The sequence below is a fragment of the Neovison vison genome, chromosome 5 (genome assembly GCF_020171115.1).
Source record: "Neovison vison isolate M4711 chromosome 5, ASM_NN_V1, whole genome shotgun sequence".
NCBI lineage: Eukaryota > Metazoa > Chordata > Mammalia > Carnivora > Mustelidae > Neogale > Neogale vison.
This window is the reverse complement of record NC_058095.1, coordinates 11,313,074-11,456,518: the sequence shown is the minus strand read 5'-3', so window position 1 is coordinate 11,456,518 and position 143,445 is coordinate 11,313,074. Positions and strand designations below refer to the sequence as shown.

Here is a 143,445-nt window from a genome sequence, read left to right as displayed (position 1 = left end):
AGCGGGAAGCCTGCTTCCCCCTCTCCCTCTGTCTGCTTCTCTGCCTATTTGTGATCTCTCTCTGTCAAATAAATAAATAAAATCTTTAAAAAAAATAAATTCCACATTTATAAACCAGGGGATATTTTCTTATTGTGTTCATGTGTAACAAAATTGAAATGCTATGTTTTTTTTTCTGATTCGTAGGTCCTAGTCCTTTCTCTTTCATTCACCAATTATCTTATTTGGGGCAAGTCATTGAACTTCTCTGGGCTCCATTTTGTCACTTGTAAAAGTAAACAAGTTAGATGTCATTAGCTTTGTGTTTTTCTGCCTTCTTTCTCTTGTTACATGGCAACAACGTGCAAAATGTCCTTAAAAACTTTGGAAGTGGAACTCTCTTAAATAAGCCTCTACAAAGGAAAATATAAAAAATGAGACTATAAATCTTCTATTTTATGTAACAGAATATCATATATGGATATAGAATAAGATAGGGTATATTTATTTGGAAATGTTCAGGACATGGAAAATATTTTTTGACTTTGAGTTGGGATTATACTAGACAAAAAGTTAAGAAGAGTTGGGGGAAATTGGAAGGGGAGGTGAACCATGAGAGACTATGGACTCTGAAAAACAATCTGAGGGGTTTGAAGGGGCGGGGGGTGGGAGGTTGGGGTAGCAGGTGGTGGGTATTAGAGAGGGCACAGATTGCATGGAGCACTGGGTGTGGTGCAAAAACAATGAATATCGTTATGCTGAAAATAAATTAAAAAAAAAAAAAGAATCACGTGGTCCACTAACTGAGCCAGTCAGGCGCCCCCTGCCCTGGTTTGGCTCTCTAAACACAGGCATGTATTCATCCTTCGATTTTAAAACTTATTAACAAGAAGAGGAAGTCTCCAAAGGGGGGGGAAAAAAAAGGAATGCATGTCAGCCCTTGGTTGCTCATTGGTAATGTTTTAATTCTTGCCAATCTTTCCAAAGCTGTTCAATACATTTTCATATTCATTTTATATTATACATAGCTACGTATAGTTTAGCATTCTTCAATTCAGCTGAAGAATTTGAAGCCTGGAAAATGTTTAGATTTAGGACATGAAGTTGGATCCACTCTGCTCTTTTTTCTTTCTTTCTTTCTTTTTTTTTTCTTCTTTTTCCTCCCCTAAGTTTTTGGAAAGGGAGGGAGTCAGCTGTCATTTGTTGGCTGTTTTTAAAAAGATGAGGTGTGCTTCCTAAGGGTTGAATTGAATGCCAGCAGAATAGTACATCCTGCGTTGGACATCTGTGCATGAACAGGACGAGCTGAGCACTGGGGGACTTGGACAGCAGTGCCCCAGGGGCCTGCTTGATCGCCTGCTGCCTGATGTCGCATAGAGTGACAGCAAGCGGGCAGGGCTGCCTCTGGTCCCGTGATGAATGTTCAGCAGAACGGGATGTCAGGTGGTGCCTCTTGTAGCTCCCCAGCCAGCTTCTCAACCTGCTCATCAGATAAAAACCAAAGAACACCAACGTTCAAAATCAAGACCCCCGAGTTTTCCTACGCACTTAGTGAAGGAACTAAGACATTTTAAAAAGGTCTTAAAAATTCCAAAATCTAAGTTGGATTTGTTTCCATAATGAAAGGGTGGTTTAATACTCAAAAATCACTTTCTACATGTGATGTGATTTTAATGTATTAATGGGTGAAGGAAGAAAACACAATCCTCTCAATAGATCTCTTCGAGGACTGACAAATTTCAAAAGCATTCACAATAGAAATTCTCAGCCAGCAGAGAATAGAAGGGAACTCCCTTCACCTTGTATGTAAATTCTACCAAAAACTTCTAGAAAATTGCATATGTATTGCAGAAACATAGCCTGTGCACCCTGCGTTTCTACATAGCACTTAAAGGGGGCAATTACATTTTCACATGCCAATTACATTTTCACATTTTAACATAATATTTAGCAAATAAAACAAAACAACAGAAGGACATGCATAGCATGAGATTTTCCCTGGGAGTCCTGCTTTAGCTTCGGCCCACCATTCTGATGCACTTTTTTCATGGCTGCTGTCACCTAAATATTTCCTAATTCTGATTTCCACAATGGTGGAAGTGTGTGTGTGTGTGTGTGTGTGTGTGTAATATTTCAAAATTTATACATATGTAAAGTTTTTGTTATTGTTGTTACTATTCTTAAATTTGATTTCAAGTTTCCCAGAGAACATGGTGATGTGATGTTGAGTTTTTGGCTTATCTGATTTTGTCATCAATGTTCTTCCTTTGCAACCTAATGCCCGTGTGTGTGTGTGTGTGTGTGTGTGTGTGTGTGTGTGTGTAGACTGGTCAATTCTGGTAAATGATCTATAGTGGTTAAAGAATAATGTCAATGTAATAATTGTTGGGTGCTGAGCTCTCTCCAGTTTCTATTAGATTCGACTTTTAAGTTTTGTTGTTCAAATCTTGAATCTTCTTGTTAATGGTTTGGGTCATTTTTGGATAATTACTGTCATTTTATTTTGTGCTTTGTATCTGCAATGTGTGCCTATGCATCTGTTTATCTCACTGATTAATATTTTTTAAAAGATTTTATTTATTTATTTGAGAGAGAGAGAGAGCGCAGTTGGGGGTGGGGGTAGGAGCAGAGGGAGAGGGACAAGAAGACTTTGCACTGAGTGTGGAACCCAAGGTGTGGCTTGATCCCATGACCTTGAGATTTTGAACTGAGCTGAGATCAAGAGTCAGGTGCCCAACTGACTGAGCCACCCAGGTGCCCCTCATTGATTAATATTCATGATTGCCTACCTCACCCCCCTCTTAACTTGTTTTGATTTGGAAGTTATACATCTTGACTATTCTTTTAGAGATTATCCTACAGTGGGTTTTTTTTTTGAAGCTTATTTTAAGTTTTAATAGAAGTGATACATGTGCAGAATTCAAAAATCAAATGATACAAAATAACTTCTGAGAGGGAGCAGACCAGTAACTTACATTTCCTTGTCCTAAGCTCAACACACCATCAGCATTTACTTTCAAAGTGCTTTGTTTCCCCAAATTTCTCCTAAATTCTCAATATATCAAAATAACATGCCCTGGGCACCTGGGTGGCTCAGTGGGTTAAGGCCTCTGCCTTCGGCTCGGGTCATGATCCCAGGGTCCTGGGATCGAGCCCCACATTGGGATCTCTGCTCGATGGGGAGCCTGCTTCCTCCTCTCTCTCTGCCTGCCTCTCCGCCTACTTGTGATCTCTGTCTGTCAAATAAATAAATAAAATCTTTAAAAAAAATAACATGCCCTTTGTTATTTATTCGTTTATAAATTTTAGACAATGCCTTCAGTTGTTTGGTGTGGTGATGGAATCTTTAACACACTCTTACTCAATAATATAGTAATATGAAAATCCCCCCTCATCATCTTTGTATATGACAGCAATGGTCATATCATAAACCTTTCTTTCTTTTCCCATCATCATAAAATCTCACAGACTATCAGAGGGTATTAGATACTCTTCCATCTACTACTTCCGGTTTGTCTCTCTTCCTTCACTGTAATTTTATTTTTACATTTTCTGCCATTACTTCATAATGACCATGTAAATTTTGTTCACTTCAGAACCAAAACTCATTATAAGACAGCATTTGCTATTATTATTCAATTTTACTATCTTAATGCCACTCAGTGGAGAACTATCCAATAGCTTAGGGAAACAGAGAAGCGTGTCTTTGTCTGAGTTCTGGGTAAAATAGAAAATCTCTAGAGACACTGAGATTTCCAGACTGTACTGCAAATGGGTTTTGGCCTCAAATGTACAGTAGCTGGGTTGTTCGTGAACCCTTGAACTGATGCATTAACATTTTTAAAAGTCCCAGGATAATGATAGCTCTGGGGTTCCTAGCAGAAGAAACAAATAGCTCTCTGGAGGCATACACTGTAACTCAGACCACAGAGGATTCCCACGGACAGCTCTATTGTGAAAATGAGCTCACAATAGAAAATTAGCACACAAGAACTTCTTATGATACAGCAGTTTGAAAAAGACTTTCACGTATGCTTAAATAAGGATAGACGTTGAAGAGAGACTCAAAATGAAGGGAGGGGCCCCTGGGTGGCTTAGTCAGTTGAATGGCCGGCTTTTGATTTTGGCTCAGGTCACGATTTTGGGGTCCTGGGATGGAGCCCTGAGTCACACTCCATGCTTTGCAAGGAGTCCGCCTGGGATTCTCTTTGTCTCTCCCTCTCTGCCCCTCCCCCTGCTAGTGCTCTTTCTGTCTCTCTAAAAATAAATGAATGAATCTTTTTAAAAAAGAGAAGGGAAAATAGCCAAGATCCTAGAATTTAAAAAAGATTGATCTATGTTTAAAAGAATCAAGTAAATTCCAAAAACAAAAAACAGGGTCATTGAAAGTACAAGCTCATAGAACCAGTCTAGAACATGTTCTAGAATAGTCTAGAACCATCCTTGAACATGGTTCAAGAGCATGTTAAGAGCAACAAAAGAGAAAATTTGTTAATCTGAAGAAAAAACATCATGATAACACTAGGTGGAACACAGCCCAGAGAGAGCTAAGAAAAAAATCAATTAATGTGGTCGAAGATGTCGGTTTTATATAAGGGTCTCAGTTTAATTTCCTGCCACAGCTGGGTCCAAAGCTTCATTTCTCCTGTCTATATAGTGCAATCTGAGCCTGTCATTTACCAAGTCTAACAGCCGTAGCTCTCCTCACCCAGTTACGGCATCAGCTCACGTCCCCCGTAGGTCTGGTTTTTGATATTTTTTTGTTTGTACTTTTTCCCTGCCTATGTTTGTGCCTCGTTTTTGGCTCCTGAGGTTTTCTTTTCCTCTTGAAGAACTTAGCTATGCATTAAGAACCTTATTATATTTGATCCCAAACTTCCAGGTGTGGATGGCCAGAATGTTTCCTCTTTATCACAGTCTCCATATTTTTATTTTTTTTTAAGGATTTTATTTATTGGACAGAGGGGGACACGGCAAGAGAGGGAGCAAAGCAGGGGCAGAGGGAGAGGGAGAAGCAGGCTTCCTGCTGAGCACAGAACCTGACACAGGGCTCGGTCCCAGGACCCCAGGAACATGAACCTGAGCCGAAGGCAGATGCCTTAATGACTGAGCCTCCCAGGTACCCCTCACAGTCTCCACCTTGATAAAGACTCATCACACCAACCGCTAATTCATTTATTCACGTGGCATCGCTGAAGTACTTCCTATGTGTTAAGCACAGGTGATACGAAGATGACTAAAACATGTAGAAACCAATAACACCACACACACACACACACACACACACCCACCCACACACACACACACACGTGCGTGTGCGCGGTAGCTATGTGGGGTGATGTAAGTAGCTTGATTGAAGCAATCATTATATAAGGTGTACTTACATCAAAACATCACTTTGGATACCTTAAATGTACACATCTTTAAAATGTCTAGAATGAACTGTAAGTTCCATGCAGTTGGAGAGTCAGGGACCATGACCGAGTTCACCGTCACAGAGCGTGACCAATGCCAAGTGACCTCCAGACCCGGCTCTGGCTGCACAGGATATTAACTTAGACTTCCGAGTTACTCAGTGTGCTTGGATTATGTTGTATTAGTAGAGCAGTAAGTTTGCTTTGTAAAAGGGGGCAAAGTAAAAAGAAGACACCTGTTACTTCCCCTGAGTTAAGCCTTCTAAAAATATTTCCCTTCAAGTGACCGCTTGTTATTCTGACCCTTTGATCTTTTATTCTGGAGGCGAGATCTTCTAAACTCTCCTCCTTCTCTGTGTTTGTAAAACAGTGATCATGCCTGACCTGCAAAGACAGAGACTTCATTTTGTACCCACAGATTTTGGGCACTGTGAATAAAGGGGGAAACATCATTCCAATTATTCTTGCAAAGTCTAAAAGAGCTACATCTTCTGTACTTAAAAATTCTGTTCCTCTCATTGATTCTAAACATATATGCTTTAGGCTCAATGATCAAATGCTCTGGTCCATTGCACACTTAGTGATTCACTGAAACTCTGATTGATCAAAATGGAAGAAAAGATTTTCTCAGGAACCAGCCGACTTGGCCATCAATTTTGCATTAGTCAGACTGACGTCTGGACTAGGCAGAGAAGACCCTGAGAGATATTTTTTTCAATGTCTGCATGCTTAGGAACTCTTGAAAACTAATGGCTTTCCAGGGGACTGTTTAATGAAATAGCATCAGGCTGAAGTCTGCTCTACTGTCAGGGGACACGAGCTCTGGATCCAGAGATATTTCTCCTTTTTCCACCTCCTCGCTTTCTCCTTCTCTTCCTCCACCCCCTCAGTTTTTCCTTTTATTATTGGTTTTAAAAATATTTATTTATTTATTCCAGAGAAAGAGCAGGTGCGAGCACGAGTGGGGGAGGGGCAGAGGAAGAGAATCTCAAGCAGACTCCCTGCTGAGCGTGGAGCCCGGTGGGGGGCTCTGTCCCACTGACCCTGAGATCTTGACTCAAGCTGAAACCGGGAGTCAGATGCTTCACCAACTGGGCCACCCGCGTATTCTCTCTTTTTTCCTTTTAAATAAGCTTTTCCCTCCCTCTTCCAAAGAGAAGAAGAAATTAAGCTCACTATAGAAAGTAAGAATGTAGTGTGGCTGTACTTCTTCTCTGGAATCAAACCAGAGTTTGAAATCTGGTTCTACCACTGGGTGCAGGAATCCCAGAGCTGATGTGCGTGTTTCCCAAGATGTTCATGCACACGTGAATGGGCTGGGCATATGGCGGGAACTCAAAACACTGTTTTACTAATAAAAGTCAGGAAAACATAAATAACTAAAATGACCCACAGTTCCCCTGCTGGGAAATAAACTTTACCTCCAGGTACATTTTATACTCTAGAGCTTTCAAATGAAAGTCGCCAAATTAGTTCATCAATATTTTTTGGACCTACGCTATGTTCTGTAGGGAGAGGCACCTGGTTATAATTTAAGTCAACATTTTCTGACTTTCTCTTGTGCCAATACTCTTTCTAGTAGTCATTCATCTATCATTGCATCATTCAAATATATTTCTTAGCACGTTTATATGCCAGATACTATTCTAGGTCTTGGAGGCTATACAATGATCAGAGCAAAAGCTTTGCTCTCATGAAGCTTAAATTCCTTTCTTTCTTTCTTTCTCTCTTTCTTTCTTTCCTTCTTCCTTTCTTTCTTTTGTTCTTTTGAATTTTTTGTTTTTCTGGTAAATTCTACACCACATGTGGGGCTTGAACTCACAACCCCAAGAGCAGGAGTTGCGTGTTTTACTGACTGTACCTGCCAGGCACCCCTGAGGCTTACATTTCTGTGTGTGTGTGTGTGTGTGTGTGTGTGTGTGTAGGTGAGAGAGAGAGAGAGAGAAGGAAGGAGAGATAGAGAATAAACAAACAGTAAGATACATACAATATGTCATAAAGTGATAAATATGGAGTAAGGGAGAATATGGGGGGGTTTAGGTGGCATTTGGGCACAGATCTGAAGGAGGTGGGGCCATGAGGCCTGAGGCTATCTGGGGAAGTCCATGTTTCAGGGGGAGAGAGAAGCCCCTGAGGTGGTGGGCCTGACTTGTTTGCTAACCAGCCAGGACAGCATCGTGCCGGGAAAAGTGCACGATCAGGACGTTCAAAGGGTTCAGATCAGAGGCTGACAGCAACCACACCATAAGGGCTTGTGGGCCATTGCAAGTCTTCTCTGCACCATGTGCAACCTCGTCGCCCTGTGATTGGCCTTGACAGAGAAATGCAAGAAGGATTGAGATGTGCCCCTCCTTGGCAGAATCTTTAAGGGCCAGCGTGTGCTTCTCCAACATTTCTTTCCCTCTGCCACAGTGCTCGCCTAAGAGGCCACTTTTTTTTTTTCAATTTATTTATTTTTAGAAAAACAGTATTCATTATTTTTTCACCAATGGGAAAAAGCTTGCAGCCTTCCCGTTGAGATCAGGAACAAGACAAGGATGCCCACTTTCACCACTCTTGTTCAACATAGTATTAGAAGTCCTAGCAACAGCAATCAGACAACAAAGAGAAATAAAAGGTATCCAAATTGGTAATGAAGAAGTCAAACTCTCTCTCTTCACAGATGACATGATTCTTTATATGGAAAACCCAAAAGACTCCACCCCCAAACTACTAGAACTCATACAGCAATTCAGCAACGTGGCAGGATACAAAGTCAATGTGCAGAACTCAGTGGCTTTCTTATACACTAACAATGAAAATACAGAAAGGGAAATTAGAGAATCGATTCCATTTTCTATAGCACCAAGAACCATAAGATACCTGGGAATAAACCTAACCAAAGAGGTAAAGGATCTGTACTCGAGGAACTACAGAACACTCATGAAAGAAATTGAAGAAGACACAAATAGATGGAAGACCATTCCATGCTCTTGGATCGGAAGAATAAACATTGTTAAAATGTCTATACTGCCTAGAGCAATCTATACTTTTAATGCCATTCCAATCAAAATTCCACCGGTATTCTTCAAAGAGCTGGAGCAAATAATCCTAAAATTTGTATGGAATCAGAAGAGACCCCGAATCGCGAAGGAAATGTTGAAAAACAAAAATAAAGCTGGAGGCATCACGTTACCTGATTTCAAGCTTTACTACAAAGCTGTGATCACCAAGACAGTATGGTACTGGCATAAAAACAGACGCATAGACCAGTGGAACAGAGTAGAGAGCCCAGATATGGACCCTCAACATTATGGTCAATTAATCTTCGACAAAACAGGAAAAAATATACAGTGGAAAAAAAACAGTCTCTTCAATAAATGGTGCTGGGAAAACTGGACAGCTATATGTAGAAGAATGAAACTCGACCATTCTCTTACACCATACACAAAGATGAACTCAAAATGGATAAAAGACCTCAACGTGAGACAGGAATCCATCAGAATCCTAGAGGAGAACATAGGCAGTAATCTCTTCGATATCAGCCACAGCAACTTCTTTCAAGATACATCTCCAAAGGCAAAGAGGTCACTTTCTAAACCTGAGACTGGTGTGAAGATGATATGGAACCAGATTTCAGGCCCCCCGCTGGAGAGGTGTGGTGAGAGCAAGGGGTAAATTTTCAGATGGCTCTTTTTCCAGCCTGTTTCTGGATTGGGCTTGTCTTGAAGTTATATTTGTGAAGCACTTTATATAATATTTGTTGAAGTTAAATTGCCCGTATCAAAAATGAAATGAGGAAATAAAATCTTTTAAAAAATTTTTAAAAAATGAAATGAGGAGAAACTCCTGAACTGGCAGAACTCCCCCTGTCCCCCCCAGCCTTGCAGGGGCCACTGTCTCCATTATAGCAATAGCCGTCCAGTTGGTCTCCCTGCCAAGCTACCTTCTGCACTGACGCCAAAGTAACGTTTTGACAAGCAAATTAATAATACCATTTCCTATCTAACATCTTTCAGTGGAAAAGTACAAAAACATATGGAGAGTCTGAAGAAATGGAACATCAAAAATACTGACAGAAAATTCTTCACAATGTTTTGTTAGTTTCTGGGTGGTGGGATTGTGGATGATGTTAATTTTTTTTGGTATTTTTCCATATAGTGTTGAAAGAATCCACATAATCCCTCCACCGCCAACAAAGCCCTTTACTGGCTCCCCTACCTCTAGTATGGCAGATTCAAGGTGGTCAAGGAGCTTTGGTATTCCTTCACTGAAAGTTTGGGTTCAATGCCCTTCCCTTTGACTCTGGGCTGGCTGAAGTCCTTTGTTGGATGAAGAGAATGTGGCAGGAATAATGTTCTGGGACTTCAAGGTTAGGTCACAAAAAGCTATGCAGTTTTGGCATGGTGGTCTTGAGACTGAGGGAGCCCTGGGCTGTCACAGAAGACATCTTGAGAATTCCTTGTTGTCAGTGCCCCAGCCAATAGCTCAAGCGCGGTCCGTTCACTGAATCATCCCCACCAGAGTAGCAGAAGCGTGAGGGAAAAACCATTTGAACCCTTCATACCTGCCCACCCTCCAGTTGAATACCACCCCGAGACCTCAGTTGATACCACATGGAGCAGAAGAATGACCCAATTGAATTTTGTCAAAATTCCCGATCCACAAAATCATGAGATGTGATACAATAATTGTTGCTTTAAATGTTGGGTCAATGTGTTAGGTGGTAATAGATACCTGTAATTGTAGTAGATGAAGAAAGTCTTCTCAGTGGGACTAAGGGCTTCCCAGATCTGACTCTGCCTACCTTTCCTCTCATACCCATCCCCTCCTACTGTGCTCTCCTATAATCTCAGACTCCTTATAGCTTCCTCAAACCACCTTGGTCTTCACCCTCTGTGACTTTGTCTATGCCCGGGCTCTTTTTCTTTTTCTTTTTTAAATAGTTTTATTAAAGTATAATTGGTGCCCAAGACCCCCACAAAACTACACATGCTTATATATGCAATTTGATGACTTTGGACGTACACACACACCTGTGGTGCTATCGCCACCGTCGAGGTAGGAAACATAGCCATCACCTCCAAAAGTGTCCTTGGGTCCCTTTGCATGTATGAGAGTGTGTGGCAAGAATACGTAACATGACATCTACCCACTTGATAGATTCGTAAGGGCACAATAAATACTCCGTTAACTCCAGACACGATGTTGTACACCAGATCCCCACAACTTGTTCATCTTGCAGAACAGAAGCTTCATACTCATTGAGCAGCGTCTCCTCATGTCCCCCTCCTCTAGACCCTGGACACCACCACTGTATTCTCTGCTTCTAGGAGTCTGACTATGTTAGAGACCCCATATCAGTGGAATTTTACACATGAAGTGAAATAAGCCAGTTTCAGAAGGACAAACGCCATAGGATTCCACTTACATGCTGGGCCTCTTTTCTCGTGTATTCCATTGGCCCGGACCACTTGTGCTAATGTTGTCCATTGTACCTGCCCCTCTGGTGTTCCTCTACTCATCACATTTGCTCCCTGTCTGCCTTTTCTTCTAGTTTGTGTGTTAGTTTCCTCTTGCTCCTATAACAAATGGCCACAAACTTCATGTCTTGGAGCCACAAAAATTCATTATCCAGAGCTCCAGACGTCAGAAGTCTTCAGTGGGACTCACTAGGCTGAAATCAAGGTGTTGGTTAGGGCTGCATTCTTTTTCTGAAGGCTCCAGGGAAGAACTTGCTTTCTTGACTCTTACGTTGTCTAGAGCCCACACAGTCTTTGATTTCCCCCTCCCCCTTCGAAATCAGCAATGACCAGGGAAGTCTTTGTCCCAATACATCACTCTGACACGGGCTCTTCTGTCTTCCTCTTTCACATTTAAGGACTCCTGTGATAACATTGGGGCCACCCAGATAATCTAGGATAATCTCCCTATCCTAAAGTCATTTGATCAGCATCCCAATGCCATCTCCAACCTTAATTTCCCTTCACCAGGTAATATAGCAATCATGGGTTCTGAGGAGTACGTGGACGTCTTTGGGGGCCCTTATTTTGCTGACTCTAGTCTGTGAACTTTTATGATACAGAGGCTGTGACTTATGCATGACTCTTTTCCAGTGTGTACCGAGGGCCTGCTATGTAGCTATGTAGCAGGATCTCAGGGGTAGGCATTCCAGAATATGGAGCTGTGAATGAGATGGGAGCTTTTCTAGAAGGGGCTTATACTCAAGAGCGCAGGTCATCCAACTATGGTCCATCTATAGTTTTTCTACAGCTCACAAGCTAAGAATGATTTTTACATGCTTAAGTGGTTGAAAAAACTCAGTTGCCCTGTGAAATACAAAAATCATGGAGATTCAGTTTTAAGTGCCTATAAAGTTTTCTGGAACACAGCCAGGCCCTCCCGTCTATGCATTTATGCATTGTCTATAGCTGCGTTCATGCTACGCCGATGAGGCAGAGTAGTTACGACAGAGACCATATGGCTGCAAAGCCTGAAATAATCACTATCTGGCCCTTTTCAGAAAAATACGCCAATCTTTGCTCTAGACCTCTACTGTCCAATAGAACTTTTGTGATAATGGAAATGTCCTATATCTGTGTTATCCAAGATGGGAACCACTAGCCGCATGAGGCAGGCTAGTGTCACTGATACGTGAGTGTTTTTTTTTTCTTTACACTTTATTGATTATTCAAAAGATTTTATTTATTTATTTATTTGATCAAGCAAGGGGGGAGAAGCAGAGGGAGACAGAGAGAGAAAATCTCAAGCAGACTCCATGCTGAGCACAGAGCCCGACTTGAGGCTCGATTTCACGACACTGAGATCACGACCTGAGGCAAAATCAAGAGTCCAAGGCTTAATCGCTTGAGCTGCCCAGGCACCCCTTGACTTTTACACTCTAATGATAACTGGTATCAGTTTAAAGAGCCTGCTGTGGCTGGTGGCTACTGCAGTGGACAGCTCAGCCCTAAGGGAGATGATGATTATGAAGATGCTGATGGTTTCACCATGTGCCAGGAGCCACGCTAACAGAGCAAGGGCAATGCTCTTACCGTTGCCACTTTACAGATGAGAAAACTGGAGTGTAGGGAGTTTGCGTGATTTGCTGATGGTCAGGCAGCTGGTGGGTGGCAGAGGTGGAACCCGGGTAGATAGACTCCAGAGCTGTCACTCTAACCAAGAAGCAGTACTGCCTCAGTAAGGTAAGACCTAGACACATTGAACTATGACATCTAGGAGAATATGACAGGTCCTGTGGATTTCATGTAGACAAGGCAGGGAAATGCATGAGAGAAGAACATCTGACCAGGGAGGAAAGAGTTCATCTTCGTACGTGCCTGACTCTTGAAGCTGGTCTTTGACATTCAGGCAGGATTTGGACTGTTTGCGATGCGCTTGTAAAGTAGGAGCATCCAATGACCTGAACCTGGGTGTGACATTGGGAAAACGGAGGGGCTATCAAAGAACTAGAGAGCAGTCCAGTTCAGAAACCCATGTCAGAGCTTTGTCAGCCAAGGACACAAATGTTTTCTTGACAGATGGGTGCATTTCCTCTTTTCTATCAATAGCAACCATGTAAGTGACCTTGTCTCTCTTTTCCCTTGCTGGGAAGCTTCGCCTCACACTTGAACTTGATGATACCAATAGTTAGGAAAATCTTAGGGCTTGAATATTTATGTTTCCTCTTCCATCCTGCCCCCAGCTTGATTTCTGCTCTAATTTATGTTTTTTTTTCTGATCTTTTATTTATTCTTATTCGTGTTTTAACCTAATTTTATTTTAAGCTTATTTATTCTAATGCTCCTCGGTCCTTTTATGAATGTGTCTGGGTATACATAAGAAAGTAGGTTCTGGGGGCGCCTGGGTGGCTCAGTGGGTAAAGCCTCTGTCTTCGGCTCAGGTCATGATCTCAGGGTCCTGGGATTGAGTCCCACATCAGGCTCTCTGCTCAGCTGGGAGCCCGCTTCCTCCCTTCTCTCTCTCTGCCTGCCTCTCTGCCTACTTGTGATCTGTCAAATAAATAAATAAAATTAAAAAAAAAAAAGAAAGTAGGTTCTGGTCGGGTGAGTATCTCAGGTGAGTGCAGGCAGGTAAGTCTGAAAATATAAGAGGACTGTCTGAAAAGACACGTTGGTGTCGGGCACTGGGCAGTCACGGTCAGGTGCAATCCCCATGCCCTCTTCTCCGGCAGCCTTGGCTAGCATCCTGGCAGCTCCTTACTCAGTTCTCGGAAACCTGGCAACTGACCTTAATTCCATCCCGTGCTGTTGCCCCCTCGCTTCCTGGACTGGCTGATATGTGTTGATATCTCCCCTGAGTGTTAACTCCCAAACATCCTTGGTGCCAGTGTTGCCATTGGCACCAGAGAACATGCTGGCATCCTGTGACCTTTCTAAAGCAACCTTGATTGAGGTCCTCTTCCCCTTGAGGTCTTCAGTTGCTCAGAGGTGAAAACCCAGGTGCATTGGCCTGGCTCCAGGTCCAGGTTCACACCCCAGCTCTACCTCTTCCTGTCTCTATGACTTGAGCAAGTTCCTTAGCATCTCCATGCCCCAGACTCATCTGTAAAATGGAAATGACAATAGCATCTACCTTAGGAAACTGGTGAGGAATGGGCTGAGTTAGTATGTGTAAAACATGGGGGTCGTTCCAGACACAAGTAAACACTGTGTGTGTGAGTGCTAGCCTTATCGTCATGAGCTCTTCAGACTCATCTTCAGCCAGTTGTCCTCAAGCAGCGTCTGGGTTCCCATGTCTGGAGCTACTTGCAATTTCCTAAGTGCCATCCAGAATATTCCCTCGTACCTCTGGGTGTTTTGCACACGTTTCCTCTGTCTGAAAGCATTCCTTTCCCCCACTTCACCAACTCTTCCTCATTCTTCTTGCATTAGTTTAGATGCCACCTCCTCCAGGAAGCCCTCCTTGTCTACCCTCAATCCTCCCTCCCCCACTTGTAATTTTCTTGTCTCTCTCCCTAAAGACCAGAAACTGTGTTTGGCTCACCCTTGGAGGGATAATCACAGTTCCTGGTAGAATAGCTACACATTAATCTGTTAATGAGTGCTTGGATGACTCCGTGGTCAAGTCAAGACACAGTCCAGACAAAAATGTATGCAATTGGAAATGAGATGATGTCCATTTCCAGCCGCAGAATTTCAAAGCTGGCAGGACTCCTAACCCCTGTTTATACCACTGCCACTGGGTGGCGCCACTTTAGCCGTGAATAACGATCAGTCTTATCAGTCTTAAATAATGAGTGCTTCTGGAACTTGTACTTTGCATACAAGGTTAACACCTTGTACTCCTGATCAAGGCTGAACAGCAAGTGCATGCTGTGATGGGTAGTAGGAAAATGGGGAAGGGCAAGGGAATACTGAGACAGGGAGTTAGACCCAATCAGGGGATGGGGAGTTAAGAAGGGTTTCTGAGAGCCTGGGGTTGTAGACAGGAGGCCAGTTGCAAATCTGGAATGCTGGACTCAGTTCAGAGAGCAAGGGTGTCATGCAGGTGGGAGAAAGGAAAGGAGAGGGATAGAAGTAGGTAAGACCCACTTGGCAAGAATTGGTGAGAAAACATTCAGAAATGGGGCACTGAATTCTATCCTGGAATCCAAATCTAGAAGCAGGCAGGGGTGGGGCAGCAAGCTGAGATTTGGGCCAGAAGGACCAGCCTTACAATCTGCTTCATTAAGCCTCACCAACAGCCATCATTAAGATGAGCGCAAATAACTGGGTGGCTCAGTTGGTTAAGCAGCTGCCTTCGGCTCAGGTCATGATCTCAGCGTCCTGGGATCGAGTCCCACATTGGGCTCCTTGCTCGGCAGGGAGCCTGCTTCTCCCTCTGCCTCTGCCTGCCTCTCTGTCTGCCTGTGCTCGCTCTCTCTCCCTCTCTCTCTCTGACAAATAAATAAATAAAATCTTTAAAAAAAAAAAAAAAGATGTTTATTTCAAAGTGGAAAAGGCACATAGGTTTTCCCAGTGCAGAAATTTGTCTATGCTTTTCTCCAGCTTGCAGCAGAGAATTTTTTTAATGGTCCTCTGCAGTTGAGATGACCACTGCACTGTACAGTGTTGAGTTGTAAGTGATAGCCATGGAGCCGGGCCCCCTGCTCTGGGCTCCCACCTTCAGGCATGGCTGGATCAAGGTGGTCAAAGTGAGGTTAGCCAGCCTGGGCTCTCCACATGGCTGTAATTTTGACGGGGTAAGTATCTCACTCCCTGACCTGCTCACCCGCTGCTGTCTCACGGTCTTCCTTTCTTGAATGACATAAAGACTGCACTTGAAATAACATGTTGCTTTATAATTATCCGCACTTGATCTTAGCCAAAAGACCGAGAAGCGATTGCTTTATAATTATCCAAATAGAAGTTTAGAGACTTTTATACTGTTGTTTTCCAGAAATTTATATCAGTCAGTGTTTTCACATGTAAGCAAAGAAATAAAGGCTGGATGACCTAAGTAGGAAAGGAATTTATTGAACGGGTATTGGGTAACTCATAGAAGTTCTGGGAAGGCATGACGACCAGGTTTGGGGAAGGTGCCAGTTGGGGCAACACTCAAAATTACACTGCGGAAATAGTTGGGTAAGGACACCATTCAGGATTCACTCTATGGGATGTGACTAGAAAAGCAGTTAATGAAAGCAATGCAGTCTTGACATTCTGTGTGGTTTCCTTGTGCCTTTGATACAGATCGCAAATGAACATTAAGTAGCCTGACGGCTTCCTGATTATTTATTCTCTAATCTCTCTCTGGCTGGTCAATGCAAATGAGTTCATGTGGAGAGGCAGCCCAGAGCATACTTCCTTCCTGATGGCAGATCAGAAGTGGCATCTTGGTTTCCTGTGTCCCACCTGTGCTGTGAATTGTCCCAACTCTTCACGCCTCACACCATCCCTTTGTAGCATTGGTTTCCTTCTGGAAACACTTGTTTTCTTGGGTTTCTGTGACTCCATTCTCTCCTGGTGTACTGCCTGCTTTCTAAATGTTCCTTCTGGATCCCCCTTTTCCCTTTATCCTCTCAACCTTGGTCCTTCCCATGCCTCCTTCCTTCTTCCCTTTTCTTCTCTCAAAACACCTCCACCCCCATGGTTTTGTAATGAATAAGCTGGTGATTTCCAGCCAGCACCTGGATGGTCCCTCACAGGTGTCCCAAGGTCCCCTCACACTCCGGTTATTCCCATCCACCTTCGCTGTCCCACCTGTGTTCTCTGAATCAGTGAATGGCAACAGCGTTAATCATTGTTTAAGTCAGAAACCTAGGCATCATCTCTGGATGCTTTCCTTTGGACCCATATATCAGTCCCTGGGTTCTGTCCCTCTTGTTTCCTTAATATCTCCGGAACCTGCCCAGCTCTGCTCACCTGTATCGACACTTTTTTTTTTTAAAGATTTTATTTATTTATTTGACACACACATAGAGAGATCACAAGTAGGCAGAGAGGCAGGCAGAGAGAGAGGGGGAACAGGCTCCCTGCTGAGCCGAGAGCCCGATGCGGGGCTCGATCCCAGGACCCTGAGATCATGACCTGAGCTGAAGGCGGAAGCTTAACCCACTGAGCCACCCAGGCACCTCATCTACTTTTTTAAAATTTAAGCCATCACTATCCTTCACCTGGATCACTGCAACAAAACCCCTAATAGATGTCCTTGCTCCAGGCCCCTCATACTTCCTACTTCTTCCCTTGCTTCATTACAAGCAGAGCGATTAAGTGGATAGTGGGCTTCTTCTCTTTACTGCACGTGACCATTCAGTGAATCTCCAGAGGCTCTAAGAAGAAAACCCAACTTCTGCAGCAGAGGTTGGCATATGCCAGGCCTGTGGGTTGACTCTGTCTCATCACGTGTTTTCGTATGGCCCACAAGCTGACAATTACTGCAATTTTAGTTTATTTTTTATTTAAATTCAATTAATTAACATATAGTGTATTATTGGTTTCTGAGGTAGAGATCAGAGGTTCATCAGTCTCGTATAGTACCCAGTGCTCATTCCGTCACCTGCCCTTCTTAATGCCCGTCACCCAGTTACCCCACCCCCCCACCTCCCCTCCAGCAACCCTGTGTGTTTCCTGATTAAGAGTCTTGTATGGGTTGTCTCCCACTCTGCTGTCATCTTGTTTTATTTTTAGCTCTCTTCCCCTATGATCCTCTGTTTTGTTTCTTAAAGTCCATATATAAGTGAGATCACATGATAATCTTCTTTTTCTGATTTTTACATTTTTAAATTGTTGAAAAAAAAAATCCAAGGAACGTGACATGTGAAAAGGATGTGAACTTTGTTTAAAACATACAAAAAACTCTTAGAACTCAACAAATAGAAAACAAACAATTGGAATTTAAAACTGGGCAAAAGGTCTTAGCAGACATACCTCGCCAAAATACAAAGATGGCAAATAAACATACAGAAAGATGTTTAATGTCATACGCTATGAGGGAATTGCAAACACAAACAATGGAGAGATGTCGCTACACACCTAACAAAATACCTGACATCCCAAACACGGAAAACGTGAAATGCTAGTGAGGACATGGGGTAGCAGGAACTATCATTTACTGCTAGCACGAATGCAAAATGGTGCGGCCGCTTTGGAAGACAGCTGGGTGGTTTCGTACAACACTAAACATACTCTTATCCTATGATTCAGCAGTTGCGCTCTTTGGTATTTATCCGCATGAGCTGAAACATGTCCACATAAAAATCTACACAAGATGGGCACCTGCGTGACTCAGTTGGTGAAGTGTCTGACTCTTGGTTTCCGTCCAGGTCATGATCTGAGGGTCGTGAGATCTGCGTCTGCCTCTGCGCAGGACATGGAGCCTGCTTGGGATTCTCTCTTCTCTTCTCCCTCTACCCCTGCCCCCCAAAATACCCTGTACATGAATGTTTATTGCCAAGTCATAATTGCCAAGACTTGACAGCAAGATGTCTCTTAACAGGTGAATGCATAAATAAACTGTGGTCTGGCCACACAATGGGAAGTGATTGGTGCCAAAAAGAAATGAGCTATGAAGTCATGAAAAGATATCAAAGAACCTTATGCATAATATCATGTGAAAGAAGCCCATCTGAAAAGGTTACATGCTGTAGGTTTCTACCTGTATGACGTTGTGCAAAAGGCAAAGCGTTGGAGACAGTAAAAAGATCAGGGTTTGCTAACAGCTCAGGGAAGGCAAGGAGGGATAAACAGAATCTGGTGGACCTTTAGGGCAGTGAAACTTTCTATATGAAAACATTCTATAGGATACTATAATAGCAGACGCCTGTCATTAGACATTCATTAAAACCCATGGAATGTGCAACACCAAAAGTGAATCTTAATATAAACAGTGGATTCCAGCTGATAACATTGTATCAATATTGGCTCATCATTTGCTACAAACGTCCCACACTAATGCAAAATGTTGATAGGGAAAATGTGTGGTGGGTGGGGGTGAGATGGTATCTGGGAATTCTCTGGATTTCACACTCAATTTTTTTGGTAGACCTAAAACTCAAAAACTAAAGATTATGGATTTAAAAATTACATCAATTTCAGTGTTCCCAATGTATTATTGAAACCTGTGCATGTCATTCATTTACATGTTATCTATGGCTGTCTTTTGGCTACAAAGTCCACCTTGAGAAGTTACCATGGTGACCAGATAACTAGAAAAGCCTAAATCAGTTACTTCCTTGCTCTTTCTGGGAAAGAACGGGCTGACCCTTGGTCTAAGCCCTTCTGCGTGAGGCGATCATTTACTCTTCCAGCTCCCTCCTTACCCTGCTGCCTCCCATCTCATCCTTCAGTCATCGGGAAAAATATTTTCCCTAAGAACCCAAACACTCTCTTGTCTATCAGTTTCCTCTACTGGAAAGACCAGGCAGGACTCAAGCAGAATTTTATGTGTCCCAGCATCTCTTTGGGGCAGCCTTCTCTGACCTCCCGAGTCTGAGTTAGGTGCCCCTTTGGCGCTCCTTACCTTCTCTCATATTTCACCCTGTCTTGGAAAAATGTTATGTTCTTGCTGATTCCATGAGACTGTGAGCTTTTGAGGGTGGGGCCCTGGCTCATTCTTCTCTGCATCCTTGGCGCCCGAGTGCCTGCTGTGTGGATGCCAAGGGAACATTTTTCAAGGCTTCTGAACCTGGCATGCATGCATGGATGGGCTTCAGAGTACATGAAATCAGGTGGTAAATGTCATATGTGTGTCTGTTTAGGCATATTTTCTGGGCAGGAAACCCGTTGTTTTATGAGCTTCTCCAAAGGGGTCAAGACCAAAAAATTTTAAATTAAAAAAATTAGATTTCCTGGAAGAGGTATGGATACATGGTTAGCAAATTGCCAATAGGGATACATTAACAAGATTTGTTGACTTCATTCATTTGAGAGAATGAAAGTTCCTGACCCTACTCAACACAGCCAAAAGGTCTTTGTGGATGAAGGACCCACCACTGTTTTTGTTAAGCCCCATATTCATGACCTATTGATATAAAGTTAGCATTAGTTAAAAATAACATAGGCATAGGAGATGGATGTCCAGAGGAAGAATATTTAGAAGAGATATATACAGATATCTGGGCTGAACTTTATTCATGTTTATGATGATTAATTTTACATGTTTTACTTTAGTCCCTGAAGCCCAATTTTTGGCTAAACGTTAAGTCTGGTTGTTGTTGAGAAGGTATTTAAGGTATTTTCCAGATATGATTAACCTTTAAATTATAGACTTTAAGGAAAGCAGATTACCTTCCGTACCATGGGCGGGCCTCACTCAATCAGTTGAAGGTCTACAACGAAAAGATTGAGGTTCACTGAGGAAGGAGTTTGGCTTCCAGGCTGCCTTGACACTCAAAGCTGAAACATCAGCTTTCCCCGGGGGGTTTCTATCCTGTTGGCATACCCTGCAGACATTGGATTTGCCAACCCCCCACTATTATCCGAGCCAATTCCTTACAATAAATCTCTGTACCTTACTTAATACAACTCTCTCTCTCTCTCATTGAAATTCATGGATTTAAATACACTACTTTGGATAAAGCTATGTTTTGGATGAAGCTGTTTTCACTTGGAAAACTCTTTCTTATTAGACCCAGGATTGTCACTTCTCTGGTTTTGTGTTTCATTATTTTCAATTAATGCTCAAGGTAAACACCCCTCCTGAGTTTACATAAGCATTTGCCAGTGAGAAAAAGTAGGAAGACTTTTGTCATTTGAATGCTTGCTGGATTTGGGTTATGTTTGGAATCACAACCTTGGGTTCTTTCAGAAGCACAAATACTCAGCCCTCCCGTGTACTACAAATAGGATTTTTTTAGTCTGAAAAGTTCTCCTTGGAGATCTGAATTATGTGGATCTGTCCTGAGCCACTGGAAACTAAGCATAAGAGACAGGAAGAAATGGGCTGCCAAAATATTCCTTCCTTCTACGTATGGGCTTTCTTGGTTCTACTTCTGCTTCCTGAATGCACCACTGATATTTATTTTGCTTTTAAAATTGTTTGCAATCATTTTGCAAACATTGTAATGGCAACTAATGGGTTTTTCTTTTTTTAAAGAGAAAAATTTAACTGTAACTGCCTTACAACCCGCTTTTCAAAATTTATTTTTATTTGTTTTTATTTTTTTAAAGATTTTTATTTATTTATTTGACAGAGAGAGATCACAAGTAGGCAGAGAGACAGGCAGAGAGAGAGAGAGAGAGGGAAGCAGGCTCCCCGCCGAGCAGAGAGCCCGATGAGGGGCTCCATCCAAGGACCCTGAGACCATGACCTAAGCCAAAGGCAGCGGCTTAACCCACTGAGCCACCCAGGTGCCCCTAGAACCCGCTTTTGTTGTATTTTTCAGGGACATAGACCAAAGGAAAGGCCGACAGACCTTGGAATCAAGGGCAAAAGGCCTCTGGAGGAGGGAAAGTGGCACAGAAACTGGTGGGACAAGTGTCACTTCCGAAGTGTAATTTACAAGTTGTTACTCTCCCAGCTTCGTGGCGTCACCGAAAGAGCATTTGCACGATTTGGAAACCACGGATGCTGTTTAGTTTTTCAGAACAGCTGTCTCCGTGACCTCTCCCCAGGCTCAACTATCTACTGCCCGTTTCCCTTTTTGTCTTTTAAAGCCCCAGCATCTAAGGATTTGGCAGCCCGAATAGGGTTGAGCACCACTGACACAGGAAATGGTCCATGGCTGGACTGGTGCCTGAATGCAGCTGAATGGGGACACACACCCAGGCCTTAGCAAGGAAGCAGCTGTCACTCAAAGCACTCAGTGGCTCAATGTCACCAGCTTGCTCATTTCCCTGTTGGAAGTGTCTTGACTGTCTTAGGAAGGTAACACTAATGACGGGACGCAGGATAGCTTGGGCTTCGCCTTGTAGTTTGGGTGGCTCTTTGGATAGAAGAGAAGAACGTGGGAGATACACTTAGACTTATTCATTGTATCGCACACTGTGTTGGGCACTTAATCCCCTATGTTCTGCAAAGGCAGAGATCCTTGCCTGGGTGTGAGCCACCACAGCCGTGTGGTCTTGGGCATGTCACTGCACTTCTCTCTTGGCCTCATTTTCCTTCTGCAGTACAAGCAACAGCACCTATACCACAGAGTTGTTATGAGGACTAAGGTAATTATCATGTGTGAAGCACTCAGGGCAGTGCTGGGAACATGTGTGCCATTATTAGCTTTCTGGGTTAATTTAATACAGCCCTGCTTATTCGTTTAAGATTGGGGAAACTGAGGCTCATGGAGATTAAGTCAATTGCCAGAGATGGCAAAGCCTGCAACCAACCTCAGATTTATCTGCCTGCGGCGTTTTCTTCTCATAACATGACTGGGCCTGCTCAGTGCTATCGAATTCCCTCTCCTGCCTGCCAGCTCAGCATTCAGTTTATTAAGCTGTTCTTTGTACCGACAAGGGTGAAATCCTATATGACTGAAGCTCTGTCTTTAATCTCCCATTCCACCCATCCCTGGTGAAAGGCCAGTGGCCCCCCAGTGGGGGCCCTGTGGGGGAGAAGACACTTCCCTTCTACATTTCCCTCCTGCAGGCCTCATCAGCCCTTTCTGTGTACGATTTTCTGAAAGCAGGAGTAGCCTTAACTGAATAAAAGACATATTCTGATGAGCAGGACCCTTCCTTATCAGCCTGGTGGATTTAGGAGAGCGGATGGCCCAAACCAGAACACACACACACAAAACACAAAACTAAATAAAAAGTAACAAACAAAGGTGAAATTAATTTTCATACTATTTAACCTAGTCTATCCAAAAGTTTACCATTTCAACCTGAATCCATATAAAAATTATTGAGATATCTGTGTATATTGTGTCAAGTGTTAAATCCACTGTATTTTACACACACAGCCCTAGAGCTATATACCTGTGAATACAACAGGTACCAGACACAAGGATACGTGTGCCCCAAGGGCCTTCTTTATCCATTTACGGATTTTATGTCTAAAACTGCCTCCCGCTGCCCCTTCCTTCTTCTCCGGGCAGATACCCCGATGGAAAACATGGCTGAAGGGGTAAAGGAGCCGCCTTTTCAGCCCCCTCGAATCCGAATCATCCTTGATGAGTGCTTTTCGCAGGCAGCTGGGATTTCTCGTGGGTTCACAGAGGGGGGTGCGTCTATCTGCTCCCTTTGTACTGGTCACCAAGCCGGGTCAGGCGTCCTGATGGGTGGGGCAGTTCGGGTTCTACCAGTACCCTGACAAGTCCTCTGCAGTGTCTCGGGCCCACAGGGATGTTGAGACCTCCACTGGCCACAGCACCCCCGGAGGGGAGAGCGGCCCGATCGGCCAAGCAGACACTTGGCAGGGCTCGGATTTCCTGGACCGGATGGCGGGCCCGAGCCCAGAGGCGGGCGAGGAGAAGGCCGGGCACAGGATGCGCTGGCCGGGCGTGCGCATCCTGGGCACCCGCCCGCGCTCGGCCCGCGCCGCAGCTGCCGCAGATCCGCCGGGGCCGCCTCCTCCTCCGGGGCCTGGAAACGGCCGGAATCTCCCCACCCCGGCCCCGCGTCCTCCCCCTGCGGGGGCTGCCGGGCGGAGTCGCCCACCTGTCATCCGAGACGCCCCACGTGGGGCGGCCCGGCTGGGGGGGAGGGGGAGGGGGTAAGGGTTGAAAAGGGAGGGAGAGACCGAGGCTGAGGCGGCGAGGGGGGTGGGGTAAGGCCGGAGCGCGAGCGGGGCGGAGCGAGGCGTGGAGGCCCGGGGCCGGGGAGAGCCGGGGTCTCCCGACAGCCTCGCCGAGAAGGGGCGAAGAGCGGAAGGGAGAATCAAGGGGACCCGCGGCGCCCAGGGCGGGACTGGTAAGGGGGCAGCGCCGGGCTGGAGAGAGCGGAAAGGATGAGAGGCGGCCGAGAGGAAAGGGCTGAGAACAGGGACGAGGTTAGAGGGAAAGAAGAGCAGAAGAACGATTCTAGGGCGTGGAGGGGCGGAAGGGGAGCTCGGGCCGCCGCACCTTTAAGGTTGCCAAGGCGACGGCTCTGGCCAGAGCGAGGCGCATTGACGTCAGCAGCCGAGCGCTGATTGGCTGCGGCAGGGTCGTTTCCGGTGGAGCCGCCGCCGAGCCGCTATCGCAGAGTAGACCTGGGCTGGGAGGGAAGCGCCGGGACAGCTCAGCTAGCCGTAGCCTCGCACCCGCTGCCCCGTGTCCGCCGCAGCCCGTCCCCAGGTGAGTGGGGTCGGTGGGGAGCCCCGACGCGCCCCGCTTCGCCACCCCGCCACCCGTTCGGGGGCGCTGGACCGATCCAAGATGGCGTCACGGGGAGCGACCTGCAGGGGGACGGCCGCACCCCCCTGCCCCTCCCCGGCCCCGGCGGGCGCCTCCCCGCAGGCCTCACGCCCCGGGCCGCGCCCCCGGCCCCGAGTCCGCGGCCCCGAGGCCCCCAGGCCGCCGGGGCTGCTCCGGTGCCGGGCTCACCGGCCGCCCGGGCCGTGCGCCCTCCCCGCGCTCCGCGGCGCTCGGGCCCCCGGCCCTCTGCGGCCATCGCGCCCCTGCCGCCTCCGCCCCCGCGCGCAGCGGCCTCTTCGCTCGCCCTCCCCCATTTCCTGAAGGACATCACTTCGATTTTACTGGAATCCGCCATCGTTTTCCCCAGCCCTGCTGGCTGGTCTTGAGACTCGGCTGTTGTCGTTTTTCTTTCTAGAGTGTCTCCTTGTCATCTCCAGCAGGGGCTTCGCCTCTCCTTCGTGGGATTCCACCCCCATCCCACCCCCACCCCCCTGATTTCAGCCTGCCTCCTAAATTTGTCCCTGTTCACCTCCCCTTTCCCGATCTACCCCTCCCTTCCCTTCTCCGTCCCCCCGTCTTTTCGCCACCATTGTGGCCTTCCGACTAGAGGAGGATGAAGGAAGAATAGGCCTCCCTTCTTCGTTTTGTAGCCATGACTGTGGCAGGAGTGAAGTGAAGGGCACTCTGCTGTCCTTCCTCTCGAAAAGAAGTACGTGGTACCTCTTAACCCCTGCAGCGCAGTGCAATGCAGGTGAGATACCAAACCGCTCCTCCGAGAGGTTCTCAAGAGCCTGGGCTTTCTGACCAGAGGAAGGAAAAGAGAACAGTTCCTCGGGATGACCCCACAGGAGGTGTTCCTGACAGGTCTGAAGGGGCTGCGGTCTGAATCAGCACGTTTCTCGAAAGTGTGCTAGGTATTTCCTCGCGTGAAATCCCTCTGCAACTGATTCGGATCGCAGTTGAATTGACGAAAGAAAAGATCGGAGTTGTCTTCTTAGGAGTAGATACAATGCAGTGAAAGTTTGAAAGTAGTTACATAATTTTTGGGGTTGGGGAGAAGCTAAAATGTTGGGCTGTTTAGTTTTATGAACAAGTACTGAGTTCATCTAGGTGTATTCGATTAAAAGTATTCAGTCTGTTAAATTTGGATTAAGGGGTTCACATGATGACTGCGTTAATCTTGGGGCATTTTTTTGTTAAGGTGCTGCCTTAAGAAACCAGTGTGTTCTTTTTTAGTACATAATTTTGTTTCAAACAGAAAGCCAGTTTTACTTCTTAGACACGGTTCTCTCATTTCTACCAGCCCAAAACCTGATCTTTGAACGGTTTCTTTGATTAGTTGTGTAAATGTATTGGTATTCCTGAAATACGTCTGAGTATTTTGAAGCATAAAAGGTCTGATTTATCATTGTTCTTGGTGGGCTTTGGTATTTGAAATGCAGAAAATTCTACTGAAGTGGATTATCAGTTCATAGGATTGTCTGACCTGGCAAAGTGTCTGGTATAAATCCAAAGTAAATGAAGCTTTTTTTTTTGATTGTATATTTTTGAAGTAGCATGATTCTTTTTCTGTGGCTTTTAGTTTAGTTGCTTGTCAGGGAGCTACAGACTTTCTCATGGTCATTTGGTCTGTTATCATCTTTATCATGAAAGTTGTCAAAACAAAATGAGTAACAGTGTAGCACTTTGGCTTTTGACTCTGGTATTTTATATATTTTTTCTTTCAAATTTACAATTTCATCTCTGATTTTGAGTGCATTGTATTTCGAAAAGACTGATGCGTATTGAATTCAGTTAGGGGGAGAGGACCTCACTTTTATTTTCTAATCTCAGTTGCTTAATAATTTTAGGAGTTGCAAGGAAGATAATTTATGACTGTTAGATTATTATGTTTTTAATTCCAGGGTAAGTCTGCTGCTCACTCTTCTATTTCAACTTATTTTACTTTACATCAAGGTAGTTTGAATCCTCTAAAATTCATTAAATGCAGTTTATCTGTTGAATCTTCATGTAAGTTTAAAATTTAACCTGTTCTAGCATTTTTATGTCCAGTTGAAGAAAATGTTTTCACATTTACCTCTCCAAATCCTTTATGATTTTTACTTGGTAAGGTTTTTTGTTTGCTTTGTTTTGATTATTTGTTTTTTTCCCGTTAAGGATTTTTTTCTCTTACCAGTGTGTTAGTGCGATGTTATTTAGGGCTGGATTTTATAGAAGTGTCTGGAATAAAAGGCTGCTTTTATTGGGGGTTCCTTTTTTGTTTTTAAAATTTTTTATTACGCTTGTAGTTGGCTAATCAGCTCCTTTGCTCCAGTGGTTTGCTGGGTGACAGTAGGACACTCCCCCAGGTAGGAGGTACATACAGGGAATGTCAGATGCTCTTCATTGTGCTTACTTGCTTTCACTTAGAGCCAGCTTGTGTGCCCTTGTAATTCTCAGTCCTATTTACCATTTACACACTTCCTACGTCATCATGATTTCTTTTGCAGGGGGAGAACTGAATGAAATTCCCTTAAGGGCCTCACTCCTCAGCAGTTCACCTCTGCAGGGGATAGTGGCTCATACTTCCTCCCAGGAGCTCAGGTTCTTGCGTTTTACTGTTGCTGCCTGCAGAACCCAAGTGAAACCCTTCTTTGGGAGAATGCTGTTTTCCCAAGTATTTTATTCCTGAGCCCCCACTTCCCGTGTTTGAAAAAAAAAAATCTTCTTAGAAAAAAAAAAAAAAAAGTCCTTGTGAATCAGTTGGCCGATGAATTTATTAAGCCAAAGGCCAAATTAGCATTTGCACTTTATAAATAGTTCACACAAGCATATGTGTGTTTCTTCCTTGTAGAGAACCATGGCGTCTGGCAGCACCACCGCCAGCGAGGAGGAGCGCAGCCTCCGGGAATGCGAGCTCTATGTCCAGAAGCACAACATTCAGGCGCTGCTCAAGGATTCTATTGTGCAGTTGTGCACTGCCCGACCCGAGAGACCCATGGCATTCCTCAGGGAATACTTTGAGAGGCTGGAGAAGGTAAAAATAAATGGGGGGAGAAGATGACCCTGGCAATTGTTAAACGTGATGCTGTAGAATGTTGTTAATCTGTACCATTTGGCAGAAAGGAGTTCTGACCAAATAAGAAGTCTGAAACAGAATTTCCAAAAAGAAATGCAGTTAAGGCATTTGTAGTGACTTTTAACTTTGTGATCAGTAGAATTTATCAGAAAACAAACCCATATACTAAGTTTAGTTGGGTAACAGAGGGCTTCTGCACGTAGTTCCTTGTAACTATTTTAATCCATAAAATTGATTAAAATAACTAATTAGATACAGTTGATCAGAAGTAGCAGTTGTATGACAAGAAATTCTATAGTACTTGAAAGCAGTGAATGCTTCAGCAAAACAAGTAAACCAGGTAAACCTTATCTCACCTTTTAAAACCAATGTAATGAAGCGTTTGAGTCCAGTTTCTGACTGATACATCAGAAATTCTGAATTAGAGATGTCCATATTAGTACAGATACCAGTTTATCTCAGATGAGTCCACTCTAAGGCAGAGATGTTAAGATTGATGGTTGTCAGAATTTTACTTTATTTACAGTTTGGGTCAGGATGTGATTCCTCTTGAAAAAAATTAATTCAGTTTTTATTCTTTGTTCATCCTCATTGTGTGTATGTCACTGTGACCTAAGCATATAGTTTATGCTTTTCTAAGCAAAATGATAATCAAGAGCAATGCTTCAATTCACTTCCCTTAAGAAATGATGAATGAGAAAGTCTGGAATGTTAAATGTTTTGAGTAGTTTGATTTGTTTTTTTGTGAATCAACAAGATGAGTTCACAGGTTTTCTTATACATATTGAAGTTCTGATGTGGTTCATAATAATTGTGAACCAATAGGGATGCATTTCTTAGGTATATGATCATTAATTATCTAATTGTATAATAGAAATGTTTGTAATACATCCGCTCAGTTTGGGGAATCTTTTAAGTAGCGTACTTTATTACTGAAAGAATCTGTTTATACTGGGACTTAAAAAATGTTTGGTAGCTCCCTGATCAGACATTTGCTACTGTTTTCTTGAAAAGCTGTTTGTTAAAATTGGTGTTTAGTACCATGATTAAAATAATTAACAACAAAAAACAACTATTTAGCCCCCATAAATGTAGCCTTGCTGTCTTAGAATTGTGGTAGAAAGTCTGGTTTTCTCCTTTTTAAGCAATTTCCAAATAGTTGGTGAAATACTGTAGAGCCAGGCTGGAGTGGGCGTTCCCTGTTTTGAAATAAAGTGTGTTCCTGGAGATCTGGTCCTGAAATGGGTCATTGTAAGGTGATCCCTCTTCCTTTCGGACATCAATAGAAACCATTAAATGAGGAATGAGGGAATGAAGTTGATGAGACATTAAGTGTGTGTCTTTTTATAGGGAGTGTTGAATGTGTGGTGCTAGTTTCAAAGCCTGGGCTTAACTGTAATGCTGTTTAAGCACTAACCAGCAGGGAAGGCAAGAAATCATTATTAAATAGTTTCTTTGCGCATGGGATTTTTACATTTAACATATTTTATTTGGCTTCTCTACCTTTTTAGCAGAAGTCAGAGCTGAACATACTCTTTCCTGTAACTCAAGGATCTTGATTCACTCACGCACATTCCTTTAGCGGGGCTTGAATGTTGCTATCTGGGCTTTCAAGCAACCAGATTTTTAGCTTTTCAGCAGATCATTGTTCTGTACATTAGGTGTTAGGTTTATATGTCTGAAAATATACAATCACGTTCTTGTCACCTCCTTTCCTGTGTTAGCCATGGGTCATGTACCCTCAGCTACTCAATAAGAAATGTGCCAAAAAAGTCACAGTTTGGTCCATTGAAAGTGTCTGCATTTTGCTTCAGGCTTTCTCCTGGAATTTAAATTCTCATTTCCTCATAAATTGGCACCTTGCCTGTCCGATAGATCAGAGGACTTTTAATAGCTGTGTCCACTGAGTGTCTCCTATGGGCCAGGTACTGTGTGAAGTGCTTTGCATACACACATACTCATTATTTCAAATGTGTGAGGTAGGTGATCACCACCATTTTGAGAGGTAGCAGTTAAAACTAAGAAATGAAGTAATGTGGTTGTGGTCTTGCAGTGTAGAGTTAGACCTTGTTGTGGCAGCATACAGGCACCCTCCCCCCGCTCCCCAGTTCAGTGGCTCACTACAAAAGATCTTATTTCTGTATCACGTGTAGCCCTTCTGGGCTCAGCCCATCTTGCCTTCTTGACTCCGCAGGTCTTGTTCTGGGGCTGAGTGGAAGGAGCAGTCGCTCTATAGAGCACGCTGTTGTCAAGGCAGGGAAGGACCCGAAGCTCAAGGGGGCAGACCGTAGAAGGGGACACAGTGTGGCATGTCTGCTTATATTCCATGGCCAAGGCAAGTCATATGGCCAAGCCCCAAGTCCATCTGGAAGTTTATTTCATCTACAGGGTAGAGTGGAATGGCAATGGCAGAGAGGGAACAAGTAATAGTTGAGAACATGTTAAGTGAGTGTTGAGGGGAGTGTGAACTTAGAACTCTAGAACTTCAGAAGTGCCGGTGTCTAGTTTGTTTTGTTTTTTGTTTTTTTTAATTGCTTTTGTTTTAATAAGTGGGACAACTAAAGAGGGAAGAGACTGACAGCCGAATGACAACAGCAGGAAGAAGGATATAAAAATGTATCATAATCTGTACTAGAATGTGATCTCAGTTAATGGCTCTGAGTGGTCAAGATGAGGTTGTATCTGATTGCCGTTTAAAGATAATCCTTGAAACAGTTAAAGATCACCATGCTTTCAGTATTTGAAAATTATTTTAAAAATTCACTTAGGTGTAGTTCCAAATGAGATGTTATTTGTGTAATTTTTCATGAAATTTTTATGAAATGCCAATGCCTGGTTTTGAGGGGTAGAATGTGTTTTACTTCTGGTCTTAAACTAAATTTGGGGAAACTGGACTTTTACAGCTATAGCTATAGTTTTAGAGTATGAAATGGGAGAATCTTACTGGTGTTGGCATCACCAACATTGGAAAATGAAGTGAGTTTTCTGAACAGTGTATTTTAAAATATTGGTTACATATTTGCACATGGTTCAGAATTTTACAGGTACAAAGGGTATGACAATTAAATAGAATGGAATATATGCAATATACTGCATTTTCTATTTAACTGTGTGTTAACATAGCATATAATATGTAAGATATGTTTTATATATGTACAAATTATACATTATTATGTAATAATATATAAAATATTTTAAAAAGTCTCCTTCCCACTCCATTGTCTTCCTTGAATGTAGCCAGTTTTCCATAGATTATATAAAGGCATTTACCTACAAATTCAGTTATAAAAGAGCTGCTTACTTTCCCAACAGGTGCATGGCATTCCGTTGTATGGGTAGACTAGTTTATTTAATCACTCCCCTGAAGATCATTTTGTTTCTACTGTTTTACTATTGTAAACAACGATACGATGAATAACTTTGTACGTATCTATCCATATCTTGAAATAAATTTCCAGAAGTAGAATTAACGGATTATTTGGTCAAAAAGTAGACTCAGGCATGCCTGGGTGGCTTTAATTGGTTAAGTGTGTGCCTTCAGCTCAGGTCACGATTCCAGGAACCTGGGATTGAACCCTGCATCCGGCTTCCTGATCAGTGGAGAGCCTCCCTCTCCCTGTCCCTCAGCCTTTCCTCTCTGCTTGTGTGCCCACACGTGCGCTCACTCTCTATAAATAAAAATAAATATCTTTTAAAAAAAGAAGTAAATGCATTTGTAATTAAGTAGACAAATGTATTAAATGTTTCATTATATGTTTTTCTTACGGTGGTTTCTTTTTCTTAATTTGAAAATTAGAAAATCCAGAGAAAAGAGAAAAATAAATCCAAACCTTCCTTCCAGAAAAGAATAAAAATCAGGCATGATTTTACTAATAGAAACTAACATCATTAATACCTTAATGGTTATCATCCTAGACTTTGTTCCTGCATGTATAAGTTCTTTTCTTTGTCTTGATACCTAAAGCAGGGCTAAATACCATGTAGGAGAAAAAGTAAGCATCTTAATTTCTTTTATTATTATTATAAGTTTTTTTTTAAAAAGACTATTAGAGAGAGTGCTTGTGCACAAACCAGGGGAGGGGCGGAGAGAAAGGGGAACCAAATTTGTGGCTGAGCAGGAAGCCCACATGAGGGGCTCGGCCTCACTACCTGGAGATTATGACCTGAACCAAAACCAAGAGTCTGACGCTTAACTGAGAACCCAGGCACCCTTCTTTTAATTTAAAAGAAATTAAAAAAATTTTTTTTATCAAAACATTTTCTGGGGCACCTGGGTGGCTCAGTGGGTTAAGCCGCTGCCTTCGGCTCAGGTCATGATCTCAGGGTCCTGGGATCAAGTCCCGCATCGGGCTCTCTGCTCAGCAAGGGGCCTGCTTCCCTTCCTCTCTCTCTCTGCCTGCCTCTCTGCCTACTTGTGATCTCTCTCTGTCAAATAAATAAATAAAATCTTAAAAAAAAAAAGTTTTCTGAAATTATCAGTGAATGCTAATAAGTTCATTTAGAATTTGAAAGATGGTTTAGAAATACTGGAGAATGAGTTAAGTGAATGAGAGTACAGTAGAGAACATAATCTTATTTATATGAGGCATAATAACTCATTTTTTACTGCAGAGTTAAGAGGAATTTCTAAGCCCTAGATCTGAAAAATAAGAATGTTAGAGTTTATTTCAGTTTTTATATGAATTGGTTTAATGAGCTTGAAGACAAGTAAACTTCTCTTGGTTTTAATTTTGTCATAAACTCTGATAATAAGAAGGCTTCCAGTTTTCTAGGAGAAGTATTGGTAGATCTAATCTTATTTAAATTCTTAGTTACCATCACATCATTTCATTGTTTGTTTCTCTTTGAGACTCCAGCAAGAATATAAATTCCACAGGCTTAGGACTCTTTCCTGTTAGTTTTGACAATATTTTCCTAGCATAGACTTGACATGGCAAATCTATAGACTCCTTGAGTTAATGAAATAATCCAGTAACCCCAACATTCTTCTATCACTTGGCTGTAGCTTAGTGGTTATTTCTAGGTAATATGCTTCGTGTGTGTGTGTGTGTGTGTGTGTGTTTGGGGGGGCGGTTCATGCTTCATGCTGTCTGTAGCAGCATACAAAAACCCCAAGATTTTGTTTTCAGTTTTGTTACTGTTGTGTACATTATAAAGCCTTGTTGTCAATCTGTTACCATAACAAGTGTCTCATTTTTTATTTGTGGGTTGTGTCTGTATTAATGGCTTTTCATTAAAAAGTATAGTATCTGTTACTGTCTGAGGAAACAGTATATGTCCTTTCAGCGTATCTCTTCCAACTTGACTCACTGTTTTTGCATTTGGAATTGGTATTTCCCCCTTTCCCATCGGTAATAGAGGAAGAGATTTGAAGTGATGGAGATTGGTTCTTCCTGTGATAGGAGAATACCAGATTTACATCCTGAACGATCTCGTTTTATAAACTGGCAATGCTTTTGTTTTGTTTTTTGTTTTTTGTTTTTTTCAGGAGGAGGCAAAACAGATTCAGAATCTGCAGAAAGCAAGCTCCCGTGCGGATTCGAGGGAGGATGAAATCTCTCCTCCTCCGCCCAACCCCGTGGTTAAGGGCCGGAGGCGCCGCGGTGCTATCAGCGCGGAAGTGTACACGGAGGAAGATGCCGCATCCTACGTCAGGAAGGTAGGCTTGCCGCCCTCGCCCTGCGGAGGCTTGTCCGGGGCCCCGTGGTCTCAGCTGACCTCCGTGGGTGAATGCAAGTGCTGTTTTGAAGAGTAAAGCGTGGACAGGATGGGCTGTGCTTCACGCTTCACAGTTCTTGGGTACTGGCGAACAGGCTTGCTGTAGTAAGGCGCCGTCCGAGCAAGTGACTAACGGTGATGGTCAGACGGTGAGTAATGGCGTGTGGGGGGTTCCCTTTCCACGTGAGGTTGCAGTAGAAGAAGCAGGCAGTCCTCTTTTCTTCTCTTGAGTCCTGGTTGGTTTTTTGACATCCTGTAATTCATGTTGTGATTTTTTTAACCGTTTATCATCTAAGTTTCATCCTTTGGACTCGTCTTTAGAGTTAGCCATCCATTTCGAGTTACGGCATTAAATCAAATGGGGAAGAGAATTGTGCTGGCAAGAGGCTTACGAAGCTAGTAGTGCATGATCACGGTTAAGAAATGGCTAAGTGTCATAAAATGCTTAGTGCTGCCTCAGAATTGTCCCCTTGGTTAAGGTGCCGATGGTTTGTTTATTTGTTGACTGGAACCCAAACATCAGCCTTTAAATACAGGCTTGGTTGTAGGCAAGGGGATTAATTAGTCAGTATTTATTGAGTACTTTAATATTTAATAAAGTACTTTAATATTGAATAAAGTATTGAGTACTTTATAGATTACAGATATTATAAGTGTGTTGTGTTAAATACTTAACACAAAGTGGAGTTGTTTAAATACCGTAATGTATCTTGACGTTCAGTTGAAATGCATGTTCGAACATGCTCTGCTTTTGATTTATGGAATTGTTACTGGACCTTCTTTTCTAGGTTATACCAAAAGATTATAAGACGATGGCTGCTTTGGCCAAAGCCATTGAGAAGAATGTGCTCTTTTCTCATCTTGATGATAATGAGAGAAGGTACGTGCAGGTTATTATTTCAGTGCAGTGGTGGCCCCACACTAGTCGCATCATTGTTGCAAGTTTTAAGACTCTTAGTAATTGTTTTCCTGAGGACAGTCCAGGCTGAAAATCTGGGCGCTTTAAGTCTAAAGTTAATGTTTGCAATCTGTAGAAGACGAAGATGGGGTCTAACTTGAGGCCTTCTCTCTCTTGCAGTGATATTTTTGATGCCATGTTTCCGGTTTCCTTTATTGCTGGAGAGACTGTTATTCAGCAAGGTAAGGGCTGCTCCCCTGTGTCCTGTAGTGCTGCGGGAAGTTGGTGTTCCTCCTTCTGTCTACCGTTTTCTTCTGTCTTAATACTACTGGATTTTCCTATTTTTCTTTCTTTCCTTTTTTTTTTTTCTGTGAGTATAATTGACACACAGTGTTATTTTAGTTTCAGGTGTGCAACGTAGTGGTTTGACAAGTTTATACATGATGCTGTGTTCACCGCATTTATAGTATCATCTGTTCCTTTATCAGTATTACAGTATTGTTGATTGTATTCCTTATGCTGTCTCTTTTATTCGTATGATTTATTCATTCCGTAACTGGAAGCCTATACCTCCCACTCCCCTTCACCCATTTGCCCAAGTCCCCACCATCTTTCTCTTCTGGCAACCATCAGTTTGTTCTCTGTATTTATAGGCCTGATTCTGCTTTTTGATTGTTTTATTCATTTGTAGGTGTGTGTGTTTGCTTTTGGTTTTTTCTTTTTTTAAGATTCCACTTAGGAGTGGAATCATACAGTATTTATCTTTCTCAGTCTGACTTACTTTGCTTAGCATAGTACCCTTTGGGTCCATCCATGCTGTTTAATATGGCACCATCTCATCCATTTTTATGGTTGTATAATATTTCATTGTGTATATACACAAAGTTTTCCTTGTCCATTCATCTATTGATGGTAGCTTCGGTTACTTCCGTATCTTGGTTTTTGTAACCAATGCTACAGTAAACAATAGGGGTCCGTATATGTTTTCAAATTAGTGTTTTCATTTTTTCTGGTTAATACCCACTAGTGGGATTATTGGATTATACGGTATTTCTATTTTTAGTGTTGTTGTTTTTTTTTTTAAGATTTTATTTATTTATTTATTTATTTGTCAGAGAGAGAGAGAGAGAGAGAGCGCGCGCGCGAGCGTGCTCGCATGCAGCACGAGCAAGTACACAGGCTGGCAGAGCAGAGAGAGAAGCAGGCTCCCTGCTGAGCAAGGAGCCCAATGTGGAACTCAATCCCAGGACCCTGGGATCATGACCTGAGCCAAAGGCAGCAGCTTAACCGACTGAGCCACCCAGGCATCCCTAATTTTTTGAGAAACGTCCATACCTTTTAAATAGTGGCTGTACCAATTTATATTCTCCCCAACAGTGCAATGAGGGGTCCTTTTTCTCTGCATCCTCTCCAGGACTTCTTATTTCTTGTCATTTTGATTTTAGCTATTATAACTGGTATTAGGTGAAACTTCCTTGTGGTTTCGATTTGTATTTCCCTGATGATTAGTGATGTTGAACATCTTTTCATGACCCTATTGGTCATGTATATGTCTTTGGGAAAATGTCTGTTCAGATCCCCTACCCCATTTTTTAATCAGATTGTATCTTTTTTGGTGTAGAGTTTATAAGTTCTTAATGTATTTCAGATATTAACCCCTTGTTGGATATATGATTTGCACATATCTTCTCTTGTTCGGTAGATTGTTTTTTTGTTAGTGGTTTCCTTTGCTGTGCAAAAGCTTTTTATTTCGATGTAGTCCCTTGCTTTAGGAGACATATCTAGAAAAATGTTGTTACAGCCAATGGTAGAGAAATTATTGCCTGTATTACACTCTCTTACAGGATTTTTATGGTTTCAGGTCTCACATGTAGGTCTTTAATCCATTTCGTGTTTATTTTTGTGTATGGTGTAAGAAAATGGTCCACTTTCGTTCTTTTCCATGGAGCTGTCCAGTTTTCCCAGCATCATTTTTTGAAGAACCTGTCCTTCCCCCAGTATATATTCTCGTTTCTTTTGTCATAGATTAGTTGGTCATATTCTTGTGGGTTTACTTCTGGGCTCTCACTTCTGTTCTATTGATAGGTGTGTACATTTTTTTGCTGTACCACACTATTTGGATCACTACAGCTTTGTAGTGTATCTTGGAATCTATCTGGTATTGTGATACCTCCAGCTTTGTTGTTTTTTCCCTCAGGATTGCTTTGGTTATTTGGGATTTTCTGTGGTTCCATACAGATTTTAGTATTACTTGTTCTAGTTTTGTGAAGAATGCTGTGTTGGTATTTTAATAGGCATTATATTGAGGCTGTAGATTGCTTTGGGTAGTAGGGACAGTTTAGCAACGTAACTCTTCCAGTCTATGATGAAATATCTCTGTTTTTGTCATCTTCAATTTCATTCATTAGTGTTTTATAGTTTTTGGAGTATAGCTCTTTCACCTCTTTGGTTTATTCCTTGGTATTTTGTTCTTTTTTGGCTCAATTGTAAATGGTGTTTTTAAAATTTATCTTCCCGCTTTGTTGTTACTGTATGGAAAGGCTATTTATTTCTGGCTTTTAATTTCGTATCCTGCCACTTTACTGAATTTATTTATTACTTCTGATAGTTTTTTGTTGGCGTCTTTAGGATTTTCTGTGTATAATATTGTGTCATCTGCAAATAGTGACAGTTTAAATTTCTTTACCTATATGGATGCCTCATTTGTTTTTCTTGTCTGATTGCTGTGGCTAGGACTTCCAGAACTGTGTTAGAAAAAGTGGTGAGAGTGGACATCTTTGTAGTGTTCTTGACCTTAGAGGGAAGCTCTCAGTTTTTCACCATTGAGTATGATGTTAGCTTAGCTGTGGGTTTTCATATATGGCCTTGAATATATTGAGGTATGTTTCCTGTAGAGGTCATACCTCCTCAAACTATTCCAAAAAGTAGAAGAGGAAGAAAAGCTTCCAAATACATGCTATAAGGCCAGCATTACCCTGATACCAGAACCAGACAAAGACACCACCAAAAAAGAGAACTATAGTCCAATCTCACTGAGAACGTAGTTGCAGCAATCCTAAACAAAGTAATAGCATGAAGCAATGCATTAAAAAGACTGTTCACCACAATCAGGTGGATTTGTTCTGTGGATGTGAGGATGGGTCAGGATTCACAAATCAATCAGTATCATACACCACATCAGCAAAATGACAAAAGTCATATCATCAAACTAAGTGATCCTATTTTTTTTTTAAGTTAAAATCCTTTGAACGAAAAGGTACAGTTTCCCTAAAGGACTACTATTTTTCTAATATCTGATACAGTTTTGTTTATACTAACGCTTAAAAAATATTCTTACATTTTAATTTTGAATGTCGTGTGGGATTTCAGAACCATATGTCTTCCATATATCCTTTATATTCGTTATTAAGCACGTACAGAGTAAAATAAAGTAGGAAGTAGCAAAGCATTTGCATTCTTAATCATACAGCCCATCTATTTATAAGGTTCTGGGCCTTCTACTGATTCTTAACCTTTTTGCCCGGTGTATGGACATGGATCTAACCTTATGGGTATCTGCCTGTCCCCCTCCCCGCCCCAGCCTTTTAAAATGCCTTTTAAAATTTATTCTTGAATACTTTCATCACGGGTCTCCGTAATCCATGTCTCCAGGTTGGTGACAGTCTGATGTTTTGTTACTTTCTGAGTTGTTTCTTGTTTTGTGGTTACAAATGACGTAGCAATTAAAATATTTGTACACATGTGGCTTTTCTTTTCCCCCCAGAGATATTCTTCAATAGGAGATGACTAAAAACATTGATCAGTTTTATGGCTTTAAAAACATATTGCTGGACTTTTTTTCCCCTGAAAGGTTATGTTAATTTATAACACGCTTTCTCTCATCACCTGTATAAAATAAGTTTATTTATTATTTTACATTAATGTGGTAGTTCTGATATATGTTTCTTTAATTTATATCGCACATCTGACATTTTTACTCTCTTTTAGGTGACGAAGGTGATAACTTCTATGTGATTGATCAAGGAGAGATGGATGTAAGATTTAATAATAGCAAAAATATATTGATGATTGTAAAAGTTAATGTGCTGATATTTATTACAATTAAGAGTTTCTGAAGGGCTTGTATAACTCTTACATGTCAAATTCCATCAACATCTTTTGCTAAATATTTTAATGATACAGAGAAACTTTAAACTACTAAAGATAATTTCTTTAGCTAGACATTAGTTGTTTTTTTTTTTTTTTTTTTGGAGAGAGAAAGCATGCATGCATGCTTGAGAGTCGGGGGAGGAGGAGGGGCAGAGGGAGAGAGAATCTTAAGCAGATTACGTGCCCAGCACCGATGCGGAGCTCTGTCTCACAACCCTGAGATGATGACCTGACCAGAACTCAAGAGTCAGACATTGAACCAGCAGCCACCCAGGTGCCTCTTGGTTTAAATCTTGCTGGAGTCACAGTTGAGGTGTTTGTGTGTGCTCTGTGGTAAGACAGATGAGACAGTCTCAGTCCTACGTGGTCATTAGCTCTGAGACTTGGTAGAGCTTTCTCGATTCTGTGAGTCTTGTTTACAAGTGAAATGCGGACAATAACAGCATTGCTGTCAAGGATTATTAGACATTCAGTGCCTCCTGCAGGTGAGATGCTTAGCACAGTTCCGTGACGCAGCACTCTGAGTGTACGTGATGGTTAATGCTGTTTACGTTTTTGTCCTGGTCATCTCTATGGGAACCTTTTTCTTATCTGGTAATTAAACCAGGTAATGGTTTAATAAACTCCGGGTTTATTTAATTCACCCTCAAACAGCAACTGCTTTGCTATGCTTTCTCAAAAACATATATTCTATTTGAAACGAAGTTCAAGATTCTGCGCCCTTAGAAAGTTTTGTGGATTTTTAATAGTCCTCTGTTTGCTGTGTATGTGGAAAAAACTCATTCTTTGTCATTTGTGTTTTAGGTCTATGTCAACAATGAATGGGCAACCAGTGTTGGGGAAGGAGGGAGCTTTGGGGAACTTGCTTTGATCTATGGAACACCTAGAGCTGCCACTGTCAAAGCAAAGACGAATGTGAAATTGTGGGGAATTGACCGAGACAGCTACAGAAGAATCCTCATGGTGAGACAGCATGGATTTTCGCGTGCAATTTAGGATTTCAGTCTATGTAACTGATGTTTGAGTAACATCGCCAGATCTTGTAGAACGAATGTCTGGCCAGAAAAAGCATAGGAAACAATTGTGTAATGGCCAGGTCCCATTTGGAGGTCTGTCCAGTTGCCGATCTTGACTTACTTTATCTTTGTGCTGAGATAGCTTGATAGATGTTACTTCTAAGTGCATCAAGTGACTTAAAGCTAGTCAGAAGTAATCCGCTTCCCTAAACTAGTGCAGATGTCCCTTTTCACTGAAGGAGTAAACAAGTAATAAAACCCCTGGAATATTCTGCTGATGTAGGCAGACTTTTTGAGAACTTCTCCGTGGATTTATAGAGTAGCTGTAGATTTAAGTGCCAGCTAATGGCATGAGTCCTCTTGAGTGATTTCCGTAAATTTGCGCAGTGCCTGTCTGGCTGTTTGACAATATGCACTTGGGTGTATTCTGAATATTTGTGTATTTGGGGAATATGTGTGGACAGTTCAATATATACGTGCGTGTGACGACATTACAGAGGACGGTGTTTCCCTCTCACCTTCCCCAGGTGTATTTAACCTCATAGATAAGACACTAAGGGTTAGGTTTGGGTGATGGCACTGTTTTTGGTGGGAGGTCTAGAAGTGGTAGCAGTTTTATTTCCTCACTTCTGTGGAGGGTTAGGGTTGTGGGGAAGAACCCTGGGCTGGAAATATGTTCAGCTATAGTCACACATATAACTTTTTTTTTTTTTAAGAACTGATTATTTATTTGGCATTTCACTAATTGGTGATTTTAGGCACCTTCTTTGGCCATATGCCTGATGTTATACTTTTTTTTGAGGAGGGGAGTGATGAGGGGGAAGGAACAGGTAGAGAGAGAACCCCAAGCAGGCTCCATGCCCAGCACACAGAGCCTGACCTGGGGCTCCATCTCACAACCCCAACATTACGACCTGAACCAAAATCAAGAGTCAGACTCAACTGAGCCACCCAGGTCCCCCAGCTTGGTGTTACTTTGAAGAATGAGATACTAAGCTTTTTATTGAGCTGAACAGAGGATTTACCATCAGCAACCAGAAGAAAAATAATCATGTATCAAGAAGCAACAGCAAGCGTTGACTATTTTTTTTTAAGTTTACTTAACACTCAGTATTTATTAGCTCACAGCATTATGTGATAATTAACACATTTTTGAGATGACTTTGTTTTTTTCGTTTATAGGGAAGCACTCTGAGAAAGCGGAAGATGTATGAGGAGTTTCTTAGTAAAGTATCTATTTTAGGTGAGTTTTGGAAGATTGCACAGAGAATGAGTAAATTGAAGTGTTGGTGATAGTCAAGAAGAACCTGTTGCATTTCATAAAAACTGCTCTGGTTATCAAGTCACCTTTTTTTCCCCCTTTTCTTTCTTTCTTTTTTTTGCTAATAGTAATGAAAAACACGTGGGATACAAAGTTGAAGTTTGACTAAGTTAGAAGTAATTTTGCAGCGTATTTAATTTGATAGTATATGACAGACCTCTTAATTAGAAATGGTGGGCCTGAGAAAAGCTTCTTGGGTTTGTGTGCTCTGCATTCCTCTAGGAGAGGCAGAGAGGCTGAAAGTGTCCTCCTTTGACAGTGGACACTAGTAATCGTTCCCCCTGCGATGTCTGTCTCTTTTGCTCCATTGGTGAGTTGATTGATAGGTTCAGGACAGTGAGTATTGCTAAGCATGCCTTTTCTCTGTAGAAAGATCAGGTGCCATTTTTTGACTTTTCTCTGAAAAAGTGCTAGAATTGTGAAGTTTAGAGTAAAGCAGGTTAACTCGAGATAATTGTGTATATTTTCTTCTGTGGCCTTAGGATGTGGTTACAACTTGTTCTTCCCTGGGAGGGGTTGTGTGCTGATTCTTAGGTAATAGTCTTCTGCCCTCATTTTGTTAGAGCAAATGGACTTTTTCCCTTATTTTTCCTTTCTCCAAAAGGATTACATTTAGTTTGTGACTTGGGTTTCAGTTTGGCCTTTGAGAGCTAATATCACTGTCAGTTCTCCTTGTTGGCTTCATAAGTAAATTCAACTTGGGATTTAAATAGATAAGTTATTTCTGTGAACCTTTGGAATAGTACAGTTGATGATAGATACTCTCACTTCTGGGTCTTGTAGGTTAGATTCGCATTGATGGTGTTTATTAGGAAGACTTACTGATTACATTTTTTTAACTCCTTTACCATTGAGTGCAGTTGGTACAAATTAAAATGGCCACTGGACTACTGAAGTAAGGGTCTGAGGGTCGTCTGTAAGTAAGAGGAAGATCTGGCTGAGATTTGAGGTAATTGAAGAGAGGTCCCGTGTTTAATCTGTAACACTGGATATCGAATGGGCATGGGTGTTTGATTGATTCTCCTTGTCGTTTATTTTTTGACATTTTTAGCAGTGACTGTGTGGAGAAATTCTTTTGATTCTTGCCTTTCAGAATCTCTGGACAAGTGGGAACGTCTCACGGTAGCCGACGCACTGGAACCGGTTCAGTTTGAAGATGGGCAGAAGATTGTGGTGCAGGGAGAGCCAGGGGATGAGTTCTTCATTATTTTAGAGGTAAAGGGATCTGTGTTTGGCTTAAAAAAAAAAAAAAAAAATTGTAAGAGATTTTGTAAAATTATAAGAGAAAAAAAGGGCCCAATTCTGATATATAGTTTGATTTTTTTTAAAAGAATATCTGACAGTTTTATTTAAAAATTATCTTTCACTTTGAAGTGGTGCTGTTTGGTTTTCTCCCAGGTCACCACATGTTATTTCATTTATTAATTTTTTAAAAGATTTTTAAAAATTTTTTTGAGAGGGAGAGAGAGGGGAGTGGGGTAGGCAGAAGCTGACTCCCTGCTGAGCAGGGAGCCTGATGTGGGGCTCCATCCCAGGACCCTGGGACCATGACCTGAGCTAAAGGCAGACACCTGACGGACTGAGCCACCTAGGCGCCCTAGTCACCACGTTTTAAATGAGTTTGAGTCAGAATTCTGGAAGGGATATTCATGAAGTAATAGCCAAATTCTGACCTACTCAGTCCTTATGCAAGCCAAATGAAACTCCGCCATGTAGCTTAACTCTTACGGATCTGTACCATCCTTGTTAAAATCCTGTGTTTGGACTGTTTGGCAAACAAGGATTAAAGGCAGGTATTTCAATTGTAATAGTTATCGTGTTTTATATCTTCACAATTCCTGGAAGTGTGTAACAGTTGCTCTTGCCTGCCAAGCAGAGCCAAAGAGCAGATTTTCTGTGACAGTGGCTCAGTCGGCGCTGACTGAGCGCTGATAGTTCAGGACTCGCACTCTTGCTCTGAAGGGCCAGTTGGGAAGACATCGAGGCTTTTGTGAACCTTCGGGTTTGTATTGCAAAGACTCCGCTCTTGTTAGTGCAAAAGTGACAGACAGTGTGCAGATGAATGGGTACGCTGTTCCTTGTAACATTTTATTTATAAAAACTGACTTTGGTTCTGGCCCTCTGGCCGCAGTTTGCTAACCTGAGTCTGAGCCCTCGGGGTTCCTCCGTGTGATGAGGGGACCCTCCCAGTGGGAGCTCCTGGTGTGCCTCTTCGCAGTCGTCTTTTACATGGACGGGAAGATTGAAATCGCTGCTGAATCATTTTTTTGGATTTTTAAGTTTTTTTTAACAAAGTAGCCAAAATTGCATTGGACATTGTCACCCTGGCTTTAAAGTATTTGTTTTGCTGTTTGGTGATTGTATTGTAGGGTTCAGCTGCTGTGCTGCAGCGTCGGTCAGAAAATGAAGAGTTTGTTGAAGTGGGAAGACTCGGGCCTTCTGATTATTTCGGTATGTGGATTTCCTTGAACTAAATACATCGTTAAGTCACCTTTCCGTGAGAGAGCGCAGTCTCCATAGTCTGTCTTGGTTTTGTCGAAGTTTATTTTTTAATCGCAGTCTCTCAGGGAGAGAGAGATTTTGGAGTGCCTGCCTTTAACCTGGTAATACTCAAGTGACTGACTGTCTCCTGTCTACCAGCTTGTTGGTTTTTTTTTAAGTGCAGATGTGTGGTTTGTTCTAATTTACCGAGTCATTAAGACAGATAAGCCTTGCTTTCCCACTGCCGTCGCTCCCTGTGTCGCCCCCTGTGTCGCTCCCTGTCGACGCTCACCGGCCCGTGTCTCTCCCCTCGCCAGGTGAGATCGCGCTCCTGATGAACCGCCCCCGCGCCGCCACGGTGGTGGCTCGTGGCCCTCTGAAGTGCGTGAAGCTGGACCGACCCAGATTCGAACGTGTTCTCGGCCCGTGCTCAGATATCCTCAAACGAAACATCCAGCAGTACAACAGTTTTGTGTCTCTGTCTGTCTGAGATCGGCCTCCTGTGCCTCCCTTTCTTCCCTGCCCCCCCCCCCCCGCCCCGGTCCGGGCTTCACCCCTGCAGACTGCTTTCTCTTCCTCTTCGCAGCGCCACGTGGCCGCTGGTACCGCAGCTTCTCGTCTGTTTCTATTCAAAGTTGCTTTTATTGCACCGTTTTTAATTTGGAGCATTGATTGAATGCTCAGGCACAGTTAAATAAATAGAAAGCGTTCTGTGGAGACCTCGCTGTTACTGCTTCTCTGTGTGCAGTGTTAGTGTTCGACCTAGGCAGCGCGTGCCCTGCTTTCCGGTGAGGGCGCATCCCTGCGCCGCGCGGAGTACCGTAGAGTCACGGTGTCCCCAGTGCAAGATTTGTTTTTTTAAGTGACATGATTTTCCAGTTACCATAAGCATATTTTAGACTGTGGCCATATATGCTGTGTTTCTTTATAGAATACATGATTTCTCATTAAGCTCTGAGGATTAGGAAAAACAGATCTAGAAAAATCTTAGTATAGTAGAAAGACATCTGCCTGTGTTTAAACTAGTTTAAGGGTGGAAAAGTGCCCATTTTTGCTAGTTATCGGATGGATAATGGTCTGTTGAGTTTTGTTTTTTGTTTTTCTTTTTTCCTCTTAAGCAGAATTTTTGTCAAGCTCATCCACCTGGTTTTGTTTGTCTCCTGTTCGTCTTTCCTCCAATTCTGAAACGTGTGGGCGTGGCTATCTGTGCCTGCCTTTGGAGTTTGAAACCAAATCGTAGACTGCAAATACTGAGTTGTGATTTAACTGTGTCCGCCTCAGCTCAAATACTGCGATTAGACCTTTCTTTATCCAGCTAGTGCCAAATACTGATCACCAGATGCTGAATCGGGAGTAAGAATTTGAGGTCTACAGTCTAGGTTAACTTAGAGCTTTGGCTGAGTGTATGACGTCCTTCAGTTGGCTCCAGGATTCTCTCCTGTGCTCCCTGGACGCTGGCTGCCGGAGACGGAGTTGGCTGGGAGAGGGCAGGACGGATGAAGCAGACGTCCCAACAGAGGAACGGAGGTGATGTTGGTCAAGGAGAAATGCCGGGGGGACAAAGTTCAGTGTTGGGGACTCTGTCCCACGAACTTCACTGGGACACGAGATTTGGGAAGAAGTGTTTTATTTTGGTTTTCCCTTTTTCCCTTTTTATGTCAGCTAGAATTTGTGGTGGTTGGGGGGTGGGTGTGGGTGTGTCTGTGTTGTTTCAGAGTGGTCTACAAGGCCATCCTGCTGAAAAGGTCTGCTTTTCTATTTAGCGTTTATTTTCTGTGGCAAACTTCTTTTGTAAAAAACTTGTTTTGAGTCTTAATTGTTTTCCAGTATTTTCCAGCCTTATCATCCTTATATGTTACATTATTCCATGTGCACCAATGATACCCAGCAGTTTATTTTTATTATTGTTGATTTTTTTTTTTAAATTTCAAAATTTCACCGTTCTGTAACGTTAGGCACTTTTATTTTCATTATGATTTATATATAATGTAGGGGTTATATTTGGGAGTGACTGCAAGCATTTTTTTCCATTTGTGTGCAACTGGCTCTGATTATTAATCCTCTCTCCTACCCTGTCCTGGGTCATTTAAATTGGTCGTGATAGATTTGTTTCATAGATTTGAACAGTTTCAGGTTGTTAATAAGTTTGGAGGATAGAGCTGGGAAGGAGGTTTTATTTACATTTTAGTGTGAGATAGAAAGCCGCCTTATTACAAATTCTTTTATGTTTCAAAATAATCTATATTAAATGAGGGTTTTCTGACCTGTACTTTGTGTTTAGCTACCTTTTTCTATTTAAAAAAATTAAGAATAAAAGTTATGTTCTTATTAGCTTAAAGCTTAATTTGATCTTTGTTTAAATGCCAAAACTGTACTTAAATGAATTATTTAGAATGCCATAAATTTGCACAGTTCTCATATGTGTATATAATCATGTTCATGTATATTTAGATACATTTAATGCTTTCTAAATGAGTTTTGCTCTTAAATCATTTGGCTTGCTGTTTACTCCCTTTTGTAGTTTTTAATCTAAGGAATTTTAAGTCTAAATTTAAAAATTAATCACTCTTAAAGCTTTCTCTTTGTGCAATCTAAGAAAATGTGAGAAATCACAATTGGTGTAGTTTGTCTTAGTTGATATTCAGGGCTTTAGAAGTCATTATTTCTGGGCGTGGTGAGTGAATTTAAGAGACCTACTGCTCTAGAAAGTATAGATGGCCAAAGGACCATTTTGTATCGTTTCCTGGTTACTAGTCTGATTATACTGTGTGTGCTAATATACTCTATTCTTTTTGTTATAGATTGTCTTAACGGTAGGTGAAGTAATAAAAAAAGATTAAATAATTTAAATCCTTAAATGAATCAGTTTTTCTTCCCCTCTTCTTTTCTTTCTTGTCTTCTTCCCCTTCACCCCCAGAAACTTTGAATCTGGTGGGCAAGAATGAAAATCAAGAGTGAATTATGGGATTAGTGTTTTGAAAGAATGTTTGTTTTCAGTGTTTTCCAATCCATTCCAAAGAATGAATCTCAGATCCTTACCTGAAGTGTGATTGAGTTGAAGCTGATCTGTTTACTGAGTAATGGAAGGAAAAGATTAAATCAAAAGCCAAAAGAGTGCCTTTTTATTCCAGACGGACTGGTTCTCTGGTCTCAGAACTTTGCCAGACTTCATGGGAGCTGTCATTTCTGGATCAGCATACTCTGTGGTTTAAATTTAATACATGCCTTTGGGTATTTAGGTCTGCTTACTTACGTATATTTTACATTCATGAAGTCTTACTTCTGATAGTCCTCGTATTTCTGAGATGATTAAGTTGTACTCATTAGTTAGTTGGTATTCATTCCTTCATATCCAGTGAAGTTGGAGGTGTGTCGTATTCTAGAACATTCTTTAATTTGTGCTGCTTTGTAACAGATGTACTTTTTTCTGGATTTAGTAGCCCCTTCCCTTAGCCCACTGGAGGGGGGAACATTCGGAGTCACCACAGAATATAACTGAGGAGAACTTCTTCAGATTTATTGTCCTGGTTCTGATTTCATTCTCCTAGAACTCTGGCTCACGTGGAGTTGTTTTTTGTTTTTTAATGACTTAAATATTGACATTTATTTATTTTTAAATATTGACATTTTAAAATTGAAGTAGCATGATGTTCATTTCCTTAATATTGCTTTATCTCCATAACCACAAATTAATAACTGAACCTTTTTGTATTTTTGTTCCGCCCAGGCAGAGTATTTCTAAATGGGCTAGGACACCATCGAGAGGCAGTGGCCAGAACACCATTTAATGTGTCCCCCAAAGTCATGTCATACTGCTGCCAGTGAAGGCTGCAGCTAGGAGATTGTGAAAGGGAGTCTTAAAGCTCCCTTCGAACCCTGTGGAGCTTACACGTAGAAATCAATATTATTGTGTACATTTAAGGTTAGAATTTGTTAACATTAAGTTCAGAGCTGTGACTTCATCCTGAGTCGACCTAAATCTCAAACCCCTAATGAGTTTAATTTTTTCGTTGTGTGACCATTTCTGCCAGTTTAGCTCAAGTAGCTTTGTGATTCTCGAAGTCACCACTAGATGGAGGGTGTTTGTTTTTATCCTCTTGGTGAACGTCAAAGGGGTTACAGTTCATCATCCTCGTTCATGGTGTTGTCTTTGCGAATTCTGTGAATTTGTCTGCCTGCTAAAATTTATTAGTAACCCCCAAATCAGTACTCGGAGCACTTTCCCTGTTTCCCAGATGTGGGCGGAGCGGCAGAGACTTTGACGCTGCTGACCCGACACGCGCGTGTCCGGCTGCGCCCCAAACGGCACCGCTCTGCCCTGGGCTTCCGGCGCTGCTGCTGCCATCGCGTGTCCGCCTCGCGTCTGTCTGGGGCTACGCCAGCGTTTTTGCACTTCCTGTTGGTGATGCCAGTACTTAAAACGGCCCCCGAGTGTCGTGCTAAAGTGCTGGCTAGTGTTCCTAAGGTCGAGGCGGCCGTGATCTGTGTCTTGTAGGGAAAGTAAGTGTAGTAAGTAGCTTCCTTTAAGGCCCGAGTTATGTTGGCTTCAAGGTCAGTGTCTAAATCAGCAGAACATAGTGTGGTGTCTTGAACACACCCTAACACCTCAGACAAGGTTATGTACTGATTTATGGACAAAATTTAAGTAGAGAGTCTCCGGAACCTCAACCCTGTATTTCCTCTAGGCAGACGGGTCTGTCTCCACTAATCCGGTGTCGGTGGGGACTTTACAAAACCACCACGAGGAAGAGAACCTGCCTGCACTTTTTACAGTCTTCAAACTCAGATTGTCCTCCTGGCTTTTGGGCAGGCAAAGCTGAGTTCCTTCATACCTCTTTCCCCACCAGTGTTTGTACTGACCATTCCCTTTCATTTTTCATTTCATTGTCAGTAGTAACGTGAAAAGTTTTATAAAGAGGAGAATTTTTTATGTGATGGGAAGTTGAACGGCGGTCCAGAATGGACATGTTGGAAGAACCTGACAGTCCTAAGAAAGTAGTCTTTTGTCCCCTGGCATTTTTGACAAGTGATAGAGTCTTAGTCTTTGCATTATTGAAAAAATAATGGAGTATTTAAGTAAAAAATTAGGTAACTTGGTACCTTACATGTTGTGGTCAAACTCCATTCTATTACTCTTTGCAAAATATACCACAGCGTTTATTCTAGGCCATATAAAAGCCAGTACCTTGTCCTCCAAGTGGCCGGATTTGAGACAGAGCTGTGGCTTACCTTCCTGTCCTTAGGCTCAGCGGTAGGCCACTCTGTGATGTTCTTTGAACATCCCTGCCTGAATCTTTTTCTGCTGTCCCTCTGTGTGCAATTACCTGGTTTCTCCGCCCGAAGACAATTGTCTGGAAGTAGGAGACCGTTCCCAGAGTGGGAAGCCCTGATGGCGGCAGAGCCCGCAGGTGATGGAAGTCTCTCGGGGGGAAGGGTCTACCAAAGGGTTGAGTTTTGTTTGGTTTGTTTTTTTGTTTGTTTTTTACATAAACCAACATAACTTCACAGACTGACTGAAGTGCTGTTGGGTTTTTGTAGGACTGTGGAAAGAAAACTTGAGCGTGCACTTAAATCATTGAGTTGTGCAATTTTGTGAGACCATTATTTCTGTGAACCTCGGAGGTCAGGCATTCAGCGTGTGTGTTGGGGAGGCTGGGAGAGCTGTCTGCCAACACCTGGGAAGAGCCCCGCGGAGGGCACCGGCGTTACTGTCCTGGAGACGTAGGGTCGGGGTAATACACCAGGGATGTGGGGTACCGGCTGGGTCAGAAAGTCTCATGTCACTTTTCAGAGTTTAAGATGACCTCTCTGCTCCCTGACCTGGCAGCCCCCTGCCTCACACTTCTAGAATTTGAGCTACTGGCCTTTAATGGGGAAGTGGATGTGCTGAAAGCAACTGTTTTTACTGGTTGATTGACTGATGAGTCACTCCATAGTATGAATACATTCCTGTCATTTGGGTTTTCAGACATGAATTACGGGATAAGAAACAGAGCCTCCTATGACCGTTCTCTCAGATGTTGGCAGGTCAATAGGGAGAAGGCGGAGGGGATGGGATCCCTGATGTGTCCATTTTTAAGGGAGGCTTCAAAAGTCCACTTGAAGGGCGGCTGGCTGGCTAAGTTGGTGAAGCATCTGCCTTCTGCTCAGGTCATGATCCCGGGGCCCTGGGATCAAGGCCCCCAGCGGGCTCCCTACTCAGTGGGGAGGCTGCTCTCTCTCCCTCTGGCCCAACTCTGTGCTCTCTTTCTTTTGTTCACTCTCAAATAAATATTAAAAAAAAAAAAAGTCAACTTGATTGAGTCCTTTTTTGATAAAGCCACTGAGGGGAAGGACATCTAGAGTGTCAGGCCTCTTCAGAGAGCCTCCTGCTGCTTTTGGGAGCAGGTGGGTGACCGTTCCAGGACCTTATGGGAAAGAGGATTGTGGTGGGAGGCCCTGGCTTTTCTCCTGCCCAAGTCCAGGCTCATCCACCTGCTGGGCCCATTCTGCTGTTCCCCTTCAAGGCTACTGGTTTTCCTTCCGGTACAATTCTTTCTTTCATTGCTGGAGGCTAAATCTGACATTGTTGTTGTTTTGGTTGGTATTTAAATATTCTTCAGATTGAAAACATCCCTTTTCAGATATTCTGAGCAAATTCCTCTGTTATTTTTACCCCTTGCAACAATGTTTCCAAGAAATTACTTTTGGACTGGTCAAGGGATTCCTGTATTCAGCTGGTCCACAGTGACTGGGGCAGAAATAGAAAGGGTGAAGTCTACTTTGGACCAGTTTGAAAACTACCATATTTAGATTTTTTTTTTTTTTTTTTTTTTTTTGGTCTGCTCCTGAGATACCAAATGTTTTATCTGGGTCAGAAATTATCCTTGTAAAAAAAAAAAATTATCCTTGTAGATACAATAAGGATCTGGAGGTCAGCTAGGTGTCCATGGTGTCCTTTAATTTTATTTGTTCTACTCTTTCCTGGGACAAGGCTCCCAAACCTTCCAAGCCCGACTCTCACCCAGATTTCCCAGTGGACTCAGGACATGGTCTGTAGCGTTGATGAAACAGTACTTTCTGGGAAAGAGGGAGCCAAGGAGGTCCACTAGAGAAGCCATGCACCAAGGAAGAAAGTTCAGCGGATCCCTCTTGCTCTTGTGGAATCATCCCAGTGCCCTACCTCTTCCAGAGCTCTTGACCCAGCCTCTCCTGGGGCTGCGAGGAAGCAGTGGTCCACACCCGAGTACATGGTTGGCTCCGGGGTAGTTCCTGAGGTCTGGCTTCATCCTGCCCTTAGCTTGTCAAGTTAGCCTGGCTAGAGTCTGGGGCGGACTGTTGTGCTGGGTCAGTGGCTATGACATTCTGCTCTCCGTGGGCCTCCACGCACCCCTCCACTGTCTGCAGGATGATGTGGAGTCTCCGGTCCAGGGCCAGAAGATGGGGCTCTGTGAGGACGGGGCTAAGCTGGTCTTCTAGCAAAGACTCCCGCATCACGTCACTGAGTCTGTATTCGGCCTGGGCCAGCAGCTGTAGGTGCAAAAGTGTTTTCTTTTTTATCCTGGAAGGACAGAGCCATAGGAGGCAAATGAGTAAATGTGAACAGAAAAGCTTGCCTGAACTTCTTTCCCCACAAACAGCTGCCATAGCTGATGTTCTGGAAGCCTTCTCCCCCAGGGTCTTCTCAAGCACATGTTATTGAAAACCAGGGAAAGGAAATAAGTGACAGTTAACGACATTTGAAGGAGATTGAAAGGCACCGAGAGAATTTTCTCGTAGGCGAAATGATGAAGAGGTTTGCCATCTCAAAAGCCATAGGTACCCTCAGCCTAAGTTGTTTCTTGCCAGTTTTCTATTTCCCTGTGTCAGACTCTTAGAGGGAAGGAGATGGGGTGGAGCCAATCTCGACTTTAGGATCTTGATTTCTTTTTTGAGACTCTGACTTGCACTCAGATCTGTAAGCAGCTAAAGTGTCCGACTTGTCATCAACAACCACTGCCTAGCCTACTTGCAGCAGGGGGGCGCTGGAGGGAGGCACGTTTAAATGAACCAAAGAAGCGGATAAAGAACATGCTTTGCTCAGACTTTTCCAGCTGGAAATGAATGAGGCGGTTTTGCTAGGCGTGCATCCCGTATTTCCAGTTAGCTCTGGGAACCACAGCTGAGCCGGCGGACCCATTCACCAGCCTGACTCCCGACACCAGAGAGGTGTGGAAGTGGGTTAGACCTTCTCTAGAGCAGAGAGGCCACGCTAAGTCCAAGTACTTCCTTTCAATCTGACATGAGTTTATAGGGCTTTTTAAAGATTTTTATTTTTTTTTAAAGATTTTATTTATTTATTTTGACAGAGATCACAAGTAGGCAGAGAGGCAGGCAGAGAGAGAGAAAGGGAAGCAGGCCCCCTGCTGAGCAGAGAGCCCGATGCGGGGCTCCATCCCAGGACCCCGAGATCATGACCTGAGCCGAAGGCAGCGGCTTAACCCACTGAGCCACCCAGGCGCTCATTAAAGATTTTATTTTTATTTTTTTAAAGATTTGTTTATTTTAGACGGGGGAGGGATAGAGGGAGAGAGAGAGTCTTAAGCAGACTGTGTGCTGAGCCCAACGGGGACTCGATCCCTCAAATCCGAGATCACGATCTGAGCCAAAACCAAGAGTCAGACATTGAACTGGCTCTACCCCCCGGGTGCCCCTAAGGTTTTTATTTTTCAGGGATCTCTGTACCCAGCATGGGGCTTGAACCCATGACCCGTGGTCCAGAGTTGCCTGCTGTACTGACTGAGCCTGCCAGATGCCTCTGGTTTATGGGACTCTAATCAGAATTTTACTTGGAGGGTGAACAAATGGTATTTACGAGCTGCTCTGAGTGCTGAGCGAAGCAGAGCTCTGCTGAGTCGTGTCGGAGACGATCAGCCTCTGCAAGGGTGAGCCCTTCTCTGGGTGGGCTCGAGATAAAAGTTAGTGACAGAAGGGTTTAAAAGGTGAGGTCCTCATTCATCCTGTGTGGCCAGATGGAACAGGGAGATGTTGCTGGGGAAAATTCTGGAGGAGGACAAGGAATGAGGTCATGCCTGTGCCCCTAACCCTGGGGTCCGAGATAACGAACGCGAGGACCTCCGGAGCCTAGTTGCAAGTGGGATGAAGGGCACAGCTGCCACCTGCCCTGGCACTGGGAGCTCACCTGCAGCACTGGGACAGCGGCGAGAGGATGGAGAGTTCGTCCTGGGAGTGTCGTCCAAACCTGGAAGGGGAGAGGGGTTTCAGGGTAATCCCCTCGCCCCTGCACCCCTTACTCTGAATGGTTTCCTCTCTCCTCTACCTCAGCCTTGTTCTGACTCACAGCTGGGGGTAAAATGCCAGGGGTCAGCCCCCTTGTCCTCAATCAGCACCCCAAGGCCTCTGTGCATAGAGGCTCCTACCAAGCATCATTCGTTCAGGACTGAGCCACAGAGTGAAAATGTGGAAAACTGCCTAGCAGTCTCAGGAAAATCCACCGTTACTTGGCAGAGATCTGGGAAAAAGGGAATGGGACGAGGAGGGCAGGGCAACTGGGAACGTGACCATGGAAGGGCCTCATCCTCGGCTTCCGGTTGGCCCCGAGCAGCCACACCTGGGCCACGGTGGGGGACAGCGGTGTTGCGACACTTACCCTCTGGCATTGTCAAGGTGAATGAGGAACCCATCATCCCCGAATTTGGTGAACATCTCGTAATGGTGCCGGTCCATATTTCCTGCAAAGGAGGGCAGGTGCGTCTGACCTCTTCATCCTCCCCGGGCCCGGAGGCCGGTCCGCAGTTGAGTTGGGAGTCTGAACCCAGGACCCCACGCCATTTCCCACGGTTACTAGTGACGGTGCAGCGGGAGAGGGGAGCTAAGCGAGCAGACAGTCCCTCATGTGGACGGGTTTCCCACCACGTGCCCGCCTTCTGAGGTCCTCTCTAAAGAGGGGAGCGTGTTAGCCTCTGTCCCCTGGGACCCCCACCACTTCCAAGGCTGTGGGCCGTGCAAGGTTGCACCGGCCTCATGGTCCAGGCTCGAGCTCATGGCCCAAGGTCATGGTGAATCCCAGCCCCACAGCCGAGGCTGCTGCCGCCAAGCGCCCGAGCATGTGGACCTACCTATCAGGAAGTCGAAGATGGCCATGTCGATGATGTTGAGGAGGCGGTTGCTGCTGTTGTACGGGTAGATCTGCTTCACGGTGTCACAGTAGAGTGGATTGACCTCCCACCTGAGGGGGAGAAGAAGTCCTGGGGCTGGAAAAGCCAAGATGGCAAGGTGTTGGGGGCCCTCCTCATGCCTCCCTGCACCGCCCCCCTCCCCGAAACCCCGCCTCCCTGATTCCGACTCGGGGGCCTGGGCTGCCCAGGGTTTACTCAGGAGGAGCAGGTGTCCCTCCTGCGGGCCCCCCACTGCGTCCCTGTACGACAGCAAGTGTGACACCGTGTTTTTGTGATTGGCCTGCTCATCTGACCGTCCCCCTAGGCTGGGGAAAGCCTCTGCCCCTTGTCTCTGTATCCCCAGCACATAGGAGGCTCTTTGTAACTGAATGCGTGAACCAAAGGGGGAGAACAGACACCGCTGGCCCTAGGATCGGTGTGAGATCAGGAAATGATTGGGGCTTGGGGGTCCACGAGCCAGGCTGGCGGCAAGGCCTCGGTGCTGGGGTGCAGCTCCTCTCTGGGACCAGGCGGCCGGGACGTGGGCGTGGCATCGTGGCCAGGGGGCCAACTCACTCCTCTTTCCCTGCCAGCGAGTAGGATCGGATCCAGGGGTTGGGCACAGACAGCCTGGGGGCCAGGTTGAGGGACGGCAGGAACGCGGAGAGGGAGCCTTCCAGCAGGTGGGGGTTGCCGCACACGGCGTATTCGGTCTTGCACATGTACGGGCACTTGGCAAAGAAACACACGTTGCTGGCTGGAGGGCACGGGAAAAGAGAGAGAGAAGGAATAAGAGAAGGAGGCAGCAATGCCGTGTTCCTGTGCCCACCCCACACCCTGGGAAAGTCCTCCAGGAGGGAGGGGAAGGCCTCAACTCACAGCCCAGGCACAAGCAGCAAGGAGAAGACGGTATTGCCCTCCTAGGTGCCGGGGCTTGCTAGTGCTCTTAAACTGAGCATCCTGGGTGCCAATTTTTCAAATGTCTCAGAGCAGAGGAAGTGTGGGCCCCAGCCTCCCATCCAGATGATGAGAATGCTGTGCTCACGTGGGTGGAGTCCAGGGGGGCCGGCCTTGTCCACGCCCACACAGGCTACGTGGCATCTCACCCGTGACCCTTTCCCAGGGTGGGAGAGTCTGATGCAGCATAGATCCACCCCAATGAGGGCTGGCAGGTGCTCAGACCCCTGGGAACGCATCGGGCCGACTCCAGGGGCCGACCCTCCTACACCCAGAACGTTGCTCGGGCCAGTACTCTACCTGGAGACACGAAGAAAACACTCTGCAGGATTTCATTCTTGGTGACCTCGAGGATTTCCTTGGTGACATTGACTAGCCTCCCCACTGTGGGTGGCACCCGCCGGAAGTCCAGAATCCTGAAGGAGAGAGAGCCCTGTTCACGTCGGGGGATCGTTGAGGGGGTTGGATGGTCGCCCCTTAGGAATGGATGGGTGTTCCTGACCACCCCCAGCTCAGGGCGCCCTGCAGTACTGAGCTGACAGTGCAAACCTGTGCAAAACCAGGGCAAACCTGTGTCTAAGGGGCTGGGAGAAGGGGTGGCAAAAGAATCCCGATTCCAGCAAGCCTCCTGAACAAGCCTTCCTACAGTCCACGCTATGTTCTAGGTCAGAACTCTTCGTACATCACTGGGCGTGCGAGTGAGCTGCGATCTCCTTCACATGCAGGCTCTGAGTCAGCCCGGTCAGGGTGAGCCCGAGCTTCTGGATTTCTGAAAAGTTCCTGGTGTGGGGCCCCTGGCTGCCGGTCCTTAGAACACACCGTGAGGAGCCACGACGGGCAAATGGGAGGGGAGGAAGTTGAGGCATGTGCTTTCACCTCTGGGGGAAAGGGGATCTATGGGAGTGGAAGCATTCCGCCTGTTTCCAATCAGGAAACTAGAGCGAAGGGCAAGGTCAGGTCCAAGGTGGCAGCCTGAACAGCCTGGCGGGGTGGTTAGCTTTCTTCTGCGTCATTATTTTCACTACATGAGAGGCCTTGTGTTCTTCAAACATGGGGTCGAACGGGAGATGTGTTGAATTCAAAGGCATTACTGAGGTTCGTGAGGAAGACAGGACGCGGGAAGGAAGAAACGCCAGGGAGGTCCCGCCTGAGGTCCTGCCCGGCACCCTTTGGGCTGTCGGCCCTCGCGGTCAATGCCATGCCCCTGGGGCCCGACCCTACCTGTCCAGGTGGAAAGCTGCGATCTCGGCATTGTGTCTCTGAAAGTCGATGAAGTAGAAGAAGTCGGCGGGTGTCTCTTCATCTCGCTGCTGTCTGGAAGGAAGGGAGGACTCACGCCCTGGACCCAGACTTGGTGGGAGCCTGAGCGGAGGGCTGAGAAGCATGACTGGAGGGAGAGGGAAACAGCCTTTCATGCTTTCAGTGTCCATGTGTGCCTGATGGAAAGACCCGCCAGGGACGGCCCGTGGCTCCCATGGCTGGGAGAAGATTCTCGGGGTTCCTGCAAGACCCGGTCCTGCAGACGCTCCCCGGACCACATCTCCTATCTGAGCCACTTTTCGGGGACCGCAGCGGATCCTTCTAAAAGGTAGGTTAGTTGGGAAAATACACAGACATTCTTGGGCAGGTGTAGACAGAAGAGAGGAACCTTCTGGCCAACCAAAGGGGCAGAGAGACCCAGACGTCCAGAGTTAGAGGTGGGGGAGGAGGCGGGCCTTTTCTAGAAGGAAAAGCGTCCTAGGGATGCAGTTTAATACAGCTGACATTTGAAGACCAGAACTGGTCCAGGTCTTAGGGTGTCGGGGTGAAAAAATAAGCCCATCCCTTCGGAGAAGCCTCCGCTGGGTCCCGAGAATGAGCCCGGCCGGAGGCTCGAGGGAGGCTGGTTCAGAGGATATTGATTTATACGCATTTTAGAAAATCGCTAATGGATTCCTGAAAAGCACCAGGTCAGCCGGAGGGCGACGGGGCTGCTGGGTATGAATGTTCAGAAAGGAGCCTCCCAATTCTTCAGGGCAGCGTGGCCTCTGGCCCCAAGCTTGACTTGCCTTGCTGTGAACACCCATGCAAGAGAGATCGGCCCTGGGGGACAGCGTGAGGGCTGCAGAAGCAACTCAAATGTAAATAACGCGTAATGTTGCCCAAAGCAGTAAACAGCTCCAGCGGTTGAAACAGTGACGTGCATTTTGCCAAAAAACACACGTCCTGGAAACCACGGCGAGGCGCTGCCAAAGCAGGTGTCCTGTTTTTAAAAGGTGCGGCCACCTTGGAAGGACAGGCCTCCGTCGCCGGGGCAGCAAGGAGCGTGTCCATGGGGCCCATCTGCACATTTGAACTACTGAATTCCATCCATCAGGATCCACCGTCTCTCCAGCACCTTTTAGAATTTTCTAAAACATCATTTCCCCGTTTCTGTATGGCCCACCTCGATGGCACTTCAAATTTGAAAATCATTTTTACATCAGGGCTTCTCAGGCTTCGACAAGGGCTGATGCATTTCTCAGTGTCTCTAGTCCACAGATGACATGAAAAATACGATCTTTAATTATGGCCATAGTTTATGTTATCCAAAGATAAACTTGTACTTTCCCTTTTTAATAAGGGACACGTTTGTGTTTTTTTTGTTTTTGTTTTTGTTTTTACTTTAAATGACGCATAGAAAAAAAAAATGCATGCTTTTCCAAGAAATACGTTTTAAAATGATGCTGTTTGAAGTGGCGGGGGGGTGGGAGGTTGGGGAACCAGGTGGTGGGTATCATAGAGGGCACAGCTTGCATGGAGCACTGGGTGTGGTGAAAAAATAATGAATACTGTTTTTCTAAAATGATGCTGTTTGGCTTTGGACGAAATTTTATACAAATGCAGATTAAAGTTTGTGTTATGGCCCCAGGATAGACAAAAGGGCTTCTGTGGCCCAATGCTGGAAATTTTTGCATTCTATCCAGGAAGAAAACCAGTTGGTTTGGACAGTCTCTGCGGGTTGTTTGTAAGTGACGAGGTAGAGAAGGAGGAGGGGCCGGGACGTCCGGGCCTCTCCCGCACATAAAACATGGCCAGTGTGAGTGGTTTTCCTGCCCACATATGAAAAATGACAGTAAAGCTCCCTGCCGTATAATTAGCTCTAAGTTTTAATAAAAATCACTGCTGGGTGGCTCAGTGGGTTAAGCCGCTGCCTTCGGCTCGGGTCATGATCTCAGGGTCCTGGGATCGAGTCCTGCATCGGGCTCTCTGCTCGGCGGGGAGCCTGCTTCCTCCTCTCTCTCTCTGCCTGCCTCTCTGCCTACTTGTGATCTCTCTCTGTCAAATAAATAAATAAAATCTTTAAAAAAAAAAAAATCACTGCCATCCTAAGGGGCCAGATAAGATGTTCCTCAGAGAATACAGTCCCCGGATCTGGTGAGGGGTGGTGAATGGGTGAATGTGCCCATTTATTATTGTTTTTATGCCCGAATATAAGAGGAGATCCCCTCCCCAGCCTGCCCACATTCACTGATTTTTGTTCCGATTCCCTCACGGCTGCCGCAGCTGGACGCGGAGGTGAGGAAGGCGGTCGCTTACCTCATGGGTTTGAACATGGCCTTCCCGAAGTCTGAGAACCTGAGGACCAGCTTGAGGTGGACCCCGCTGGGTTTCACAACTGTGAGGGGGGAAAAGGGAGAGTGAACACTGTCTCTGAGCCTAACCTCAGGGCTGCGACCTTTTGGTCCTTCAAAAAAAAAAAAACAAAAACAAAACCCAGTTGATTTCTTCTTTTTGTTCTTTTGTGGTAAGATCCTAAAGATCAGCATTTGCTTTCGAAACCTGCAGGGTAAATTCTAGTGTGTCAGGACCTGGAGAGCGTGTCCAGGGAGGGGCTTAAGACAATCCCGAAGTCTGTTCTTACAGGAAGAGGGTAAACGCCACAGGTTTCCCGAGATAGACCCTCACTGAAAACCCTAAACGATGTTTTCCTAAAAAGAACTGATGTCGGCCCCTCTGTGCTTACCAGGGACCCCTGTGGATTCTGAATCTGCCACCTGTTACATGGCATTGGACGCGTTTATCTGCATCTCTCTCTAGTTCCGACCGCACACCTGGGCCGGGACAGGGTTTGGGGACTGACACACCTGTGGTGCCCCTTCCTCACCCGGCACTCGGCCCTGTCTCCTCATACTTTGCGTTCTGGCTGCTTCACTTGGTTTGCCCCGTCCTGGCCTTGCTGTGAGCCCCTCGTGGGTTGGGACAACACCTTACCCACCTTTGTGTTCTCTAACATGGCAAATGGTGGGCAGGTGCTAAGCCAAAGCAAAGGGAAGCCCCGGGCCCTACAAACGCTCTTCCGAAGTCTTACCATCATGGCACATACCGGAATTTCTATGTGAGATCAGTGTGTTGAAGTAAATGGATGAGGTTACTCATCACGGGCAGTGACTTGCCAGTGGGTGGCCTGGCCACTCTGAGGGCTGGGGAGCTCCGTGTCCAGGCACAGCTGAACCCGATTCGTGGCACCCTGGGAGCTGCTCTATCTCCTGCCTGTCTTTCTGATTCTATTCTAGTCATCGTTTACCCCAGTGGGTCTCAACTTCGGCTGCTTTGGACTCACCTGGAGAGCTTTAAAATTCTGATGCCTGGACCCGTTGAGCCAAGACCTCCTGAGATGGAGGATAGTCCTTAGTACTTTCTAAAGATCCCCAGGGCAACAGCTTCTGAAACCTACAAATGTCCTCCAACCCCTTGAGGATTTGGTTAAAATCCAGGTTCTGATTTGGAACATCCGAGTGGGGACTGAGATTTTTCATTCCTAATAAGCTCCCCGATGATGCTGATGACAAAGGGGACCACATGCTCTCCAGCAGGACCCTAGGAATAGCCCCTCCTGAATGCCTTTTCTTCTGTGTGGGTGGCTATGTGGGTGGATGGGTGGAGAGAAATGTTGAGTTCTTAGAGATTGGGCAGAGAGACTCTTGCTTCTTCAGCTTCCGACCAGGACCACCACAGAGTGAACGGTGGGCTCCTCATGTTGCCACCAGGTCCTGGGGTTTACGGGGCTGTGGTGGTGGAGGGGCTAGACAGAGGCAGGGTTGGATCACTTACTCTGGGTGCAGTCACATGCCCCAAGCAAGGCCTTCTCGTCCTGACTATAATCTGTAAAGGAAGAGAAGGGAGTGAGAACGTCCAGTCTTGCTCCTAGGAGAGCTCACCACACAGCACCCTTAACTCTGGTTCAGACCACAGAAGGGGAGATGGTGAGGCAGCCTGGGACCCTTATCCATTCAACAGGGGATGGCTGGGGGCCCCAGCTGGCTACAGCCTCCACCCTGCTCCATCCCAGGCCCCATGCCCTCTAGCCCTTCAGTAGATGCTCCAGCAACTCCTGGTGTGTGATTGAGGCTAGTCTGGTCCTTGTTAGTGACTAGGCTGTTGGAGTGCTTGAGAACACAGACGTGGGACGGTAAGACTGTTTGAATCCCAGTACCACCACTGGGTCTCCGGCCAGGTTGCTTAACGTCTCTGAACCTCAGTTTCCCCACCTATAAAATGGCCATGATAATATCTATGTCATATTGTGATTGTATAAAAGAGAGTTGCCAGGTTCCTGAGAAGCTCACAATAAATGGTAGCAACCACCATTCTTAATGTGTACAGAAACGCTTTCTTCTGGCTCTCTGATGAGGGGGTGATGAGATTAGAGTGATAGGATCTCATTCAAAGGGAAAAAGATCAGGGTCTGTTTTTCTTCTTACGGTCCTACCACACGTCAGAGCCAACCCTTTAATATTTCACCCTAGAGCCCAGTTCTGAGATGGTTTATGCAGCCTCTCTGGGAGAAAGTTAGTGCATCCCACCTGACCCAGTGCATCTCACCAGCACTGATGGTGGGAAAGCGCATCATGTCCTTGAGGAGTTGGCTGACGACAGGACTGGACCGGGAGTACAGCCCGTGGCGGCTGATCCCCAGGTGGAACTGGACCCAGCTGGCCTCGAGTCGGAGCTGCAGGGGAGCGTCGTTGGAGGTGATGTTGAGCTGCTCTTTGTACATCTTGTGTCGTCTGAAAGAGCAGGGAGAGTTTTGTTTTGTTTCCACTGGGGGCTATGAGAAATGCAAAGGCTTGCCAAAGCCCCTTGTCTGGACTCTCTCTTCATTCTTTCATTCATTCAACAGCAGTAGTCAGCACCTACTTTGCACCTGGTTTTATGCTGAGCTTAGGATACCATGGGGGACAAAACAGGCATATGTCTTCCTTGCCCTCAAAGGGCTTATAATCTAGTGAGTACAACAGACACATAGATGCACAATGCCATCCACAAATACATAAATACCTAACTACAAACCATGACCAATTCATCAGAAGAAAAGGGCAGATGGTTAAGAGTAAAATTAGGGACCTCATATAATCTGGCATCTGGGTCTCTTTGTGCACTTTTCCATGAAAGTGTCTGTATGCTTATACTTACCACTCTTTTCTGACCTACGGAGTGAGGAGATGGGGGACAGAAAGGCACCTGGTGAGAAGGAAGTGTTTGGAGGGTGAGGATCCCTTCAGTAGTGCTGGAAGCCAAGTAGATTAAACAGTAAGTCATATAGGAAAAGAAGAATCCATTAGCCATTTACTGTGTGTCCTGCTCAAGAGCCTTTTCTGCCAGCGTACAAAGTAAAAAGTAAGAAAACAACACCAGGGCTGTATAGAGGCTAAGAGTCTAGTTTGGGAGACAAGTTGTAGGTCTCTGAAATCATCAGAGGAAAATACAAGGCGGTTGTAGTTGACGGCCAGATAGGTCCTTCAGACTAAAACACCCCAACATTTTGGAGACGGCAACAATGCCTACACAATGAAGTGGTCAGATGAAGACAACCGTAGAGGAAGATGGGCTTCAGCTGGATCCTAAAGAATGGGTGGTGTTTCAACTGAATGGGGTGTACGAGGGTACTCCTGGGCGGGGGATGGTACAAGGGCCGGGAGAGGCTGGCAGGGGACCGATGTGCGTGAGGCTCAGAGAGGCAGGTGGGGTAAGTAGGCGATTGAATAGAAACATGGAGACCTCCAGCTGGAAGGCAGAGCAAGTGAGCGTGATGTCATCTGGTGAGGTAAAGCTGACTGTAGGGCAGGTGGGCTTGTGGGAGGAGGGAATGGGAGGGTGTTCCTACCCGTCTGTGTTTCTCAAACTGGTACCGTACCTCTGAGGTCTGTGATGGGACTGAGGTGTTTTTTGGCTATAATTTTTGAATTCTGAATCTATCATTTTGAATTCTGCTAAGCATAAAGTATCTCATCATACCACCAAGTCAATGTTGGCTCATTGTTTTGTAAACGTTTAATTAGATATGAATTCGTTCTGATTTTGGAGTTTTTGTTTTCGAACCAATACGTTTTCTTTGTTCAGGTCTTGGAGCCCTTTAAAAGCTCTTGTGTATTTTTGGCACTGTGTCCACATTGCTAACGGATAAAGACCCCTGATCTATTGTCTCCGTCGGCTCAGGACGCCCAAACCAAACACCACTTCCCCCGGGAGCTTCAACACCAGCCATTGATTTTCTCACCCTCCTGGAGGCTGGCGGTCCAAGATCAAGTGTGGCCGGGTTTGGTTTCTTCTGGGCTGACAGACAGTTGTCTTCTTTCTTGTCTTCTCATGTGGCCTTTTCTGGGGTGTCTCTCCCTCTTTTATAAGGATGCTAGTCTTATTGGTTTCAGGCCCACTCTACATAGGAATCTTGAGGGAACACTTGCTCACCCACAAGGTTTGCTGGTAATCACCAGGAAGGTCCACTCCAGAAGACTTTCCTCAACTCAGTCCAGGGGGTCAGGAGAGAGAAGGGTTGGGATGGCAAGGCAACTGTCCATCGCTGAGGTTTCCGACCTGAACACATTTCTGCCCATGTATGGAATTTGAGGAGATTCATTGCTGTCAGGCAGGGCTAGGTACTTCCATTCTCTCTCTCTCTCCCTTTTTATTTGACAGACAGAGATTGCAAGTAGGCAGAGGCAGGCAGAGAGAGGGGGAAGCAGGCTCCCCGCTGAGCAGAGAGCCCGATGCGGGACTCAATCCCAGGACCCTGGGATCACGACCTGAGCTGAAGGCAGAGGCTGTAACCCACTGAGCCACCCAGGCACCTCCCCATTCTCTCTTTAATCAGCTTCCCTGGGGGTTAAGAGAAGTACTTGGTAGTAGTCTGCTCAGGCTGCCAGAACAAAATACTGCAGATCCGGTGGCTTAAACAACAGACATTGATTTCTTGCAGTCGTGGCAAGGGGAGGTCCAAGATCAAGGTGTGATTTGGTTCTAGATGAGGGTTCACTTCCTGGCTTGTGGATGGCCACCTTCTCACAGCGTCCTTCCGTGGAGACAAAAGCACTCTCTTGCTTTTCTGATAAGGATACTAATCCCATCATGGATCCCTACCCTCCTGACCTTATCTAAACCTAATTATTTTCCAAAGACCCCACCTCTAAACACCACCACATTCAGAGGTTAGGCTTTTGACATATGAATTTGGTGGTGGGAGCAGGAGGAAAGGAGGACTCATAAGTATTCAGGCCATAAAAAGATGAGCCTGTTTTTCCACCCTTAACTCATCTGTAGAGAACACTTACTTAACATGCGAGGGAGAACAGATGCCCCATCTAAAGGGGACAGCTGCTATTAAGTTTCAGCTAACAGTAGTCATGCCTTGTCAGTGCTCATTCATTTATTCATTCGTCAAATATTTGTTGACTGCTAGACACTGATCTCCATCCTGGAGCTAGGGCTGTGTACAAAACAAACTCTGTGTTGTCATGAAACTTACGTTTCCTGGGAAATCATTTATTCTGAGTGTTCAAGAGATGCTGGAAATCCAGATCTTGGTCAGAATGTAGAATCTTCCTTTTTAAAGCATGTTGGCTTAAATCTAAAAACATCCTGTATCAGCTGCGTATACACAAGGAAACAAAACCAGTATAAACCAGTATCGTGAGGAGATTCGTGACGAGATTCCTACATTCCCTCGTTCATTGCGTTATTATTCCCAACAGACGTGGAAGGGACTTACTTAGGTGTCTCCCAATGGATGAGTGGATAAAGGAAACGCGGTATATATACAAAGGAATATTATTCAGCCTTAACAAAGAAGAGAATCCTGCCATTGGCAACGTTGTGAATGAACCTGGAGGACGTTATGCTAAGTGCAATAAGCCAGACACAGAAAGACAGACACAGTATGATCTCACTCACAGATGGAATCTAAAAGAGTCCAGGTCAGAGCAGCAGAGAGTAGGATGGTGGTTGCCAGGGTGGGGGCTGAGAGGAAGGGGAGATGGGGAGCCATTCATTGGTCAAAGGGTACAAAGTTTCCATTACACAGCATGAATGCCTTCTGGAGATCTAACATACAGTAGCTTCACTTCAATTAACAATATGGTATTATATGCTTGAAAGATGTAAGAGTCGATTTTTTTTTAAAGATTTTATTTGTTTATTTGACAGACAGAGATCACAAGTAGACAGAGAGGCAGGCAGAGAGAGAGAGAGGGAAGCAGGCTCCGTGCTGAGCAGAGAGCCCGACACGGGACCCTGAGATCATGACCTGAGCCGAAGGCAGCGGCTTAACCCACTGAGCCACCCAGGCGCCCCGTAAGAGTCGATTTTTAGTGTTCTCTGTTCATGCAGAGCGGTAACTCCGTAAAGTGATGGATATGTTAATTAGCTTGTTAATTGTTAATTAGCTTGACGGTGGTAAATTATTTCGCAATCAATCAAAATGTTAAGTGTGTCAAGATATTGAGTTGTACACCTTGCAAACAGACAGCTGTGGTCAATTGTACCCCCGTAAATCTGGAACAACAACAAAATAGCCACCCATTCGTGTTCCCGTCCCTGTGCGGTTAAGGCACACTCAGATGTGATCTGACTCAATGCAGGGACATATTAAGACACACGTGGCTCTGAGGAAGTCCGCGCACAGAGGCGACAAGGCTGAGCAAGGGAACTCTCTCTTAAGTCTTTGGTCTCCAAGAGCAGAAGAGAGACAGATGGCGGAGACTTCCCTCTCCCAAGTCAGCGAGCCCACGGCAGCCATCCAGCTAGGGGTGGGGCAAGATTTGAGTTCTCGTTATCGTTCTTTAAAATGACACACTGTTGAACTGCTTCTATGAAAATCAGGGGAAAGGACAACTTGTTGACCAGGTCTGTAGGGCCCCTGCCAACTTTTCCTTACGATATTAACATTTATTTTTATTTTAACAGCGAGTCGGGCCAGGCTCTCGTTCCCAAGCCTACTTTGAGGTTAAAGCTAAGTGACGGCTAACCTCTCTGGGGAGTCTGGTGGAAAGATCGCACAGTCCCGAGCTAAGCCAGTCCCCCTGCACTAGAGCAGCGCCCAAAGCAAGTTAGGAGGAGAAAGAGACATTGGGGCTGAGCTGGCTTTTGGCAGAGGGCTTGGGGGGGCGGGCGGGGGAGGTTCTCTTAAGTGGCGCTCTGAGCTGATGAATTCCAGCCACAGCGGCCGTCTGGGATACAGCATCCAAAGGAAAAAGACACATGTGGCAAATTGAGTGTCGCTTCTGGATGAGGGCAAATTGCTCTTCAAGGCATACGCGTTTACCGAGAGGCGGGGGACACATGGCTCTCTGGTTAGCTGTTCTGCCCTTGCCGGAGCCAGCGTGACAACCTTGGGAAAGGGTGGGGAGGGGAGAGAAAGGTATCAGGTACCCTTCCTACTGGCTTTTTTTCCCCCATTTTTTAAAAATGGTTACGATAGAGCTGTCAAGACTAATTTGTTTCTGATTAGAAACTTTGTGTGTGCCCTTGGTTCCTTGGGGACAACCAGCAGGGCATGCTGGAGCTGGCTTGGACGGGGAGCTCAGGATTGGCCCTGGTGGGAGCTTTGACACCATGGCAATTGGCAGAAGTGACCTACCATAGTTTAAAAGTATAAAAGTGCTGAACACAGAATTTACCCGCTTTCTTTCCTGTTTGCAATTCTTAAAAAAAAAAAAAAAAAAGTAGTTTTCTAAAAGAGCAGTTCAATAGGACAAAGGTAGATACCACTATGTTGGGGGCACCTGGGTGGCTCATTTGCTGAAGCGTCTACCTTCAGCTCAGGTCATGATCCCGGGGTCCTGGGATCGAGTCCCGCATCAGGCTCCTAGCTCAGTGGGGAGTCTGCTTCTCCCACTCCTTCTGCCACTACCCCCTGCCTGTGTTTACGCTCTCTCTCAAATAAATAAGTAAAATCTTAAGAAAAATAACACAATGTTGTTAAAAAGCTATGTGTATGTGTGTGTGTATACATGTATCTCTCTCTCTCTCTCTCTCTAGTTTGAGGGCCTGGGTATAGCCGCCACCTTTGGATCATCTCATCGGGACAAGTCCCCTTCCTCTCGAGGGGGTGGGTTGGGTTGCCCTTTGAAAGCCGCAGATCCCCTCTCCTATGTATTGCATGCTTGCTCTGGCTTTGGGAGATGGGGGCAGGTCCCCTGTATGTCACCTGCACACACTACAGAGGGATCGAGCCTGGTCACCTCACCTCCAGGTTCCAGTCAGGACTCTGGAATTCATTCCCCATGCCCACAGTTATTAGGGACATTTTTTTTTTTAACTGTAAACAAAACTGCTTCCCCAATTCCATCTTATATGTGGATGACCTGATTAGTGCCTTTCTCAGTGCCTTTATTACTCAATGCCTAGTTAAACCCTTGCTTCATTTCCAGACTCCGTTCTTGGCTTGCTTGGTTGTTTTCTCGATAACCTTAAATCTCTTCCTAACGATGCTTCCCAGACTTCCAGCCCACTGGGACAGAAACCTTCAGCCATGGGACTCCTTCAAGCACCATCTCCAATGCCCCCATCTCCAGAGTGAGCATTTCCTTGATTTTCCCAAATAAACACTAAACACAAGAGCAAAACACGAGGCCTGTTCTGCCGGATAGTACTGACAATGGGAAAGTTCTCTCCCTGCTGGAGTGAGATGACGGGGTCACTCAGACATCAGCGCAGTGAAGCAGACCAGCAGCTAATCTGCAGCGTGACCATAGAAAAAGACACAGGCTTTTGTGTCCCAAAGACCTGGTCCTGCCTCTTACCTGCAGAGTGAGTGACCTTGAGGACCGGGCTATACCCACAGGACCTCCCGTGAGCCTGTGACCAGTACATGAGACACCTATTTTCATCCCCAATTCACAAATGAGAAGACTGAGAACAGGGCATGGCCTTCAAAAAAAAAAATGTAGTTTAAGCCTTCTAAGCCTCAGTTTACCTATGGTGGAAAATGGGCTTGCTGACATTGAGCCTCACTGTGTTGTAAGAATGAAGTGTAGTACCATCCAGCCACAGAGAAGGCATCAAAAAATGGTTGCTTTTCTAAATTATTATTATTACTGTTTATAAAGACTGGAGATCAGGAGAGTAGGTTTTCAAAAATACAGCTGTAGTGGGTAAGCAGAAACAGTGGCTTTGCAAGCCAGAGCGAAGTCCTTGGAACGTCCTTTGCACAATGGAAGGACCTCTAGGTCATCTATTATATTAGATACCGCCAGGGGCACGCTCTCACCCATCTATGAGGTCAGGGACCATCCACGGGACCTCAGAATTCCTTTGTAGTTTGCAGTCTCGGGGTACAAATGGAACCCCAGCCAATGCACCTTGGAGGCATTAAGGCCATACGCTGTGTTCTGCCTTCTGAGCGTTCAGGCAGGTCTGGCCTTGGAACACCCAGCTCAGTGGGAGCCTGGATCCACCTTTGCTTGCTAGCAGGTGGGCAGACAACAGCATGTGGAGGGTGCCAACCTCCCCTGTTCGTTCTGAGATCCCGAGGGCCCAGCCACCCTGGGCGGGGCGGGGCGGTGTGGGCGTGGCATTCATTAGCCAGGTGCTGAGGGTGCGTCAGGCAAGGAAGGGAGACAGCTGTGACTCAGAGGGCTCAAGGAGGATCTGGAAGGTTCTCAGCGGCTTGGGTGAACGCCCCACGCTCCCAGTCACTGACCCCACGGCTTCAGATCTGAAAAACCTTCCTGGCGCCTAAAGTTCCTTGTCTGTAGGAAATAGAAGAAATAGAATTCACCACCTTGGCCCTGCCAAAAGGCATAGATGCCTTGATTATGTTTACAGAGACCCTGTGGGTTGGGGTCAAGTGCTTCTGGGATAATTTTGGCACCAGGCCATGCAAATGCAAATAATACTTTCTTTTGGCCGTTGCAGTGGAGAAGCCAGGATGACACCAGAAGGGAAATTTGAGGCCCTTGTTTATTCTCCAAAAGCAAAGAGCAAGCTATTCGTCCTCAAATTTACCAGTGGTAAAGCCCAGGCTTCTGACTCCTTTCCCCTCCAGTTCATTTCCAAAACCTATAATGTTACCTCCACAGCCTCTAAAATTTCCCTTTTCTTCCTGCTGCCCGCGCCAGCGCAACCCTTGAGCCTCTTACCTAGACCCTGGGATGTCCTCTCCCCTGATACTCGTCACTCTGTCTCCCCCCTCTGCCCTCTGTGGCGCCCTGACAGTCAGACGGACAGTGAAACACAGCTCCAAGTGTGTGTCTCCCTACAAAATCCTCCTCTAGGTCTTTACTGAATCCTTCCCAGCCTTCTGGGCCAACCCCCCATGGAACTTCCTCTTTGAAGCTTTTCCAGTCCAACCACCGGATATGATCTCTCTTTCTCGTGCCCACAAATTTCCACTCAACTCCCATTTCTTCTGCTGCGCTTGCCATTTTCTGGGTAATGGTGATTTAGACACATTTCTCATTCCTTCGAGCACATCGCGGATTGGGGCAATGTCTGTTCGTCTTTGTGTCCCTTCCAAAGCCCAACGTAGCCCCTTGCCCATGGAGGACACTTCATGTTTATTATTGAAAGAAGTCAGAAGCGCTCAACTACTACCAACACGGGCTATGACTTGAGTATATTTCTGGTATTAACATGCTGCAAAATTTTCCAGCGATTCGATGGTCTCTATTTCGAAACGAATCTGGTCTTTCCTAGATTAGTTTACCCCAACTGTCCACAAAGAAAACTTTCTAACTAAGGGAACCCCGTAGGAGTGGGGCATTGACATCCAGGAGTTAGAGAGGGTAACTAGCAGAAGGGTGAGCGAGGAGAAAAAACAAAAGAAAAGAAAGTTGAGTGAGGATGGGTCATCTCTTCCTGAGTTTAAACATCGTCATTCACAACTAAGACCCGGCATTTGGGGATCTCTCTGTTTTTAGCTGCATTGGGCCGAACTAAGTTCCAAACAATGTTTTATAATTTATTTATTTATGTGAGAGAGAGAGAGAGAGAGAGCAGGGAAAAGGGCAGAAGGAGACAGAGAAAATCTCAAGCCAACATCATGCTGAGCACAGAGCTCAACCCCAGGACCCCAAGATCATAACCTGAGCTGAAATCAAGAGTCGGACGCTTAACCAACAGAGCCACTCAGGTGCCCCTTCCGAAAAATTAAATGCAAAATCATTTTGAAAGTCCTGGAGAGAGCACATGTCTTTTGATGGATGCTTCAAAAGGCTGATTCTCCAGAAGAAATTCGATATCCCAAGACATAAAAATGAGTGGGTGGCACGAATGATGTTTTCCTGGTGTTTGGAGTTTTAGGGAGCTCTCTGGGTTTTCTCCGACCTTTCTGGTCTCTTGGTCTGGTTCCTTACTCAGGCTTCCTTGATCCATCATGAAGTGCTAGAATCCCAGAAGGTTCTGGTTCTCTCCCTCTAGCCCCACCTTTGATATTCTTGTCCCCACACGCATAGGTTTACTCGCCACTCATATGCCGAGGGCTCCCCAATGCTTACCTCCAGCCCTTTGAGCTGCTGGCCTCTACATCCAGCTGCGTATTTCTATAAAGGACCAGACAGCGGATATCTTGGGCTCGGCAGGCCGTGCCGTCTCTGTCTCTACTCTACAGCTCTGCCACCGTAGCGTGAAAGGAGCCTCGGACCAGGCAGAGATGAATGGGGGAAGCTGCACTCCAGTTCTTAGTCTATCGGTGAAAACAGGTGGCCACGGGCCAGCTCGGGTCTGCGGGGTGTCGCTTGCCAAGGCTGGTTTTAAAAGCATCTGCAGTCGACAAGTTCAAACCAGACTCGTGCTTTTCCCTCCAGCCCGGGGCCTCAGCTGTGGTTTCTACCCCCAAGGGCTGCCTGTCAGGGAGAAGCTGACCTCAGGCTTCGGGTTTCCGAGAGGACCATGGGCTAAGGAGATGCTCCCTGGAGAAGCAGGGGAAGGTGTGTGGGAAGCAGGACGGGGGAGGAAGAAGCCAGACAAAGGCGTGACTTTAGGGGAAGTCCCCTCCATCCGTCTGATCCTTTGGGAGACTGGCGTGGGCTCTGCAGCTTGTTACATTCTGGAAGTTTGTCCTACAGTGCGAGGCGAGGGAGCCAGGCTTTTGTGTTCTTACCCGGGTCAGTCACTGGCTCCGCTCTTCCCAGGGCAAGAGCGTGTGGGGTAGTGAAGCGGCCAGAACGAAGCACCACAAACTGGGTCGCTGAAAACAACAGAAAGGTATTCTTCCATATTCTGGAGGCCAGAAGTCCAAAATCAAAATATCGGTGCAGCAGGTGCCTGGGAGGGGCCAACTCTTGATGTCGGCTCAGGTCATGATCTCAGGGTCCTGAGATCGAACCCCACATCGGGCTCCAATCTCCGTGGGGGGGGGGAGAGTTTGCTTGAGGTTCTCTTTCTCCCTCTCCCTTGACCGTCCCCTGCCCTCCCTCTTTTTCTCTCTAAAGTAAATCTTAAAAAACAAAAAATTTGGCAGGGTTGCACTTCTTCTGAAGGCTCAAGGGATGAAGCCTTCCGGTCTCTTCCAGCGGTCGGCGGCTCCAGGGGCTCCTTGGCCTGTGGCTACAGCGCACCAGTCTCTGTGGTCACGTGGCCTCCTCCTCTTCTCTCTTCCAAGGACACTTGTGACAGCATGTTGGGCTCAATTCAGATAATCCAGGATTAGCTCCTCATCTCAGAATCCTTAACTTAATCACATCTTCACAAAGATCTGTTTTCCAAATAAGGTAGCCTTTAAAGATTCTAGGGATTTGGTGTGGATATCTTTCGGGAGCTATTTTTTTTTTTTTTTCTACCTGATGCAAAGAGTAAAACTCTCAGGGACTTCTGGCCCCTCCTAAGGGTGAGGCTGGTAGCAAAGTGTGCAGAAGCTGGAGGCTGGATGTGAAGCTGGAAGGGGCCCAGCCCAGTGGATTACAGCGATGTCCATCTGGATGAGCCAGAATCCTTGGAAACATTCTAGAAATTTCCCTCCCCCTCTCCACAATGTCCACCCCATCACTAAGTCATACAGACTTGGCGCAAAATGCTGACATGTGTTTTTTAAATGTGGAAGGTAACCATTTCTTATGGTCTCACTATAATAAATGTGCTCATAAAACCCATTACTTAGAATGGGGCATTTCTGGTGTTCCTGAGTATCATGACTTACTTTTTCTTTTTGTAGATTTTATTTATTTATTGAGAGAGAATGAGAGAACAGGGGAGGGGCAGGGGAGAGGGAGAGAGAGAGAGAGAGAGAGAGAATCCCAAGCAGACTCTGCAGCCGGCATGGAGCCCAATGTGGGGCTCGATTTCACGACCCTGAGATCATGCATGACCTGAGCTGAACTCAAGAGTCAGACACTAAACCAACTGAACCACTCAGGGACCTCATGGCTTCCTGTTTCATGGTTGTAGTTAGCAAAGAATCCTGAATTCTTAATAATTAAAAAGAAAAAAAGAAGTCAATAGCTCTTGAAATCAAAATGATTGTTTTTCAGAATGCAAGCTCGTGCCGTCAGCCTCCTGCCCAGAAGCATTCCGTGTTTCCCTACTGCTGTTTGAGAAGCTTCTTTACCGTTGCTACCAGCCTGGGTTGGCGCATGGGATAGGTACGAGCCACGGGAGGCTATTTTAATTTAAATTAGCTAAAATGAAATAAAATTAAACGTGGTTCCTTGGCCACATTTCAACTGCCCGGTAGCCACACGTGACTAGTGGCTACTTCTGTGGACAGCACAGATCATAGAACATTTTCCACACCGTGGGAAGTTTTATCGGATGCCATTGGGCTACAGCCATGCTTCTCTACTCCAACCACGAGGGTACGGATCCGTCCCGCCACAGGGAATTGGAACATGCTATCTCCTCTGTCCGCGGCACTTGTTCATCCCCTCTTTTCCGAAATCCTTCTCATCTGGACTCCAGCTCAAGCCTTCCCTTCCTTGAAGGTCAGCATTGACCCACATCAGGTCCCACGTCACTACCTCTGTGTTCCATTGCGTAATATCTTCTCCTTCGTTCATGTCACTCTTAAAATTTCACACTTGTTTCTGCGTTATCAGACCCAAGCACTACAACGGTAGAGTCTTTTTCTGTTTTCTTCTTGACACTGGATCCTGAGCATTTGGCATGTAAGAAGGGCTTAAGAGATCTTTGTGGAGTGGAAGGACTCCACAGCTCACACGGAGTGGGTGCACAGCTCTAAAAGGAACAACTTACTGTATTTTTCTGGAAAGGCAGTTAACAGAAATCACAAGCTTATTCAAGGGAAGCTGATCTGTATGCTTCTTTTTGGATATCACATGTTTGCCAGAACATTAAAATCTCCAGCTGTTCTACCTGCCCTCCTTCCCTCTTAATCACTGTGTCATCTTTTGAATTTCCTGCTTCTCCTGCATCAGGACAGACTGAGCTGATCTTTGGAAATAACCTCCGTTCTTTCTGCTGAAATAAGTCTCCCCTTGGCATCTGGACACAGAATCCCTTCCAGAAGCAGTACAACGATGCCAAGCCCTCTCAAGCGTAGCTATTTCATTTGTGCACCACCGAATTTATATTTGGGCTAAATTTGGTGGTTATGAAGCTGTTATGAGAAATGCCACTCCCTCCGCCGTGAAAGCTCACACGGAGGTCCTCTGCAGAGGAATTTGGTGGTAGTCCATTAATTATTTTCTAACGACTTGAATCCCTGTTCATTCCCTGGAGCTGTTCCTTCCTGAGCAATTCTAGAAGGTGCTGTACCAGGTGCAGAGGCATAACGAGGTTCCCTCCCTGTCCCATCACCTATGCTAGGGTGGATGGTATTCGAGCGTTGGAGCCCTGGCCATCTGCACCCAGATCCTGAACAGAGGGAGGGAGGTGGGAATGGGGTGTCAGGCCCCCAGGCAAAACCCTCTCTGTTGGAAACTCAGGGTAGTGGTCCCTTTGCTCCAGCCTCAGAGGAGAGATGGAGCAGGAGTCACATATCAGAGTCACATTATTTTCTTCCCAACTAAGAAGCTCTACGTTTCTCAAGAGGAAGGATTTCTTTTGCTTCCGCCTCAGTATTTGGCAAAGTGCTGTGCACACAGTAAATGCTCTATAAATAATGATTCCAAGACGTCTGAACAAGTTTCCTGCTGCAAAGACGCCGTCAGGCTCCAAAACACTAGGATCAAAACTTGGTAGGGGGATTTCTTGAACACGGGAATTGCACTGGATTTTGCTCTCAGTTAGAACAGAACTCAGAAGGCTGGTTCTCCTCGTTTTATGAATTTCCAAAAGCACTCCATGAGGAAGAAAATTTAAAAAGCATTAGAGTGAGCCTCGATGGGGCTTGGCTTTCCATTTAAATCTGTGCACCTGCTTGGTCCATATGTCTGTTTCAGTATTCTTATCCTTGACACTGGCCTTAGAAAGAACATTTATTCAGAGTTGTTTATTGTGGTGGTAATGAGTTTGGAAAACACTTCTTTGGATTATTCTGTTTATCCGGTGACCAAGAAGGATCCAAGTTTAGTGGGGCCTGACATTTACATATTTGGAGGACCATTTTTTAAGAGAAAGAGTACAAAATTACGAATACAACATTAGACATGAAGGGTGGCTGTTTGTTTAAAATGAGAAGAGATATCAACGAATTAAGAGTGTCTTGAGGATTTAGAGCCCTTTCTTCTGAGATGCCGTATTGACTGGGACCCAGTTCCCTCCCTATCTGGCTTTCCTCCACACCCTATGGCAACCAGCACCCACAGGGGAAGTCAGGGAGCCTGGGCTGACGCTTTATCAGCATCCTGGTATATCTGCCCTGGACAGGCCGGTATGCAAATCACAACCCAGAAATAATTACTTAGCACCTAGCACATCACTTTCAAGCACATTATCTTAGGGCAGTCTTTAGGGGGCTTTATCTAACTGGACCTTCTGGATCCCCTTGGCCAGGAGCTGAGTGTGAGAATGTCAGAACAATGGCCTCGAGCAGAAGTGGCTGAGGCCAAGAAGGGCGTGGGCTTTTGGAAATGGCCTTTTCTGTTCACCATTCAAATGGACTTTATTCCTGAGACCCAAGCTTTGAGCTCCTGCTGGCAGCCTGTGCTCACCATAGAATTATGTAGAATGACCAGCCTTCAGCAGACTGCTTGACTCACCGTCCAAAGCCATACACAGGTCATGGGCTGCTGACTGATGTCTCCCCACCACTGGGTCCCATGGGTTCAAAGAGGACATTTCCCATTTCTTCCCTTTCTACTCATTCTCCTCCTGATCTGTTCATCTCTGTGCCCTCGGGGCCAAGGGAAGCCTACACTGTGATGCAATAGTAGTGGTCGGGAGCCTCAGACCCCAAGGGGAGTCCCCAAGTGCTCCTCATTTGCTCGTTTTACTTCCCAAGACAGACAAGCACTTACCCCTGGAGGCTGTCCTCCAGCATGGGAAAAGTATCTGCTTCCATTAGCTCGTGGATCAGAGCTTGATTTTTAGGGGTAGGAGATGAGTGGTGATGAGTTTGCAGATCCAGAGAGAGGGGACTGGAGAGGCAGGTCCCGGGTCCTGAGTCCTGGCTCTACCACTCACAGCTGTGTGACCTGTGGCAAGTTACCTGACCTCTCTGTGCCTCCCTCCATCTGAAAAGCAGGGATGGCAAATGTACCCACCTTATGTGATTTTAGTGAAGATTAAATAAATTCATTGTTATTTATGTGCGTTATTATTACTATGATTTCTGGGACTCCATTATCACAGGGCTCTGTATGCCTCATGCTGGTGGGGAAGGAGGGTGGTGAAGAATTCTGCACAACAGCTGCTTAATTTCCCAGTTACCTGAGTTATGCTCACAAGGGTGGAAGCAAGAACTTATTCTATATTCTCTAGGACGGCTCCTGCAGTAGGCTGAGCAATGGCTCCCCCCAAGGATACCCGGATCCTAATGCTGGAATCTGTGTACTTTTCCCTCTATGACCAAAGGGACTTGCAGATGTGATTAAGTTGGGGATCCGGGGAGGGGACGATGATCCTGGATGGCCTGCCTATCATCCCACTGTCCTTATAAGACGGACACACAGAGGAAGAGATACAGAGAGGAGGAGGTGGCATGTGACCACAGGGGCAGTGATCACAGTGAAGGGAACCTGGAATTACCAGAAGCTGGAAGTGGCAGCAAATGAATGCCCCCCACCCCCCCCCCAGAACCTTAGGAGAGAACATGACCTTGCCTACACTTTGACTTTGCACTTCTGGCCTCCTGGAAAGGAAGAAAATACATTTCTGGTGTTTTAAGCCACCCAGTTTGTGGTCATCTGTTTTGGCAACTCTAACAGAAGTGGCCACAGGCAGGTACAGACAACGGAGCCAACAGAAACCACCAGCCACGGAGTGGTTCTTGGCTCCATGGTTCCTGAGAGCAAGTCCAAAAGGCGTTCCCCTAAGGAAGCCCCTTTCCCACGCTCAGGAGCTGGCAATGGAGGCAGGGACTGCTAATAGGCTAGAGAGAGGTAATGCTTCTCCATTCCATCCCCGATTCTGCAAGCTGGCTGAGTACTAAACTCCTTCTACAGATCTGGCCGGACAAGGAAACAAGCTCCCACAAAGACTTGAGAGCCCAGGGGCGCCTGGGTGGCTCAGTCGGTTGAGCGACTGCCTTCAGCACAGGTCATGATCCTGGAGTCCTGGGATCGAGTCCCACATCGGGCTCCTTGCTGGGTGGGGAGTCTGCTTCTCCCTCTGACCCTCCCCCTTCTCATGCCCTCTCATTCTCTCTTTCTCTCAAATAAATAAATAAAATAAAATAAAATTTAAAAAAAGACTTGAGAGCCCACTGACAGGCAATAAGGAGGTGTTCAGCCTGATCCAAACTCAGGCCGCTGCGCCCTTGCCCTACGGCTCCCGAGAGCCAGACCCTCACACCTGTCGCCAGTGCCCTTCGCTCCCTCTGGTGCTCTCGCATACGGTGGTCCACAGTGAGCACAAGGAGGCTCTTGCTCTGGGCCGGGCACTCCCCAAGCCCTGGCTCATTTCTCGTCACAACTACCCGATTACCAATGAGGCAGGCCCACCGTTGGCCCCATTTCATAGGGGAGGAGACCCACCTGAGTTAGGGACCTGTGTGGAGTTGCCTCAAGGTCACCGGCCTGGTGAGCGTTCGCTGCAGAACAGGGACAGACATCTCAGTGACTGCCTTCTGAGGACACCTCCTCACCACCACTCTGGTTGTCTGTCATTTTCCTGGCCATTGACAACCGTCTCGCTCCTTGTGTCTCGATCCTTGTGAGCAAGGATCATTGATGACTCCCCAGGCTCCTCCCCAGGGAGAGGGATCCATAGCCCCACGCGTGCAACCAGGAGCCCATCCAAGTAGGGAGGGCATCACCGTGCAGAGCCTTCACACTCAGGGGCGGGTAACCACGAAAGACATTAGCTACATGCAGCTGGGCATGTAGGCATGAAATGACTTGCTTAACTGAGGTGGGCATCTAAGCTAAAATAAGAAACGCTCAGTCCTCATGCTCCCAAGTGTGAAAAAAATAAAGATCTTGTCAAAGTGGCTAGACTTATCCATTTCTCGCAGACCCTGTTGATTTTGCTTCACAGAATGGGCTAGACACCCGTGGCAATGAGGAGGAACATTCCAGGAGCTGAGACAGTGATCTCAGTGGGGAACCTGCTTCTCGATCTTCTTAACAACCTTAAGACTGATCCCCCAAGATGTGAGTAGACTGGACACTCTGGAGAGGAAAGCAAGAGCCATCCCTGGTCTCCGGGAACCCCAGACGCGAGTCCAGGAACGCGCAGATCCCTTCCAGGTGGGCTACGTTTCCCAGAGTCTAAACCTGGGTGCAGCGCTAAACACCGGCATGACTCCCAGACATCACTGGTAGCACACAAAGAAATTTGGAAAGAGCTGCACTCTGAAACCTCTCTGGGCAAGTCATAGTGGCGGGAGAACAGGAAAGGCTCTGGGAAGTCCTGCAGCCAGCCCTCCCGTCCCGAGAGCCCTTCCTGTTCCCAGCACCTGTCGGCACCCCCTGGACTCCGTGGTGCACACGACACATTTGGAAACATTAAAGATGCATACCGGACCAAGGAACCCCTCCACCCAACCATGACGTGATGATTCATAGAGCTGGGGTCCCACAGCTGTCTGTCCATTTTTTCCACCGGACCGCTGCCTCTGGCGAAGACCAGAGCTTCCCAACCAGAGGCCATTTCACTCCCTGGGGGTGGTGATACTTGGAGAACTTTTTGCAATAGAGGTGGCGGGGGAGGTGCTCAGGGAAGTGTTTGAACTCCCTTTGGTACATAGAAAAGCCGAGTGCAATGGAAAATTGGCCCGAAATGTCAGGAGTGCTGATGCGGAGCGACCCCGGGCTGCAGCCACGGAATCACGAGCAGACAAGACACTGAATCCTCTGACCATGACCTGAAAATCGCCAGGATGGGCTCTGGACTCTGTGCAATTGGATATTTTCCATAGACAGCATACAAGTCTTCCTCCGGGCCTCCCACACTCCTCTGGTATCTTCTGCGCAGCAAAAATTATAAATGTTTCTTAATGGTTTAAAAAAAGAAACGCCGAATGGGAGTCAGCACGTACAAAGCTGTCAGAGTTATCCCAGCTTCGCAAGCCCGTGGCTAAAATGCTAACACACCTGTCCCCCGCAAGAGATACGGGACAGGTCTGTTGAAATGTCATCATTTTAGTCCTTCCCAACCTCCCATTGTGCGGTCCCCAGATAAAACAGAGAGATGCCTCATGTACACACACACAGGACGCATGCGTAAGCGTTACACACACACACACACACACACACACACACACGCTGTGAACAAATGATACTGATGTTGGCTGGGCGAGGGTCTTCTCTCTCCTGGACTGTTTTCCTGACTGCAGAAGACAGAAATGGGGTCTAGCGGCCATCCTTGGAGCGGACCCAGAAAAAGAGGAACCTTAAAAATCCACACCTGGGGTCCTCTGATAATCAAAGCTCCATCAGAACGTACGTACTTTCAAAAAATGTTTGAGCTTTGCCTGAAGGTCTGGCACACAAGGCAAGGGCATTTGAAGGACAGAGAGGTCCGAATGCAGGGAGATCGAAATGCAGGGGGTTGTAATTGGGGGTTAGGTGGGGGCGGGGGGCACGGTACATGATTTCACGGTTTGTGGGCCAGTTTCCTTGTGGCTCAGCCACGGGCAGAATTCTTTCCAGTCCTTGGCCTGGAGACCTAGCTTGAGTTAGGGCTCATTTGCATGGCATTCTTTTTTCCATCTGATTTACAAACTGAGAGAGTGATGCCGACCTTGGCCCGTTTTCCTCCTCTGCACGCGCAATGACCCATGTGGTAGGATAATTTATTGAGATAGTTTTGTGTTTCTTTTTGTTCTTGTGGAATTTTTCCCAACTCTGTTCCGAGGAGGTAGCTGGGCTTTTGAGTTTCCCTGTTCCCGAGGCTGTTGATGACCGAGGACCAAGCAGGCAAACTTGAGACAGGCTACCCCACTCCTTCTCTGGACTTTTTTCATTTTTGGTTTTTGGAAAGCCTGAACTCCATGAAGGGATACGCTGGACAGGGGGGTTTGACAGACTGTGGGATGTGCCTACCGAAGCACAAACTATTGAGGGAAGTAGGCAGATTCCGAAAGCTGCTTAGGAAAGGGAAATTGGCTGGGGGGTGTATGTCTGGTCTGTTTCCTGGGGGTGACCCAGGGTGGCAGAAAGTGACTGCACGGTGTGCCTAGGAAGGTGTGTTTCAGGTACTAGAAACCCACCCCAGCAAATAGTCCCGTGCTTATGTTGGAGCTTGGCATAGACCCAACAGAGTACCCCCCTCACCCCCAGCCACCTGCACAAGCCCAAGTGACAAACATGGACGAGGGGAGCCTCCTCACTTGTTCTGTCACCTGTGACCCTAAGCACGTCCGCCCAGCATGAAGGGGCTTGGGAAAAAGAGCTTCCGTGATGACTTCGAGTAAATAAATGTCCAACCAACCTAACAGGAAAGGGGGCTCAGAGTTTCATCCTAGACTGGATTCCTCAGAAAAAGGAACCTATCTCTCGTTTCTTTCACCTTGTGCTGGTGGACTAGAGGCAGGTTCTGCTAGAATCCCAGGGTCATCCCTGGATCCCCGTGGCTTCCCACAACAGAGGCTCCTTTCTTACTCATGCTACTTGTTTCCTGAAGGTCACAGCTGCTTCAGGGACCTGGCCTTGGGGATACGCCAAGATCCCAGCGGGTGACCTTCTGAGGCCATCAGGGTCAGGAAAGAGAGGCCCCGGAGCATTCACTACTGGCCAGGAAGTGACGTAGGTCATAGGTCACGTCTACTCTCCTGCCACGGGCTAGAACTGGTCCTATGGCCCCACCTGGCTGCCGGGGTGGGGGGGGCTGGGACACAAGGGGAGCACGTGGATGCTGGTGCCTCGCTCTCGTGATATTAGCTCACATAGGATGTGTCTTTATGGAGTGTCACTAACTTGCGCTTGTGAAGAGCTTATTAGACATGTATTGTGGGGGTCCTTTGCAAGGCTTCTCTTCTTCTAGCTCCCCCATGCCCTGTGAATCGATCATCCCTCCAGTCTCTGGACGGGGAAATGAAGGTCCACAAAGGGGCATAGCAACGTGGTAAACGGAAAAGACGAAGGAACAGCCTGGATGTCTGACCCGAGCCTTTTCTGCTCTTCCCCAGAGTCGGCAGGGCAAGTGATGCTTTGTCAAGGACTTACTCGGCCAACTGATGGGGTCCCCATAAAGATCAGGGAGAGGGTGGCGAGAATGCCAGCCACACGGGCTTATCCGTCCGCTGTTGGGAAAGCAACGACCGTATCAAGGTTTCAGTGAGACTTTGCCGAATGGGCTGATTTCTCAACACAAACTCGTTTCTCTCTGGCTGAAACACAATCACTTCCCCCTCTCCGAGCTGGGTTCAGGCTATGTTGCAACAGACCGCTTGTTTTCACTCGGGGCTGACTGGGTCCCTCACCCCATCCTGACCTCCTGGGGCCACTGCTCTGGCTCAGCGGTTGAGTAAGACCTACCCAGCATGACAGGGGCTTCTGAGCTGGAGGGGACCCGAAGCAGAGGAGACCTGAATTACATGGGGCAGATCAGTGACCGTCCCCAGTGCTGCTGCGATTAAACCCAAGCCTGGAATCAGAACACGGGGGAGGGATTCGACCATCACTGATTTTTTCCCCCTGATTATAAAAGCAAACATTTTTTTTTTTGGTGGCGTAAAGACAACACAAACAGGTCTAGAGGGCATCACAACGGATGGGTTGAGCTATTTTTACAGCTTTTGGTGCTTACCACCAACTCGCCCTCCGGGAAGCCCACACGATCTGTGTGTCCATGGAAGCTTTTCAGCCTGGCCCGCCCCCAGACTGCGACGCAGGGGTCACTCTGAGAACACAGCCCCCAGGCCTCCTATTCTCTCTCTTTTTTTTTTTTTTTTAAAGATTTTATTTACTTACCTGACAGACAGAGATCACAAGCAGGCAGAGAGGCAGGCAGAGAGAGGGAGAGGAGGAAGCAGGCTCCCCGCAGAACAGAGAGCCCGATGTGGGACTCGATCCCAGGACCCCGAGATCATGACCCGAGCCGAAGGCAGCGGCCTAACCCACTGAACCACCCAGGCGCCCCCAGGCCTCCTATTCTCAACTCTAGTTTCAGCTATGTTGCCAGGACCTGATCTCAGATAGGAGGCGAAGTTCAAGTCAGTGTTGAATTTCTGCCTTGGAAATCCAGTTTCTGGGGTAACCTCACCCCCCGAGCCTTTCTCCTCCACCGAGGATGCGTACAATAATAGTACCTCTCTTACGGGGTTGTTGTGAGGATTAAGTGAGATAGTTTGGGAAGGAGGCAGCGCGGCTACCCTCCCCCCACCGCCGGAGTAAGGATTTCTCGGGTGTCAGCTAGGACCACTGTCACCGACCTGAGGGAGGCTTTGTTGCAAGGGAAAGGTCTGCAGTGAGCAGAGAGCAGCCTGTTTAACTGGCTTCAGAAATGCTTGTGGAAAGAGAAAAGGAGAAAAAAATAAAGTCATTTCTGGAATCCGCAGGATTCCTGTCATTTCAAGTCCTGTCCCTGGGCAAACATTAGCTGACCGGTTTCTACTCCGAAGCATGTGTGTGGGGCGGGAAGCGATGTGATCTCTGAAAGACGTAGGCTAATGGCTCCGGGACCCAGTTCCGTGTTCTGTCCTGTCCGACGTCCGGGTGACCGTGGAGAAATCCATCCATGCATTTTCTGTCTCCGGAAGCACTGGATGTGGCCAAGGCAAGCCAGGGTGCTGGCTGGGCTGGAGGCCCTGGTGCTCTTCCCGTGGCTGTGGGACCTGACCACGGCTGCTGCTGCTTCATCAACTGAGAATCCCACGTAACTGGATAAGGCTGGCCACCGACACGTGGCAAGTTACCCACATCGAACACAGAAGAATAACCAATGAGCGGTCCTTCCCCTGCTTGCGACTCAGTGCTGTAGGCACCAGGCATCACGCTCAAGGCGTTAAGTATGTGACCTCACTCTGCCCTCCCGTGCCCTCAGGGTGGGTATTCTGGGCCACACTGCTGATGAGGACACCCGGTCTCCAGAAGACAGGCCTCAGGCCTCTTGGCGACCTGCGGCAGAGCCAGGATTTCAACCCAGAACTGCCTGCTCACAGAGCCTCTGACGTACTCTTTTCCTCATTCATGCACCAAACATTTATTAAGCACCTACTGTGTACAAACCAGCCTTTTGGATACTGGCTTACATCGTCAAAGACGCAAGCAAGCCTCCATCCTTCTATTAGGCTCTGGGACGATCATAATAGATGACCACAAATTTGGTGGCTTTCCAGAAATTGGGTGTTCTTGCCGTTCTGGAGTCTGGGAGCTTGACAGCGAGGTGTCAGTAAGTCTCTGCTCCTTCGGGGGGGCGGAGGGTGCTGCAGGGGGAGAATCGGTTCTTTGCTTCTTCCAGCTTCTCGTGGTTGTTGGCGTTCCCTGCCTGGGGGCCCCACCACGCTCTCTGCTTTCTTGCTCACGCTGTCTCCTCTTCTGTTTGTCCTCTCCCTGTTTTTCCTTAAAACGACACTTGTTTTATCCATTCATCTGTGGATGGACATCTAGGTTCTTTCCATAGTTTGGCTATTGTGGACATTGCTGCTATAAACATTCGGGTGCACGTGCCCCTTCAGCTCACTACATTGTATCTTTGGGGTAAATACCCAGTAGTGCAATTGCTGGATCACAGGATAGCTCTAGATGTGGTACACACACACACACACACACACACACACACACACACACACACACAGGAATACTATGCAGCCATCAAAAATGAAATCTTGCCATTTGCAACGACGTAGATAGAACTAGAGGGTATTATGCTTAGCGAAATAAGTCAATCAGAGAAAGACAACTATCATATGATCGCCCTGATATGAGGAAGTGGAGATGCAATGTAGGGGGTTTGAGGGGGTAGGAAAAGAATAAATGAAACAAGATGGGATCGGGAGGGAGACAAACCATAAGAGACTCTTAATCTCACAAAACAAAGTGACGGTGGCCAGGGGGAGGGGCGTCAGGAGAGGGTGGTGGGGTTATGGACATTGGGGAGGGTATGTGCTATGGTGAGTGCTGTGAGGTGTGTAAACCTGGCGATTCACAGACCTGTACTCCTGGGGCTAATAATACATTATATGTTTATTAAAAAAATAAAAAAAATTATATGTAAAAAAAGGGAAAATGTAAGAATATATACAAGTTCTAACAGATTGTTATCACTTGGATAAAGTAAAAAAGTGTGAGAATAAAAAAAAAAGGACACTTGTTTTAGGATTAGGATACATCCAGATTACCCAGGATGATTTCCTCTTCTCCAGATCCTTCACGTAATGGCATCTACAAAGACTTTTTTCCTTTTCCAAGTAAGATACCCGGGAGGACAGATTCAGGGGACGAGGACATCAATGTATCCATTCAATTCAGTACAACGCTTAAAAACCTTGTGATCTAGTCAGGTTAAATGCTGAGCTTATCAATAAGCGAGAAGGTGTTAAGTCCTGTTAAGAGGCCTGATGAAAACGAGGCAGGAGCCAGCAAAGGAGGCCCTGGGACCCCTTTAGGTCACTGGGACAGGAAAGCGCCCTGTGGGTGGGGAGCTCTGAAAGGAGACCCGAAGGGCAAGAAGAAGCCAGCTGGTTTTCTGGGGCCCAATCGTTCTGGCCCATCTGCTTGATTTTTTCGTTTTTTTGTTCTTTTTTTTTTTTTTAAATACATAATGAAAAACTGATGTTTTTGGCTGAGTGGATCCTGCCAGGGAAGTCAGGAAGAAGCATTTTCATAGATGCAGATAAAATAGTTTTCCTAATCACAGATGACAAGTAACCTTAACAGATCACTAGCTCCATCATGGCCAGAAAGAAAGGCAGCAGCCCGACTGTCATAAATCCAAGCTCATCGTGGCTGGCTGACCTCTTCAGACCTTTTAATGGATTTACAGCTCATAACAGAACAGAAGGCCACCTCGCTCGGTGACATTTTGCAATGAGTTTAACCCACAGGGGCCACCACTAAATTCTACTGCTCAGATTAGGCGTTCCGTGGTGGCTTTGTTGATGGTTTTTTAATATCGAAGGTGGCCATTCGGTTATAATGTCTTTTAATATTTTTCCAGCCCCCAATTTTGCAGTCACATGCCACGGCATATGGCTGGGTGGCACTGATTACCCTTTGACCCACCTGTCACAGCAGCTCCAGAAGTATTGTGTGAGGAGGATCCAGCCCGCCCTTGGACCTTTCGCTCCTCGCTGGACAGAGGTCGGTGGCTTTGAATCCACTCACCCATCCCTCTGGACCATGCGACCTTCCCACAGAACCTTCTGTTCCTACTTCCAGGTTTAGCCAATGGCCTAGTCTCCCTCCTGCACTGAATGATAACCCTGAGAAGCTCCCTCCCTGAGCTCCTGGGCAATTTATGCTAAATATAATGCCCCTCGACATCGATCAGAAGCTCTGCTGTGGGGCTCTTCTGGCTGGCTCCGCTGGTGAAGTGTCCGCCTTCTGGTCAGGTCATGATCCTGGGGTCATGGGATCGAGTCCCACTTCGGGCTCCCTGCTCTGCGGGGAGCCTGCTTCTCCCTCTCCCTCTGCTCTCACCCCCCACCCTGCTGGTGCTCTCTCTCTTTCAAATAAATATTTTTTTTTTTTTAAAGCAACTCTGCTAAAACAGTGGGCTTGTTGGGAGGCTGCCCAAAGGAGGTGTCTTTTACTTGTTTCTCTGGAACCTCAATGCTGTCGATTTTCTCCTTCGATAACACAGGCCAGCAGGCCTGCGAGCTGGGCCTGGGCCGCACAGGGCCCGCGGGGTCATGACCGTATGGACTTGCTGGGGGACACGGCGCCGCTTGTGCTGGAGAAGGTGGAGGCTCTGGTCCTTCTACCACATGGTGTTCTCTGAGGTGCAGGACGTGAGGGAGGAGGAGAACAGGGAATTTCCAGGAATCCCTGTGTCCTGGACCATAGGCTAGCTCTTGTCCTAGAGACACGACATGACTAGCAGTTCTCCTGAGCACAGCTAACTCAGGGGCGGGCAGATTTTCACAGGGGTGTTCTAAGATGTTCCTTCCTCAAGGGCCCATGGGTCTTATTTTCCCCTTGACTTATTTTGCTCAACTCTTTTATATTTATTTGACCATGAGGCATATTGTAATTGTCTTTATGATATATTTAAAAGATTATCTACTAGATGGTGTTTTATTTTTAAACATTTTTTTTTTACACCAGCGCCTGGGTGGCTCAGTGGGGTAAAGCCTCTGCCTTTGGCTCGGGTCATGATCCCAGGGTCATGGGATAAAGCCCCGCATCGGTCTCTCTGCTCAGCAGGGAGCCTGCTTCCTCCTCTCTCTCTGCCTGCCTCTCTGCCTGCTTGTGATCTCTGTCTGTCAAATAAATAAAATCTTTAAAAAAATTTTTTTTTTTTTTTTTACAATAAAACCATGGTCACTCACGGTCTGTATTCATATCAGAACGGGACTGCAGTGCCTGCAGGGTGGTCTCCCAAAAGACCTCATGTCCACGACCTAATCCCTGGGACCTGTGAACGGGACCTTATTTGGAAATAGAGTCTGTGCAGATGTAACAAAGTTAAGGATTTTGAGAGGAGATGGTCTTGGATCCTCCGTGGGCGCCCCAGATCCGAAGGCACGTGTCCTTCCAGGAGAGAGACACAGGAAGCAGGGAAGACCCATGTGCACAGAGACAGAAGAGGAGGTGACGGGACCATAGAGGCAGGGTTGAGGGGGATGTGGCCCCAAATCAGAGAACGCTGGCGGCCACGACGCATTGGAAGAGACAAAGAACTGGTTCTTCCCCAGAGCCTCTGGACAGAGCGCTGTGCCCTCTGCCAAGTGACCCCTGCGTTTCAGAGTCAGCCTCCCGAATTGCGAAAGAACACATTTGTTACAGGCCACGAATGCCAGGGACTGAATCCCCTTCTCAGAACTTGCTCAGGAAACGCTAACATCCAGTGGCTTAGCGATGTGACGTCCCCAGGAGTGGGAGACGGAGCTCTCTCCAAGTGTTCTCTGCCGAGGGGCCCGGGCCACTGAGCGACGCCGTGTGCGGCATGAAAATCCGTCCTTGATGGTCTGTTTCATTTCCTGACAGCAAATTATCCTAGATGACCTCCTTTCTCACTCTGACATTATAATGACACAATGATTGTGCTCATGATAAACACAGCGCATACATTTTTCCCTGTGTGGCTTGGATGCCATTGCACTGAGGGAGTTTTTGCCAATCTCACCGGAGGGTTTTCCAGAAGGCGTGGCCTCAGAGGGTCCCGGTGTAAGACAGCACTTTTCTTCCCAGGGGTCGGGTATACACGGAGTCTGCTGCCCGAGGCTGGTGCCAAGGATAAATGCTTTATATCGAAAGACAGACTGATTGGGTGTCTTTCCATGGGGACCTCGGTCAGCCTCCTACTGGCTGTAAAGACCCATCCTCTTCTACAGTGAACTAGTTACAGACTGTTGAAAAGAGCTTCAAGAAGGGGCGCCTGGGTGGGTCAGTTGGTTAAGCGTCTGCCTTCGGTTCAGGTCATGACCCCAGGGTCCCCGGATCGAGTCCCGAATCGCACTCCCTCCTCAGTGGAGAGACTCTTATCTCTCTCCCTCCGCCGTTCCCCTGCTTATCTGCTCCTGCCCTTCCTCTGTCGAATAAATAAATAAAATCTTAAAAAATAAATAAATAAAAGAGCTTCAAGATGCAGAAAGGATTCTACACATTCATGCCTCTAATCATATTAACAGCTATTAACAGAAATGCCCTAGAGATAAGTGAACGGAGAAAGGTCTTTGGAAATTTCCTTATAAAATACAGGCTCGTAATACACCTGAGAAGTGAAAACAAATTTTCATCATTGTTCTAAATATTACATTGGTTCATAGAAAAGGAAGCGTTTAAAAATTTTCAAAGCAAAAATTTTTCAAAATTTTCAAAGCCACCTGGGTGGCTCAGTCGGTGAAGCGTCTGCCTTCAGCTCAGGTCATGATCCCAGGGTCCTGGGATCGAGCCCCTTATCCGGCTCCTTGCTCGGCGAGGAGCCTGTTTCTCCCTCTCCCGCTGTCCCTCCCCCTGCTTGTGCTCTCTGTCTTTCTCTCTGACAAATAAATAAAATCTTAAAAAAAAATTTACAAAACAAGTTTTAAACACCTGGTGAGAGGATGCTGTGTCCTCAACCCATTCAATCCGAGTGTCCGTGGTCTCAGGGATGATTAGGACCCTCGTGGGAGGGTGGCAGGGGACAGAGAGACCAGTACCCGCTTCAGACCTCATAAATGGTCTCCAGAACAAGGGGAACTTCAAGTCTGTCCGTAAACTGGTCTGAACGAAGAGCCCAACAAGCCCTTGACCGTAAGCGGGGATGGAGGCTGTGTCGTCTGGGACTGAGGGAGTTTTCAAGGGCTTGGAAAGGGAGGCCCAGAGGCTTCATGAAGCTGGAAGAACTATGCCGGGAGGTGGGGACCATTTCCGCGATGACTGCCCATGTCCCAGGAGCTGAGGTGGAGGCAGGCCCAAGCCAGCAGATCAGCCACAACGCCTCCCCATCAGCTGGCCTCTGTATGCGTCTGCTCAGGCTGCTGTCACAAAACACCTCAGACTGGTGTGGCTTCAACAATAGACGTTTATTTCTCACAGTTCTGGAGGCTAGAAGTCTAAGATCAATGTGTCAGCAGACGTGGTTTCTCCCAAGGCTTGTCTCCATGGCTTGAAGGTGGCCGCCTTCTCCCTGTGTGTCCTCACGGGGCCTTCCTCTGTGCATAAGTATCCCTCCTGTCTCTCTGTCTTCCTTCAAGGACGCGGGCGTAGTGGCTTAAGGCCCCACCCTTGTGACCTCATTTAATCTTAATCTTCATTATCCAGTCTCCCAAAAACAGTCACGTCCTGAGGTGTACGGCAGGTTAGAACGTGAACGTCTGACTTTTGCGGGAACATGATTCAGTCCATAGCGGCATCATTCGGTTTTGGGGGGTTACGTTAGACGTCTTTCTCACTGACATATGGGGCAGGTTCTTGCCACGTGAGGAATCGTGGACTAGCTGACTGGGGGATGACAGGCCGTGGACAGCCACAGTCATCTCAGCCAAGGTCCCAGACAGGGAACCCCAAGGAAGAGGACACATCCAGGATCAGTAGAACATACACAGCAGCAGACCATGGATGTCTCAGGGAGCCCAGCAGAGAACCAGAAGAAGGCTTAGCTGAGCCCAGCCCAAATGCTGACTTGCAGAATCATGAGCTAATAAATGGTTCTTGTCATTGTTCTTTTTTTTTTTTTTTTAAATGGTTCTTGTTTTAAGTCACTGCATTTTGGAATGATTTGTTGTGCAGTAACGTAAGCAGCGTACGAGCCCTAAAAGATGCTCTCTTGTGCTCAAGTCACAGGAAGCATTGGCAAAGCTGTGGTGGGAGGCATGGTCATTAGCAAGTGCCTTGATCTCATTACTGACAACAACTGGGGGCTGGGGGCAGGGGCAGGGGGCTTGGGTTCTAGGCACATCGATTTGAGAGAAAAGAAGAAAAGACATTTACTCTATTTCCACACATTCCAGATCAGTGGTTTTCAAAATTCTTCCAAAAGTGGAACCTTCCTTACAAAAGAAATCTTACCCAGTATTGCCAAAAAAAGAAACAATATTTATAATTTATCATTATCAATCTAATAGGGTAAAATATGTAAACTCATTTTTAAAAAGCCAACCAATAAAAAATGAGAGGGATAACAGGATTATGAACTCAAGCTTTCAAACTTGGAGGCAATGGAAGTCAGACATTGTCTTATTTCAGAACCTGATTCATTTCTAACACCTTGTTTTGGTAACAGTACAAAAAAATCCTGATACACACACAGATTTTAGCAGCGCACCTTGCAATCTCAGAATACTCCTCAATTAAACAAAGATAGAAGAAACCATCTGTCCCCATGAACCACCTACCACAGGCTCAGTGGGCTGCCATGTGCAAAACACAATCGGTGTGAGTTTTCTCATCTTAAGATCATCTTGAAGTACGCTCTTTCAAGATGAAAATTAATCAATCATTTCCAGAACCCAAGTAACGCCTCCCAAAACTCTAGAAGTTCATGGAGCGCACTTGGAAAATGCCCCATATTTTCGCTCTGACAGACTTCGAAGAAGAAATCTTGGAATACTTGGAATGCTTGGAAAACAGAGCAGCAAGGAGCCTTCAGGGACCACAACTCAACCCTCTTCATTTCTGAAGGAAGGCAGGATCGACACACTGGTGTGGTGGCTCCAAGCGGAATCTCTTGTCGGGAGACAGAAAATAAGCCCATGAATGAACGAGGCCACATCAGTTTCTTCCTCGGGCTCCCGTGAAGGGAGTAAGGTTGATTTGAGCCCACATACAAAGATGCCTCGCTTCTTGGGAGGATTTTAATGGTTGGTATAAAAAGTCTGCACGTGTTAGGAATTTGTTATGAATGAATTTGGTTTTATTTATTATTATTATTTTTAAAGATTATTTACTTGAGAGAGAGAGAGAGAGAGAGCAGAGCACGAGAAAGCAAACACCTGCTGGGGTGGAGGGGGTTTGAAGAGCAGAAGGAGAGGTAGAGGGAGAAGCAGATTCCCCGCTGAGCAGGGAGCCCTCATTCGGGACTCCATCCCAGGACCCTGGGATCATGACCTGAGCCAAAGGCAGAGGGATGCCTGACCAACTGAGCCACCAAGGAGCCCCGAATTTGATTTTAAAAAGCCTTAATTAAAACTCCAGAACAGTGTCTACAGGAGTCAGAAAGTGCCCTATGCTTAAGCTGAGACCCTTTCCAGCATCACTGGTCAGGGCAGTTCCTCCAGGACCCCTGCTGCCTGTCCGTCCGGGGTCACTCTGGGAGACTGCCCTTCCCCACACTGAGCCACCTGGCTGACAGGTGTTTCCAATAGCTCCGCCTCCCTGACGTCAGTGATTGGTTGAGGCGTGGGCAGCCCCCTCAAAGGTGGGCCCATCACAGCCTTCTACAGCCCGGTGTTTTCTCAGAATGGGCCAACAGGCATCTCGGCTCAGACTCTTTCTTTTTGGAAATCGGAGAAACCCTTTACTGTCTGGTCCTAGGACGGACTGTGGACTGTCCGGAGGCGAAGCTGCAGGAGGGGATCCAAACTGGGGAGACAGAAAGGACAGCTGCCCTTGCTGAGTTTTGGTTACGGGAGTCTCATTTTCTTTTCCAGCTTGCATTACTTTGAGTTGGGTTTCTGTCACTTGAAACCAAAGTGTACTTTCCAAAAATAATAATAAGCATTTGCACAGAATGTAAATTCGGTGTCAGATTTAAGGGAAACACAGACTTCATCACTTGAACTCAGTGGGGTCCAGTGACCCCGTTAAAAATCCCCTACAGCAGAACAGCGGTTAATAAAGGGGCTTGATTTGATGGTGGAGCTGCCTTTGGTCCTTCTCTAGCATCTCTGACGGCTCCGAGGGGCGCGGGATATGTAAAAAGCAGCTGCAGGTTGTACATCATCTTAACTCAGAGCGAAAACCACGAGCTGAGCTGTTACATGCAGATAAATACACTGTTGCTACAGAATTTGCAGCTGTTCAGCCATGGAAGAAAATGAGTCAGAAAGAGAAAACTCCCATTTGAACTGATGAAACGGAGACCCCGTGGGCCACTTGGATCGGCCAGGAGAGACCACTTGTCCCTGCGTTTAGACTCTCCATTGCCCTCAGCGTCATCAGAGGTATTTCCCTCCGACCCACGAAGCTTGCCCAGGTACCGAGAGCACGTTTGCTCTCTGAGCTCTGTGCATGGCTTCCGGGGGCCAGACAGCACGGATGTTCTCCTGGATTTCACGTTTCAACCCCAGGACATTCTACCAAGGGACAGGGCACAAGAAGAGAGACGCCTTTCTTGTTGTTATTTTCTCCTCGCCGTGGCTTCCATGACGCGTGTCTATGTGTGCGCCTCTAACAACAGGCTCACAGTTGCTCCATTGCCTCGAAAATTCTGTCCCACTCTAGTGGCAGCCGTTGAGAATGGTACCCCCGCTCGGCTTTCTGCTGCATGCAAGCCTCCTTCAGTGGAAACCACGGGCTCTTGTCAGCCTTGCGCTTAATGAATAATCACAAGAAAAACACACGTCAGCATCTGCCAAGGGGCAGCGCCAGGAGTGAGTTGGCGAAGTCAGGGTCTTGGTGCTTCCCACGTGCTTTCAGGCAAGACTTCTTGGCTGCGCTTCCTCAGAGAACAGGAAGCTAAGGAAATTCCCTCTTCCTGGCACCTGATGCCTTTTCAACTTTCCTTCAGGGCTTTTTTTTTTTTTTTTTAAAGATTTTATTTATTTGACACAGAGAGATCACAAGTAGGCAGAGAGGCAGGCAGAGAGAGAGGAAGGGAAGCAGGCTCCCCGCTGAACAGAGAGCCTGATGCGGGGCTTGGACCCAGGACCCTGAGATCACGACCCGAGCCAAAGGCAGAGGCTTTAACCCACTGAGCCACCCAGGTGCCTCCCTTTTTAAAATTGACTTTATTTAAGGTATTGCAATGAAGAGAACACCCAGCCTGGATCCAAATTTTAGGATCTCTCAGTAGGGTGGTTTTGTCTTCGACCTCTATAGGGAGGTGTAGGAAGTTACAGGTGGAGCGATTTTGCAGTCAGTGTTGTTTTGGTTCGAGGCATTTTCTTTATGGGATGCAACAGGCCATTTCCTAACAGCCCCCCAATACTGATGTTGTCTGTTCCCAACTATTTGCTCCACAGTAGTTCCTCTGACTCCGCCCTCTCTCGGGGGACCCCATGGGAAACCAGAAGACCATGTGCAAACTGGGGACTTTCCGTGCCACGAGCAACAGAAGCATGCTGTTCACTCTCGCAGGCAGCTACAGTCATAAAAAAATAATGTGGTGCTCTAAGGGGAGGGTGCGTACAGTCGGGGAGGGACCAGAGTGGCTGGAGGTAGTCGGAAAAGCCTTTCCAGAAGAGGGAAAGTGAGGGCCTGTGGACTTCAAAGGATGCACAGCAGAGAGGTGATGGTTGGGACCATATTCTGGATCCAGACCCTCTGGGTCCAAAGCCCATCTGTGGTTTGCTGGCAGCGTGACTTTGGAAGGCAAGGTAAGCAATCTTCTTGTCCCCAGTCTCTTCTAAGAAATGGAACAAGCAGCCCTACTGTATATTCGTTTGCTACAGCTGTGTAACAAACTACCACGGACCCTACTGGCTTAAAGTTGTGCCCATCTGTTAACTCATGGAGTTGGAGTTCAGCTGTGTTCTTTGTGCCAGCTTTGCAAGGCTGGTGTTCAGCTGTCGACCAGGCTGAGTTCTTGTCCAGAGACTCTGGGGCAAAATCTGCTTCTGAGCTTGTTCTTGTTGTTGGCAGAACTCATTTCCTTGTGGTCTGGGGACTGATGGCCCTGTTTCCCTGCAGGCCATCGCCTGAGGACCAATCTTAACCCCTAAGTGTCCTCTTCCATGAGGTCCCTTCCATTGTCAAGTCAGCAATGGTCCATCAGACCCGTATTATACTCTGAATCTCTGACTTTCTTTTCTTCTATCAGCTGGAGAAAACTCCCTCCTTTTTAATCTTTTTAAATTCATTCATTTATTTGAGAGAAAGAGAGTATGTATGTGTGCACCATCTTGGGGAGGGGCAGAGGGAGAGGGAGAGAGAATCCTCAAGAAGACTCCATGCTGAGCAGAGAGCCCGATGCGGGGCTCGATCCCAGGACCCTGAAATCATGACCTGAGCCGAATCCTCAACTGACTGAGCCACTCAGGTGCTCCAAAGCTCCCCACTTTTAAAGGGCTGCTGTGACCAGGCCAGGCATACTTGGATAATCTCTCTATCTCAAGGTCAACTCATCAGGGATTTAATTACATCTGTAAAATTCTTTAGAGCAGTTCCCAGGTTAGCACTTGGTTGAATAATGAAAACAAGTGTGTGTACACCAGGGCTAGGGACCTAACATGGCCATCTTGCAATTCTGTCCACAGTATGCACTTGCTTCTAAGGAAACTGTAAAGCCCAGAAAGTTAGCAAGTTTCTGCGAAGTACTGGGGCCAGATCAAGCACGTTTCAGGTAAGAGGTTTGTGGGCAAATAGTTAGGCAGTTGAGTTCCCCGGACTGATGAGAACTTCCCACAGTGAAAAGAGAGTGTTAAGGGCTGGGGACAAGAGAACAGCTGACAAACGTCCTCCCGTGCTTGGCCGAGGGTTTCATTTTGATACACTCGGGACACAGGAAGTGCCCATACTCCTCCGACGAACACCACGTAAGTCTTTGCTGCAGTCAATGCGGTAAAGACCGAGCTCTGGAAGGAGGAAGAAGGGACCCAAAAACGGCCTCTGGATTAGCCCTCTCAGAAACCATCTGTTTGGAGTTTGTGGCTCTGAGGAGAGTGGAGAGGTTTCCTCCAGCTACAAGTCCAGGGATGCAGAAACCGCTAAAATAATAGGTCTTCCCAAATCAGTCAAGCAAAGCCCTAATTGGAAAAGAGGGATGGAAGTCAGGGCCCCCACTCCCTCTGCTAACCACACACAGGTCTGGTCGAGGTCCATGTGCTGCCCGAAGGAGGCCGTTTCCTTTCTTAGCCGGGCGGGCATCACTGATGGAAGAATCAGACAAGGGCCCAAGATCCTGGTGATTCTGGAAGAAACACAAGTGGCCACTACCCAGAAGGAAAAAGCTGAACATGTAGCTGCTTTGCACGTTGAGTAGCCCGCTCCTGCTCTATGTTCCTTATGGTCTGGGGCCGGCCTGAGACCAGCAGGAAGGAGACAAAGGGACAGGTGAGGGGAGACACCGAGGGGGTGAAATAAAGAGATTGTATTTTTCATTCCACCGATGCCATGGTGGGAAGCAGCTTGGCCTTCAACCCCCCCTAGACCAACCAGTTCTCATTTCCAGCTGACTTCTTTTTCATCATCCCTGGCTCCTTCTCCCCTCTCTTCCCCTCCTCTACCCCTCTGCCCCTCCTCTATCTGCCCTGCCTGCTGGATCTTCTCAAAGCTTCCCCGGAAAGACTTGAGCCAATTTACTCCCCTTAAACAACTGTCATCTTTGAAAAGCTGCCCAGTCTCTTTGCTGTGATTTTCAAAGGGAAACTCAGGGCGAGGCTTTGCTTTCGGTGACAGCAAGTAGGTAGGAGGAGAGGGAAAGAAAGGTGCTTCCTGTCCCTGGGCTGGTGGGAAAAACACAGATCCACACATCCAGGCTTCTGAGAAATGCTGACACTGTAATTGTACGAAAAGACAGCCTTCTCCATACCTGAGGGAACGTCAAGGAAGAAAAGCAGACAGTAGGGAATTTGTATTTGTGTGCTAGCTGATGGAGTTTCGACACCGGTGGGGTTGGAGGGGGATGACCCTGTTTGACCTTGACTGTCAAGACCAGAGGGTTACGGAGGGACCAACCAAAGAGCTGTGGGCAAAGGGCCAGGCTGAACTGGCCACTTGTGACATGTCAAAGGGCAGATGTTGTCCGGCTTGGGCAGCCTGTCGGCAGAGAAGAAACCCAGCCCACCGGCCCAGGAAGCCGCATTTCTAAGAGGTAGAGGAGAGCAACAAGGTGAGCGGTTACCTGTGCCCCAGGTAAGCCCTGACTTCCGGCCTCATCTGGCTGGTTGGTGCCTGGCCTGAAGTCCTGCAGACTACACTCCCCTCGCTCCTTGATCAGTCTTGGCTTTTCGCTTCTCAAGACAGGTGCCCGAGGGGTCATTGTGCCTGAGAGAGCCTGGGGTTGCCTCCCTCGTTGTGATCAGCGAGCAACGACTTGGCAGAAACACTTTTCCCTGGTTGCATGTTTAGCTTGGATTGTGCCACACTTAGTTCCATTTTTGAGGGAGGAAGGAGAGGACGGGAGGGAGGAACAGTGGGTAGGGGAAGTCTGCAGAACACCCTGAATGTCAGCCCGGGATACTCTACAGGATGTACAGCATATCTTTTGCATTTGAACTTCACCTTATTTTGACGTGCAATTAACAAAGACTGATGGAAAGCCTGAAACATTCAAAGTGATGTCTAAGCTCCACCTTCCACCAAAATCAAAAAGGAATGTGCTGGGAGGAAAAAAACCCAAAAAAAACCAAAAACCAAAAAACAAACAACAACCAGGTCATTCCCTACCTTCTGTTGGTAATGAGCTCACGTTGTTAGAAAGATACCTTCCAACTTCACAACCATGACTTATTGGCGTGGCGGTTAAGAAAAAAAATATATTACTCAGACTAACGGTCGCTTCTGGGCAAGGGGTGAAGAATGCTGATTTGGCTTCTCTCGCTGCCTGAAACCCTCCTGCTGTGGCAGATGGCTTGCTGCTACAATTATTTTGGATAGCAGTTAATGGTAGGTAATTATTGGCACGGGGGCATCCGTATAGGTCTATAACTCTCTAGTTTTTAAATACTGGCTGGGTTGAGGCTGTAAACAAGGAGGGCTTGTCTGTGCAAGAGACACACAACTAGTAAGGTCATTCGCTGTTTCTTCCTTTGCTGTCTAAGTATTTGCTTGCACAGAACTCTGGAGCCTTCCTTGGCCCAGGGTAGCCAGAGAAGCACACAGGAGCATGGGTGCGGGCTTCATTGAAACTTCCACTTGCTATCTAGTCATTAGCCCACTCTCTGGCTTCAGGTAATGAGTTACTCTCTCTGACAACAGAACTCTGGGTGTGCTTCAAATTCACACTGGCCACTGAGTCCTCCACGTTTGTTCTTAACCTTGATGTACGTAATAGGGCATAGGCTTATTAGAATCCTCCCGCTGACGTTTGCCATACAGGTCTGGTGAAGGCAGGTGTTCTTTGCAATCCTAGGTCAAGTTTCAACCCTCGAGAATGCAGCTTCCTCTCCTGCTTCAGCCCACAAACCTCGCTTGAGGTCTGGAGGTAGGAAAAGGAAGAGGAAAAGAAATATCCCAGCTGTCGCATTTCAACCAACCATGCGAAACTACCCTGTGAGCTCCGAAGACAGCAAGGTCAGCGGCCCCCATGGGTCGACCCCTCTGTTAAATAACCAAAATCATTTCTGTCCAGGAAATGTGTTTTTGTGACACACGATGGCGTAGAAATCAAGCTCAAAAATCGATGGTGGGAAATGTCGGTGAGAAAGATTTTTGTGTTTCTGCCAAAAATATTCTCCTGGACTTTCCTTCAAGATCCGGAGGAACATAAGGAAGTGCAGGGCCACAGAAACGAGAATACATGAATGCTGATTATGAAAGCAAACGACTTCGCCCACAGTCCCCTCATTCTGGAACCTTCCACAGATATGTAGACAATTTTCTAAGGGCAAAATTTCCTAGTCCATTGATCCCGATGCCCACATTACTGATGAAATCAAGGTAATGTTGAACAGGACAGTGTCTGAGAAACACTCTCAAATTGCCTTTTTATTATACCCAATTAGCAATGAAACGGAGAACCACCTTTTTTCTAATCTAAAGTCATCAGCCACGGAGCTGCAAAATTCACCACAGCGATTTCAGCCAAGGGCTCCCCATTTCATCCCCTTTTGCTTTCTGAAAGTCCTCCCCTCCCTCAAGCCCCAGACGGCCTTAGCGCTACAGAATAACGAGCAAACAGTTAAACTGGGCTAGCCCTGGGCAGCCACTGAGATTTATGGTCTACCCATTCTCCGCAGGGACTATAAAACCCTCTGATGACATCTCATTTTGAAATCTCTTGTAGTAAGAAAAGTAATGGGTGTGGTTCTGGATGCCAGTGATATTTAGACAAGTCTGTACTTCGAAACAGTTCTAGCTCATGTGAAGTTTTCTGTCATTAACCCCGATCTCAGTATTGACTATTCTTCCCACTCCAAACTACCCCCTTCCTGCCCTTTCACAAATACATCTTCTTAAGTGAGTCCTAAGTAGGTTTGGGCTCCCCCCCCCCACCTCCAGCTACATTTTGCTTTGGATTTTTAGACATTTTCAGGTAGCTTTCGACCTCCTCTGTGAAAGCATCAAGTCTCAGATCCGTGTCAGCCCAAATTACCCCAATGCTAAAACCACCTTCAAGTTAGAGCACCGGCCAGAGGGACAAGCCGGGTTTTAAAAAGAATAGGTCGGTGACCAGGTCAGGGAACTAACCGTTTACTTTCCGCCCCAGCTGACCTCTTGCAATCTCTGACCCGGGCAGAGGAGTAAGTTAAAAGAAAGAGCTGGGTGTTCAGGGAGTAGCATTGCTTTCTGGAAGGCACCCAGGTCCAAAGCGGAGTGCGGAATTCGAACCAGCTCTGGAGTTGCTCTTTTTGGGAACCTTTTCCAGAACACCCGAGTCCAGCAGCGGCTTCCCAACATCAGGACAAGGAGAAAGAGGGGGACAACGGCCCAGGACAGTGCAGCGGGGCCAAGGGGTGAACAGGGAGCTGGAGGGAAGAGGCTGAGAGCATTTCTCCGCTGTGGGGCTGCACTGAAACTTTCTCCCCCTGAGATGCACTCGGGGCTGGACTGTGCCGTCCGCCAACAGCTGGTGGGGTCCGGGCGGGGAACACGAGCAGCGCCGGGCGCCCAGCGGGAGCTCCGGGCGGGGGCGGCGGGGCGGGGCAGCGCGCGCGGGGGGCGCCCGGCGCCCAGGGTCCTCACCTGTTCCAGCGGGCCACCTTCCTCCGGTAGTACCGCAGCGCCTCCTGGCTGGCCAGGAGCGAGTCCTCGGGCCCGAGGAGCTGCGGCTCCTCCGGGACGCGGTACAGCGGGTGGGCGAAGAGGGCCTGCAGCTTGGAGCCGCGGCCGCCGCGCCGCTCAGCGCCGGGCCCGGCTCGGGAAAAGTTGCGCGCGGCCGCGCGGGGGTTCGGGGAGGCGGCGGCGGAGTCCGGGGCCGGGGACGAGGCGCGCCGGGCGCACGGGCAGCCCCGCGGGTCCTCCCGGGGCCGAAGCTGGCGCCGCACCTGGGGCCAGAGGTGGAAGTAGAGGTCGGCGGAGAGCAGCGCGCCCAGCAGCAGCAGGGTCAGCAGGCGGTCCCGGCGCAGCCCGGGCATGGCCCCGCCGGGGCGCGCGGGCGTCTCCGGGGACCCGGGCGGGCGCTGGGCGCCGAGGGCCGGCCGGGGTCGACGGGGCCGGCGTGCTCACCGCGGAGGATCGCCCCCCCTCCTAGGAGGGGTGTCGCCCCTGAACTTGGGGACCCGCGGCGTGCGGGCTCGCGGTGCTGGCGGGCGTCCCTGCTCCGCGCGGAGTGGAGACCAGAGGATGGTGCTTCTGGGCCCCTGTCTCTGGCACCTTCTCTCCCCGCGCCGCCCGCCCGGGAGCCCGCTGCAGGGAAGGGCTGGGGGGCGCGGGTGTTTGCTGCCCCCCGCGGGCGCACGGGCGGCGGGGCCGGGGGCGGCGGCGAGCGGGAGCTCGGGGAGCGGGCGGCGGCGCTCTCCTCCCGGCGGAGGAGGCGGCTGCGGAGCCTGGGGCGTCTCTCCAGAGGATGCTGTCGCTGGGCGGCTGCGGCGACCGTTCCCGCGGCTCCTTCTGCGGATGGCGGGGACGCCCGTGCCCCCGGCTGCTCGGGGCGAGCTCGTCTGCGCGCCCGAGTCCTCGAGGCAGAGGTGACGCCGGGCCTCCCCCGCCTGGCCCCGAGCCCGCCCCTCCGCCCACTCGCAGCTGGCACCTGCCTCTGGCGCAAGCTCGCCAGCCAACTCCCGGGGCCGCTGCCGGCTCTGCCCTTGCACCTTGTCACCCAGCCGGCACCTCGCGCCCATCCCCCTCGACCCTGGCCTCCCACTTTCCCTGCTCGGGGCTCAGTCCCGGCACTTTCGGGGACTCAGGGTGTGTGTGTGTGTGTGTGTGCGCGCGCGCAACCTTTTATTTTCATTTTCTTTTTTTAGAAAAAAGACAATTCCCCGAAAGTGTTTCTTTAGAAAGATTTGTCATATATGTATGTGCGTGTGTGTGTGTGTGTGTGTGTGTGTGTGTGTGTTGTCTGTTTCCTCTTCCTATCTCCCCACCCCCCTCACCCCGGACACACACTAGGTCCACAACACCTACGTGTCCCGTGCCTGACACCTAGTAGGCACTCGGGAAACACCCACTTAAAGAATAAAAAAGTTTGTCCTTTAAAAATAAGGCACCTGGGTGGCTCAGTGGGTTAAGCCGCTGCCTTCGGCTCGGGTCATGATCTCAGGGTCCTGGGATCGAGTCCCACATCGGGCTCTCTGCTCAGCGGGGGGCCTGCTTCCCTCTCTCTCTCTCTCTCTGCCTGCTTCTCCACCTACTTGTGATTTCTCTCAGTCAAATAAATAAATAAAATCTTTAAAAAAAAATAAGGCACCGATTTTACCTAGAATCTTGGTGATTTCCTGTTTGGAAGGAGTTTGATTCCAACTGTGCCTGCACTTTACAAAGAGGAAATTTCTCCGGCACTCAAGGAGGGAGGGGCCTCCCGATGACCCCACTCTGAACTTTTGCATTTAGCTTGGTGTGAAAGTAGTCCACCCAAATGAATCACTGGACAACACATGTTAGACTTTCCCCTGATAGTTTGAGAAGTAATTTATACTCCCCCACCTCATTTCCCTTTTGAGGAAGAGGGAGGGGGAGGGGGCAGGCCAGGCCTGGACTCCTGGCTCCTCTATTTAATGGGGGAGGGAGGAGTGGGGAGGAATTGAAGTGCAAGTGGGGAGGGAGCCCCACTGAGCTGAATGTTCCGGAAAACTCATGTTTGCCAAGAGCGGCCTGTCCAGAGAGTGAAGCTTCGCATGTATGCCAATCCTACTCTTTAAGGACCTCCTTCCTTTGGATGGAGTCAGGAATTCTCAGACACACTTTGGCTTGTGGGTTCAGAGCAGAGTTCCTTCCCCTGTGGTTCAGGGGAAGAGTCTTTGCTGTTTGCCATACCCTCATCTGTAACTGAATGAAATAATAGGACTGACCCAGTAGGGTTATTGTGTGGTTGGAACACCCCCGAGCACGTGGTACATAAGTATGTGATATGTGTATGCTAGAAATATTATGACTTCTTGGTTCCTGTAGCACACTGGGTTAAGTTAGATACTATTTATGAACGGGACAAGAGTGATCAATCATGAGAAAGGAAGATATTGGGCAGGGATCTCTTTCAGGAGCGTATCATGGCCTAAAAACTCAGTCCAAGTGAGAAACCCCACATCGAAACATTTGCCACCTACTTTCCTCTCCTGGGTACTGACGTGGGAAACAAAGGCAGAAGAAAAATTATTAAATTTCCTCACTACCTACAGCCTGTTGACAAGTTCTTGAAACAGGCAGAGTGACCTTCCTCTAGGGACTCAACTGCCTCGAAGTTAATACTTTGCTAAGGGCAAAAGGCAATCTTAGCCTGGCTCCCAGGATCCTGTAAATCTACTTTAACATATCAAATTTCCTTTAGAAGTTTCTAAACCCCGCAAGATACATGTTGGCAATCATTCCCCAAGCATAGGGCAGACTGATACACATCACGACTAAGGTTTTATTAGATGGTAATAAATGACCTTTTTGCAACAATAGCTAGCCCCCTCAAGGTCCTGCAAACCTCGCTTCCAAAATTCCTTAGAGACTTACACTACCCCAGGCCCCCTCCCAACTTGAAAGTATATAATGGGCCACTCCTTGTGACCCCAGTGCAGCTCTTCCTGCCTACAGGTCCTGTCCCCCTGCTTTAATAAAACACCTTTTTGCACCAAAGATTTCTCGAGAATCCTTTCTTGGCCGTTGGCTTTGAACCCTAATGTTCTTTCTTACATCAGGAATGGTGGTGGGCATTTGTCCATCTTGTTGCGTGATCCCCTTTGTTTTATCTGGAATCAAATTTCAACTGCTTCCCAGTTTCTGAGAAACTTTGCAACTTCTGATGGTCTAATTAGGCATCATGGCCCGAGGATGAAGAAGTCAGGCACTGACCAGGGTCACAGCTGCACTGGCTCTGTGGCAAGCTGGTGTGCATTTTTCTGGGCTGGCAAAGGACGTGGGTAGGAAGCCATCCCCATCCCACGACTCCAGTCCTCCCTTACTCATGGGGTCATCCTCCCTTACTAGACTCTGTTGTCTGGCCTCAGCTTAGGAAACAGTATTTCTAACTTCATTAGGGATTATCTTAAGCACTTTTCCTCTGCTCTATCAAGGTCAAGGGCAAAACTGCACGTGGAAGTCAGATGTTAAGTGTGAATGAAGTTGGGGCGGGAGTGGGGAAATCCTAGGGACAGAATTGGCCAGTCGGTTGCGGGTGGCCTCAGTGTCCTCTTCCGTCTCTCAGAAATGGGTCTTGCCCTTCTGCTCCTGCTCTGACTCTCCTCATCTTGGCCCCTGGCTTCCTCATCTACATCCCTTCAATCCACATCCAAGTTATCCCCAACCGCTGTTGACCAGAGCCTGACATTCTGTGTCAAGCCTCCCTTTGTAAATCCATCCCCACCTTTCCATTCCCACGGGACTTCAGTGCAGTCAGAGTCTCCTCATTTGCTGCTCAGACTCTCACAAATAGGTTCCTAACTGGTCGCCCAGATTCCAATATGGCCCCATCGCAGTGCTCACCTGTGTGACAGTAGAATCAAAACGTTTGCCAGAGTGAGCTTTCTAGCACGCGGGTACAACCACGATGTCCTGCTGAAAAGCCTGCATGGCTTCTCATCGCGTCTAGGTTAGGCTACTCACTGTGACGTGGTTCTTCATGGTTTGGCTTCTGCCTCCCCTTCCTGCTTCATTTCTCAGCTCTCCTACGTCTTTCCGGTTTCACCCCCTAATACTTTCTGCATTTCCCCCAGTGCTTCATGCTCTAGTAGACATGCCTTTATTCAAAAGTTCTTTGGCATTTCCCCACCTGGAGAATGTCTGTTGTCTGTCCAAGCTTTGGCCACGTGTCCCAGTTTCGCTGATGCTTTTCCTCATGCCTGTTAAGCTCAGTACCGTGTGCTTTCAGGGACCCCCATAGCTCTTTCATTCACTCCTATTAAAGCGTTGACCAGGTCACATTTAGCTGTTCGTATGCATTAGAGGTTGAAGGACACCCTCCCACCCCACCCTGCCAATTTATATGGTGAACTCCTAACCCTTAATACCTCAGAATGTGATCTTATGTGGAAATTGGGTCATTGTAGATATAATTCGTTAAGATGAGGTCATACCAGATCGGAACGGGACCTTAAACCAATATAACTGGTATCCCTGCAAAGAAGGGAAATTTGGACATGGAGCTAGGCACGCCAGGGGTTCTCCATGAGAAGATGACAGAGGTCAGAGTCATGCTTCTACAAGCCAAGGAACACTGGAGAGAGCCAGCAAATCACTAGAAACTAGGTAAGAGGCAAGCAGCTTGTTTTCTTACATAGTCCTTGGTAGAGATTATCCCCATCAACATCTTGATCTCAGACTTGTGGCCTCCAGAACCAGGAGACAATACACTTCTTTTTCTCTTTTTTTAAAATATTTTTATTTATTTATTTGACAGACAGAGATTACAAGTAGGCAGAGAGAGAGGAAGGGAAGCGTGCTCCTTGCTGAGCAGAGAGCCGGACGCCAGGATCATGACCTGAACTGAAGGCAGAGGCTTTAACCCACTGAGCTACCCAAGTGCCCCTACACTTCTGTTTTTTAAGCCCCCAGTTTGTGGTCCTTTGTGACAGCAACCCTAGACACTGACGCAGTACCCATGTCTGCCTTCCTCACTCGGGCACAGAGAGGGGCTTCCTTATCTCTGGGCCCGAAGCTCTGAGGACAAGGCCTATCACTTATGGGAGAAGTTTGAGCTCAATGAATGCAGGGAAATCTTTGAGGTCAGGGACCTCAGGCTGTCTCTGCAACTGTCGGGTATCACCTAGAACTTGGGATATGGGAGGGGCTTCATGATGGGTGACAATAAAATAAAACATGGTTCCTGCCTTCAAACACCTTTTATGATTAGTAGAGGAAAGAGATCTATCCGTACCTACAAGACAATTGAGAAAAAGTCCGAGGCTGTACGCTGGCCTGATGAGGGAATCCGTGCCTTTGCAAGCATTAAGGGAGCAAATGGAAAGGGCACTTGTGTTTCCTTTCAGTCTAGCTAAATATCAAGCTCATTACTTCCAGGAATTAAATCACAAGAACAACAGAGTCAATATTTAAACACAAGAGTTCCTCAATCTGTGAAGGTTACACTCTGTTTTTATCTTGCACATGTCTGCATGTTGCTGAACACACAACTAGTTGTTTCTTGTTTGTGTGGTTGGTTTTCCAGGCCGGATTGTAATTCTGAGGACAGGGCCAACACGCTTTCTTCTTTTTCCTGCTTCTGTGTATGGGACCTCGTGCCTAGCATGGCAACCAGCTGAGAATGAATCCATTCCTATGGGATCAGTGCTGGTTGTGTGTGTGGGTCTAGGTGTGTTTATGTTGGGGGGGATGATTGTGAAGTGTATTTAAAGTAAAAATCTGGACTTATAAGATCTGGCCCTAGATAAGTGTTGGCTGTTACATGTAATTGGAATAATTAAGTTTTAGGAATCTTAACAGACCTAGTGAAAGGACGTTAGGTAAGAGACATGAAATAAACAATGCTGACTGCCGCTGTCTGTGTCTCTAAGAGTTATTGTTACCATACAGATGTGTGAGGGCTGTGCTGCTGCTAACTTCTAGCTGTCCCAGCTGTCCCTGAGAGAGGAGGACAGCCCCTCGAGTCCTGGGAATGGTGGATCCTGAATGCAGTGAGAATAAGAAATGATTTGGTGTTGTACCCAGTCTCTTTGAGCTAGAAAGAATAGAACTTTCTTTACGTGACCAAGACATAATGTTTCAAGGTAGGCCAGACATTTCTCCCAGTGCAGCCTATGCATCAGAATCACCTGGGTGGGGGAGGGGGGTTTTTACAAAAATGCAAATTCTAGGGTCACACGCTAGATCTGGTGAATCAGAATCTTTGGAAGAGGGTCCAGGAATGTACAATTTCGACAAGCTGATTCTTAACAGCTTATACTTTACTGTGTACCCTGAGGTCCAATTCTGATAGACGCTGAAGTTGGGGAATCATCGGTTGAGAGGATAGTGCTAATGAGCACAGGACATCATAGATGCCATGCCCCATGACCATCCAACCTGGGTCATGAGGTCGTGAGGGAGCTTCTGGAGAGAGTATGTTTGGTCCAAGACGAACTAGATCAGCCACTGCTGCCGGAGAAAACAAAATAAGCAACCCCAGTGCCAAATGATGGATACGTAGCGTGATCTTATTATAAGTGTCATGTCTTTGCTTATTAGTACATTTCCTTTGGGAAACTGAATTACCTTCTCTGGCCTCAGTTTTCTCATCTGAAACATGAAACACAGAAATGAATGATCTCTGAGGCCCCATTCAGTTCTAAAAAATGATAATTTTACCATGTTTTCTTGTATTAAGCATATACTAATCGAGCTTTTTTTTTTCACGACCTATTCTCACTATAAACCAAATAATAAACCAAATATTCTCACTATAAACCAAATAGCAAGTCGGCACATTGTGCAGGAAACACTGAACTGAGAATCAAGCTTAGATTTTGGTCCTGGATCAATGACATAAGGGCAAAGTATTTAACTGTCTCTGGGCTTCATTTTCCTCACATGTGTGATGAATATTTTAAGTTAGACAATTTCAAAATCTCTTTCCAGAATTAATTTCCTCCAGGAATGATGATGAAATGTCAATGAAAACCGAGAGAATCCATTGCCAGCAGACCTGTTCCAACAGAAACGCAAAAAGCAACTTTTTCAGATGGATGGCAAATACTACCAGAGGGAAACTTAGAGCATCAAGAGTGAAGAAAGAATAACAGAAATGATAAAAATCTGAGTAAATAAAATAGCAACTTTGTTGTGACTACAAAGGAACAGCCTGAAGGTGTCACTTCCAGTGATGGAACAGTTCTGTGTCCCTGTTGTGATGGCGGTCCCATCAATGTGTACCTGTGTTAAAATTCAGAGTGACACTTTTGAAAAAGGTCAACTTTTTTAAATTTAATTTTTAATTTTTTTATTAACGTATAATATATTATTAGCTCCAGGGTACATGTCTGTGAATTGCCAGGTTTACACACTTCACAGCACTCACCATAGCACATACCTTCCCCAATGTCCATAACCCCACCCCCCTCTTCCTAGAAAAAGTTCAACTTTATTGGTCATTTTATTCTTCTAACTCTGTATTAAAAATAAAATTAAATTTAAAAAAGCTTGTATGCATTTATTCAAAAGAATTTTCCCCACAGTCTGACTTATGATAACAGAGAATGGCAAAATAGTTAATGGTCTATCCACAGGAATATGTAAGTAAGTTGTGGTATGCTTATACAATGGGAAACAGCAGTTCACAGGAAGGAACTACAACTATATTTTCTGTGCAGGGACACACCTTAAATTTGTAAAAGGATACGGATACCTTCATATGATATACATATGTGTGTCTACAGTGTGTGTAACTGCAACAGTAGGATACTATTTAGATAAGCTTCGAAACTGGTAGAGTACTTCTTGATATTACTTACAGATAAATATATACGTAAAATGATAAAAACACGCATGAGACTAATGAACACAAAATTCAGCTTCGTGGTTACTGGTTATATATGGGATTGAAGTGGGGGGCAGGATTATTGCCGGTTATATGTGAGGCTTTGAGAGTATCCGTAATGATTTATTTCTCAGAAAAAAGAGCCGAAGGATCTTTTACAAACTTAAAAATGACAAAGTTGGGGGGCGCGTCCATGGATCCTAGTCGTATTGTTCCTTCTACTTCTCTGTATACTTAGAATATTTCATGAAAAACGTGATGTGCCTTGTGGCTTCCTATCCTCGGTCAGTCTATCTTCTTCTTCTTTTTTTTTTTTTTTCAATTTATTTATTTTCAGAAAAACAGTATTCATTATTTTTTCACCACACCCAGTGCTCCATGCAAGCCGTGCCCTCTATAATACCCACCACCTGGTACCCCAACCTCCCACCACCCCGCCACTTCAAACCCCTCAGATTGTTTTTCAGAGTCCATAGTCTCTCATGGTTCACCTCCCCTTCCAATTTACCCAAATTCCCTACTCCTCTCTCTTAAAGAGACCCGTGAGCTAAACTGTTGGGCTTTGATATTGAGGTTAGGCAAGTTAATAAAGGTCAGCAGTCAAGAAATTTGCACTGTTTTCTTTTCAAGGGAGATACATGATAGAGGTCAAAGAATATGTAGAAGGACAGTCTTGACTTAAATGAGCTGTGTGTGTATCTTGAATTGGAAGAAGTCTGTCCCCTCATGTGTGTAGCTGCCTTCAGATGAGGTCGTTCTTCTAGGCGGCACCCTTGTGTCTGCTCTGGGAGTTTCATCCACCCGACTGAACAACAACAGCTGTGTGTTCTCTGTTTCAGTTTTTACAACACAACTATTTTCAGAAGGCAGGATGTTGGGATTTTGTGGGGGGGGGAGTGATTTTTAGACAATCATGTCTTAAAGTATTTTAATTTTGTCTAATCCACTCCTAATCCACGCCATGAATTCACATCCATTGGGTGAGACAAACATGAAACAAATGAAACCCACATAAATATCTTGTTCTGGCTCCAAGTTTAGTCTCAGACCATCAATACAGCTAAAACAAGTAGAAATGACTCCAAAAGGCTTTGAACATTAACACTGGTCTTAACTCAATAACTTTCGAGGGAGTGGAGTAGTGAGAATCTGGTTACTGAGCTCCATGATGGTTAGCGTATCTTTCTAAACATCCCGAATGCATGTATCTCTCTTCACAAAGGCCACGGTTTGTGGTCTCATCTTCTCTCTTTCTTCCCATCCATCTCACACCCTGCACACTCAAGCCCATTATGCCCGTCCTCTGCTCGTTATTCCATCCACCCTAGTCTTTCCATCGGTAGGGCTGTTCTTGCTGGCTGTCATTTTCCTAGATGCCTCCTACACAATTCAGCCCAACAGAGGGTTGCTGGCTGACTGGGTCATTAAGGACTCTTCCCTTCCTCAAAGGAGCATTTCAAGTATTTGTAGCACAGTATTGTACTATTGTAGTCCTGTCAGACAAAGAAGGATAAAATTGTCAGTTGTGAGAAGTACCATTGCATTATCTCCACTCTCTTCATGCTTTAAAAAAAAATGTGGAAGCAAAGATGTAAAGTGGAAAAGATGATTAATTACTTTGGAAGCAGGTGAATGACTATAGCCCATCTCTGTGCTGACCTGGTCATGCGGTTTTCTCTCTGGGTCAAAGTCCCACGTGTCACAAGCTTCTACCGCGTTCCCCTGATGGTAAGGAAAAGGCAAATGGACCCTGTGGTCTTTGCACCCTACCTCTCTTTATTCCCAACTTTTATGAACTAAAAATTGAAACTGAGGGTCCAGCTCATGGTTTTACACATGCTCTCAAAATGAGATGGGGCATAGAAAGACACGGTTCTCCTATCTTTGAAGATACAGGAACTACAGTGGTCATGGCCAGACACATGTGCTGAGCACTCATTTCTTTTTGGTGTTCTAGGTGCAACCTTAATGAGATGAGTCTGTGTCCAGGACTGGGACCTGTTCTTACAAATAGATAAGTCCTCATCAAAGTTGGTTGCTCAGCTGTGTTAAAGAAGGCATCAACTCTGACTAGCTGCAGTCCTGCGTAGTCAGAGGGAGGGCTGAAAGCACCTTAGTTTCATTATATATACATACATATATATATATATATATATATGCACATAAATAATGTATGAATGCTTTTCCTTTGTAAAATATGTGGACAATGTGCAAGACTTAGGAGCAATAGGGGAAAGTCCCTCTTCCTTCTCCCTCTTCTCCTCTTATTCCCTCCCCCGGAAGGTAAACATTGTTACTCTGATATGACTCCTTCCAACACAACGTATACTCACATGGTGTTTCCTCTACCTTACTAGTAATCAGAGAAATGCAAATGAAAACAACTGATGAGGGATACTTACTTTCCTATCGTATTTTCTTTGGTGAAAGTGAATGGAAATATTAGAGTCAGTTAGGGCTTGGGGAAGGGATTGTAAATCGGAGCAATTGTTCTGGAAGTTAATTTGGTCATGTAAAGGCGCCTAGACTTTGTTTCAGTTGGGTCAGAGTCAGGTGGGAGATTGAAAGTGCGCAGGTTATTTAAACAGAGAGATTTAATCCAAAAAAGCTGTTAACTAGCAAAAGTGGTGAGATGCCTCTAAAGGTTCCAGAAGTAGCCTGTGCAGGAGCCATGACATCTAGGCTAAGGAAGGACTAGGAGGTTGCTCCCATCTACAACCTAAGGTACAGATTTAAATCTCTTTGAAGGGAGCCTGGATGGCTCAGTCCATTAACCACCTGCCTTCGGCTTAGGTCATGATCCCAGCCCTGCATCGGGCTCCCGGCTCAGTGGGGAGTCTGCTTCTCCCTCTGCCTCTCTCCCTTCGCCCTGCTTATGTGCTGTCTCTCTTTCAAATAAATAAATAAAATCTTTAATAAATAAATAAATCTCTTTGAAGACCATGTGTTTACCACTGGAAAACTTGGCCATGGGTGGTGAAGAAACTTTCATATGGCAGGCCATATTGATGCGTAGATATGCCCATGGGATGAAGAGAAAGAGCCCGAGGCCATGCCAGAACTGCTTAGAAACCACTGCTGGTGGGTTGTGTGTATGTGTGTGTGTGTGTGTGTGTCCTGAGGTTGTGGTCGGAGCTGGGTCTCCCTTGCTGCATTAAAAAATTAAGGACTGGCACCCAAAAAGGGAATGTCTTCCTGCCACTACTGTCTTGCCCATTGCCTTCCACTGATGAAGCCTATCATGTGCCAATCCACAGCAGAGAAAGTTTTGCTGGATCCAGCTCCAGAGTCACAAAGCAGGGGAAAGAAGGGTCAATTTGGAACCGAGAGACAAGAACTGGCATATTTTGATCTCTGAATTCCATTTTTTAAAATTTAAGGGGGATAATTAAAAATGTGCCCAAGTATTTAGTTAAAGAATGATTATTGCAGTATAGGAAAAAAAAAAAAGGGAAAGCAGTCCAGTCTTCAAATACTGAGGATGGCTTGAGTAAAATAGTGGTTCATCTATAAGAGGAAGACATATTCATTTATAATCATGGAAGATGTTTATATTATTAGGTCAAAAGTGCATTAATAACGACTTTCATATTGTGGTCTATTAAAATATTTATCCATATATTTCCATGTATTCATAAAAAATCTTGGAAAGGTTTGATATCTCATTTGTCAACTCTGGTATGATATCTGGCTCATAGTTGTTTAGTAAATATTTACTGAACAGATGTATTGTTTTAGTTTCCTGGGGCAGCTATAACAAATTGCCACATGCTTGGTAGCTTAAAATATCAGAAGTTTATTCCCACAATTCTAGATACCAGATAGCTGAAATAAAAGGCTATGTTCCCTCTAAGGCTCTAGAAAAGGCTTCCTTGTCTCTTCCAGCTTCTGGAGGTTACAGTATTCCTTGGTCTGTGGTGGTACCTCACTGCTCTTTGCCTCTGCCTCCACATGCTCTTCTCCTTTGTCTATGGTTTTCCTCTCTTATAGGAACAATCGTCTTGGGCGTTAGAGCCTACCACATAATCCGGAATGACTGGTGAAGAACCTCCCCCTCCTTTTCACAGAAGGTCACTTTCACAGGCTCTGGGCAGATTTATCTTTTGGAGGGTTGGTGAACCAGCAGCATTCAACCCATTACGTCTCTGCATGAATATATAACATTTTATAGTGGTTTCCTTGGGTGGTAGGGTTTGTGAATGATCTGAATTTTCTTTTCTACTTCTTCTCCTCCTCCTCCTTTCCTCCTCCTCCTCCTCCTCCTCCTCCTTCTACTCCTCTTCTTCCTCCTCCTTCTCCTTCCCCCCTCTCTCCCTCTCCCTTCCCTCCTCCCCCTCCCCCTCTCCCTCCTCATCCTCCTCCGTCTTCTTCTTCTTTTTCTTCTTCTTTTTCTTCCCCTCCTTCTCCTTCTTTTTGCTTACCAGTACTTTTATGACTTTGATGCAAAGATCTTTATATTACTTTTGAAATAAAAAGAAAGTGAAAGAGCACTTGGCATATGAAAAGTGAAGAAATACACGGAGAAGTCCTGATTTCATCATCTTCAATATATGGTTGAACCCATAGTTCACAAACTCCCAAACAGCTATACCCACTTAGTGAAGGAAACAGTAGGAAAAAATAAGCCTTGGAGGTGGGGCAAATTCATCACAGGAGACCTTTGTTCATTGATGCTCGGGGCAAAGCTAAAGAGTTCCTAGCTGAAATCCTCACCTCGCCTTCTGGGCATTTGAGTTGAGCAAACCTGTGGTCTGTGCAGCACTCACAGACCAAGTCTGGAGTCTCCATGCATTGTTCTATTTCAGTGCAGACCTCCCCCTCCTCCTTTTCCTTCTTGTTCTCATGCTCTGATTCATTGATGAATTCCTAGGAAGATGTTGCTCCATTAAAATAGGAAGGTCTGTGACGTCAAAAGGCATTTTAAAAAAAGCTCTCATCTTCTTTTACTGACAGAGGCAATCTTTCCAAAAAGGAAGCAAGGAAAACAAGCAAGTTTGGGTGGAATTACCTTTTTATTTCTCTTAAAGTTGTAGATGTTTTATTTCCAGCCTCTTTTGAAAAACTCATCTTTTAAAAAAAATTTTATTTTTTTTATCTGAAGCATAAAAGTTTAAAGCTAGCCTAAAAAAATGGTTGAAAACAAGGGCTGAACTCAAGATTCAAAGTGTCTCCTGGGTAGGAGATTACTTTTTAAAATTCAGGTTAATGAAAAATAATAGTCATTTCTTATTATAAAGAAAAGGAGAGCCTTTACTGTAATCCTTAAAGTCATTGACAGTAATGACATTAACATGTTGAGATGTCAGTTAACATATTATGAATGAATAATAATGAATGCGTGAATATCCGAAATGTAAGAACGTGTAAGAACGGATCGCTTTTTTTTTTCATTATTGAAATATTCTTGTTTTATGTACAAAGAGTTAACATGAAGGTAGGTATTTGGGAGATCTGCAGTAAGGCATAGATCTTGGATGACCCACTCAAGGAAGTTCACTTAATCCAACTTAATGAACCTGTGTCCTTCGCCTACCAGTGAAAACATTGGCAGTTCACATTGGGACCATATTTCCGGGTCAAACTGTTCTGGTTTGAGCAGATGCGACAAGAATGAGAAATTTGGCTGAATTTTCTTGACTCCAGTAGAGCTGCTGGTGACCCATCTTGCTTTCTTGGGAGCGATGAGACAAAAAGATGGTAGGATACTAGATTCTAAGAAAAACTAGAATCATTTTTCTGTTAAAGGCCAGATAGCAAATATTTTAGGCTTTGTGAGCCAAATGGTCTCTGATGCTATGATGCAACTCTATCATGGTAGTAGGGAAGCAGCCACTGATAATACACAAACGAAGGCACATGCTGTATTCATTGGAACATTCCAATAAAACTTTATTTACAAAACTAAGATGTGGGCCAGATTTACTTCATGGGTAGTAGCTTGCTGACCTCTGAAAGAGGACCTCAGAGAGTTGCAGTAATATACCAATAATAGTTGCTTTCCAGAACTGGAGAAAGCAGATTTTTATCTGGTCTGTTGTTTCCTTGTAAGAAGGAAAGGCCAGTATATTGGCAGATCTATGTGCTTTTTGGGAAGATTAATTTGGGTTAAGTGGTGATTGACGCAAAAGGAAGAATGGGAAAATGAGCCTCTGTATTTGTGAAATAAATGCTTTGATTCTCAGAAACAAGAATCTTTTCAGTTAATCCTATTGGCAATACTTTTGGCCATTAAACTCTGGGAGCACATTTAATATTTGCCCTATAAATTCATCTTATTATTACTTAAAAATTTTTTTTTCAAGTAGGCTCCACACCTAGCATGGAACCCAATGTGGAGCTTGAACTCACAACTCTGAGGTCAAGACCTGAGCTGAGATTGAGTTGGATGCTCAACCAATTGAGCCATCCAAGTGCCCCATAAGTTCATCTTATTAAATAAAGCTTTTGCCATACAGAGTTATGTGTTGAATGATTGTGGTTTATGTATATATGTGGTTTATAATATAGCTGAGTTGGGAAAATAATCAGTAATCACGTACACAAGGGATTTAAAAGGAATCACTTTACCTATGATTTATTCATTCTTGCTCCTTGTTTCCTATGTAATATTTGATTGCAAGATAAAATTGAAGAGGAGAGTAAGACAATAGAAATGAGTGATATTTTGGAGGGATTGTTGATGGAATATGGTTATATTCTGGATTAAAAGTGATTAAAAAAAAAGAAAAAAACAAAACAAAACAAAACCCAGGGAGGACTGAGCACATTATTTGGAAAGTGAATTGCTCTGAGTACAAATACTTGTATTTGGTGGCATCAGTTAGTTGAGAAATTCCTAACTTCCTCCATCTTCACTTTGAGATTGGATGATTTAATGCTCATACAACCAAATCAAATAATGCACATTAACTCATGTAGCCTCTTAATATCCTTTGTACCAGTTGGGTTCTCTTTGATGCAGAAATGCAGAGATAGTTGTGCAAAAGATTTACTGCCCAGAGGGAGCCATCTGACTGCAATGCGGATCTGACAGTCTCTACTAGTTGGGTGAGGAATTCTGTAGCCAAAAGTGCTTGTTAAGGGAGTTCTGTGTTGGTGGGGATTTTGGGCCATGCATTGCTCAGTCACTGGCAGGAAGTGGTCTTGGCTACCGTTGCCTCACTCAGTTAATGGCTTTAGAAGCTGAGATGGAGCCAACAGCTTGAGGCTGTCAACTAGCCATATAGCTAGGCAGTGAGTCCTTTCTTGAAGGGGGGTCTGAGGGGGCACATCTCTCTGTTTGACACATTCTTTTAACTTTTAACTTTCTCTTCCCTTCAAGTCTCATTAGCTGATTTGTCTTTCTCTGCCCTTTGCAGTGAGGTTCCCAGAAATCTCTGCTCATTCCTCCCCTCTCTATTCTATAGACCCTTTCTAGAAGATTTCTTCTGATAAAGCTTGTTATTCTCACCCATGCCAGGGATTACCTATATATTTATAATAAGTTATAGGTGGGGGCATAAAACAGAAAGGTCAAATAACAATGGTTTAAATGTACAATGAATTTGGATATTCTCAGTCCACTGGTGGAATGGCGGCTCCCTGTCCAGAAACCCAGGATCCTTCTATCATTCTACCCTGAAATCCTAGTGTATGGCTTCCATATTCAAGATCACATCATCATCACAATGGCTGTTGGGGCTCCAGCTATTATCGCATCTTTGATGGGAGAGTGGAAGAGGAGAGAGAGCCTACCTCTGGTCTGAGTCATCCAAATTTAAGTGGTTTTTCTGGAAGTCCCTTACAACATCACTATTTAATCTTTGGTTACACCATAGTCACATGTCTACATCTAGCTACCAGGGAAGGTTGAAATGTAGGGTTTTTGTTTGTTGTTTTTTTTTTAAATTCTAGCCTCTGTAGGAGAGGGTTGTGTGTGTGTGTGTGTGTGTGTGAGAGAGAGAGAGAGAGAGAGAGAGAGAGAGAGAAAGGCATGCAAGAATGCAAGAAGAGGATGGAAATGGATTTTGAGGATCTAAATCCATTGAGTCTTTCAAACTCCCAAATAGGTGTTTCCTGATCATAAGTTTCTTCTGAGTTGAAAACATGTATTCTTCTGTCTCCTAGACATTTCCACTAGGATGTCCCCAAAGCAACTCAATCTGAACATGTGTTAAACTGAACTCCATTATATTGACCCACAATAACGATTATGTTTCCTCCTATATAATCATGCCGCTGATGATCTGGTCATCCAAAATCTATCATTTCATACTCTTCTTTTCTCCTCACTTTCCATATTAAATCTGTCTCATAGTCTTGTGAAAGCTTTCCCGGGTATTTTTCAAATAAGTCCTTTCTTCCCCATTGTCATTGCCAGGATCTTGGTTTAGGACCTCATTATTTTTTGGCTGGAGGACTTCTGTATTGCTTTATTCGTCTCCATCTTGAATCTTCTGATCCATGCTTCATGCTATTGCAGAAGTTGTTTTTGCAAAATGTAAATCTGATCTCATTGTTCCACAGCTTAAAATCTTACGCTGTTTACACACACAGGGATCTCATGGTCTGATGACTGCTCTCATTTTGGCTTTATCTCTGGCCACTTCGTGTTATGTGTCCCGTGTTTCATCCATGTTGTTTTAATACCTATACACCCTTGCAAAGTAGCTAGGATAGCTAGACAGCTATGAGCCCCCTTAAGACCTAAATCTTAAGTTCTGTCTTTCCTTTTCCTAATGCCCCACTCTTCCCTGGGAGCTCTAAGTTAAAACTCATAGTCTTCTGATGATGTATTCAAAAGGGTTTTTAACCTTTAGAAAGATTACAAAAGGCTGGCTGATTTTAGGGGAAAGATGATGAGTTTGGATTTCAACATGTTGCATTAAGCTGCTTATCTGAAACCCAAATGGAAACATCTAGAGTTAGGAGATTCTGGGACTGGGAGAAACATTTGGAGATAAGGATTTTGACGAGGTCAGCAAAGACTCACAATTTGTTCTGTGAGTGTGCCTGAGGTAGAGTTCTGAAGGAATGCTTCAAATTCTTCAAATGCTCCAAATGATGTATCTGGCTGCAAAAAATACAAATATAGCCAATAGTTGTTCACATACACCTAGATCCATTGTTATTCAGGCGTCTGGGTATTTGTTGGATTGGCTTGACAGTCCCTTGATATCAGGGTAGAGTCTTGGCTTATATACTCTTCTCTTGATCTGCCGTCATGGAGGCAAGGTGACGTTGCTCAATGGTTCTTGGTCTTATGTGGCAATATCCCAAGAAAGAAGGGATGGCCAGGAAGAAATGGTCTTCTCCTTACATGACTCTTTTATAGGAAATACGAGATTTCCCAGAACACCTCAGAGGTCTTTCCATTGTCACTGATGAGAAACAGGCCATGTGCCCAACCCTCCACCAATCACTGTTAAATGGGAACAGTTTGCCATGATTGGACTGAGCTCCCTATTAGTGGGATAGCAAGTGAGAATGGCAATCACAAGTGCTTGCCACAGAGTCTATCAAGACCCGGACTCGATCACAGTTTTGAGAGGATGAACATGGACCCAAGACTGGTGGTGTTGGTCAGGTAGCCCTCTTAACATAAAAAGAGGGGACAGAAAATGGTCAATGGTGTCAAATGTAGTGATGATGTCAAGAATGAGTGAACAGAGACTGAAGAATGTGACATGCAGAAATTGTTGGTGATCTTTACGAGCAACGCCTTCTGTTGGATGCTTGGGTTGGAAGCAGAAAGTCATGGAGTAAATGGAGGAAACCAGTGACGTGAACATAAGGGTAGAACATGTACAATGATGCCAGGTGTTTGATGGTGAGTGGAAGGCAGGTGAGAAGGCAAGGCAGCCAGCGATGGGCAGCAAACACAGTGAAGAGTGAGAGGTATTCCACAACACGAAGATCCGGCTTCGTGGGTAGGTGGGTGGGGGGGGAGTCAGTGGGGAAAAGAAAATAGAAATCATGGAAGAAATGGAAAGCAAGTGATGTCCCAGATGTTACGGAGGATAGAGGTGACAAGTTCACTTTTTAGAGGAAGAGAAGGACATAATCAGAGGGTGGAGGGAAGGATGACAAAAGCTAGTGGATATTTTGAGGTGCTGACAAAAGAAACACGAAAGCTTAAAATGGATCTTAGAGAAGCAGGAGATTTGGTCATCTCTGAACTTACTGAGGACTAAACGTGGAGGATAGATAGAAGGAAGAAATGGGTTAAAAGTGATGGATTGAGGAGAGAAGACGAGGCGATCTGGAACATCAAGAACTGGGAACGGTTTACAAGTCTAGAACAGAAATTAAAATAGGAAGAAAAAAAAAAAAACCTCCTGGGAAATTAAATTTGATGACCAAAGGGAAAAGGAAGCCAGAAACCTATAAATTTCCCTGAGAAGGGAAGGATTTATAGATGAAGAAAAATTTGATGTGAAAAATCCATTTTTGACTTTTCCCAGCTTCCTGCTGTTTGTGAAACAACAAATAACGTTTCTCCAAACCCAAATGTTTCAATTTCCTCAGCTGAAAGATGCCATGTTACTGTGATACTATTTATAAAATGAAGCTTTGTTTGTTCAATCTTACTCAGGATGACAAAGCTGAAAATAAGTCTCTGGGACAGAATTCAAGTCAGCTAAATCAATGACACATCTAAGGTACACATCGTCTGTACCAGCCATGAGGCTTTGAGATGACCTAAAACATAATACCCTTTAACCTGCCTTAATTGGAAAGAGTTAAAAAATAAACACAAGAATCAGACAGACGGAGATGAAAATATCACCTTTTTTTCCCTCATAAACTGAGGGTAGGGGGGTTAATCTGGTCTGTAGGTTTGTCTACGCTCCCCTGGATCAAACTTGCATCCCTCTCCCAAGCTGGAGGCCTTCTTCTCTGGAATGGTCCTGCCTCAGTAAACCTCCTGGATGACCAAGAAGACGTGAGAATTCAGTGAGAATACAGGTAAACAGTAGGTGGCTGTTTCCTCAAACTGAAAATGAGCCAACTCAGATCCTTTTGCCAAACTCATGAATCAAGGAAGTCATTTTCTGCTTCCCTGGAAGGGGGAGTCTTTGGGGGGGCGGAGAGAGCCCTGAGTCTAATTAATGTCTTCCCCACAGAATGCGTATTAAGCATCCCTGCCCAAACAAGGCACTATGTCTGGCCCAGGGGTACGAGGGAATAGAAGGGCAAATAAGACATGTCCCAGGATTCAAGAACTTACGATCTAGCCTGAGAGAGAAGAAATAACCTGGTGGACAGACAGAAACACAGAGACTTGGGAGCTTAGGGTCGGTGGCATTTGGTGTAGGGGAAGGGAAGAAGGGAAAATGGGAGTTGAAAGGACCCAGAAGGTAAAAGCCCTCCCAAATTTCACTAAGGAGTTTGGTCATTATGAGACAGGACCTAAGAAGGCAGGGGAAGCTTCTGAGCAGAGGAGTGGAGAAGTGGGGAGGAGAGTGGACGGTGGTTGAGAAGGGAGGACAGGCTCAGGGTGAGAGGCAATGAGGACTTGAACGAGGTGTGAATCAAGAGAAATGTTGGATATAGAAACCACAGTGGAGGGTTGGCTATAGGGTATCAATGAACATGGGGCAGTTAAAGTGTCTTCCAAGGCAACGCAGGGAAATGGGGAGAAGACAGAGTTTGGTTTTGTATACGTTGAGTAGGATAGGTTGGAGAGGTCTGCACTTTTTTAGAAGGGGGTTAGAAATAAAGAAACACACACACGTGGACAACAATAAATAAGTGAGTGTTTACTATGTGGTGACCCCTGTCCTGATTACTGGAGACACAGCAGTCAACATGTCAGATCTTGTCCTCATCCTCTTAGGGCTTATGGTTGGTCCACACCATTTCCCTCTGTGAGTGGCCACCCCTCCAACCTCCTCTGGACTCTTTGCAGGATATTGGGGACTCTCTAAGCAGATGGGTCCTTTTCTAGCCTATGCCCTGCAACTGTCACGATACCCTTTCCCATTCACAGTCCCTTGCACCAGACTACTTGTTCATGCTATCCCCGTGGCCCCAAACCCTGCGCTCCCGAGGGCATCTGTGTCATTGGCAAGGCTAAGACTCTGCACCAGGTTTCGTCTGTATGCTGTGTCTCCCGGGCTTGCCGAGTTCCACGTTCTGGATTTTCACAACTCATGGTTTCTCCCCACCCACACCCCCATCCCCATGGAGTTCTAAGGAACCCAGTGCAGGGGGCAGGGCAGGCAGTCACAGACCTTGTTCTATTCTCCTTGAGGCTTCCTTTAGCACTTCTTTTTGGTTCATTTGCAAAATTTCCTCTTTCAAATGCCTGCTACAAATAGAGAAAGCTCCCATGCCTATGAAGGGAGACAATAATGGGGTATGTTTGTATGTATGTCATGTGTGCACATGTGTATGTGCATTTGTGTGTGTATATACGTGCATACATGCAGGTGTGTATGTATGTGTGTCTGTGCATATGTGTATATGTGCATGTGTGTGTCCACACTAATGTGTGTGCAAGTGTGTATATGCGTACATATGTATGTATGTGTATGCATGTGCACGGGAATATCTGTATGTGTGCATATGTGCGCATGTGTGTGTGTATGTGGATGTGTGTGTGTGCCTGTGTTCCTGTCTATCCTAGCAGCTGGTGGATCAAAATACTTGGCTACTCAAGTAATTGCAACAAAGTAGCATGAGTGTGGTTTGCAGAGAGGTAGGGGAGCTGTGAAGGCGGAGGAAAGGGGCACTACAAGATTCTAGAACAGAGATTCCCAAGCTTTGAGGGTTCACAAAGTTCTCAGTGTCTTAGTAACTCTTTCCTAGCAACATGGGGCAAAACAAATACCTAGGAGTTCTGTTTATTTAATGGCCAGGTCCAAAACACTAAGAATTCAGGTCTTAATGATTTGGTAGCTGTTTTTGTTTGTTTGTTTGTTTTTTGTGGTTTTTTTTTTTGCCTTTTTTTTTAATACATATATCTAGAAAACATTTTTCTTTTATTCTTAAAAACTATTATAATTGATCCTTGAGCAATATGGGTTTGAACTGCATGGGTCCATTTATATGTAGTTTTTTCCCCAATAAGTTTAAGACTGTAAATGTTTTCTTTCTTAACGATTTTCTTAAATTTTCTTTTCTCTAGCTTCCTTTACTGTAATAAGACAGTATATAATATGTATAACATACAAAATACATGCTAATCATTTATGTTCTCAGTAAGGCTTCTAGTCAATAGTAGGTTACTGGTAGTTAAGTTTTTGGAGAATCGGAAGTTAGAGGGAGATTTTTGACTGCGCAGGGCTAAGTGTCCCTGACCCCCATGTTGTTCAAGGGTCTGTTGTTCTTGCTCACGATATACGTGTGCCTGTTGAGCTGCACAGCTTCTAGAACCTTGGAATCAGATTGGACACCGCCATTTTAATGAGCCCTCTCCACATTGATTTCTCTGTGGTGGTGCTTGCCTTTTTACATCACATCAACTGCCCCAAATCTAACTTCTCTCAAATGATGTCACCGAAAGGAATGTAGTGACCTAATGTTGAAACTGCAAAGTATCTTTGATTAGGAACTCTCAAGGTGTCCAATACATGTCAATCATCATTGGACTTCCCTTGAGATGTAAAGATACCCCAGAGTTCTCCCTGTGAGTTCCTTACAGAGCCCGGGGGCCCCTTGACCCATTAGTGTAGGGGGAATCAAGGAAAGCCTCTTAGGACCAAAGGAGGTTTGAACCAAGACACCAACCATGAGAAGGAATAGTCCAGGCAAAGTGGTGCTGATGACAACCTCGCAAGGAGGGTGATGTTTTGTGAGAAAGTCTCATGCATGAAAGAATGCGATGACCTTGAGCAACTTACCTGCACTTTAGAGTACTTATCCTATCTGATTTTTAAAAAAGAATTTATTTATTTATTTGATAATGAGAGAGGGAACGCAAGCAGGGAGAGTGGGAGAGGGAGAAGCAGACTCTCCGCCGAGCAGGGAGCCTAATGCAGGACTCGATCCCAGGACCCTGGGATCATGACCTGAGCCAAAGGGAGACACTTAAAGACTGAGCTTCCCAGGCGCCCCATCCTATCTGATTTCATACAAAAATACACATTCTTTGTAATATATATTATAATTATATTGTAATATAAGAGACATTATTCGTTTTATATATTATGTAATATAGGTAGTGTAATATATAGATACACATATATAAATACAGTATACATATAAATATATACTCATATCCAGTTGTTTTCTCACTGCTGTGGGGGACAAGCAAGGCTGCTCACTGGACAGAAGCCATAAAGGGTGTTCAGTGGAGGCTGCGAATCTTGGATTTGTAGCAGAACTGATTGGCGTAGTTTTAGAATTTCCTCCAGCCGTATTTGGCAGTCTGGGGACAGGCATAGAAAAAAAAAAAAAGAAAAATAGTTGGCATTATTCAGTGCGAGGAATTGGCAAAAGAGATGTGGCAGAGAATCAAGGGGTCTGAGGATGGGAAGATTTAGAGCGCTCACTGTCTTAACCTCAAAACCTGATTTCCACAATGGAAGATATTGTTGGCAGGGAGGCCCTCTGTGGCTCTTTATCCCTGATTTGTAAAATCTTGTGATGACGTGCCTGGAGGTAGGTCTCTTTTTGCTTCTGATGCCGTGCCCTAGTATGGTCTTCCACATGAGAGGCTCTTTTCGCTCTTGAAAATATATATTTTTCTACTTGCTGTTTTCCGTTTGGAACTAGAACTCATGTTCGCATTATTTGGCTGTTGGACCTTCTGGACTGATCTTTTCTCTCATATCTCTTCCCTCTCCACCCAATATTTTTCAACTCCTTATTTCTGTTTTTGCCTTTTTCTGGAAAAGAAATTATGATGAACTTTATCTTCAAGTTCATTCATGGAAATTTTTATTTGAGGTACTTTATATTTACTTTTTTGTTCTATGATAAATAAATTCTTGTTTTATGGGTACATCATCTTCTCGTAGGTCTCCAAGGATGTTATTTAACATTTAAAAAATCCTGAACTCTGTTTTCCTTCCTTCCTCCCTCCCTCCCTTCTTTCCCCCCTCTCTCCTTTTCGCATCCTTTCTCCATTCCCTCTGTCTCTGTCTCTTTGTCTCTATCTCTGACCTCCTTCTCTGTTATTTTTTCTTTTTTCTTTTTTCATAATTATCCCAACTTCTCGGCCCATCGAGAAATAAGGCAAAAAAGTAAGGTAGACATGAGGTCAAAATACCACTTTTGTTAAACTATTGGACACTTAGATAGGGATATGGCTTAGAATGAGAGCCAAGTGGACCTGACTGAACCTCAGAATTGTAGACTTCCGTATGCAGTCACGGGCAATGCTGGACTGAGACAGGTCTCCTCTCATGGTAAGACTTACACTGGGGAAGAGCAGGAGAAAACGCTGTCTCTGTTGGACAGACTCTCCTTCAAAATGGAAGTGATGCTGAACAAAGCCTGGCCAGTTCTTCTTCCTCAATTCACCCTTCCTGCTCTGTAGGAGGATCAAGTCAGGGATTGGGAAAGACCAAGCGTGTGTCACATTTCCAATTGGAAGGAGACACTAGAGCTTGGTAAGTTTCTCTGCTAATGTCTTCTTGGAGAAGAGGGGCATTGCCTGGCTTCTGTCCTTCTGTACCTAGGAGAAGGTGGAGCAGGTGAAGGTGTTGACTGTTATGAATATTGCCTTCCATCTCATCTCCAGGATTACTCCTTGTGTCCCCCTCCCACCCTCTGTGATATCAGGTACCCCTGGTTTCTCAGTCTCTCTGAGGTTCTCTCCCCAGTCCTCTGTTTTTGTTTTTGTTCATGGCCACCGTGCCCTGTTAAAGAAGTTACTCCTGCTTGCTTTCCATTCTGTACAACTTTGTTGCTCGTGGGTTTTCCTTCTCCTGGAGTGTCTGCCCTGGAGAAGTTACACTTTTATTCCTTTTCTTTGCAAAGAGGTGCACAAAAGCAAAAGCTCTGGATTCTTATTCTCACTGGGCCACAAACTAACTATATGACTTTGGGCACTTGTAAGAAGGTCTGAACATTATAATATGTGTAAAATGCTCAGATCCATGACTGACACAGTGATAACCATTAGTTTCATCATCATAACCTCATTTCCTTCTTAGCGGAGTTTTGGGAAGGGGAGGGTGTAAATGTGAGCGTTCCCTCACCATCTTTGTAGGTGGTCTTCATAATTCTCACTTTTATTGGTGTTTTGTCCAGATTATCATTTCTGTGAAGGCAGGGGTCCATGTTTCTCTTATCCTATACTGTATCATTGCACTAGGCACACCACAGAGCATGGAGTATTGCGTTCAGACAATATTTGTGAGCAAATTACTGAAAACAGATTCACTCATAATGCTCATGTAGGAGGCAAGATTGTGCAGGACATAAGAACAAGTGGGGCGCCTGGGTGGCTCAGTGGGTTAAGCCGCTGCCTTCGGCTCAGGTCATGATCCCAGGGTCCTGGGATCGAGTCCCGCATCGGGCTCTCCGCTGAGTGGAGAGCCTGCTTTCCTCTCTCTCTCTCTCTCTCTGCCTGCCTCTCTGCCTACTTGTGATCTCTCTCTCTGTCAAATAAATAAATAAAATCTTTAAAAAAAAAAAAACAAGAGATTTTGAATCAGCCTTGTTGAACCTGAATTATTGCTGAGTCATTCATTTGTATAATCTTGGACATGTTCTTAATTCCTCCCATTCTCAATCTCTTCACCTGTAACATGAGGATAAAAATAGTGCGGACCTCCTAGAGCTAATAGGAGGACCAAAAGAACTATATTGTGTGAAGCACTTAGCATGATGCCTAACACACAGTCATCACTCAATAAATACAGGCTGCTGTTACTGCTGTTATTCTAATTGTTTCTTTTCTACATGCCATCATGGGGCTGGGCACATATAGACACATCATTTATTGAGTGTCTAGGGTTTGGTGTTTCCTGTACTTAATCCCATAGTAGTGATGAGTGTGGTTTCCAGAGTCCGATGGCCTGGGTTTGAATTCAGGACTCAGCTGAATAATTTTGAGTGAGTTACTTAAGCCTCACTACCAATGTTTGGAGAATGAGGGTAGGCGTGAGGCAAACCCCATAAAGCCCTTAGCACATAGCAAGTTCCTAGCACATAGTAAGTACATGCTCGTAAATGCCAGTGATGATGGTGACAGAGAAGGTGGCGATGATGATGATGACAGTGATGATGGTGATGGTGATGACAACAATGATGTCAACGACCATGTTGACCATGATGCCAGTGGTGGGGATGCTTATCCTGTTTTGGGAAGTACTCGAAGGCAGAGGGATTGGATATCCATCTGTCTTCCTGATTGTGTGACCTTGGACAAGCTACCTTCTCTCAAATTTTAGCATCTTCATTCGTAAAAATAACAACTAGTCCATGCGGCCAATGGGAAGTTCGGGTGGGACACTATATATCATTAATTCCGGGATGCATATGTTTCCGCAACCAGGGATGCACCTTGTGGTTCCTGCCAGATAGGTGAGCGTAAGTTTGATATTTTATTCAGCAAGTATTCATCAATGGAGAAATGATCACAGCGCCATATTTTTTCTTGCAAAACAATGACTGGTTCATGAGATCTAAGAAAGATATTCAGGAGTAGATAAAGGCATGTTATTTATTTATGTTTTCCTCAACTACATGCAGGAGGCTTTCTTATCCCGTGCCAAGCAATGCAATTGAAAGCAGGAAAAATTGTGAAATTCCACAGACGTGGATGAAAGACATGTCAAAGCTGTGAGAAGCTGTTGTGATTGATTGTAGCAAGATCAAGGCAGCATCAACATCAAAACTTGCAGAACGGGTGTCAGTGTTAAAAGAATAGCCCAGAGGGAGAATCGTTGATAGCGTGAAGGGTGATTTTTGTGTGGGAAGAACGTGGACATTGATGACTCTAATTTGAAAACCAATTTAAAACATTCAGACTCTGAATGTTTGATTTCTCTCATATTTTTTTTCTCATTAAGACACAATATATAGTAAACAATTGCTAAATTGTAAGTCTAAAGCAGCTCTTTCAGTAGGTAGACAGTAAAAATTCATCTCCTAAATTTGCAGATGTCTTATTTATTTTAACAGGTGTAGAAAATAATAGTATGTTGTTTGGTTGATGGCATTTTAGATTTGATGAAGACTAGTCAAACATGGAGAATTCTCTGTACCATGCCATAGTTACTGTATTTTTGTCCCATTTCACCCCAATAGGATTTACAAAAACTCAGAAAAAATACATATCAGTGGTAGCCAGCATTCAAGAGGTTTCCTAGTGATTCCTGCATCCTGGCTTTTATGCCCTTATGTGATTCCCTTCCGCACTGAATAGGGCTCACTTGTGTGGCTAATAGGACATCTCAGCAATGATAGAGTATGGCTTCGTAGGTAGGTCATTCAAACACTGTCGAGTCCGTCTTGTTGGCTTAGATCACTCGCTCTGGGGGAAACTAGCTATGGTGTCATTAGGCAGTCATAAGCAGGGGGTATAATGAGGAGGAAATGAGCCCTTTTGCCAACAGCCGCAGCGGTTATAAATATTTATGTAAATAGTATCATTCTCTTTGTGTGTGTTTCTATAACCCACTTTTTGATACAATAAGCTTGTGGATCACTTTTCATGTGAATAAATAGAGACCATTATTGGGAATGAATGCAAAGTACTCCTTAGTGTGTACCTGCTGTATTTTGCTTATCTAATCCCCTACTAATGGACTTTTAAGTGACTTCTAATCTTTCCTGTAAAGGAGGCAGCAATAAACAGTCTCGTATAATTGCTAGTCTTGTGACTGCTGATGGAAAGGTATGCTCATCCACATTTTGATACGTGTTGGCAAGGCAACTTCCAGAGGTCTTACCCATCACTGTTTTATTTTTGTGTAACAAAACCGATCTCTTTACTTTTCGAGTCCTGTTACCTTAAAACCTAGTAGCCATTTGTTTCAAAGACTCAGCATCGCTTTGTGTCATTTTTCTATAATTTGACTAAAAAGATAAAACTTTAACTGGAACACACAGGTTTTTTATTTCCTTCTTTATTAGGAATAAAGTGACATCTTTTCTTCAGGGGTCAGGTGGTTGAGGTAGGGCTTATTCTGAATAAATCTGTATTTACTAGTCTTATTCCTACAAGTTATTCATGACTCATTCTTGGAATAAATGCAAAAACAAGCACATAGAAAGAGACAAATTAAAAAAAAAAACAACAAACAAACATGTTCTTCAATGGCTTCTCTACCATCAGTTCCACCCCAGAAGTGTTTGGATTTATGACTTTGGTGTGTACCCTTCCATTCATTTTCTTTTGTATTTACCTATATGACATATGCATAGACAGACACGTAGTTCTGTTGTATGTTGGCTTTAATAGAAACGTGATCCTCATATATATTTTGCAGAGTACTTTTTCCACCCAGTACTATGACATGGTGGCCTTTGACAGTTTCTTTCTTCTTCCAGACTTAACCTCATTCCCCATAACGGATATGGAGTATCTCGTAACATGGGTGTAACCATAGCTTGTGGAACCATTTCCAGCTGATGGACAGTTAGGTTGTTCCACTAGTAAAAAAGATAACGCAGTCAGCAACTTTGTATACATGTCTCTTTAGGGGACTCTTTCCCTAGGAGAAACTCCATCAAAGGAGATATTTATGTAACTCCATCAAAGGAGAAGCATATTTGAAATATAATTGCATTTATATCAGTGTTTCTCCACCATTTTTTCATTATCACCTTCTGCTAAGAGGAAATTAATTTAAACAAAATTAGTAAATTTAGGACGCCTGGGTGGTTCAGTTGGTGAAGCATCTGCCTTCAGCTCAGGTCATGATCCCATGGTTCTGGGATCCAGTCCCACCTCCGGTTTCTTGCTCAGTGGGAAGCCTGCTTCTTACTATCCCTCTGCAGCTCCCCATGCGTGTGCTCTCTCTCTCTCTCTTTCTGCTAAATAAATAAATAAATCAATCTTCAACCCCCCCAATTAATAAATTAATGACTTAGATGAATTAAAATAAAAATAAATTAAGCTTCTTTCTGATGAGACAAATCAAGAGCCAAAGAATATGATATTGTGGGGGCAGAGTTGAACATTGTAGCATCTAAGGTATTTTTTGCCTCCAAGAACCACTTTTGCCCTCTTAAGAGCAATATTGCCCCCGCTGAGAATGCATGATTTGGATAAACACAAGCGGACAACTTTTTGGTTTGGTGAGCCTATCGAGAAGACATCTCTTTTTGGAGGGAGCTGTAAGATGCCACATGTAGGTCTTAAACTCTTGCAGCAGTTAGCACTTGTGGCTTGCTGAAACTCTTAAAAAATATTTACCGAATTGAGCCAAATGTTGACAACACAACATGTAAGAGCTCATCGTCTTTACCATAAAGCACAGCAGAGAGGCGCTACTTAATTTGTTCTCCTTCTTCAGCCACTAATTGATATTGTCAAGAATCACTAGAATATAGAGGGAAAATGCGCGGAAAAGAAATAATTGGGCTCCAGGCTGTCACTCCTGGGAGCTTGCTCACGCATTCCTTTTGTAGTAGCTTTCCCTGTTTAAGGAGAATGGAATCTGGCTCAGGAGGCTCCTCCTTTGAAATACGCTTTGCCACAAGTAGGATGGCAGGAAAGCCAAGCCCTCACTTTGGTTATGTGAGAAAAACCTTGATGGCTTTGAAAGAAATCGGGGCCCTTCAATATTGGAAAGCTGCAACACGAGAGCCATGGCATTTAGAAATAATTACTCCTAGCTCTGTAGTGTGAACCTAACAATCATACCAATGTGAAAGGAAGGGGGGCTTTAAACCATCACAGGAAGAAGACTGAAGTCATTAGCAGGGAGTCTTGGAATAGGGGCACAGACACAGCTGCTTTCTGTGTGTGTGTGTGTGTGTGTGTGTGTATGTGTGGGTGGGGTGGTGGCGGGAAGGGAGGGAAAGGAGGCTTATGCCTCTGTGTTTCAGAAAAGCTGTATTCTCATCTCTCTGCCCTACCCCGGCTGTGTTATCTTGGGCAAACTGCTTGGGGACTCTGGTCCCCAGCTGAGCTGGAGGAGCTGGGAGCCAAAAGGTTTTGCTCAAATCACTTGGGTGGAGAGATTTAATGTCAAAACATTTAGAACTGCAGCTGAGAGCTAATAAAACGCTAATGTCGGAATGAGGAGGCTTCCTGGAGTTGTAAGGAACGTTTTTATGCATCTGTGAATGTTTTTATTTCCATAGTTATGGTTTCACCTTAATGTGGATTAGGAAAAAAATACAAGCACATCAAACTACTGATTTCACAGACAGTATTTATTGCTTAGGATGTAGCTTTTAAAAAATAAATTTGTTGTAAATTGATTTAAGTAAAAATAATATGTAAGGGTTGTATATGATTTTTTTTTTTTTTTTGAAGAGTGTAGATGCTTCTGGAATGAATTAAGTTTGGGAGCAGTGATTTATGCCGTTCCTCTCTGCCACTGGCTACACTAGCCACCCTTCAGCGTGCACCTGTCAGAAGCAGTTAAAATCATTCACTATGTCTTCTGTAGGTGAAAAGGAAGAACATGGAAGGAATTTCCAAGACGAATTTCAGCGCCCTTGTTAGAAACCCAAAACGCAAAAACACTTCTTAAAAATAGTAAAAGCTACCATCTGAGGGTGCACCAGGCCGAGCGCTATTCTAAATGTTTTATGTATGCGGTTTCATCGAATCCTTAAAAACACCTCGGGAACGAAATTCCATTTTGATTATCATTGTCCCCATTTGACAGATGAGGAAATGGAGGCCCAGAGAGCTCTTTGCTTAAGGGTCTGGAGCTAATAAGGAAAGAGGGCAAGATGTGAACTCAGGCAGACGAACCCCGTGTTCTCCATGCTTATTATATGATTCTACACAACTCCCACCATGAGACATCCCTCCTGCTGGAGCAGTTGGGACCTCATTTTTTTTTTAAGACTTTATATTTTTAGAGAAATTTTGGGTTTAAAGCAAACTGAGAGGAAGGCTCAGAGATTTCTCATAACCCCCATAACTCCCCTCCCCCTGACCCCACCACTTCCCCAAAGCCCGCCCTCTCATCACCTCCCTAGAGGGGTCCATTTGTTACACCTAAAATATCCACAGTGACGCATCATCATCACCAAGAATCCATAATTTACCTTCAGGTTCATTCTTGGTGGTGTGCGTTCATGGGTTTGGCCAAAGGTCTAATGACACATAGTCCTCATGATAATATCACACAGACTAGTCTCACGGTCCTCGAGATTGTCTCCGGCATTTTCGCCCTGCCTTGGCGGGGGGGGGGGTGCCCAAGATCCAGCATCTCTAACAAGCTCCGGGTGACATTGTTCCGGCGGTCCTTGGACCGCACTTGGAATAGAAAGAACCTTCTGTTTTTGCAGGAGGCATGGTTCCTGTCCTGTCTTCACTTACACTGTCTCCGTGGCATCAGCTGAGCTCAGCCTGTGCACGAAGCTGGATACAAATTCATGGCAGGGAAACATGATATTTGGCAATCGGTGGGGATCCAGATTCAGCACATATGCGTCTATGGATTTCTCCCTTCCTTCGTTCGTTGGCTAAAAAGGGATCATTTTTAGCATCTCTCCAAGAGAAACGCCAATAGCTCCCTCAGGTCCATAGGGCACAAAGGCGTAGCCCTCTCTTTTTAGGGAAAGAGGGTTCCTAAAGCACTTGGAGAGGGTTCAGCATTGGTCTTGGGCTACAAACTGGGTTTTTAACTTTATGTAACACTTTGGCCCTTTTCCTAAGTGGAAGTGTTTCGAAATTGTTTGACGTCCCTGCTCTGGGATGTCTATAAAGAGACAAATTGTCCTTTCATATGAGCTGACTTGGCAGGAGAGTGTAGCCTGTCCCTCTTGCTGTCCAGAAATTGCCTAAACCTGTGGCCTGTAACCTCTTCCTTTTTGATCCTTTCCCAGGGTCCACTTGGAGACCGCAGTCTGCCAGTAATGCTCCCTTGGTTTGCATTCAACTGTAAGAAATTGTCGTAGGTGTAACTGTCAGCCCAGGATCCTCAGTGTACAAGAAGAACAACTTACATTTTTGAAATTCAGGCTCATTTCCATTTCAAGCCCCCATGTCACTAGAGTGGAAAACATTTAATTGCAGTTTTCTTCCTATTTCTTCCTATTCTGGGATTGGATTTAAATGTGGGGGAGCTAGATGTCTGATGATCTTAGCTACTCTTTAATGTACTCTCTCTCTCTCTCTCTCTCTCTCTCTATATATATATATATATATATACACACATTTTAAAGATTTTTATTTATTTACTTGAGAGAGAGAGAGAGAGAGAACACAGTGGGGGAGAGGAACAAAAGGAGAGGGACAAGCAGACTTCGTTTGGAGCAGGGAGCCAGGAAGTGGGGCTCAGTCCCAGGATCCCAAGACCAAGATCTGAGCTGAAGGCAGACGTTTAACCGGCTGAGGCACCGAGACACACCAGTGTACTCTTTTTATAAGGGTGTTAGATGAGACATCTGCCACCCATTCTGGTCCACCCTCATTGGCCCGAGCATGTCACCATAGAGACTTCCTTATTCCCATTCATCTGCTTCCTACGTGGCTTTACTTGCGTTCAGGATTTCCTAACAAATATTTTATCTAAGCTGAGAGTCCTTTCTAGGCTAGACTTTTAAAACATTAGAGCCAGGAAAATATTATTTTTCCCTAGTTTTGAAATTCAGTCTCATTTCCCTTTCAAGCCCCCATGTCACTAGAGTGGAAAGCATTTTTTTTTTTAATTTAAAAAGATTTTATTTATTTATTTGACCAACAGATCACAAGTAAGCAGAGAGGCAGGCAGAGAGAGAGAGAGAGAGGAGGAAGCAGGCTCCCCGCTGAGCGGAGAGCCCAATGCAGGGCTTGATCCCAGGACCCTGGGATTATGACCTGAGCCAAAGGCAGAGGCTTTAACCCACTGAGCCACCCAGGTGCCCCTAGAGTGGAAAACATTTAATTGCATTTTTCTTCCTATTTCTTATTCCTATTTCTTCATTTACATCATCCCCTGAACCAATAAGCTTGCTGTGGGGGAAAAAAAAAAATGGAAGAAGGGCCACCAAAGAGAAAACATGGGTTAATTTGAAATAGATGAACTTGCTACAAAATCTTATGCCCTAGATGAATGCTGTGGATCTAGGTGTGTTTTTTTGACTCCTTTTCCATCCTGGACGTGTTTTAATGATGCCATCATTCCCCTAAAAGTGAATCTTCATATTGTTCTTCTCAATTCTGGTTCACACAGTGTCTGCCCAAAGAAGTGTGGAGTCCCAAGCAGAGGGAGATCCAGAGCTGGAGAAGGAAGGAGGGTAGCAGAGCATACCTGAGAACTTTGTAGGGTCATGGCTTAGAAAATGCAGTTGATCCTGATTGGCCCAGCTATGGGAGTTTGCAGCAAGGGTGATGAACTAGTGGTTATTAACCAGTGATTGAAATAATACCAGTAGCAAATTTGCCTCACTGTGTATTATAGGGGGGTGGTTAAGGATAATGACTTTGGAGTGAAAAAAACCTACATTTGATTTCTGGTCCTGACACTTCTTATAAAGTTGACTTTGAACAAGGTACTCTACCTCGCCGCTTTTTAAAATGCGGATAATAGGAGTATGTGGTAGGACTGTTTGAATGTTTGAATGAGATACCGTAATGCATGCTTGGAGCTTGGTATAATAAGTGTCTGACCTTTTGCAAGCACAGAATTAATGGTAACATAATAGAATCATACACATTGGGTTGGTTTTCTGAAAAATTCTTCCATTTAGTTATCTTCTAGGAGCTCCTTTGTGTGGTCCTTATTTATGAAGATGGAAAAAAAACCCAAGAGGGACAAAGATCTCTATCGAAGTATGCTTAAGGTCTTTAAGTAGGTATAGCCCCTGATGTAGATCTGCCATCGTTCCCTCTACCGTAGAAATTAGGGTGCTAACCCACTTTATTTTGAACACGTCGATTTAGAAAACCCAAGACCCTGGTTTTAATACACAAGACTTGATGCAACTTGTGAAATATTCCCAAATGCTTATTGTGGGAAGACTAGGTTAGGCCATACTTGTGGAATCATAACCAAAAAGTAAGACACATGGTTTGCCGTTGGCAAAGGAAAGGGTATTTTTCACCCGAAATATGCAGCTCATTTACATGCATTGAGGCTGGATGTTTACAAGCTGCAGAGTTATAGACAGTTTTCCAAAAGTCCATGAGCAGGGACTGGTAAAATTTCTAGTGCTCTATCATTACAAAGTTCCTGTATATGGACGACTCTCAGTCTGTTGTCACTAGCATGGTTTTGGGGTCTCTGCTCCGAATTTCTGGACTCCTTTTATCCAGGAACCTAAGCTTGACAATGACAAACATTTACCAGTCTCTGAGTTCCAATAGACTGGTTGCTCTTATGTCACCCAGCTAATCTCCTGGGATGTCCCCACGGAGGCCCTCTTCCTATGTATAGACCCTCCTCCACTTTTTATATGTTCTACCTTTGCTTTTTTCTTTCTAGCCTACTCTCAGAAAAAAAACAAAATAAACATCATGGAGATTGACCAATATCATCTGGTATGGCAGAAGATATATCTTTGTGTAGTAGTATAATAAAATTTATCTCTTTCCAAACTTCTTGATTTTTTTTTTTTAAGATTTTACTCATCCATTTGAAGAGAGAGAGAGAGGGCACAGCAGGTGGTGAGGCAGGGAGAGGGAGAAGCAGGTTATATAAGAATTCTAAGTTGGAGGGCACTTGGGTGGCTCAGTGGGTTAAGCTTCTGTCTTTGGCTCAGGTCTTGGTCTCAGGGTCCTGGGATCGAGTCCCGCATCGGGCTCTCTGTTCAGTGGGAAGTCTGCTTCTCTCTCTCCCTCTGCCTGCCTCTCTGCCTACTTGTGGTCAAATACATAAATAAAATCTTAAAAAAAAAACAATTCTAAGTTTGTATGCAGTCAGTAATATGTCATCAAAATATATAAGGCAGTACAATTTTCACGATAAAAAATAAAACATAAAACAGTTGAAAACTATATGTATAAGGCAAATATGGACAGAACTACAACTGTATCATATCTGTCTCAGTGGCTGATAAAATAAGTGAATAAAGAAAACCAGCATCCATATACAAAATTTGAAAAACACAGTTAATAAACTTATGTATGTATAGATCTAGGGACCTATACATAACATGTAGTCAACAACTAAAGAATACAGATTTATTTCAAGTGCACAATAAAAATTATATGTGGAAACATAGAGGAAATCTCATCAAATTTAGGTGTGCAAATCAATGTTTGACTTCTAAACAAAATGCCGAAAAGTTAAAAATCAAGAACAACCAATGATGCTGAAATAAGTAGACAGGCATATCCAAAAAGTCAACCCCGCCCTGCACATCACATCATATATAAAATTAATTCAAAGTAAACCTTAGACCTATCTATGTATCAGAGGTATCAGACCTATTGGTAAGAGCTAAAGCTATAAAATTCTAGAAGAATCCATGGAAGAAAATCTTCATGGTCTTAGGGTAAGCAGAGATTTCTTAGGATAAAAAAAGTGTGCTAATCATAAAATAAATGAATATATTAGACTTCAAAATTAAAAATTTTAATTCAAAAGGCAATGTTAAGAAAATGAAAAGCAGACCATAGACTCAGAGAAAATATTGAACAATGCTTACATATGACAAATGATTTATGTCAAGAATAAAGGACTCTATATAGCTCAATGATAAAAGGGCAATAACCCAATGAAATTGGGCAAACGATTTGAATGGATACTTTATAAGAGATACTGTAATGGTAAAAAAGCAATGAAATGATGTTAAACATCCTTAGATAAATGCAAATTAAGACCACTAGGATGGCTACAATTAAAAAGGTTAACACCAGCAAAGGTTGGTGGGGATGTGGAAAATTTAGAACCTAATTTATCACTGCTGGGAATGTACACTTGTAGAAACTCTTTCAAAAAAAAGTTGGACAGTTTCCTTTCTCTCTTTTTCTTTTCTTTTTTAATTGAATGTTTCCTCTTTGTCTTTTTCACCCCTCCCCTCACCCTCCTCCTGTCTGGCAGCCAATTTGTTCTCTGTATTAAAGGGTCTGTTTGATTGTTTCTTTTTCCTTTGTTCATTTGTTTTGTGTCTTAAATTCCACATATGAGTGAAATCGTGTGGTATTTGTCTTTCTCTGATTTTACTTGGCATTATACCCTCTACGCCTACCCATGTTGTCGCAAATGGCAAGATCTCATTCTTTTTTTATAGTTGAGTAATAACCCTCTTTATATATATCACATCTTCTATATTCATTCTTCTATGGTGGATACTTGGGGTGCTTTCATATCTTGGCTATTATAAACAATGTTACAATAAACATAGGGGTGCATGGATCTTTCTGAATTAGTGTTATTGTTTTTTGGGTATAAATATTCAATAGTAGAATTACTGGATCACACAGTAATTCTGTTTTTAATTTTTCAAAGAGCCTCCATATTGTCTTCCATAGTGGCTACACCAACTCGCATCCCTACCAAAGAGTCCACAGGATTCCTTTTTCTCCGCATCCTTGCTAATCCTTATTTCTTGTGTTTTTGATGTTAGCCATTCTGACAGGTATAAAGTAACATCTCATTGTGGTTTTGATTTGCATTTCCCTGATGACTAGTGATGTTGAATATCTTTACAGGTATCTGTTGGTCATCTCTATGTCTTCTTTGGAAAAATGTCTCTGTAGGACATCTGCCCATTTTTTAATCAGATTTTTTTTTTTTTGGTGTTGAGTTGTATAAGTTCTTTATATATTTTAGATATTAAGTTTCTTATAAAGTTTATACCTTTTTTATATGAATCAGAAGTTTCATTCATAGGTATGTTCATAAAATAAATGAAAACATACATCCACAAAAAGGATTGGACAGGAGATTTTCCCTGACTTATGATGGAGTTCTATCCCAATAAAGTCATTGTAAGTTGAAAATATCATTAAGTCGAGAAGGATACCTAACGTACTGAATATCATAGTTTAGCCTAGCCTACCTAAACATGCTCACAACACTTGCTGGGCAAAGTCATCTAACATAAAAGCTATTTTAGCTCATGTAACTTATGGAATACTGTATCGAGAATGAAAAACAGAATGAGCATGGGGGATAGAATGGTTGTCCATGTATCAGTTGTTTGCCTTTTTGATTGCTGGGTTGATAGGTTGCCGCAGCTCACTGTCCCCACTCAGTATCATAGAGTAGATCAGACCTCATATTGCTAACTTAGGAAAAGACCCAAATTCAAAATCCAAAGTATAGCTTTTATTGAATACATATCACTTCTGTACCATGGTAAAGTCTAAAAACCGTAAGTCGAACCATCATAAGTCTGGGACCCTCTGTACGGAGAGATATTTATTGTAATTTTATTTATAAGAACAAAAACATGGATGTAACCCAGATGTTCATCGGTGAATGGGCAGATGATTGTGACATGTCCATTCAATAAAATACTCTTTCAGCGATAAAAAGAAACAAGCTACTGATCCATGTAACAACATGCCTGTGTCTTGAGAACATTATGATGCATGATAGAAGGTCAAGGGTTTATGACTTTATCCATGTGAAATCCTCTGGTAGAGGACACTAGTCTTGTAGTGACCGAAAGCAGTTTAGCAGTTGTCTGGGGCTGAGGGTAGAGACAGAGAATATTTTCGATTGAAGAAAATGGTCTCTAACTTAATTGTGGTGGAGGTTACATAAGTATCTACATTTTTCAAAACTCACTAGACTGTATATTAAATGTGTCCATTATATTGGAGGCAACTAAAACTAAATAAAATTGATTTAAAAAGAAAAAAAAATCGATTAAAAATATTCAGAAAAGTGCTTCTAAGTAAACCATGGGAAGAAGAGGCTACAGAAATAGAGTAGTAGGAACCATTAAAAAAAAAAATCACTGTTCATATGGAACCTAATTTTTCATGGAGTTCTAGGGTAAACTAGTGTAAATGTAGTGGGAAATAAGATTGTTTCCAAATTATCACTGTTGTTGGTAAGGGGGGGACAAAATCTACAGCGATGTAAATCATTGGAGAGAGTTGCTGTTAGAGTTCTAAATGGTTGAACCACGCATCAGCCGTAGTCTGGGCTGGAGAGCCCACATCACCTCTCCTAGTATAAGCTATAGACGCCTCTCACTGCGATTATAGCTCTATCAGAACAGGCACGTTATAGGTCCTCCATAATGCTTTGCATTTCGCTCACGGGGTGTACAACGTTGTGTGCTGTTCCCATTCCCTGACTTCCAGGAAGTGGGGAGAGGGAATATTTGACTCAACTCCAAATGATGGGCAATACTGACCTTTGGAGAGAAGAAAGCTACATTCAAGGTATCAAAGAAACCCCTGCCAAGGTTTGCCCTAATGATGCTACATCCGTAAAATCTGCCTCTCCTTAGATTCATGTTTCTAAAAAACACGCAACAACAGAGAAAATGCCTGTGAAAGAATGCTAAGTTAAAAAAAAAAAAAGCAGATTAAGAAATTCGGTAGACACCTTCATAACAACTGTATATAAAGCAGACGGATAAGAAAAAGGATGGGAAAAATGTAGCAAATTCCTAACCCTGGTACAGGTGCGATGGTAGGATTCAGGGTGAAATATATTTTCATTCTCCGATTTTTTACCAAAACAAAGGAAATTCGAATGCATCAATTCTGTTCAATGGTAGGGCCCACTTCCTCCCTTTCAGAAATGCTTGTTTGCGAGGCAAGGTGGGAGGGAAGATTGAGTGTGTTGACTTTTGACAGACAGGAAGGACTGACATTCACCATTTGCTTTTCAATCTTTAAGTACATAATCAAATTATACAAAGGTAAACAGCAGGCATCCTTTCCAGCCTTGAGTCTCAGAAGAGAGGTACCAAAAGCTCTCCTTCCCAAATTCCCTCTCTCACTGACCTGCCATGACCTAGAGATTTCAGGGCTGTGGCCTGGAACAGGGTTCTGGTCTGGAGCAGAAAAAAATGGGGAAGGCACATAAACCCTAAGGGAGCATAGGAGCAGGGAATGAGCAGGATTTTCTCATGAGATAACTTCTCGCCCAGAACCAAGAAGGAAATCAGCAAGACCATACACCCTGATAACTCAGTCTGCCATGGGCTTGGACACATCCTGTCCACAACAGCCCAAAGGAAGCTTGGACTTCAGACTTAGATAAACGTGGGAGAAGAACCATTTGACCTTGGACAAGTTACTTACCTTCGCTGACCCTCAGCACACCCCTTGAAAAAGGTGGGTGGTAAAAGCTATCAATATTATCCAGACTTTTTTTTTTCCCCCATGATATTTTAAACATCAGAATCTCACTCAGGCCAACTTCAGCACAACAATGGAGAATTTATTTGATGGCTGTTGGAGTGACCTCTAACTGAAGAAGAGAAAGAAGGAGGAGTAGAAAGCCACCAGCAAACCAGAAAACGATGATGTCTGCTTTCCTTTCTTACTTCTCTCTTTCTCCTGTCTTCATGCTTCCACGCCACCCTCCAGGCCGGCTTCTGAGCTAATTATGGGGGCGGGTGGGTGGGAGGATTGCTGTATAAACTTGGCTGTGAAAGTGGTTATTTTAAAAATACTTGCTTGGGGACTTTCCGTGTTGGTGACACAGGTCCTCAGAATTGTCTCTTGTATTGCCTGAAGGGCTACAGTTTCTGCTTCTTGTCTTGGCTGCTACGAAAGCCTGCCTGAAGGGCCTGGAAACAGCCACGCCATGTTTTCCACTGCATCAAAGTGGGCTGTTGGCCTAGGATGAGATGTGTTCCTCTCCTTCTTCCGCACACTATTTTGTCCTCCACAACCTGGTTTTGCTGGGTTGTAAAATTTCAACAGCTGGTAAAGAGTGAGGGGAGTGGATGAGAAAGCCCCCTCCACTTTTTTTTTTTTTTTTAATTTGCACAACTGTGGAGGAAATTGTTCATGACAAGGACTAATGTTTTGTGAATTAATATACCCCATTCTTCGTAGCCATGATTGCAAAGAAATTGACCCAAGTGGAGAGGGAGGGAGACTAAAGCCAGAAATACTAACAGATTGATTTTCATCTTACCTCTATGGAAAAATTTTACCCCGTGAGTCAGGACATGCATCCGTGAAATATAAAATTCTCACTTTTAATGACTATAAAGAAGGTCATTCTACTGTTTCATAGTTAAAATCGACAGCCTTGATCCGCAGAGTGGCTGGCCTTTTCCAAGTTCCAAGAAGAGACACTGACTGGACCAGCTTGGGCAAGCTGCCCCTTTCTAGACCCATCATCTGGGGACCACATCATGCAAAATGGCTTCCAAGGATTCGCCACTCTGGATAAGGGGCACAGCGACAGGGGCATGGGACGCCGGGCCTCCCCTTTATGAAGCATCAGCCCCACATCCTCAGGAGGTGAAGACTGGATTTACGTTAAAACCCCAGCGCCATGTTTGACATGAAACAAAATGACCATTTGTTTCCTTTCCTGAAGCATGGCCCCGTTTCTTGAGAGCTCAGAATGATGGAACCAACTCTTGGTTCTGCTGATGTCTCCATGCTGGGGCGGGGGTAAAATGGTACGTGTTTCTAAAAACCCAAAGAAACTGTTGAAGTAAGCAAATAGCTGTCAGGGGTATCTTTTAATTTCCATTTTATTCACGAAATACTCACTCCTGGTACTATTTCAGGTCTACACAGAGCTGAAACTCGACCTCCTCAGGTTATTTTGAGAATCCTCATGGTAGTCCTTTGGAAAGGGGGGGACATCATAATCCCCACATCACAAACATGTTCAGTGGCACTCAGGGGAGGTCACCTTGGAAACTTGTCCAGGGTGATGTGAATTGGGGTGCAATTTCACTCAGGTCCCGGCATTCCTGGCCTAATGTCATGTTCGCTAGACAAGGCAGGGTCCTTTTAGGAGTTTCACACTCGTCAATAGCTCCAGACATTTATTTCAGCAGAACTTGGTGTCTGTTCAAGCTTGGCAAGGTTTGTTCAGTCCATAATGACTGTTGGGTGTGGGCTAGGCGTATGGGTCCTGCCCTGAGTTAAGCTTAGGGGGCAGCTTCAGGATTATAATATTGTTGAACAAATAGTTCTAGGGCTGTTTAATTTATTTTATCCTAAATCCTATTTAGAAAATGTATTGAGTATTTTGAATTAGACCAGAGAAAGGGAAAGTCGAAAACTTTCCTACCCTTTGACCAAGCGTTTTACTTGAAGATGTTTCTAATTTTTTCACCAGTATAAACAACTTTGCAGTGAACCTTTTTTCCCCCTTCTTCTTCCTACACACATCTTTGTAGTACTGTTTCTGGTATTTTCTGAGGATAGATTCTTAGAAATGGAATTTGGGGGCGCCTGGGTGGCTGAGAGGGTTAAGCCTCTGCCTTCGGCTCAGAGAAGGGTCCTGGGATCAAGCCCTGAATCGGGCTCTCTGCTCAGCAGGGAGCCTGCTTCCCCCTCTCTCTCTGCCTGCCTCTCTGCCTACTTGTGATCTCTGTCAAATAAATAAATAAAATCTTTTAAAAAAAAAGAAATGGAATTTTGGATTCCAGGTATATGGGATAATTAATTTACTAACTAATTAATTAACCAACTAATTAATTAATTCACCAATTAATGCCTATTTAAGGGTTTACAACCCATAGCAGCAGTATGTGAGTGTGTTTGGTCTTGCTTTTGTACTAACAGTGCATATTATCAACATCTGATAAATATTTGCTGTAATAATTTTGATCTCTTTAGAGTTTAAATGAGGTAGCATATTTTCATGTTTGTACATGATTTGTGTTTCTTTTCCTATAGTCTGTTTTTACCCTTCACCCAGTTTTGTTTGTTTCCTATTGAGATGTTTGCCCATTTCTTACTGATTTGCAGTAACTCTATATTTGATATTATTTCTTCATCCATTGTAACAGCCAAAAATATTTACTTCCAGCCACTATCGGTCTGTTTGTTTTTAACCTTGTTTTTGGTGCCGTTTGTAGTATAGATTTTCTATTGTTGTGTTGTCAAATCTATCAGATCTGTTCATTTACACCTTCTCAGTCTTATATCTTGCTTAGGCAGGCTTTCTTAGCCACAAATCAATAAAAATATCTTTCTTTCTTTTTTTTTTTTTCTAATGCTTTTGTAGTTTTGTGGTTTATCTTTTGGTATGTAATCTATCTGGAATTTTTTTTTTGTGTACGGCATGAGGGAGGGATCTAACTAGTTTTTTCAAAGCAGAAAATCTCAACACAATTATTAAATACTGTTTCTTTTTCTCCTCACTTTAAAAAATGCTACATCATCTACAATATGCTCACATATTCGTGTTTCTGTTTCTGGGCCGAAAATAATTGATTCTCATATGTAACTGTCACCCAGTCAGGATTAGGCAGATTTGCAGTTTCCGAATATCAAAACCAAACTACTTTTCTTTTTTTCTTAAAATTTTTTATTTCTTTTTAGCGTAACAGTATTCATTGTTTTTGTACCACACCCGGTGTTCCATGCAATCCTAATACCCACCACCTGGTTCCCCCAACCTCCCACCCCTGCCCCTTCAAAACCCTCAGATTGTTTTTCAGAGTCCATAGTCTCTCGCGGTTCACCTCCCCTTCCAATTTACCCCAACTCCCTTCTCCTCTCCATCTCCCCTTGTCCTCTATCCTATTTGTTATGCTCCACAAATAAGTGAAACCATATGATAATTGACTCCCTCTGCTTGACTTATTTCACTCAGCATAATCTCCTCCAGTCCTGTCCATGTTGCTACAGAAGTTGGGTATTCATCCTTTCTGATGGAGGCATAATACTCCATAGTGTATATGGACCACATCTTCCTTATCCATTCGTTCGTTGAAGGGCTTCTTCGTTCTTTCCACAGTTTGGTGACCGTGGCCATTGCTGATATGAACATTGAGGTACAGATGGCCCTTCTTTTCACTACATCTGTATCTTTGGAGTAAATACCCAGCAGTGCAATTGCAGGGTCATAGGGAAGCTCTATTTTTAATTTCTTAAGGAATCTCCACACTGTTTTCCAAAGTGGCTGCACCAACTTGCATTCCCACCAACAGTGTAAGAGGGTTCCCCTTTCTCCACATCCTCTCCAACACATGTTGTTTCCTGTATTGCTAATTTTGGCCATTCTAACTGGTGTAAGGTAGTATCTCAATGTGGTTTTAATTTGAATTTCCCTGATGACTAGTGATGACGAACATTTTTTCATGTGTCTGATAGCCATTTTTATGTCTTCATTGGAAAAGTGTCTGGTCATATCTTCTGCCCATTTTTTTATATGATTGTCTGTTTGTGTGTCCATTTACTATAGCACCAAGAACCATAAGATACCTGGGAATAAACCTAACCAAAGAGGTAAAGGAACCATACTTGAGGAACTACAGAGCACTCATGAAAGAAATTGAAGAAGACATAAAAAGATGGAAGACCATTCCATGCTCTTGGATCAGAAGAATAAACATTGTTAAAATGTCTATACTGCCTAGAGCAATCTATACTTTTAATGCCATTCTGATCAAAATTCCACCGGTATTTTTCAAAGAGCTGAAGCAAATATTCCTAAAATTTCTATGGAATCAGAAGAGACCCTGAATCGCTAAGGAAATGTTGAAAAACAAAAATAAAACTGAGAGCATCATGTTACCTGATTTCAAGCTTTACTACAAAGCTGTGATCACCAAGACAGCATGATACTGGCATAAAAACAGACACATAGACCATTGGAACAGAGTAGAGAGCCCAGATATGGACCCTCAACTCTATGGGCAAATAATCTTTGACAAAACGTGAAAAAATATACAGTAGAAAAAAGACAGTCTCTTCAATAAATGGTGCTGGGAAAACTGGACAGCTATATGTAGAAGAATGAAACTCGACCATTCTCTTACACTGTACACAAAGATAAACTCAAAATGGATAAAAGACCTCAACATGAGACAGGAATCCATCAGAATCCTAGAGGAGAACATAGGCAGTAACCTCTTCGATATCAGCCACAGCAACTTCTTTCAAGATAGGTCTCCAAAGGCAAAGGAAACAAAAGCGAAAATGAATTTTTGGGACTTCATCAAGATCAAAAGCTTCTGCACAGCAAAGGAAACAGTCAAAAAACAAAGAGGCAACCCATGGAATGGGAGAAGATATTTGCAAATGACAGTACAGACAAAAGGTTGATATCCAGGATCTATAAAGAACTCCTCAAACCAAACTACTTCTCTTGAAAGGAATAGTCCTATCTCAACTCTGTTAATGCATTTGCCACTCAGATCTTCAGCATTTATGGCTGATTTTCTTTCTTCTGTTGCACGCTGTTCTGTGTTACTCCTGAAATATCTTACCGCGTGAACAGGCCTGATTTCTCCAATAGGTGGTGGCAGGTCTGGTAGCTTTACCTCTTGCATATCCCCCACGACACTTCGGTTTTATGTGGAGCCCTGAACTTAGCCAGTTTCAACAGACTTTGCCTTTGGATTATTCTTTAGGCCTTGTTTTTGTTTGCTTCCAGGAGAAATCACAATATCCTGGGTTCTTAGAAGTGGGAAGGAGTCGTAAGTCCTCGGAAGCACATAAAACTTCCCACTCCTAGCACTTCTGACTTTTTGGTTTGAGAGTTAGCCCTAGAATTTGAATTTTTTAAAAAAAGATTTTATTTCTTTATTTGACAGACAGAGATCACAAGTAGGCAGAGAGGCAGGCAGAGAGAAAGGAGGAAGCAGGCTCCCTGCTGAGCAGAGAGCCCCATCTGGGGCTCGATCCCAGGACCCTGGGATCATGACCTGAGCTGAAGGCAGAGGCTTTAACCCACCGAGCCACCCAGGTGCCCCTAGAATCTGAATTTTTTAAACACTAGGCCTTTGCTCTTCCTGTTAGCTAGTCTCTCATTTGTAAATAAGGTGATAATTAGACAACCAGAGCTGTGAGAACAAAACCTCTGGTGTGGCAAACGATTCTCCAGTGCCGCTGTTTCTAGTTTCTAACAAGAGACGCTACAAATAAACTCCTGGGTCTTACTATTCCAAAGACTCCTTGGACATTTACTTCAATGCAATAAACTGGAGATCTCCTAATAGAACAGAACCAGCAAAGCCAAGAAAAGAAAGAAAAGAAAAATCTCAAAGCACTAGATTGTGAAACTTCTCTGTTGAGTATCTTGTACCCTTTTGGAATAAAGGAGGATTAGGCATGACACTTTCAAGAGCCTCCTCTGAAAGCGCCATCAGAAGAAAGATTCCAATGCTAACATCAGTCTGTTGCCGTGGAAGCTGACCCAGAATGAACCACTTCTTCCTTTTTCACCACCATCTCTTCTGGAAATTATTAAGAGATAGATGCCAGAGACAAGAATTTGAGAAAATGCCAGCAGTTTGCTTGATCTGGTTCTTTAGAGATGCAAATGTGCAAAAGGAATTACGAACACGATGGATGGAATGATAATATTTTATCCTGTCATCTCTGCATCAAAGCTTAATTGGGTCTTGCTTAAAAAAAAAAAAAAAGACAAATGGGTGCTCTGTTTTTCAAGAGAAGAGGAGACGTCTAGATCTTTTACTTCTGATAATTCAAGTCCAGACTCCACAAATTAGTTCATTTATAAAGGATTCCATTTCTCAATGCCAATGTATAGACAATCCCCCTACTTAACGATCGTTCAACTTAATGACCATTTTTTTGGGGACTTTACAATCATGTAAAAGAAGAATATATTCAGTAGGAACTATACTTCAAATTTTGAATTTTGATCTTCTCCCAGGCTAGTGATAAGTGATACCAAAAATGATCTCAAGTTTTTTCCTTTGGCTCTTTTAAAGAGAGGTGCCTGCTGTAGGTTGAATTGTGTCCTCCCCATCCACAAAATTCAAATGTTGAAGTCCTAACCTCCAGAACTTCAGAACGTGACCTTATTTAGAAGTAGGGTTATTGCAGATACTGTTACTTAGGATGAGGTTAGACTGGAGTGGGGCCCACATACACGGAGAAGCCGCGTGAAGATGAAGGCTGAGATCAGGGTGATGCACGGAAACAAAGAATTGGCAAAAATTTCCAGCAGGCCTCCAGAGGCTAAGAGAGAAGCATAGAATGGATTCTCCTTCTCAGCCCTCAGTAGAAACCAATCCTTCCAACCTTGGTCTTAGTCTTCTGTCTTTCAGAACTGTGAAAGAATACATTTCCTTTATTTTAAGCCCTCCAGTGTTTGGTGCTTTCTCATGGCAACCCCAGGAAACTAATACAGGCTTACATTTACTTTCTTGGAAAGTAGTTGATTTTTCAGGTAGGGATGGTTGAACCAGAGGAATCAGCTTTCAGGCCGGGTCATTGGAGACAAGTGATAAAGACTGATTTACAATCGGATTTAATTAAAAGCAAACTGTTAAGCATCCCCCTGGATGCTCAAGGGGGCTTTAAAGGTAAGACATGGATCACCTCCTTAAGAAACAGTCTAAGAAGGGATAGGAAAGCATAAGAAAAGCAGACATAGCTCCATAAAATAGTCCTGTAAGATAGGTCCAAATGCTCCTGGACTTAAGCATAACAAATTATGTTGGGACGATCAAGACAAATTTTTCTTTTCTTTTTTTTTTTTTTTTTAGAAGAGACCATATTTGAATTAGTCCTTAAACACTGATAAAATTTTGATGGGTAGAAATTGTTGGGAGAAGAAGGAGAGAATGTAGAGGGAGAAAATTTCAAAGTTGTTTTATTCTGTTGTGAACCAGAATTGTGGGGATTTGAAAATATGATGTTTATAAAGTCCCACTTATGGCACAAAATTTGGAATTATTCTTATTCCTCAAGTTACAAACACAGCTTGTTGTATAATTTCTAAATGAGTAGGACTGAATGGATAGTAAACTGTGTTCAAATTGTTACTAAATGTAGATGTCTCTTTTACCGGTAAAGCCAATTATTCACTCTTCCATGTCGTTACTGTGATTATTCCAGAAACCAATCTGTTGTTTGTACGGTTTGGAAATTCTATGATTGTAGCAATTATTATGCTATTATTTTAACACTTATATAAATAATGTACGATCTTTATGTGTTATGTGTTATGTGTTATGTTATGTATATTATCTAAACTTTTATTATGTGCTGGTGCTAAGCCCAATATGGAAAAATGTGCCTAAAAAAAAATCGATAGCTTTGTAGCTATGTTAGATGTGGGAAAATGCTCCAAAGGCAATGGCACAGGGATTATCATACACAATAAGGGTAATTTAGAAGAATTCTCTCTGCAAAACATGAGAGCTAATGTTGAAAAAAACCCAAACAAGTGGGTACACCTTAGGTTCACAAAAACTCTGTAATTGGACAAAATAATGAGGAAAACATGGAAAAACGGATAGCTACCCATCTGAAAGAACAGTTTTGCTTGTAGCTTTATGTGCTCAGAGAATATGTACTCCAAACTTCTGTAGATGTTCCCACAGGATAATTGTTCCTGAGATACACGAATTGAAGAAACATACTCCTTGTGCAAAATAGGACTGCCTCTAGCCAAGAAGGTCCACCAGGGTGGGAGGCAGTAAGGGTGGAAAAGCTCAACAAGCTAGAGAAAAGATGAGGGGTTAGCTTGGTGGGAGCATGGAGGAGCAGGAATTGGACTGGAAAAGGGTCTGAGGAGCACCCACGATCTGCCTCCATCTCCCAGGTAAAGCAGGCAGTAGGGCAACAACTGAAGGTTTTGAGGTGGGCAGTTGTGTTGTATCTGAAAAGGTAGATGCTCGCCAAAGCTGAACATTAAGTGAATGATTCCTCAGAGCCATCCTGTAGAACGTTATTACTACCTACCTGGGGCAGACATCATGTGAGATGTACCCAGGTCCAGAGATCCAACACAGGTGTGCTCATCACATTTCTCTCCTGCCAAGATAGAGTACGTCATGTCCCCCACCCCTGCCTTTGGCAGAAGGAGACATGACAGATACTTGCTCCTGATTCCTGGAGTCTCCAAATTCTAGGGAATCAGGGAAAGCAGCTCTGTAATGCTCTGGGTTCATATAAATGGCAGCTCTTTTTCTTTCCTTTTTTTAGTGTACATTGCTGGCAGAATCACACAGCTGTTCCCTGAATCAAAGATCAACTTGTGAGATTAGTTTTTACTGGTGGTGTAGGGTTAATTGCTTCTGTAAAACATCTGTTCCATAATTAGAAAACAAAGACTCCTTTGCCTCGACTGAGTATAATTACTTTTGGCTACCAGAGGGAAAGTTTCGGGATCATCATCAAAATGCAATGAGGATTGTTTGCAGGGGGATTTTTCTTCTCTATTTTATTCTTTCTAGAAAAGTAGCGAGGAGACTGTAGGAAGATCTGTGTTTATTACTGCTTTATAGGCTGTAAAAGAATAAAGCAAAACTCCCCAATTGAGGTAGGCTTAGTAATACAGTTGAAGCAGACCCCAGTGAATTAAGTTCAGTCAATTCAAAGGAATTTCATTTTGGAAGGAAGTGAGGTCATATCAGAGGGGTTTTTCCAGCCAAGCCCATAAATAGTGGCAATTCTAGGGCATCAT

General features: G+C 44.9%; 2 protein-coding genes across 5 annotated transcripts; one reads left to right on the top strand and one right to left on the bottom strand.

Moving 5' to 3' along the window:
• Positions 1–23,550: 23,550 nt before the first annotated feature.
• On the top strand, positions 23,551–45,575 carry PRKAR1A (protein kinase cAMP-dependent type I regulatory subunit alpha). Of its 3 annotated transcripts, none has more exons than XM_044247566.1 (11): positions 23,551–23,659; positions 26,918–27,100; positions 32,631–32,801; positions 33,649–33,740; positions 33,939–34,000; positions 37,746–37,792; positions 38,712–38,870; positions 40,106–40,166; positions 41,338–41,459; positions 42,614–42,695; positions 43,043–45,575. In XM_044247566.1, the coding sequence occupies exons 2-11, from the start codon at positions 26,924–26,926 to the stop codon at positions 43,213–43,215; spliced, it is 1,146 nt and encodes a 381-aa protein (XP_044103501.1). In that variant the 5' UTR covers positions 23,551–23,659; positions 26,918–26,923; the 3' UTR covers positions 43,216–45,575. The 3 variants fall into 3 exon arrangements, with proteins under 3 accessions (XP_044103501.1, XP_044103500.1, XP_044103499.1); XM_044247565.1 differs by lacking the exon at positions 23,551–23,659 and adding an exon at positions 23,896–24,024; XM_044247564.1 differs by lacking the exon at positions 23,551–23,659 and adding an exon at positions 24,743–24,835.
• Positions 45,576–49,644: 4,069 nt separating this feature from the next.
• On the bottom strand, positions 49,645–96,634 carry FAM20A (FAM20A golgi associated secretory pathway pseudokinase). 2 transcript variants are annotated; one of them, XM_044247562.1, is made up of 11 exons: positions 96,082–96,634; positions 59,663–59,847; positions 58,892–58,942; positions 57,377–57,455; positions 55,040–55,132; positions 54,119–54,234; positions 53,438–53,618; positions 52,823–52,932; positions 52,354–52,435; positions 51,886–51,945; positions 49,645–50,265 (listed from the first exon to the last, which is right to left on the bottom strand). In XM_044247562.1, the coding sequence occupies exons 1-11, from the start codon at positions 96,471–96,473 to the stop codon at positions 50,001–50,003; spliced, it is 1,614 nt and encodes a 537-aa protein (XP_044103497.1). In that variant the 5' UTR covers positions 96,474–96,634; the 3' UTR covers positions 49,645–50,000. The 2 variants fall into 2 exon arrangements, with proteins under 2 accessions (XP_044103497.1, XP_044103498.1); XM_044247563.1 differs by lacking the exon at positions 96,082–96,634 and adding an exon at positions 62,583–62,639.
• Positions 96,635–143,445: the final 46,811 nt, after the last annotated feature.

Coding starts and splice junctions, on each gene's coding strand:
- PRKAR1A (XM_044247564.1), top strand. Junction 34,001..37,745: donor AGAGACTGTTATTCAGCAAG/GTAAGGGCTGCT, acceptor ACTCTCTTTTAG/GTGACGAAGGTGATAACTTC. Junction 40,167..41,337: donor TAGTAAAGTATCTATTTTAG/GTGAGTTTTGGA, acceptor CTTGCCTTTCAG/AATCTCTGGACAAGTGGGAA.
- FAM20A (XM_044247562.1), bottom strand. CDS start 96,473: ATGCCCGGGCTGCGCCGGGACCGCCTGCTGACCCTGCTGCTGCTGGGC. Junction 55,133..57,376: donor GCCATGTTCAAACCCATGAG/GTAAGCGACCGC, acceptor CCTTCCTTCCAG/ACAGCAGCGAGATGAAGAGA. Junction 54,235..55,039: donor GCAGCTTTCCACCTGGACAG/GTAGGGTCGGGC, acceptor TCTCTCCTTCAG/GATTCTGGACTTCCGGCGGG.